We start from the raw sequence: 144,179 nt of genomic DNA on the forward strand, positions 1-144,179 counted from the left end.
TGACGTCCTTACGATTTTTCGAGTTGGCTTTGCGATACCATAAAAAAGAGAGAAAAGAAAGGGAGAAAGCATAAAGCTTAGTAAGTTTGCATATAAAAAAATAACAACATTCTAAATAAATTATCAAGATAACCTGAACCTTTCGAACATGGACTTATCTTACCTTCCCTTTGGTACACTCTTTAAATTTTCCATTGAACCACTTGGAATACTAAGGATACACGGGTACCTTTCCTTTTTAAACTTACCATTTCCATGTCTTGACATGGTCTTACGTGGTATCCTTGCTTTATGAACTCACCATTGCCATGCATTGGCATGGTCTTACATGGGATCTTTACCTTATTGTAGTTTATCAATGCCATGTCTTGACATGGTCTTACATGATTTCCTTGCCTTGTAAAACTTACCAATGCCATGCCTTGGCATGGTCTTACTTGGTATCCATAAACCCTAATATCATGACATTTATATCCTACACATTCCTAAGGTTCAACCGGGACTTTTAAGTATCATTTCTCCGTCAATCCTTGCTTCAATCATCAAGGAATAAGTTTACAAAATAAATATATAGATGCTGAAAAATAACATCATTAATTATAAAAAATAAAACATTGCATTTATTTACTACAAACTTACCTCGATACAAAATACGATCAAATATTTTGATTTAGTCCTCAACCTTTTTTTCTTTCCTCAGTCTAACCCAGAATTTCGTTCTTCTTGATCTATAATAGAAAATTTAACTTTTTTAATATTCACATTTATCAAAATAGTCCTTAACTCTAACTTTGGAAAAATTATGATTTTGCCCCTAAACTTTTGCATATTTACTCTTTTACCCCAAGGCTCAGAAATGAAACTTAATCCCTAACTCTTATGTTTTATGACATGCTGATCATTTATTTACCTACGGCAATATCAAATTCCCACTCTAACATGTACTTATGACCATTAGGTATTTTTACTGATTATGTCGTTTTACTCGTTTTTGCTTAAATTCACTTCACTCAAGTCATTTAACATAATTTCAAGCTTCATATTCTACCATAAAACATCAAAATAAACACATTTCACCCATGGGTATTTTTCTAAATATGAACCCTAGGTTAAATTATTGCTAGAATAAGCTAAATCAAGTTACCGAGACTTCAAAAACGTAAAGAAAATTAAAAACAGGGGTTGGAATCACTTACTATGAAGCTTGGAAGCTTGACAAAACCTTAGCTATAAACAAACCTTGAAATTTCAGCCTAATGAAGAAGATGGGAAGATTTTGCCATCTTTTTTCCTTTTTTAATCTTTTAATTACCAAATGAATAAAATACCCTTCATTAAAACTTTAGTTATTTTTATCTAAGTATGTTCATTTTTTTCCATGAAAACCTAGTGGTCTAATTTCCATTTAAGGACCTCTACTTCAATTATACTCTTCAATTTAATCCTTTAGCATCTAAAACTCATATTTATCAACTTTTGCAATTAGGCCCTAGTAGGTAAATTAAGCATGTTATCTATAAAATTTTCCATCGATACTCTAACACATGCATCTAATCACTCGGTAAATTATAAAAATTAATCAGAAAAAACTTTTCTATCTCGGATTCATGGTTTCGCAACCACTGTTCCGTTTAGGCCTTATTTTGGGATGTTACATTTCTCTCCCCCTTTAGGGATTTTCATCCTCAAAAATCTTACCTGTTAAAAGATTTGGATACTATTTTTGAGTAACCTCTTCAGGCTCCCATGTAGCCTCGTCTACCCCATGCCTATTCCATAATACTTTCACAAGTCCAATACTTTTGTTCCTTAGTTGCTTGACCTCTCGAGCTAAAATCTTTACCGGTTCTTCACCATAAGTCATATCTTGCTGAATCTCAACCTCTATCTGTGAAATCACATGTGAAGGATCAGAACGGTAACGATGTAACATGAACACATGAAACACATCATGAATCTTCTCTAACTCTAGCGTCAAAGCTAACTGATATGCTAATGGTCCAACTCTTTCAGTCACCTCAAACGATCCAATAAAACGTGGACTTAGTTTGCCTTTTTGGCCAAATCTAAAGACTTTCTTCCACGGGGATACTTTCAAGAACACTTTGTCACCAACTTGATACTCAATCTCTTTTCTTTTCAAGTCTGCATAAGACTTCTGTCTATCTGAAGCTGCTTACAAGCAATCTCTAATAACTTTCACTTTCTCTTTAGTTTCTTTAACTATATCCCCCGTAAATTTGATTTTTTTAAGCTCTGTCCAATACAAAGATGTGCGACATTTACGTGCATACAAAGCTTCATAAGGTGCCATTTTCAAACTCGACTGGTAACTATTATTATAAGTAAACTCTACCAATGGAAAATATTTCTCCCAACTACCTTGAAATTCTAAGACACAACATTTGAGCATATCCTCAAGGATATGAATACCTCTCTCTGACTGACCATCAGTCTGAGGATGGAAAGCTGTACTAAAACTCAACTTTGTGCCCAAAGCTTCCTATAACATCTTCTAAAACAGCGAAGTGAATCTCGAGTCTCTATATAAAATAATCGATAACGGTACTCCATGTAGTCTGACTATCTATGAAATATACAACTCGGCCAAATTGTCAAGTGAATAATCCATACGAACTGGAATAAAATGAGCCGACTTCATTAGCTTATCAATCACAACCCATACTGCATCTTTCTTTCTAGGTGTCAACGGCAATCCTGTCACAAAATCCATAGCAACTCGGTCTCATTTCCACTCAGGAACTAACAAAGGCTGCAATAAACCTGAAGGTACCTGATGTTCAGCTTTTACCTGCTGACTGATCAAGCATCTAGAAACAAACTCTAAGATATCTCTCTTCATTCCTACCTACCAATATATTTTTTTCAAATCATTATTCATCTTTGTACTACCTAGATGAATAGACAAGGAACTACTATGTGCTTCCTCTAAAATCTTTCAAAAAAGCTCATCATTCTTTGGTACACATATCCAATTTCTAAACATTAAACAACCGTCAGAACTGATCTAAAAATCTGACTCTATACCCAACTCACACTGAGCTCTTTTGGCTTGTAACTCACTGTCATCTTTCTGAACTTCACAAATTTCTTCAAGAAACATTTGCTTAGCTCTTACTTCGGCTAAGATAGAACCATTATCTACTAAGGTTAAACTAGTGTTCAAAGCACTTAATGCAAATAAAGATTTTCTACTCAAAGCATCAGCAACTACGTTTGCCTTACCCGGGTGATAATCGATCACTAGTTCACAATCTTTAATCAACTCTAGCCATCTTCTGTGCCTCAAGTTCAAATCTTTCTGATTCATCAAGTATTTCAAACTTTTATGATTAGTAAATATTCGGCATTTCTCACCATACAAGTGATGTCTCCAGATTTTCAACGCAAATACAATGCAGCTAGATCTAAATCATGTATCGGATAATTTTTCTCATGTGGCTTTAGCTGTCTAGAGGCATAAGCAATTACCTTTCCTTCCTGCATAAGTACACAGCCTAGTCCATTCAAGGACGCATCACCGTAAATCACAAACTCTTTACCCAGTTCTAGTTGTACTAAGGCAGAAGCTTCAATTAACAATGCCTTTACTTGTCAAAACTCTGTTGACACTTTTCAGTCCATTCAAACTTGACATCTTTCTGTAGCAATCTTGTCAATAGAGTAGCTATCATGGAAAATCCCTCTACAAATCATCTGTAATAACCAACGAGACCAAGAAAACTTCTGACCTCTGATACATTCCTAGGAGGCTTCCAATCAACAATGGCTGAAATCTTGCTCGGATCAACTCTAATACCTTCACCTGAGACTATATGTCCAAGAAAACCAACTTCTCGTAACCAGAACTCACTCTTGCTAAACTTGTTATAAAGCTGATTATCTCTCAAAGTCTGTAAAACTATTCTCAAATGCTCTGAATGCTCAGTCTTATAATGAGAATAAATCAAGATATCATTAATGAACATAACTACAAATTTATCCAAGTAAGGTCTGAAAATTCGATTCATTAAGTCCATCAAAATGGCAGGAGCATTAGTCAATCCAAATAGCATCACAAGAAACTCATAATGGCCATACCTAGTCTGGAAAGTAGTCTTTGGAACATCTGACTCTTTAACTCGCAACTGATAATATCTAGATCTGAAATCTATCTTGGAGAACACAGTAGCTCCCTTCAATTGATCAAACAAATCTTCAATTCTAGGCAGTGGATACTTGTTCTTAATAGTCATCTTGTTAAGCTACCGATAATCTATGAACAATCTCATCGAACCATTTTTCTTTTTCACAAAGAGCACTAGTGCACCCCATGGTGACCAACTAGGTCTTGCAAAGCCTTTCTCTGTTAGTTCCTAGAATTGAACTTTCAATTCTCTCAATTCCATTGGAGTCATTCTATAAGGAGCAATAGAAATGGGTGTTGTACCCGGAACCAATTCAATACCAAACTCAACTTCTCTGATAGGAGGCAAACCTGGTAGTTCTTCCGGAAACACATCAGGAAACTCACATACCACAGGCACTGATTCAATTTTCAACTCTGGATCTTTAGTGTTCAACACAAAAGCAAGATAAGCTTCATATCCTTTTCTCAAGTATTTCTGAGCAGACATAACAGAAATCATGGCAATTGAACTATCTAACTCATCTGAATTAACCCGAAGAATTTCACCATTTTCACATTTCAACTTAATGAATTTCTTTCCACAATTCACTATCACGTCATGTGCAGTCAACCAATCCATATCGTGAATCACATCAAACTCATTAAATGGCAATAACATGAGATCGGTCGAAAAACAGTAACCTCTAATCATCAAAGGGTAATGTTTTACATACTTTGTCTACTAATACATGCTGACCCAATAGATTTGATACTTTAATCACAAATCCCGTAGACTCTATGGACATGTTCATACTAGGCATCAATTTCATGCAAACAAAGGAATGGGTCGAGCCCGGATCAATCAAAGCAATAACATTAACATCATGAAGAGAAAATGTACCCGTAATTACATCAGGAGAGGATGCCTCTTCACAAGCACAGATAGCATAGGTCCTTGCAGGTGCTCTAACATCTGGTCTCGCTGCTGAATCTCTAGATGCACCTCTACCTACCCCTATTTCTGAACTTCTCTGAGGTCTGCCTCTAATGGGGGCATTGTCTGATCTTACACTCGGTATTACTTCTCTTTTAACCATCTCAGGACACTCCCGAAAGAAATGATCCGATGCACCACATTGGAAACAACCAGTCTCAGTTGCTCGACATTAACCTGGATGACATCGACCACATTGAGGACATTCGGGTCTATCAGGTTGAATACTGCCAACATTCGCAATTGAAGTGGTCTGAGCTTTCTGACCCATAAATTTTCTACCTCTGTTTCAGCTCGAATACCCTGCTGAAAAATTAGATCTCATAGAAAACTCTCTAAGCCTCTTGGATGTAGGCTGAAATGACTTGCTCATTTGTCTTTTCTTCATGTCTTGCATCTTAATTTCAGCTTTACCCTTTCTGTAACGCCCTAAATTTTAGGCCTAGATGAAATGGGCTTTGGGTCTCATAAAATTTTTAAGTGAGTAAGAAAATGACAAATAACATGTTGGTTTAAGGGTTTAAGGAATTTGAAGTGTCGAGGTATGTTGGAGAAGTTCTAGGTTCGAGTTTTGTGGTGGAGGAATTTTAATTTAATTATTAAAGGAATCAGGGTTGGGAGTAGTTGGACTTTTAAATAAAGACAGGGGAAATGCCATCAAAAAGCCTTGTGGATGAGTGGCTAAGTGACGCCACTTAGGGTGTAGAGAGGTGGCATTAGTGGATAGAAAGGAGATCCGAGGTTCGAATCCTAGCTTAGTATTTTTAGGAGTTTAATTTTGGCCTTCTAGAAAGTTGGAAGTGGAGTGAAGATGGACTCTAAGGGGAGTGTTCAAAAGAGAAAATTTAGGAAATAGATTGGGGAGTTATCAGGTAGATAAACGAGGAGATGAGAAGGGGAAGTCATAGAGCTGAATTAGGAATTGAGGGTCAGGCAATTTGGCTAAAGGCTATAAATATGTGCTGAGTTTGGGATCCTAGGCTAATGCCAAGTTCTTCATTTTTTTTAGTGCCGATTGGGTTTTCCATCATTGCTAGCTAATTCTTTGCCATTCTGTTTTTCCTCAGATCTCTTTTGGTTTACCCTTTGGGTTAGCCGATTCCTTTTTCTACCCTTCTTCTTTAAATTGTGCCAAATAAACCTTATTCACCATATTAGTTTGGAAGCCGAAAAGTCGAATCTCCCTTGGGCTGATTACTTTTTTTTTGGCTTAAGTATCTTATCTCTTTTTCGGCTAGTACTGTTACTATCGATTACTCCCCTCCCTCACTCTTTTTAATCAACTTTGGTAGGGAATCAGTATCGGATCTCGAATTTTAGCTCTCTGCCGAATTGCTCCTTAGGTGTTTTGCGGTTTTGGTAAGTATTTATCTCTTATTGGCTAAGGCTGGCCGAATGGTCTTAAGTGAGATAAGGGGGTGAATTATGTTGGATGCTAGTCCCCTAGTATTTGGTTTTAATGAGTAATATTAATGCAGATCTAGGGAGTACGTGATCAAGAAAAAGCTATTAGGGATTGGTGTTCAAGGTAAGGTTAAGGTGAGGTTTTGGTTTTTGGGTAAAATATGTATTAAGCATACGATTAATTGAAGGGTGATATCGTTTGTAGGTTGGTGACTAAGGGAATCACAGCATGCTTGCTTACTAGGTGTGTACTTACACTGCACACACAAGTAGATCGGCAAAAGTCGAAATGCCAAAAAGCCAAAAGTCTGCTACGGTAGTCTTGCAAGTGCGTGAACTCATAAGGGGAAAATCGATAAGTTGCCTGAAGCCCATGTACTTGGGTTGTGAATAGGCCAAATGGGTCGGAATGGGCTAAATGGGCCTGATCGGCCGTTGGGCCCATAATAGGCCAAAATTTGATAAGTGATGCTATGTGATAGAAAATTTATGTGTGAGCATGAACATAATATGATTTGGGCCAGATGGACCATATAAATGAGATTGGGCCTAATGGGCCATATGAATGTGAATTGGGCCTGATGGGCCATATGAACGTGAATTAGGTCGGATGGGCCATATAAATGAGATTGGGCATAATGGGCCATATGCATGTATGTAGGGGTTTTGGGCTTAGTATATGATGATTAAATAAAACTTAATTCAATTGTTGAGACCATGGACAAGTCATAAGGTTAAGGTGTGGCAACGGGTACATGCATGTCTAGGATTGGATCTAAGGAGAGCTTGGTACTTAAGTGGTCTTAGTGACTCACCTCCTCTTCTCTGGAATCATACCTAGTGCATAGTATTCGTTCATCTTAGCTCTCGGGGTTTGTTAATGGGCCACTGTAAGTGAAAACTGTAATAATGGGAAAATTATCAAAATGCCCCTAAAGGCGAAGATGACCAAAATACCCCTATGTGTTAAATGTAGGTTTTATGGATATGACATGCATATCTGTTGCATACATATGATATTCTGCTTAGGTTGCATATGGGTTGAGAAATATGGAATGGAGAAAGTATATGAGGATCGCATGGTTGCTTGACAATCATGGATCCACCGACGACTTTTAAGCCCAATGTATAAATGACGGTAGTTTCGTAACCGGGCTACCATGAATGTGTATCGGTTGGATGGGTCGATATTTATATCCCCACATGATGTGCATTAGGGGACGGAGCTGGTGTGTAGCGGATAGATTATTGGGATGGGATTGCACTGCATTGCATTGCATGTTTGATGCATGGTGAATATTGAATGATTGTTACTCGTCGAGGGTTGTACACACTGAGTTTGCGAAAACTCACCCCCTCTTTTATTTTATTTTCAGGTGATGCTCAGTAGAATGTTCGATGTTTGGAGGACCTCTGGGTGACCAGCTAGCAAGACAACTTGGACTTGTTTCTCTTTTAAAAGTATATAAGTTCTTTATTTTATTAAGTACTTTTCGGACCGAAATGTAATAAGGCTTCCTTTTTGTTATTATTTGGATTATTATTTTATGCGTTGTAATTACGAGAAGTTGAACATAGATTTTCTAAACCTTAGTTTTTATATACTACGTTTCCGCAACTAAATTTCAAAAAGACAGGTTTTCATAAGTTTTCATTAAATCATATGTTATAAACAGGTTTTTGTGATTGAAAAGAGAGTTTAATAAGTTTATTAAGGTTTCATATTTTTTTCAAGGAAGGGTTTTCAAAGAAAACAAGGTTTTCGTTAAAACACTTCAATGTGACATGCTAGATCCGGCCATAACGTCCGGGCCTGGTTTGGGGTGTTACACTTTCCTTTCAGCAACTCTTCTGGCTTACAAGCTCTTTCTACTAAAATAACAAACTCTTTTATTTCTAAAACACCGACTGACAATCGAATCTCATCAGCCCATCTTCAAATCTCTTGCACATAATAGCTTCAGTAGACACACACTCTCGAGTATAATTACTGAGTCTGACAAATTCACGTTCATATTCAGTCACTGTCATCTTACCCTGCTTTAGTTCAAGGAATTCTTTTCTTTTCTGGTTGATAAACCTCTGAAAAATGTATTTCTTACGGAACTCTTCCTGAAAGAAATCTCAAGTAACCCTCTCTTTCGGTACTACTGACACAAGTGTCTTCTACCAATGGTAGGCCAAGTCTCATAAAAGTGATACAACAGACATCATGCACTGTTCAGGTGTGTAGGATAACTCATCAAAGACCATGATAGTATTCTCAAGCCAAAATTCAGCTTTCTATGCATCGTCATCTTTAGTAGCCCGAAACTCTTTGGCCCCTTATTTTCTAATTTTATCAACTGGTGGCTTCTCTCTTCTGATTTTATTTGTGACTAGGGAAGCTACATGGGTAGTCTGAGGATCATGAGGGGGTGGAGGTCTAACGGCCGAATTCATACGAACGAACTTGGTAAACCATCCATTCATAGCTTGGAAGAAGGCTTCTCGAGCCCCTCCTCCCTGACTAACTGTAACCAGGCCTTTCACTACTATCTGGTGGCACCGTTCCTTCTTCAGGAGTGGGCGTGTTACTTTCTACATCACCTACACCAACTCGCTCGGGATCCATAACTATGAAAGAAAAACATTTTAAAATCGTCAAGAGTCGTCACACTATCAAAATATAAGTATGGAAAGTATAGCTAGACTCTTACTCATACTGAATATTTTGAGAATCAACTAAGCTCTTACTCTGATACCAACAAATGTAACAGCACTTACCCAAGTCCGTCGCCGGAGTCAAGCACAAAGCGTTACCAAACTTATCTTACTTGTTCGGGGCATAATTTTTTTAAAAAAATTAATTCGCTCACATTCATATAATAAATCCCTAAAAAGGGCCTTCGAGGCCCTAAAACGTGCAATTAAAACGGTTTGGGACCAAATCGGGAACATTAAAAATTTTCCAATTACTTACACAAATCAAAACAATTTATTTCACTATTCATAATAAAACTATCTGTCTATGTAACAGTCACTAAATTAATTATAACTCGAGTTACAAAACTCTAAATTTAAATTTGTAAATTTTCTTTAAAACTAGACTCATATATCTTCTTACCATAATTTTTCCAGAATTTTTGGTTTCAACAATTAGCACAGTTTATTCATTAAAAATTCTCCTATTTTGCAGTTCAGCTGACCTAACCTTCCCTCACTAAAAATTGATTATCTCATTATACAAAATTTAGATAACGTTTCTATTTGTTTCTAATGAAAATAGACTCACTAAGGTATCTAGACATATAAACTATAACTTATAATTTTTTTGTACAATTTCTAGTGATTTTCCAAAGTTGGAACAGGGGATCATGAAGTCACTCTGAACCAGTCTTACAAAAATTTAAATATCTCAGAATATAGACTTCCTTTGCATGCCTTGTTTCTTTCCTATGAAAATAGACTCAATAAGATTTAATTCTATCCGTCATTCACTACTTAATTCCATTTCTACAATTTTTTAGTTATTTTTCAAAACTACATCACTGTTGCTATTTCCTAACTGTTCCATGGTCAACTCTTACTCCATAATTTCTTTGCATCAAACCTCATTTAGGCATATATAATACCAAAACATGTTCTTATTTAGCTATATAATAAGCTAATCATTACCAAGTATTCACATTCCATTATTTAATCATATTATAAGGACATACACACAAAATAGACAAGTCCCTATACATGCAATAACTTAAAGTATTTCTAGTCACAAAATACTGAGATAGCTCGTTGATAGTGTGAGGCGATCTCCGACGTCCTTACGATTTTTCGAGTTGGGTTTGCAATACTATAAGAAAATAGAGAAAAGAAAGGGAGTAAGCATAAAGCTTAGTAAGTTTGCATGTAAAAAAAATAACAACATTCTAAATGAATTATCAAGATAACCTGAACCTTTCGAACATGGACTTATCTTACCACAAAATAAATTTATAGATGCTGGAAAATAACATCATTAATTATAAATAATAAAACATTGCATTTATTTATCGCAAACTTACCTCGATACAGAATACGATGAAATATTTTAATTTAGTCCTCAACCTTTTTCTTTCCTCGGTCTAACCCCGAATTTCGTTCTTCTTGATCTATAATAGAAAATTTAACTTTTTTAATATTCACATTTATCAAAACAGTCCTTAACTCTAACTTTGGCAAAATTATGATTTTGCCCTTAAACTTTTGCATATTTACACTTTTACCCCAAGGCTCGGAAATGAAACTTTATCCCTAAGTCTTATGTTTTATGACATGCTGATCATTTATTTACCTACGGCAATATCAAATTCCCACTCTAACATGTACTTATGACCATTAGGTATTTTTACTGATTATGTCGTTTTACTCGTTTTTGCTTAAATTCACTTCACTCAAGTCATTTAACATAATTTCAAGCTTCATATTCTACCATAAAACATCAAAATAAACACATTTCACCCATGGGTATTTTTCTAAATATGAACCCTAGGTTAAATTATTGCTAGAATAAGCTAAATCAAGTTACCGAGACTTCAAAAACGTAAAGAAAATTAAAAACAGGGGTTGGAATCACTTACTATGAAGCTTGGAAGCTTGACAAAACCTTAGCTATAAACAAACCTTGAAATTTCAGCCTAATGAAGAAGATGGGAAGATTTTGCCATCTTTTTTCCTTTTTTAATCTTTTAATTACCAAATGACTAAAATACCCTTCATTAAAAGTTTAGTTATTTTTATCTAAGTATGTTCATTTTTGTCCATGAAAACCTAGTGGTCTAATTACCATTTAAGGACCTCTACTTCAATTATACTCTTCAATTTAATCCTTTAGCATCTAAAACTCATATTTATCAACTTTTTCAATTAAGCCCTAGTAGGTAAATTAAGCATGCTATCTATAAAATTTTCCATCGATACTCTAACACATGCATCTAATCACTCGATAAATTATAAAAATTAATCAGAATAAATGTTTCTATCTCAGATTCGTGGTTTCACAACCACTATTCCGTTTAGGCCCTATTTTGGGATGTTACACATTTACTATATGAAAACACAATTTAAACTGTCAGGAGATATCATATTGTCATAGGTTATATATGGCATGTATAGCTAAACTCTCAAATATGCTACATTAGTCCAAGAATTGACTAAATCGTTGCTCTGATACCAATAAATGTAACACCCCTCACCCGTACTCAGCGCCGGAATAGGGTTACAGAGCATTACCAAAATTATAAAATAATTAAACATTTATTTCACATACATTTTCAAATTTCAAGTAATCAACATTCAATATCATTCACATCATCCCTAATACAAACCTACTAGGCCCAAAACATGCTTAAGATGTGGCTCAAGAAATTTTTACGAAACTTAGAAAATTTTCCAAACTACAGGGGACACACGCCCGTATAGTCAGGCCGTGTGTCTCACACGACGAAAGACACGCCAATGTCATAGGCCATGTGGACATTCGAAATGAGATCATATGGTCGTGTCCCCGTCTGTGTCTGACCTGTGTAACTCCCTAACTTGGATCTCACGGCCAACCACACGCCTGTGTGACCTTTCGAAATGGCCGTACACGCCCGTGTGCTAGGTCGTGTGCTAGGCCGTGCCAATCCTATAGGGTATACTGACTTATGCCACACGACCAAGTCATACGCCCGTGTGCTAAGCCATGTAGAGCATGCAGACTTGATTTTTAATTCAACACCAAGAGACACACGACCGTGTAACTTGACCGTGTGTCACACATGGCTGAGACACACACCCGTGTCTCTGCCTGTGTGGACAAAAATAGGCTATTTACCAACCCATTTTGCCACCCAAACTTGCTTACACCTACATCAACCCAATTAGCACTAAAACATGTCATATAATAGGCATTCCAAATCAACTCCAATCAATCTCAATTCTTGATAATCTCATACCATTAACCACAAAATACACAAGTATCAAATTTGACAATTCCAATCATGCTAACTCACAATCACAAATCACCTAAATTTCATCTTACAATCATGCATCATTTTTCCTAAACATACAAGGATACTAATTCTCAAATATCAACCATTTGACATCCACAATACCTATAATCAACAAGCATCATACATCCACTAACAAACTCACAACATAAGCCATATATATATACACAACCTAACCAACCAAATTAAACCAACCCTCATGGCTATATAGAAAACCCAACTCTTAATATTTACAAGCCTTTCAAATTACTAAATTCATTATCAAACCATAACCAAAATGACCAAAGTTCCTATACATGCCATATACTCAAAATACTTAAGTTCAAAAGTACCAAAGTGATAGTTGGATAGTGTGATGAAATCACCGACTATTTCCCGAATCTAAGCTAGCTTGATTTCACAATAAAACATGGAAAGTTAACAAAGTAAGCTCTAAAGCTTAGTAAGTTTGTATAGCAATAAACTTAACTTATTAAATATACACAATTTAAGCAATTTAAACATATCATAACATATCTCATTTTAAACCATCAATCTACCACAATTTTCATTCACAAAGTTAGTTATACATTTCAAAAGTTTCTTCGATTCAATGCTTGTACAATTATGTACATACCTGTGCCATTCGTCTCAAATACAAATTCATCCACATCATTGATTTACCAATTGAACCATTCAAAATATTATCAGATACTCGGGAATCTGACACCCTAATTTCTACACAAATATAGCCTAAGTTATCTCAATCTCGTATCACATATAATTCTCACACTAGAGCTATCAACGAGTTTGCTCATACAAGCTGACGGTCATGACGAAGCTACACAGTGCTACTCACACAAGCTGACGAGTATCCACAACACATGCCAAATAACTCAGCCACCGGTAGGACGTACAAACCAGCACCCAACTCACATAACCCCTAATGACATGTCATTTGTATCCTAATCTATTCTTAAGGTTCAATAAAAATTTCTCGTTTGCCAATATCATCGTCGAATACGTCCGCAAGGTCAATTTCACAATTCATGCAACATCAAAGCATTTAAAACACAAATATAATAATATTTTTACATACAACTTACCTCGAATGCAAAAACGAAGAAACATGTTAACTAGTCCAAAATCTTATTCTTTTCTCGATCTAAATTCATAGTTCACTTTTCTTGATCTAAATGTAATCAAAATTAACTTATTTAATAATCTCTCTATTCAATTTAGTCCAAAATACACATTATGTAACAACCCATTTTTGGGTGCAATCAGAATAGTGGTTTCAGGACCATAGATCTGAAGTAGAAATGTTAATTTTATTATTTCTTTAAGGTCTACAGTATAATTGAATGATTGGGTAAAAATTTCATTAAGAAATTTTATCGATAGGTTGTCCCATTTGACTAATAGGACTAAATTGCAAGAGGTGCAAAATGTGTGTTCTAGAAGCTAGAGGCCTCTAATTGAAATGAAATTTTAAATTGGAGGTCCTTAAATGGTAATTATACCATTATACTTTAAGTTGGACAAAAATAGACATGGTTAGATAAAATTTCAAAGTTTTAAGTGAAGGACATTTTGGTCATTTGGTAAATAAAGAAAAAATAACTAATAAAAGGATGTCATCTTTCCCAATTTAGTCCCCCCATGGCCCAATTTCTCAAGAGAAGACATAGTGAGGGTTTGGCCACTTTCAAGCTCGATTGTAAGTTCGTTCTTGATCCGTTTTTAATGATTTTTATAATTTTGAGATCGGTGTAACCTAATCTTGCTATTTCAAGGACTAATTTGAAAGAAAATAAAAGTCTAAAATTTTACCCATGATAGATATTTGTGCATTTTGATGTCTAATGGTAGAAAATGCATGTTTGATGTTAGGTAAACAACATTTACCAAGTGATTTTTGATGAAAATGTCAAATAAGGACCTATTTGTAAAAGTTGTAAAATGTGTGTAAAAATGTGAATAAATGAAAAATGTAGGCTGCTATGAGCATGAAATAGGTTTGGTTAGGCTTGAGTAATGAAGAAATTGAATGAAAATCATTTTACGTTCCTAGAGACTAAAATGTAAAAAATGTTGAAAAGTTAAGGGCAAAAATGTAATTTTTGCCATAAGGTGTTTTTGGGATTAAATTGCATATGTGATGATTGAATAAGTTAAATGTGGTATTATAGATCAAGAAAGGCGACGTTCTGACCTAGACCGGGGAAAGAAAAAAATTCTGGACTAAATCAAACAATTAGCCATTTTGTACCTAGGTAAGTTCGTATGTTAAAAATAAGCTTTAGAATAATTGTATTTAAATGCTTTAATATTGCATGAATTGTATGTTTGATTATGTGAATGAGTATAACTCTACAAATAAGTCCGAAGATGAATCGACAAGCAAGAAATCCCTTTTGAACCTTAGGAATAGGGTAGGATACGAGTGATATGTCACTAGGGTTAGTATGTGTTATGTGATTATGTGATTCGGGTGCTGGTCTTGTACATCCTACTGGTGGCTGAGTATGTCGAAAAATGTTGCGGATACTTGACAACTTGTGTGAGCAGCACTGCGTAGCTACGTCTTAACTAGTAGCTTGTGTGAGCAGGCCCATTGATAGCTCGAGAGCGAGCAACTATGTGATATGATATTTGAGGTAGCATTGGCTACATATGTGGCACTTAGTGTGCAAGAATCCCGAGTATCCAATATTATTATTCTGAGTGGTTTACGGGTATTTCAAAGATGAGATTATGTGTAAATTCCTTTTGAGAGGGTACAGGTATGTACTTGAAGCTCATATCGATTAAATGCTTGAAATGATGAATATGAGGTAAGCTTTGTGATGGAATGAGTTATGATTATGAGACCGTGGTAAATGTACATTTAATTATGTTATAATATTTGAATGTTATTTGCATGGTAAGGTTGCTTATTTCTTGCATACGAGCTTACTAAGCTATATAGCTTTCTCCGTTTATTTTTCATGTTTTTATACTGTCGCCAAGCTAGATCGGATCGGAGATCGTCGGAGACTCGAATCACACTATCAAACTTTCTTTTTGGGTATTGATAATCTTAGTATTTTGAAAGTATGGCATGTATAGGGACTTGGTTATTTTGTTATATGTGTCATTGTGTTTTGGCCAAAAATATTGGCTTATAATTGTCAAAAGTTGATGTGGTATTTGGCCATGTAACTTGGCTCATTTTGATTGGAATGGTTGTAAGTATATCTATATATAGTTATGAATGTATGCATGTGTAATCATCCTTGTGCGGTGTGGTCTATGAATTCTTGGTGAATGATGGAAGTGTGATTTAAGGCATGAATGTGAAATGTTTAGATATGATCTATGGATGAAATGATAAAATTTGTATACAACTAGGCATCTTGAAAGTATTCAATTGTGGTTTGATAAATGTTGTGTGTATGATAGATGTTGATATTGTACTGGCATGTGTTGGTCATAAATGTGGATGTTTTGGTTGCCTAAGTATATTATGTTTTGTGCCTTTGAATTGGTGTAAGTGTATGTGTGAATAAGGGTGGCAAATGGCTTGGCAAATAGCCTTCTTTTTTTCCACACAGGTAAACACATGGGCGTGTGTTCCGGCCGTGTGTCCCCTACACCTTAATTTTGACAAATAGAATGCACAGAATTGAGTACACGGGCAGAGAGATGGGTGTGTGTCTCAACTGTGTGGATGACACAACATCAGGCATGGGTGTGTGTCCTGGGTGTGTAAAGCCTGCACCTATTTTATGAAAATCATTTTTCCATACAGCCTAGCGCACGGGCGTGTGACTTGGCCGTGTCATCTTAATTTGTTCATGGGTTACAAGTCAAAGAGTTATACGGAGTAAGAACTCGGGCGTGTGTGACCACATGACCTGATCACATGAGCGTGTCTCATATCCACACGGGCGTGTGACCCCAGTTTAGTGGAAAAATATTCTAAGTTTTGTAAAAATTTCTAAAGTTCTCCGTTTAGTCCCAAACCGCTTCCAAAGCCTGTTTAGGGCCTCGTAGGCTCATATTAGGGACTTTATGATTAATTTCAAATGGTTTTTAATTTGGACGCAAATTTATGACTTGGGATTGTATGATTGTTTGTGTGATAAATCCAGTAATGCCTCGTGCCCTGTTCCGGCGTTGAATACGGGTAAAGGGTGTTACACATTAAGGCAACTTTACACTTTTGCCCCTAATATTTCAACATTTTTACAACTTAGTCCTTATCTCAGAAAAATACAAATTCATGCAATTCAACCAAAACTCATGCTAGCTAAATTTCAATTAGGTCCTTAGCAATCTATATTTTTCATTTATTTCACAATTTAACCACAAAATTTACACATTTCACAATTTAATCCCTAATTGATGAATTTGTTAAAAATCACTTTAGAAACGATGTTTATCTAACAACAAGCATGCATTTTCTATCATCAAACATCAAAACAGATAAAGATTCATCAATGACAACACCCTAAACCTTTAACAGTTTTGCAAAATAGTCTCTGGGCTAGCTAGATTAAGCTGCAACAATCTCAAAAACATAGAAATCATTAAAAACAGGACAAAATTCATTCACTTATTGAGCTAGGAAGCCTGGCCGAACATAACATGCATCCATGGAGTTTCTATCTTCTTAATTTTGGTAAAAGAAACTAAACAAAGATGATAACTTTGTTGTTTTATTATTTTACTTATTTAATTTAGTAAATTACCTTTTTAACCTTTAATACAATTCATTAAAATCACTTAATATAAGTCCAAAAATGTCCACTCATATTAACAATGGTATATTTTCCACATAAGGACCTCCACTATTTAATTCCATAGCCATTTAATAACTTTAGCTATTAGAACATTACTTTTGAACTTTACACGATTTAATCCTTTTTATCAAATTAACCATTCAAATAATAAAATTTCTTAACGAAATTTTCACACAATCATACTATCATACTGTAAACATTAAAATAATAATAAAATAATTATTTCAACTTTGTGTTAGTGGTCCCGAAACCACTATTCTGGTTTGACTAAAAATGGGCTATTACAACTAAGACTATCTTTAGTGTCGAGACACAGCCTGAGGATCTCGCGGCACATTGATTTTTTGTAATTTGGTGTAGTAGATTAAACTAGTTTTTGCACTTTGTGAGCTTGGATACAAGCATTTTCATTATGTTCTAGTCATTTTTCTTAGTTTAGTTTGAATTTAATAAAATGTGTAATTTGAGTCTTTTATTGACTCTAGGGGCCGGATAAGAACTAAAGGTTAGCTAATGTACTTAGTGATTGTGCAAGACACCATCTAAGGGTATAAAACTCAATACTAGTCACTGTGTTGCAACACGGGGCATTTGATGCCTCAACATAGGGAGCAGAATGCAAGAATTTGTAAACTGCCTTTGGTGTCGCCACACAGATAAGAGATTTCATGACATACCCATGAAGGCACCCTGAATCTAAGCATATTGGCTTCGATGTCGTGATATAGGCACTAGGGTGTCGCAATATCGATCATGTACAAGAATCACTTATGAGCCAAGGGCATTTTAGTCTGCACAATCAAAATTTAAACACGAGAGCGTAACTGACCTAGGGTTGAGGACAACAGCAACACTAACTCTATAAATAGGCTCTTAAAACACTCATTGGGGGACAGCTTTTCATATTCTCAACTTTTCATATTCTCAATTTTTCCCTGTAAATTCCTTAAACTCTTAAAAAAATTACATATTAACTTACTATTTATTGAAGCCCTATCGCAGATGCCAAACGTAATGAAATTCTTAAAAGACCTTTTAGCAAATAAGCGGAAGTTAGACAAGGCGTCGCATGTGGAGCTAAACGCAGTGTGCTCAGCTATTTTGAAAAATAAGCTACCGAACAAACTAAAATATCCAGGGAGTTTTACGATTCCTTGCTTAGTTGGTAGTTTAGATGTTAATAATGCATTAGCTGATTTAGGGGCTAGTATCAACGTCATGCCTTATAAAATGTTTAAGCAACTAGGGCTCGGGAAACCCAAACAGACTAGGATGAGCATTCAACTAGCAGATAAAACTATAAGATTTCCTAGGGGTATTATTGAAGATGTGCTAGTAAAAATCGATAAATTTATATTCCCTGTTGACTTCATTGTTTTAGACATAGAGCAGGATAGCAACACTCCTTTAATTCTGGGAAGGCCCTTTTTAGCAACTGCTAAAACAATTATTGATGTTGGTACAGGTGAGCTCACGCTTCACATAGGAGACGAAAACACTCACCCTTCAAGCTCGCAATTCTGACAACATATCGGAAATTGAAGGTGATCGTCTAAACCATTCTATTAAAACTGACCACATGATACAACCCACTTTGCAGGAGATAAGTCTGAAGGAAGTACATGAGCCACTCTCAAACAATAGTAAAGGATCTATTCATGAAAAATAAAGGCTACAAATAGAGGAGCTAGACGAATGGCGAACACATAAACCGAGAACACACGATAAACCGAAACTACGCCAAGACGAGCTTGATACCTCTCCAAATCAACTTAAAGCTGGAGATAAAGTCTTATTAGATGTCGCAGATCCCTACATTGTCACTACCACACCAAATGAAAAAATCCCTCTTACGGTACTCAGCATTTTTCCATTCGGTACGGTAGAGGTAAGTCACCCATCATACGGTACTTTCAAAGTAAATGGACAACGTCTCAAACTTTGTAATGGTGAGAATTTTAAAGATAATGGAGAGGAGCTACGACTCCACAAACTGCCCTGAATAAACCAACAAGGTAATAGTCGAGCTTCGACTATAAACAAGTGCTTCTCGGGAGGCAACCCCAGTACTAACGGTTTAAAATTATTTAAATTTCAAGTTTTAAACATTTAGGTCACTAACAGAGTATTTGAAGCACAGGTTCCCAACACCACACGGCTAATTACACGGTCGTGCTTAAGGTCGTGTGACCAACACGGATGGAAACACGGCCGTGCAAAACAGGGTAAAAGATTTCCCCAAACACGGGCTGCAATAAAACACCACGATCGTGCGACATGGCCGTAGCTAAATCTGCCAAATGAACACGGGTGTGTCGCACGCCCGTGTCTAGCACCCGTGGATAACACTATCAAAATAACACGGGCATGTGCAGAGCTACACGACCGTGGTAGAAGCGAATCACATCACACACGGTCGTGTAACATGATCATATAACCACATGGCCTATACACACGGGTGTGCCAGAAGGCCATGTGACGACCCCTTAATTTGCGACGAACACGACCGAGCCACGACCCACACAGGCGTGTGCACCGGCCGTGCCATTTGAGAAATTAGAATAATTCTTTTATTTTATTTTTCTTTCATTAAGTTTTTAAGATTCATTTGTTTTCCTTTTAAACATGGCTTATCTTTGTGACTACTACCAAGATTATTCCCCTCACTCTCTTTTTATAATCCAGAATCATGATTGACATCCAGATTAATTCCCAATACTTGATCCCGCCAATCTAAGAATATCATCCATTCTTAATACAGGAAATTTCACTTCTCCCCCTATCTTATTTTTATACTCTAATATCTATCTTTGTACATTAAGGGCAATGTACATCTTAAATGTGAGGGCTATTTATTTCATTATCAGAAAAATCCCTGAATGATTGCCTTGTTCTCTTGAAAAGCTTTCATATCATATTTAGGATAAATTTTAATTAATTTATGATTTTGATTGATATATCTTGAATTAAAACATAGGCAATTATGCATTGATTGTTTAAACTTTAAGACATTAGAGAATCAAGCATGATGAGTTGATTTTTAAGAATTCAAAATCTTAGGCTGTTTCCCCAAAGTTTAGGTATTACTTTGAACTGGAATTCACAAGTTTTTAACATCAAAAATTCATAATTTTTGTGAGAATTTTTAGCCTTTTGAGTATCTATTAATTCTTTCATGCTCACTTTTATTATTGCTTTGAGTGCGTCAGTAATGAACTGTTATTCTAGAACTTGCTTGATTATGCATGTCGAGACTATACCATTTGATTTGATATGTCAAAATGATTAAGGCACTTACGATTAACCCACTCATGCCATGAAAAGCCTACCTCCACGATTAACTCCTAGTAAACCCCCTTGAGCCTAACTAACCATTCTTTGTATTACCCTTAATATTAACCCTTAACCCATTATTGTTGAAATCCCCTAAATTAATCCCTATTTTTGTCGAGATTTGAGTTGAATGGATTACTTAGCTATGTTTTGTTCTTAATAGTTAGTCTATGTTATTTAACTTGTTCTTAAAAAAACTATCTATATTTATTAGTAATTCCATATTCTGAAAAGAAGCTCTGTTGTACGCAAGTGAAGATTAACTCTTTTTCTAGTTAGGCAATTTTTCAATTCAACCTCAATTCTAACCCTTTCTTTTAGCTTATGACCACACCCCCAAACCAAGCCTCATTACAACCCTCTAAAGACCTTTTGATTGATGTATCATCTTAAATTATAGTGGTGGAGATTTGATTTTCATGCAAGCCTATGGTAATGACTTTTCATTATTGACTATTGAGTGCTTCATATATTGTCCTTAAACACCTCGAGAGATTTGAGTGAATCTTTAGTGAGGATGTAAAACTCTGTGATATTCTGAATCAAAGGTTATTACTTAGATGAGGGGAGACACCTATGTTTGCATGAATAAAATGCTCAACTTGGAATGTTTGGAACTTTTATGTTCTTTTAGTTGAATTCTCAATGGATGATTACTTATGGATTAATGTGAGATATTATCGATAGAAATTACAAGTTGAGAAGAATTTATTTTGATTATGAGTTGAGAATTTTGCTTGAGGACAAGAAAATGCTTAAGTGTGAGGGTATTTGATAAACCGTAAATTATACATATTTTTACCCCGTGTTTAATGCACTTTACGGATGATTTCCCATTAGAATTGGTGAATTCGATGCTTCTAATGCTTTAATTTCATGTTTTATACTTAGGAAGTATAGGAGAGCGGAAGGAATGAGAAACGGGCCAAAAATAGAGAAAATGGACCAAAGTATGAAATCAACACGGCCTGGACCTCCTCACACGGGCAGACCACACGGCCGTTTCAATTTGGCAGGCTCGAACATGGCCTAAAGTAATCGAACATGGACGTGTGCCACGGGCGTGTCCCTGCAGAGCCCAAGTTGAGTCCAATTCGGAAAAGGCTAATTTTGAGGGCTTTTAGGCATTCCAAAGCCTATAAATACACACTGGAGAAGGAAGAAAAGGACACGGAGAATAGGGAGTAAGGAATTACTCCAAGGAAGCCGATTGATCCATCTTAGAAGTCGGATTCATCATCAAGACTGAAGATCTCTCCTCAATTTCCCTTCAGGAGTTTTGGGTTTTCTTTATGTTTTGTATTCTTTATTCTTCTGATATGTTGTCTTATTTAGTTATGAACTAAAACCCCTAAATACCTAAGGGGAATGAAACCTAAGACGAATCTTGTTATTATTTTCTGAATCATATGATAAATATTTAACTTTTTCTTAATTATGTGCTTTTAATTCTTGTTTTGATATCCCAGGATACTGATTCAAGACAAGCTCTTATTTAGAGGAGGAATAAACCCTGTCTAAGAGTACATTTTTCATAATTAAGCGGAGTTGATTGTGCGCCTAGACATAGGGTGACAAGATTTTGCTGGATTAGGGTGAAACCTAATAAGGGGATCCATAGATCGAGTTAATGCAACCCTAGAGTGTTAATTAGAGAAAAATCTCGGTTATTAAATCTAGGGATTAGATGTTTTAGTCTTGAATAGGGATAATAATATAACTTAGGGATCTCTACGGAACAAGTTGAATGAATAAATCGTCCGATTCGAAGCCAGAATAACAAGTAAAGTCTAGGTGGATTTTTTCTTAGGTATTGTCTTAAGTCAATCGATTTTCCCCAAAAGCAATTCCCCAATTCTTTTCTTTGTGAGTTCTTAGTTTAGATAATTAGTTAATTAAAACAAAACCTCTTTATTCTTAGGCTAGATAATAAAAAGACAGTCATTACTAGTACTTTTAGTTCCTTTGGGTTCGACAATCCGGTCTTACTAAAACTATACTACTATTCGATAGGTACACTTGCCTACATCGCAATAATAGTTAGTTCAAGAACAAGTAATTATAAATATTTAAAACCTATCACAAAATCACGCGATCATTTATCCGTGAACACCTTAGCCTTGAGCCAGTTTGAACTGTGAGGCCGAGAGATACGTAGTTCTTGCCAACTCGTTAGTTTAGTGGATGATCGAGAGATACTGTTAGGGTAACGACTAATTAATTGAATAGAAACTTCAAATAGGAATTAGTTATAATCACAAAAACAAGCTAATCACCCATGTCTAGATTTTATTAAGTTTATAAATTAAGCTTTCTGAAGTCTACTTTATTTATGCATCTTTTATTTCTTTAGTTATAAAAATCCAAAAATTCTTCTTTATGTTTCATCATACTATAATTTATTTAAACTACTAGTTAATTTTTATTTGAATTTATGTTAACATTAATTTAATACTCGTCTCCTTTGGGCATGATCCTAGAGTACTTAACTACTTCGTTGTAAAAACTATAATACAACTTGACCCATATACTTGCGGACATCGCCTCAATTCTTTATCTTTTATTGCAGTAGAGTTTAGTACAGCCTAAGGTTATCACACACCCTTGAAGGCATCCTAAAAATGAAGCATACTACCCTCGACATCGCGACACAGGACCTAGTGTGACACGACATCACCTCTGTATGGGAAATAATTACAAGCTAGGGGCATTTTGGCCTGCAAAATGCAACATTAAGCACGAGGACAGTAGACGACCTAAGTTAAGGACGACCGCCACTTTAAGTCTATAAATAGACTTATTTAACATATGTTATGGATAATTTTTCATATTGTATAATTTTCTTCCTAGTTTTAGTCTTTAGTTTTCCTCTCTTTTTTTTCTTAGGCTTTGGGTGGTATTTTAGTTTTTCTTCTTTGTTTTCCTAAAGAAATTAGATTTGTGAATGTGATCAAACTCTATGAGGATTTGGAATTATATTTTAATAAAAATCAGGCTTCTTCTAAACTTTATATTCTTGAATTGTTATTCATGTCTATTCTATATATCAATTTTATATTGTTTATCATATCCATAGGAACTAATAGTCCTATGGGGGATTAGCAAGTGGAGGTATGATTAATCAACTATTTTGTAAAGTTCTCTTAGTGGATTAGTTGTTCAGGAAAAGAATATCTTAAACCCTAAGTCATTAAGGTCGTAATTAACCTAAAATTGGCATGGCCTATCCATGAACACATTAACCCTGAATCAGTCTAGAATGTGAGGTCAAGAGATAAGTAGTTCTTGCTGAATAGTTATTCTAGTGGAAGATTAGAAGATCCTGTTGGGGTATCAACTAGTTGCTTGAACAAGAAAACCCGAGACGATAGTTGGTTATGATTTTCTAAACGAACTAATCACCCATGCTCAGATTTGACAAATTCTATTATTTGATTTCTCATTATTATTTATTTCTTTTCTTTTTATTATTATTGAAAATCCCAAAAACTTCTCTTTATATTTCATTGTAATCTAATTTATCAAAAGTACTAATTAGATCTATTTGTGCTTAGGTTAGAATTAACTTAGTGATTGCCTCCCTTGGGTACGATCCTTGGAGTACTAATCTACTCCATTGTAACTATATTACAACCTGACTCGTATACCACATTTTCATATTTTTGTGTAGGATTTCTACATTGGACTTGATACGTCCAGAGGTGATCACTACGCTGTATTTGTTGTTCGGGCAGACTACCCAGTGTTTGATGTCTCGGCAGACTACCCTGTGTTTACTTTCTCAATGCACTTTATTGTTTGCCCAAAGGACCTTACCACCATCGTAGTGTTGCCCCGTACAACCTGATGACTCCCATCATGGTGTTGTTCTATGGAACATTATATCGGTCAACGCTAATTCATCTCGTATCTACCTGGATGCTTGAACACCAAAGTGTCCCCTCTGGAAGGTCTGGAGCTTTTCTCATCACGAATTGCTCCCAATGATTTTGGATCACGAAATCGAAATGGAATTCCACTTTCCTTATACATCTACACATTCCTCCATTATTTCATTCCTAACCTTGATGCTCAAACACTATAGAGTCCCCTCCGCTAAGCCGAAGCTTCGCTCATCACAGTTTACTCACAGCAAACCATATGGTGCTATCTAACAAAATCACCCTTTTTCCCATTCATAACTTCGTCTAACCCATCATTAATTCCCTTTTTCATTCTACCATCATAAGCGTGCAACTCATGCATTTCATATATGAAATACCATGAAATCACAGTTAATTCATACATACTAAACTAAAGTAATGGATATGCATGTACCTATTTGATTTGAAATTTACTTAGCATTCTAGGAATGGAGTACAGAAGCTTACCTAACACCTCATTTCCTTCTCCTCCATTTAGCTTTTCAAAATGCCAGAGCTTGCATTCTCCTGGCAGCTAAGCCTGACAAATCAAAATCATGAGTTAAACTCAGCATTCTCATTTAAAACATAATTATCCAGAAACATGCAGAACCCCTAAAATTGTTCTGAAAGCCCTTAATTTTGTTTCCTAAATCGTACGTACACCGAAAGACTTAGAACCTTACTAGCTCCCCAGATTTTCTACTATTTCGACTAATTCCTCCCCATCATCGTTCCATGAAAAGCTTTCCATAACCTTTGCTTCCTTGGAAATACCAAGAAAGATGAAGAAGAAGAAAGAATGAAACACAATTAAGAGGAATCCACCTAAGGATTCACTTCTCAACCATTTATAGTCCCGTATGCACGGTCTTCAACCATTTAGAAATCATCCATTGACAATCATTTTGTCTCCCACTAATGAACTACCTGGTTGTAATCTAGTTGAACTAGACTTAGATTTCAACCATGCTCAATTTCGTTTCTAACTTTTCCTGATTTTTCGGTAGAGACCATTAGCTTATGGTCTCATTCAATAAAACCCAATTGCCACCTTAAAAAAACTGTCTTTGAAATTTCCTTTCACGCTCAACCATAGACGTAGACTTAGAGAAGCTTTTCTCTATTCTTTCCATTGTGATATTTGTATAAGTAATCATTTTTCATTATTACCAAAACCTTATACTTGTTTCCCCTCACATACATTCACATGATTCTTACTCCACTCGATTTGTGGATCCCCACAACACTTAACAAATCATATATACCAACTTATTGGTGGGTATCTGACCATTTCAATGTTAGATGTGCCCCAACTCATAATGTAATATCCCGAATTAGGGCCTAATCAGAATAGTGGTTTCGTGACCACAAATCCGAGATAGAAATAATTATTTTATAATTATTTTGATGATTATGATATGATTGCATGATTGTGTGAAAATTTCGTGATGAAATTCTATGCCTAAAGTGCTTAAATTGAAAGTAGGGACTAAATCGAATAAGTTGCAAAACTTGCATTCTAGAAGTTTTTAGTATGAAATTGTTTTGGAATATCAATGAGGAGGTCTTAAATAGCAATTTGACCAATTTTAAGTTCATGGACAAAATTAGGACATGGAAGGAATTTTTGGAAAGTTTAGTAGTAAGGGTATTTTGGTCATTTAGTTATTAAAATGAATTAAAAACAAAATTAAAAGCCAATTTTTGTCCATCTTCTTCATTAGGCCGAAATTTCAAGGGTTCTCCATAGCTAGGGTTTGTTTCAAGCTTCCAAGCTCCATAGTAAGTGATTCCAAGCCCCGTTTTTAATGTTCTTTACGTTTTTGGAATTCCGGTAGCTCGATTAAGCTTATGTTAGCAATAATTCAACCTAGGGTTTATATTTGGAAAAATACCCATAGGTGAAATTTGTGTATTTTGATGTTTTATGATAGAATATGGGGTTTTAAATTATGTTAGACAACTTGTACTACTCGATTTTAAGCAAAAACGAGTAAAAGGGCTTAATCGATAAAAATACCTAATAGTCACAAGTACATGTTAGAGTGAGAATTTGATGTTGCCATAGAAGAGAAAAGTGATCAGCCTGTTGTAAAACATAAGAATAAGGAATAAAGTTTAATCCCGAGCCTAGGGGCAAAAATGTAAATATGCAAAAGTTTAGGGCCAAAATTGTAATTTTGCCAAAATTTGAGTTAAGGATTAATTTGATAATGTGAGTATTAAATGAGCTAAATGTGTTATTTTAGATCAAGAAAGACGTGGAATCGACCTCAATCGAGGAAAAGAAAAGATTACGGACTAAATTGCAAAATCTTTGTATTTTGGTACCAAGGTAAGTTCATGTGTAAATAATATAGCATAATTGTTATTTTTAAGTTATTGATATTAATTATGTGTTATGCTGAATTTCATTATGAAATGTATGCTTTGTGGTTAATTTCAAATAATATGTAAATTGTGTGAGCTACTTGTTAAATATAATTGTTACCGAGTATTGATTTCGGCATTCTACGGAAGACGGCAAGGATAAGTGTTCGAGAAAAATCCCGTTTGAACCTTAGGAATAGATTAGGATACAAGTGACATGTCACTAGGATGGTTGAGCATCCGAACTCGTTGAGTTGAGTCCGAGTTCACTTATGGATGCGAATGTCCGAACTCGTTGAGTTGAGTCCGAGTTCGTGAGATGTAACTAGGCATCCGAACTCAAAGAGTTGAGTCCGAGTTCACTTATGGATGCGAACGCCCGAGCTCGTTGAGTTGAGTCCGAGTTCGCTTATGGGCGGGTTACATAATTGCTTGATTGAATATGTGGCACTTATATGCAAATTATCCATGTATCCGAATTATATTCCGTTGTGTTCAACGGGTAAAGTTTTACTCAAATGGAGGAATACTCGAGATGAAAAGAGACGTATTGGTAAGTGATGAGAAATGGATATTTTGGACAGGTATGTATTTAACCATCGGGTTGAGTGTTGATTACAACCACGATAAGGTAATAAGATGATGAAAAATGATTAAAAAATGTGATAAGTGTGTTGATGATATATGCTAATGTTGATTAGTTTGATTGTTTGTTATGTTATTTATTATTTACATATGAACTTACTAAGCATTTATGCTTACTCCCTCCTTCTTACTCATTGTAGTTTTGGACAAACCAGTTCAGGAGTCGGGATAGGTCGAAGGCTCAGTCACACTATCAGGAAGATTTTTGGTAAATGGCTTGTAAATTTAAGTATGGCATGTATAGCAATATACTTAATTTGTGTAAATGATTTTACGATATGGTGATAGAATGGTTGAGAAAATATTTGATAATGATAAATTATGAAAATGGTAAGTTTAGATTATGTTTGATGTTAAGGAAAATTATTAAGATACTTAGTGCATAAAAACTCATAAGAGGGATGAAATTTGCCATAAACAGAATACTACAGCAACACTGACGCAAGTTTGAAAATTTACTAAAAATCATAGAAATTGAATTTGGTGATGGACTACATATCAAATTGAATCTTATTATGTCTAGTTTCACATGAAACAAATGAAACAGGTAAAATAATTATATGTTAGAAGATATTTGAATTTTAGTGAAATAGGGTCATAGCAGTTTCTGAATCCCCTGTTCCTACTTTAGAAATTCACCATAAATTGTAAAGATATAGTTAGGTGGTGTATTTTATATCCTTATAATCCTTATTGAGTCTAGTTTTATGAGAAACAAACCTCATAGTCATATAAATTTTTTTCAGAGAGAAAAGTGGTTCGTAGTAAACAGAGGTCAGACCAGTCAAGTCCTGAAATAGGGGTAACTTTAACTAATAAACTGTACTAATTGGCCCAACCAAAAATTTTATAAAAAAATTATTAGATAGGTATATGAGTCTAGATTCAGGGAAAATTTACAGATCTTGATTTTCAGTTTCGTAACTTGAGATATGATTTTTCTTGTGACTGTGACGCAAGTAGCTTAAAAGCTGTGAATGTAGAAACAAATAATCCAAAGTTCTAAAAATGTTAAATTAAGCTTAGTAACACCTCATACTCGACTCCGGCGACGGTCTCGGGCATGGGGGCGTTACATTTAGTGGTATCAGAGTAGGTTTAGTCGGTTCTCGGACTACGTGTTGTATGTACGGATTTTGCTATACATGCCATATGTATAAATTGTGATAGTGTGACGACTTCTGACCTTTTTAAATGATTTTTTATAGTAAATGGATCCCGATCCAGCTGTGGCAGATGAAGTAGAGAGTAATGCACCAGCTCCGGCTGAAGGAGTAGCGCCGACTGAAAATCAACCACCTACTGTTGGTCAGGGAGGAGGAGAAAGGGGTCGGGAAGCCTTTCTCCAAATGATGAGTGCATGGTACACTGAGTTCGTTCGTACGAACCCAAATGTACAACCTCCCCCACCTCCCCCAATTCCTCAACCTGTACCCCCGATGCCTCAAGGTATGGATCTGATGAAATTTCACAGAACTCCAGTTGATAGAATTCGCAAGCAAGGGGCCGAAGAATTTAAAGCAAATATTGATGATGATGCCGACAGAGCAGAGTTCTGGCTTGAAAATTCAATCCGGGTATTTGACGAATTATCTTGTACACCTGAAGAATGTTTGAAATGCGTTGTATCTTTGTTGAGGGATTCAGCTTATAATTGGTGGAAGACTTTGATTTCGGTGGTACCGAAAGAAAAAATAACTTGGGAATTCTTTCAAGAAGAGTTTCGGAAGAAATATATTAGTGAAAGATTTATTGATCAGAAGCGTAAAGAATTTCTTGAGCTGAAGCATGGTAATATGACGGTTACAGAATATGAAAGAGAGTTTGTTCAATTAAGTAAGTATGCCAGAGAGTATGTTCCTACAGAGGCCAAGATGTGCCGACGATTTGAAGACGGGCTCAACGAAGACATCAAGGTATTTGTTGGAATTCTTGAATTAAAAGAAATGGTAGTATTGGTTGATCGAGCTTGTAAGGCCGAAGAATTACTTAAAGAAAAGAAAAAGGTAGAGGCTGAGACTAGAAATTGGAAGAAAAGACCGATGAGTGGTTCATTTTCACAGCAACCTGGAAAGTCAAGGAATATGAATCCTCGTTCCCAAGCTTCAGCTGGGCAATCATATGGGAATTATAAGAAGCAAAATGTGGGTCCTAAATCCCAGACTACTTCGGCAGCCAGTGTAGGGAACTCGAGATTTGTTAAACCTGAGTGCCAGCAGTGTGGTAGAAATCATTTTGGTCCGTGTAGAGCAAATGAATGTTTTCGATGTGGTTCTTCGGATCATTTTATTAGAGACTGCCCAGAGAGAGCTGAAAAGGAAAAAATTCAGAATACAAAAACAAGTGGGACGGATTCGAGAGGAAGATATCCAAGAAAAGCTGGGAGGGAAGTAAGCAGTAAGAATGAAGCCAGGGATGCACCAGCTAGACCTGAAGGAAGGGCTCCGGCTAGAACTTATGCTATTAAAGCGCGTGAAGATGCTTCCTCACCTGATGTGATTACCGGTACATTTTCCCTCTATAATGTTAATGTTATTGCTTTGATTGATCCCGGTTCTACTCATTCATATGTGTGCATGAAATTGGTGTCTAGTATGAATATACCTGTTGAGAACACAGAATTTATGATTAGAGTGTCGAATCCGTTAGGCAAATGTGTGACTGTCGATAAAGTATGTAAGAAATGTCCTTTAATGATTCGGGATCATTACTTTCCGACCGACTTGATGTTGTTGCCGTTTGATGAGTTTGATGTTATTTTGGGTATGGATTGGTTGACATTGCATGATGCTAAAATAAATTGCAAAGAAAAGATTATAGAATTAAATTGTGGAAATGGTGAAACTCTGCGGGTTGAATCAGATAAATCACAGGCATTGCCTAGTGTGATTTCTTCAATGTCGGCTCAAAGATATCTGAGAAAGGGTTATGAAGCTTATTTGGCGTATGTAATTAATACAAAAGAAGTTGAAAAGAAAGTTGAATCAGTGCCGGTTGTGTGTGAATTTGCGGACGTATTTCCAGAAGAATTGTCGGGTTTGCCTCCAGTCAAGGAAGTAGAATTTGGTATTAGTTTGATACCGGGAACAGCTCCGATTTCGATTGCTCCGTATAGAATGGCACCAGCAGAGTTGAAGGAATTAAAGTCGCAGTTGCAAGAGTTGACTGATAAAGGTTTTGTGAGCCGAGTTTTTCACCTTGGGGTGCTCCCGTATTATTTGTGAAAAAGAAGGATGGTTCTATGAGGTTGTGTGTTGATTATCGGCAGTTAAACAAGGTGACAATCAAAAACAAGTATCCGTTGCCAAGAATTGATGATTTGTTTGATCAGCTAAAAGGAGCGACATGGTTTTCAAAGATTGACTTGAGATCTGGGTATTACCAACTGCGGGTAAAAGAGTCGGATGTGCCTAAAACTGCTTTTAGAACAAGGTATGGTCATTTTGAATTTTTAGTTATGCCATTCGGATTGACAAATGCTCCTACTGTGTTTATGGATTTAATGAATCGCATATTTCGGCCATACTTGGACAAATTTGTTGTGGTGTTTATAGATGATATTTTAATTTATTCAAAAGATGATACAGAGCATGATGAGCATTTGAGGATAGTTTTGCAAACTTTGAGAAATAAGCAGTTGTATGCTAAGTTTAGTAAAAGTGAATTTTGGCTTCGAAAAGTTAGATTTTTGGGTCATATTGTTTCAGGTGATGGTATATGGGTTGATCCTAGTAAAATTTCAGCCATTGTTGATTGGAAACCACCGAAAAACGTAACTGAAGTTAGAAGTTTCTTGGGGCTAGCTGGGTATTATCGGCGGTTTGTAAATGGATTTTCTATAATTGCTGCTCCTATAACTAGATTACTCCGAAAGGATGTTAAATTTGAATGGACGGAAGAATGTCAACAGAGTTTTGAAGAATTGAAAAAGTTATTAACAGAGGCACCAGTGTTAGTACAGCCCGAATCAGGTAAAGAATTTGTGGTGTATAGTGATGCTTCTCTAAATGGTTTGGGGTGTGTGCTCATACAAGAAGGAAAAGTGGTGGCATATGCTTCGAGGCAGTTAAAACCTCATGAGAGGAATTATCCTACTCAGGATTTGGAATTGGCTGCGGTGGTGTTTGCTTTGAAAATTTGGCGACATTATTTGTATGGTGAAAAGTGCCGGGTATATACCGACCATAAAAGTCTTAAGTACTTGATGTCACAAAAAGACTTGAATTTAAGACAGCGAAGATGGTTGGAATTATTGAAAGATTACGAGCTTGTTATTGATTATCATCCGGGAAAAGCGAATGTGGTTGCTGATGCTTTGAGCAGAAAGTTGTTGTTTGCTTTGAGAGTTATGAACACTCAGTTGAAAGTTTCAGATGATGGTTCGATTCTAGTAGAGTTAAGAGCAAAACCAATGTTTTTGCAAGGGATTTCTGAAGCTCAGAAAGATGATCAAGATTTGCAAGCCAAGAGAAAATAGTGTGAAGTTGATACAGAGTCATATTTCAAAATTGGTTCTGATGGGTGCTTAATGTTTAAAGATCGGATTTGTGTACCGAAGAATGAGGAATTGATTCAAAAGATCCTACAGGAAGCACATAGTGGTTATTTCTCGATTCATCCGGGTAGTACGAAAGTGTATAATGACTTGAAGAAAATGTATTGGTGGAATGGAATGAAAAGAGATATATCAGAGTTTGTGTCCAAATGCTTAATTTGTCAACAGGTGAAAGCTGAACACCAAGTGCCTTCGGGATTACTTCAGCCTATTATGGTTCCTGAATGGAAATGGGATCGGATTACTATGGATTTTGTTTCAGGATTGCCATTGACTCCAGGAAAGAAAGATGCCATCTGGGTAATAGTTGACAAATTAACTAAGTCGGCTCATTTTATCCCGGTACGTACGGATTATTCTCTTAACAAGTTGGCTGAACTGTATATTAGAGAAATTGTTAGATTACACGGAATACCATTGTCGATTATTTCAGATAGAGATCAGAGGTTTACCTCGCGGTTTTGGCAAAAGTTGCAAGACGCGTTAGGTACAAAGTTAAATTTCAGTACTGCTTTTCATCCACAAACTGATGGACAATCAGAGAGAGTAATTCAGATTCTTGAAGATATGCTTAGATGTTGTGTATTGAAATTTCAAGGAAGATGGGAAAGATATTTGCCGCTGGTAGAATTTGCTTACAACAATAGTTATCAGACGAGCTTAAAAATGGAACCTTATGAAGCATTATATGGTCGTAAGTGTCGAACGCCATTGTATTGGACTGAACTCAAGGAAAATCAGATTTATGGAGTTGATCTAATAAAAGAAACTGAAGAAAAAGTGAAAGTAATTCGAGATTGTTTGAAAGCTGCTTCAGATAGACAAAAATCTTATGCAGATCTAAAACTAAAGGACATTGAATTTCAAGTTGGTGATAAAGTATTTTTAAAGGTGTCTCCGTAGAAGAAAGTCCTTAGATTTGGACGGAAGGGCAAATTAAGTCCGCGTTTTATTGGGCCGTATGAAGTAATTGAAAAAGTTGGACCGGTAGCATATCGGCTAGCATTACCACCTGAATTAGAGAAGATTCATGATGTGTTCCACGTATCTATGTTACGTCGGTATCGTTCGGATCCTTCACATGTAGTTTCACCGACAGAAATTGAACTACAACCAAATATGACCTACGAAGAAGAACCGATTAAGATTTTAGCTCGAGAGGTCAAACAACTAAGGAATAAAAATGTTGCACTTGTGAAGCTGTTGTGGGAAAGGCATGGAGTAGAAGAAGCTACATGGGAATCCGAAGAAACTATGAGAAATCAATACCCACATCTGTTTACAGGTAAGATTTTCGAGGACGAAAATCCTTAAAGGGGGGAGAGTTGTAATATCCCGAATTAGGGCCTAATCGGAATAGTGGTTTCGTGACCACAAATCAGAGATAGAAATAATTATTTTATAATTATTTTTATGATTATGATATGATTGCATGATTGTGTGAAAATTTCGTGATGAAATTCTATGCCTAAAGTGCTTAAATTGAAAGTAGGGACTAAATCGAATAAGTTCCAAACCTTGCATTCTAGAAGTTTTTAGTATGAAATTGTTTTGGAATATCAATGAGGAGGTCTTAAATAGCAATTTGACCAATTTTAAGTTCATGGACAAAATTAGGACATGGAAGGAATTTTTGGAAAGTTTAGTAGTAAGGGTATTTTGGTCATTTAGTTATTAAAATGAATTAAAAACAAAATTAAAAGCCAATTTTCGTCCATCTTCTTCATTAGGCTGAAATTTCAAGGGTTCTCCATAGGTAGGGTTTGTTTCAAGCTTCCAAGCTCCATAGTAAGTGATTCCAAGCCCCGTTTTTAATGTTCTTTACGTTTTTGGAATTCCGGTAGCTCGATTAAGCTTATGTTAGCAATAATTCAACCTAGGGTTTATATTTGGAAAAATACCCATAGGTGAAATTTGTGTATTTTGATGTTTTATGATAGAATATGGGGTTTTAAATTATGTTAGACAACTTGTACTACTCGATTTTAAGCAAAAACGAGTAAAATGGCTTAATCGGTAAAAATACCTAATAGTCACAAGTACATGTTAGAGTGAGAATTTGATGTTGCCATAGAAGAGAAAAGTGATCAATATGTTGTAAAACATAAGAATAAGGAATAAAGTTTAATCCCGAGCCTAGGGGCAAAAATGTAAATATGCAAAAGTTTAGGGCCAAAATTGTAATTTTGCCAAAATTTGAGTTAAGGATTAATTTGATAATGTGAGTATTAAATGAGCTAAATGTGTTATTTTAGATCAAGAAAGACGTGGAATCGACCTCAATCGAGGAAAAGAAAAGATTGTGGACTAAATTGCAAAATCTTTGTATTTTGGTACCAAGGTAAGTTCATGTGTAAATAATGTAGCATAATTGTTATTTTTAAGTTATTGATATTAATTATGTGTTATGCTGAATTTCATTATGAAATGTATGCTTTGTGGTTAATTCAAATAATATGTAAATTATGTGAGCTACTTGTTAAATTTAATTGTTACAGAGTATTGATTTCGGCATTCTACGGAAGACGGCAAGGATAAGTGTTCGAGAAAAATCCCGTTTGAACCTTAGGAATAGATTAGGATACAAGTGACATGTCACTAGGATGGTTGAGCATCCGAACTCGTTGAGTTGAGTCCGAGTTCGTGAGATGTAACTAGGCATCCGAACTCGTTGAGTTGAGTCCGAGTTCACTTATGGATACGAACACCCGAGCTCATTGATTTGAGTCCGAGTTCGCTTATGGGCGGGTTACATGATTGCTTGATTGAATATGTGGCACTTATATGCAAATTATCCATGTATCCGAATTATATTCCAATGTGTTCAACGGGTAAAGTTTTACTCAAATGGAGGAATACTCGAGATGAAAAGAGACGTATTGGTAAGTGATGAGAAATGGATATTTTGGACAGGTATGTATTTAACCATCGGGTTGAGTGTTGATTACAACCACGATAAGGTAATAAGATGATGAAATATGATTAAAAAATGTGATAAGTGTGTTGATGATATATGCTAATGTTGATTAGTTTGATTGTTTGTTATGTTATTTATTATTTACATATGAACTTACTAAGCATTTATGCTTACTCCCTCCTTCTTACTCATTGTAGTTTTGGACAAGCCAGTTCAGGAGTCGGGATAGGTCGAAGGCTCAGTCACACTATCAGGAAGATTTTTGGTAAATGGCTTGTAAATTTAAGTATGGCATGTATAGCAATATACTTATTTTTTGTAAATGATTTTATGATATGGTGACAGAATGGTTGAGAAAATATTTGATAATGATAAATTATGAAAATGGTAAGTTTAGATTATGTTTGATGTTAAGGAAAATTATTAAGATACTTAGTGCATAAAAACTCATAAGAGGGATGAAATTTGCCATAAACAGAATACTGCAGCAACACTGACGCGAGTTTGAAAATTTACTAAAAATCATAGCAATTGAATTTGGTGATTTACTACATATAAAATTGAATCTTATTATGTCTAGTTTCACATGAAACAAATGAAACAGGTAAAGGAATTATATGTTAGAAGATATTTGAATTTTAGTGAAACAGGGTCATAGCAGTTTCTGAATCCCCTTTTACTACTTTATAAATTCACCATAAATTGTAAAGATATATTTAGGTGGTGTATTTTATATCCTCAGAATCCTTATTGAGTCTAGTTTTATTAGAAACAAACATCATAGTCATATGAATTTTTTTCAGAGAGAAAAGTGGTTCGTAGTAAGTAGAGGTCAGACCAGTCAAGTCCTGAAACAGGGGTAACTTTAACTAATAAACTGTACTAATTGGCCCAACCAAAAATTTTATAAAAAAAATATTAGATAGGTATATGAGTCTAGATTCAGGAAAAATTTATGGATCTTGATTTCGAGTTTCATAACTCGAGATATGATTTTTCTTGTGACTGTGACGCAAGTAGCTTAAAAGCTGTGAATGTAGAAACAAATAATCCAGAGTTCTAAAAATGTTAAATTAAGCTTAGTAACACCTCATACTCGACTCCGGCGACGGTCTCGGGTGTGGGGGCGTTACACATAACTTTTATTCGCTATCTATTTGGTGATTGCCCTAAAGCAACCATCACCTGACTAACATCTTATCATCTCTAATTTTCGTGGATAATCCCACAATTTCTAGATTCGTTTATACACCAACCCTGCCCATTTAATGGTCAACTCCTATCCTATCATAGGGCAACTAATCACTCACGAAACATTTTTATTTCCTTTTTGGTGAAATACAAGAGCTACTACTCTGATTTTGGAGTTCTATTCCAATAGTAACCATGGCTTATCAGTCCTACTTGAATAAGGCTATCATGAAACAGGCCTATGACTAGTCCCACTTTCATGAGGGCTACACCATAATGGGTAAAAGTTGACAAACAATCTTACCTTGGGAATCTTAAAGGATTTTTCATCCTCTCAATGTCAATATGTGTCCTACATGGATGGATGGATTTGAACGGTGCCTTACCATTCATTAATTTTTTTCCATAACTCCCCATGCTCTCCTTTGGTTATAAATAAACCAGAATGCTAAGGGGAAATTTTATAAGCCTACAGGCCTTTAGCTTGTCCAGTCCTCCTATTTCTTCTCACTTCTCTTCTTCTTACTTATCTAGTTACATCCTAGTGGTGTAGTTCCTCGACTATTCTCAACGTAAAAATCTTCAAAATAAATTCTTAGTTCTCTACCTTTCTTGCCTGCCTAATGGTAATTCTCCATAAAAGGCATAAGTACAGTGAAGGTTCTTGATTCACAGGGACCCACCCACCAGATACCACACGGTGGTTTACTTAGTACCCCAAGAAATATGTTTTCCCCATCTTACTTTTGTTCTCGACATGGATCAAGGAAAAGGTCATCTGGGTGACGCTAGTAACTACCTTATCTTCCATTGGAGGAGATGTTTTATCACTAGAGATTATACATTTCTACTTCATTCGATCCAAACAAGGCAAGGGTCTACCTCAAGAACAAGAGAAGTTCCTCTCTTCAACCTCCCCATTCCTCATCGGGATCCCGCTCATTGCAACTTCCTCTATAACATTGTGGGGAGACCACATCAACATTGTTCATCTCCTCATCTCATTCCTACTAGGGATTCAACTTCCTTCTTTAACAACCATAGTGGCTTTCTTTCACTATCGACAGGGTGGAAAAGAAATCCTTGACTACCTTTTAAAGTGGAAGTAAAGTGAAGCGGGTTACACTAAAAAGGGTACCTATTTTGGAGAAAAACGATGTGTACAACTCCTTAGATTAATAGAAGTCTGTCCACCAGGCCTAGGGCTGACCTTTTCCCTTCTACTTGGAGACCTAAACTCAAACCCTTTATGGGTTACTGAAAGAAAAAGGGCTGGTGGGAGCTATACCCGGATGAAAAGGTACACTTTCAAGATAGGGAGTTTCTTCAGTCTTGAGGAGTATACAGCAATGTCGAGTATAGTGCCCAAGTGTACCTTTCTCCTCATATTTCTTGTCTAATCCCCATCATAAACTGACACAAGGGACTAGATTGCCAAATTTTTATTTTGTGACTAAGTTTTCTGTTGCTATGGGTTCTTTTGATGTGAACCACACAACTCTATTTGGAGACATACTGATGCCGCCCTCGAGTTCGACACTTATTCTCCCCAAGCTTCTATGAGGAGAATGATGTAAGAAATTCAATAACTTCCTCATTTCCAAAAATCAATCATCATCATCTTCATTCCTTTCAAAAGACTTAGCTAAAAGGTAGTAAAGACTCCCTTAAGGTAGCAATTCCCTCGGCAGATAATGATACTTTACTTTTTGTATCTCTTCTTTAATTAAATTTTCTTTTCTCTAGGACTTGTACTTTTTCAATTAGTGTATCTAGCTATCCTTACTTTATGTCTTTCTCCCTATTCGTTCTCTCATTTGTTCCTGCCAATTTAGGTGAATATATGGACAATCAACACATATGTTCCAACATAAGGGGTAGTTTTTTGAATTCCTATGTCTAGAGGACTGACTAAAACATACTTTGATATCACTAAATTTGTAACACCCTTACACAACCCTTTCGTTGAACCCGGGTACGGAGAATCACAACCAAACCGAGCTCGTACAAGATTTGTTCTCATTATTTTAAAATCAAACTGTATTACTTATTTATTTAAATAGAAGTCTTACAACAGAGATACTCATTCTACATCAAAAGTACACTATCTCAATTTTAGACTATAAGAGAACTTCATAATTACAACGTAATGAACTCTGAGGCAAAGCCTCTTCTAGTACCCCCTTCCTATGTGCATGACACCGTACCAATGTATAATTCCTTGAATTTTCTCAACCTGGCTAAGTCCCTCCTCGAGTTCCTTGGCACACAAGTCCTGTAACCACAAGTCAAACTCTTGTAACTTCACAAGAACTTAGTGAGTTTCTTCTCTACTAAATTGAAAAATTCGTCCCTTTCATTATTAGGGTAAAATTTTAAAAGAATATAAAATAATTTAACTCATTGTTTTTACTCAGATTTTATCATCTCATCTGGATAGGAGGACTTCATACACCTTTCACCGTTCTTTAAAAGTAGTTTGTCCTCTAATACCCTTATGTTACTAGGCGAACCTGTGTCCCGACAAAAGGGATTTATGATTTCTAAATGCCATGCTATCTTGGCAGATTCGCACTTGACCCTACACATTGGAGGATATGTTGATATTCTACTCATGAGGCTTATAAGAAAGAACCATGCACGTTGGCGATCTTACTAAACATATTTAGTCCATTGAGAACTCTCTTTTCTTACCCTTATCCTAAAGGACTTACTAACATTCCCTTTGATGACTAGGGGTTGTATTACTTATGATCTGCCTTAATCGTGATACCATGCTTATCAATGTAACACGTCCATATCCTAGGATGGCGCTTGGCCCACAATATCCAATAAGTTGTCGACTGAATGACTATTTGGGTTTACGATTTATTTTAAGTAATGTGTAACAACCCATTTTTCAGTGGTGTCAAAGACAGTGGTTTTGTGGCAACAAATTTGACGAGTAAGTTCGTAAATATTTTTTTTTAATATTTACAAGTCAAATATGGTTTTAAAATGGTTTTTGACATGGTAATTTATGTTATTCGAATAATTAATGAAGTTCAAGTGGTAAGACCCTAATAGTTAAGTGGTTTTAGAAAATGAGGTATTAGGACCTTATTTCTATAAAACGAGCCGTAAATATTTTTATAAATGATTAAGGAGTGTTATTAAGGTTGTATTAAAGTTTCGTTAAGAAATTTTTATGTTTCGTTAGTTAATTAAGCAAAAAGGACTAAGTCGTAAAAGTTAAAAAAGTCAATCGCTATAAGTTTAAAGGTATTAATTGATTAAATAATTATAATTGGATGGCCTTAATGGGTAAGTTACCCATTATTAAGTTGGTGGACGGTTAACACTTTATTTTCTTTTAAATTTATGTGTTTTATATGTTATAATATTATTATTAAAAGATAAAGATAAAATAAAGAATAAAAAGTTAATAAAATAAGAAAACAAAAGGTTTTCTTCTTGACTTGATATGTTCATCACTGAAACACCATGACAAGAAGAACCAAGGTTCAGCCACGCTTCAATTCATGCATGGTAAGTAATTCTTACCCATTTTTAGTAATTTTTATATTTTTGAAATTGTTGCAACTAGGTTCAACTAACTCGTACCTTTGTTTTTGAAACTGTTAAAGATTTTGAATGTTACGATTGATGAATCATTATGATTTTAGATGTTAAATGATGAATTTGAGGTATTAGTTGTTATTTATAAGTATTTTATTAAGTGATTTTGATGAATTTAATAATTACGGATTAAATTGTAGAAATAGTAAAAATACAAGGACTTGATGTGAAATTGTTACAAAATTGGGCTGTATTGGATGCTAGAAACATACGGCTGGTATGAATTTTCAATAAAATGTGTTTATTTGCATGATTGGGACATAAGGACCAAATTGAACAAAAATGTAAAGTTGAGGGTAATTTTGTAAAAATATCAAAAAGGACTAAATTGCATAAAATGAAGTGATTTTTCTGCCTAAATTAATGAATTTAAGGAAATTGTTAATTTAGATCAAGAACGAGTTGAAAATCAAGGAGAAGGAAAAATTAAGAAATAGCCCTTTACTTTGACATTTCTGCAATTTAGTCAAGTAAGTTCGTATGAACTATAAACACTTAAATGTTGATTAAATTAAATTTTTAATGTGTTGTTTTCAATGTAAATGGATCAATAAATATGATTATGTCCACATTATAATGAATTGGCGACTATCGAGCCCCGTTTAAACTTTAGGATTGTATAAGATACAAATGACATGTCATTAGGGTTTTCATGATCCAGCACTGGTCCTGAATGTTCTATCGATGGCTGAGGTCCAGCATTTGTTGCGGATAGTCATTAGCTTGTGTGAGCAGCATCGTGTAGCTTACATTCTGACCGTCAACTTGTGTGAGCAAACCTAGGTTACCATGTTTCGAATGCTGGTCCTAAATGTCCTACCGAAGGCCAAGTTTTGGCATTTGTTGCGGATACTCGTCAGCTTGTGTGAGCGGCATCGTGTAGCTACATTCTGACCATCAGCTTGTGCGAGTAGACCCATTTATGACTCGAGTGAGAAATGATGAAAAGGAATGGTTTTGACCATATGTTTAGCACACTTTGTGTGAGCTTTCTGGTGTAACACCCCTAACCCATATCCATCACCGGATTAGGGCCCAGAGGATTACTAGACAAAAACACAACTCTGCACTTCTACACAAGTCATATTCTCATGTATATACAATATTCAATTGAGTATTAATCATGATTTATCATTAAATAATATAAATCACATCGACACTCGTAACTTAATCAAATGATCTCTACAACCATACATATTTCATAACAATCATAATATAAACACGTATATGTACATGTATAAACATTTAAACTCACATCTAATAAGCCATGTTCAATTACCTATGCATACTTATCCATTGTCATTATACTAATCTTCTTATAGCAAACATTTTTATCTTATAAAAATTAATTCACTACTACATCAACCAAACCAATATATATATTTTTTCTTAAATACCAAAACACAATTAGCTCATGAACATTATTCATACTATCCATCTCATGACCAAATGCTATTACCTTAATCCCGTTCGAATACAATCATGTATCAAGCACAACTATCAATTTCATATCTTATTTCTAGCTATACAAAAATTTATCCGAACCAACTAACATGCTTATATAAAAATATAAGTCATGACCATTATCAAGCCATTACCAACGCATACATCACTAAACACATATACAATGCATATTATAACATAAAATATTAAGCCGGATAGACTAAACCATAACCAAGACATAATCAAAACCAAACTTAGGAACTAAGCCACTTTCGCATGGCTTTAAGTTTACACAACCAAAATCCATTATTTCAAAAATATGTCCCAGTCTATACATGCCATAATTCAAGTTTAACAATTTAAATGCTGAAGCAATAGATAGTGTGATGAACTTTGCTGACGATCCCCGAGCTTGTAACGTGAATCTAAAATTTATAAAACAAAGTAAACAAGTACACACAGAGTAAGCTATCATAGCTTAGTAAGACATAAGCAAATAACAACTCAATAATATAGTCAACTCCTTAAATTTAAACTGAACCAATTTACTATATCAATGCCATATTTAGTCTCAACTTAAACATTCTATAACCACACATGTTTAACATAACTATCACTTTGGCCGAATACTTATAAGGTTAAAATTTTACAAATTTTCACTCAACTTTCAAAGTCAAATATCATTACACATTCAGATATACTTCTACTCATTTACACGAGCTCACAAGACAAGATTTAACTTCATATACAAACATCACTTATTTGGTCGAATACACAAGATCATATATAACATCACATATGTATATTACCTATATGGCCAAATAAAGATGGTCACACATATGGCCATAGTGAAGAATCATTTCATTGATGTTCAAATTACTTAGTCACAAGGCCGAATGCACATACTAATCTCACATATATTTTTCATTACTATCACACATGATTTAACACCAATATTCAAAGTACTTACTTACCTTATCTCACATAAGTAACAAGTTAATTCATACCTGGCCATTTAGCTTGATTTCCTTACTCAAATACCACATCAGTATGAAGTCTTTTAGGCATAAACTTATAATAAATCACTAGCATAAAGCCTGCTAGGCATACGCCTGTATCTCACACCGGCACAAGGTCTGCTAAACTCAAAGTTTGATTTTATACACCGGCAATAAGCCTGCTAGGCATAAAGCCCTATTTAATTCACCAGCATAAGGCTTGCTAGGCTCAAAGCCCAAATATCACTATTATGAAGTTGTCTCATAACCAATTCATATATCAAAAATTCCAGTTATGCCATATAGTTTATACGGACTTTCAAATGTTGTAACTCACTCAAATTAAGCTCAATTACATTATTTCCATGCTTAATCATATTCAGCTAACTCTACTATAAATCTATAAATTTTGAATCATCATATAAACCATTTTACATTCAAAATAGATGATGTTTAATTGCTTAAAGACTTACCTCGGACGATGAAAAATCGGTACGGATCGGCTAGTCGACAACTTTATTTTCCCCTGATCTAAATTCGATTTTCTCTTTTCTTGATCTAAATTAATATAAATTAAACTTATTAAACCAAATATTCAACCAAATTCATCCAAAAACACACAAATGGGCAAATTACACTTTTACCCTTGATATTTCACATATTTTACAATTTAGTCCCTATTGCATAAAACACAAAATATGCACAAACTCACAACAACATAGTTAGGATGAATATTCCTTATACTCATACTAGTCCATATATTTCATTTATTTCACATTTTAGTCCCTCAATTTATTATTTTTACAATTTAGTCCTATTTACTCAAAATCATCAAAAACTCCAATACAAAACATGTTAATCTAAAACATATCTTTAATATTTCATCATCAAACATCACAAAACACAAATATTCATCAATGGCATAACTCAAAACATTCATCAAAATCAGAAATTCTAGCGTGGTTCGGATAGTATTCGAAGCAACGATCTCAAAAACGTAAAAATTATCAAAAACCGAGCTAGTTACATACCTTGATTCAAGCTTGAGAATGACCGAACCTAAGCTTTGTCTATTTATTTTTCTTTTCTTTAGTTTCGGAAAGAACTATGTATTATGAAAGCTTATTTTTAACTTTATGTTTTATTATAACTTATTATATTAACCATTTTACCTAAATAACCTTTGTAATAAAATAATAAACCATGATATAATAAGGCCACTATCGTTCAATGCATATTATCATGGGAAATTTACAATATAAATACCTCATATAAGAAAGACAACAACAATTTGGCCCTTTTAAAAATAACCATCAAATTTTTATTTTACGCGATTAAGTCCTATTATTAAATTAAGCACACAAATGATCAATTTCCTATGAAACTTTCACACATGAAAATTCACATATAATAAACATGGAAAATAATATTTAAATATTTTTCTGACTCAGATTCATGGTCCTGAAACCACCGTTTTGATTAGGGTCTAAATCGGGCTGTCAAATCTTGTGTATCTGATATTATTCTAAATGGCTCAACAGGCATGAAAAAGGAAGGAACGGTAAGTATTCAAAAGACTTATATCATGAAAACTATGAAAAGGAATGAAAAAGAAATGCTAAATGAAAGTATGTCTATGTGCATGGAATTGATGATTTCAAGTGAGGTTATTCATGTTTAATGACTTATCTGATGTTATTCAAGTGAATTATGAATTTATGCACTAACATTTGTTATTGATGATGCTTAGGTTTGTGCCAAGCTATTGGTTGGATTGTATTATGTTAAGTATCCAAGGAAAATACGTTTATGTTCATGAAAGGGGGGTAAGAACCAAAGTATGTATTTTCTAATGAAATTGTTTATCATGTGGTTGATGTTTCTATTTATGTCTTGCATTATGCAAATAAAACATGTAAGAAAAGGTAATGAAATGGTAAGTTCAAAGTTGAGATATGTAATATGATGAAAAAGGATTGATGAGTTGAATGATGAACTTATATGTGAGAAATTTAAGTATGCTATGGATGGATATACGTAGTTCATGAACAAATATACTAATTAGTTAATTGATGTTGTTATTTAAGCTAAAGTAAGTAAATACAATGGAAATTAAATGGAAGGGTTTAAAGTCTTATAAAATTCTACTATTCTAGAAATTATAAGTACATGTGGTGTTGATGGACTTATTCATTTGTGAGTTGATGATTATGGTTTGATAAATCTTGTGACTTTAGTATAGGTTTATATTTACGTTATAAAGTTCATTATTGAAATAGAATGTTATGTTTAAATTTTATACGAGCTTACTAAGAATTTATTGCTTACGTAGTCATCTTTCTCTTACTTTACAGATTACAGAAGCTCGATCAGTTTGAAAGCTTGTCGGAGACCTATCACACTATCCAGCAATTATATCGGTAGATTCTAATGTTTTAGTCAAGGTTATAATGGCATTTATAGGTGGACTTCTGTATAAATGATCTAGTTGTTGTTTTGGTATCTATAAGTGTTACTATGGTTGGTGTGCCTTTGGCACTTTGATGCCTTGACGGTTGGTGTTTTTATGGTTAAGTTGATGCATGTTGGAATCACCAATTTGGTATGTGAATGAAGTATGTGCAATGTGGTTAAGTATGGTACAATTGAGATGGAAATAAGGTAAATCTGGTTGAATGATATATGATCAAATATGCATAAGTTTAATTATATTAGTTTGATTGTGATTGAGATGCCTATATGGCATATTGGTTGGATGGATTATGGTCATTTGAATTGGTCATTTTATGCATAATTTGGTATGTTTTGATGTTTTAGTGAATGGTGCAAATGGCTTGAAGGTACATGCTTGAAATGGGTGAAAGAAATGGCTTGATTTTGGCCAATTTCTTGTCCACGTGGCCTAAAACACAGGTGTGTGTCTCAGCCATGTGTGAGACACGGCCATACGACACAGCCGTGTGTCTCTTGTAGGTTTTTAAGGTTGCTTTTTGAAAGTTACATGGCCTAACACACGGCCTGGCACATGGGCGTGTAAAGCCATTTCGAGTGTTACATGGCCTGGCACACGGGCGTGTGGCTTGGCCGTGGACCTAAGTTAGAGAGTTATACGGGCACAAACACTGGCTGGGACATGGCCTTGTGTCCCTATTTCAAATGTTACACGGCCTAAGACACGGGCGTGTGTCTCAGCCGTTTGAGCCCTATAGTGTGAAATTTTCTATCTTTTTCCATAAAGTTTTAAATGTTTTTGATTTAGTCTCGAATTGTTTCTAAAGTGTTTCTAAGGCCTCGATGGCTTGAATAAGGGATGATATGCATGTGTTTGAATGAATTGTGCTATGATTTATGAAATGTTTAAAATTGAATATTTAAAGTTACGATTTTATGGTAATGCTTTATAACCCTATTCTAGTGATGGATATGGGTTACGAGTGTTATACCTACAAAACGAACCATTTGGTGGTTATTTCACATTATGATCCCCCTTAAGGAGGACTACTCTTGACAGACATATTTGTCACTTTGTTTACCCTCCCCAGTGGCTCTCTAGCAGCTCTTAATGGTGGATCCTTAACCACGACTTGTGGATAGATCCTCTTCTCTTGCCTAAATACAAGATGTTACTGAATCATCATTTCCTATGTCTTACTCCTGTTGAGTTTCAGCTCTACTGCCTTACCAGTTTTCACGATCGCTATTTTGGGCGAATTGCTCCCCTTTGTGACAACCCGAATTAGGGCCTAATCGGAATAGTGGTTTTGTGACCACAAATTTGAGATAGAAATAATTTTTTTATAATTATTTTGGGGTTTATGATATGATTTCATGATTTCGTGAAATTTTCATGATGAAATTCTATGCATTGAGCGCTTAAGTTGAGATTAGGGACCAAACTGAATAAATTGTAAAACTCGTGTTTTAGAAGTTTTTAGTATGAAATTGCTTTGGGATATTAAATAGGAGGTCTTAAATAGAAATTTGACCCATTCCTAAGTTATGGACAAAAGTTGGACATGGAGGGAATTTTTGGAAAGTTTAGTAGTAAGGGCATTTTGGTCATTTGCATATTAAATGAAATAAAATGGGAAAAATAACACAAAATTGGTCATCATCTTCACTAGTTGCTGCCGAAATTTGCTCTCCTCCATAGCTAGGGTTCCTTCAACTTTCAAGCTTCATAGTAAGTGATTTCAAGCCTCGTTTTTAATGTTCTTCACATTTTTTAAATCATCGTAGCTCGGTTTACCTATTTCTACCATTATTTCGAGTTAGGGTTTATGTTTAAAAATTTACCCATGAATGATAGGCATGTATTTTGTTGTTTGATGGTAGAATATGAATGTTTGAAGTTAGGAGAACGATCTTTTCTAAGCGATTTTTAACGAAAACGAGCAAAACGGCATAATCGATAAAAATACCTATTGTTCATAACTATGTGTTAGAGTGAGAATTTGATATTGCCATAGAAGAGAAAAATGATCAGTAGGTCATTAAACATCAGAATAAGGGCTGAAATTAAATTTCCGAGCCTTGGGGCAAAATCATAATTTTGTAAAAGTTAGGGGGCAAAAATGTAATTTTTTTATAATGTGATTTTTGGATTAAAATAAATAGTTCGAGTGTTAAATGAGCTAAATATGTTGTTATAGATCAAGAAAGGCATGGAATCGACCTCGAACGGGGGAAGGAGAAAGTTTTGGACTAAATTGCAAAATTCCCATATTTTGCACCGAGGTAAGTTTGTATGTAAATAATACATTAATTTCATTTACATTCTTATATTTCAGCCTATTATATATATATACTAGCTGATGTTGAAGTATAAATCGACTATTGGAAGAATGGAAATAAGTAATAGAGAGAGAGATCCCGGTTGAACATTAGGAAAGATCGAATAAAATAGAGGGAGCGTAGCTAGGTCACATATATGGTGCTGAGTGCACATCATGTGTACAAGAAAGCTACGAGATACTATGTAGTAGCTAGGTCACATGTGTGATACGGGATGTATCCCATGTAGACAAGAGAGCTACGTGAGAGATAAATGTAGCTAAGTCGCATGCGTGATTCCAAGTGAAGGACACCATGTAGACAAGAGAGCTACGAGACAAATCGGCTAGGTCGCATGAGTGGTACTAAGTGTTCACCATGTGTACAAGAGAGCCGAATTAAATGAAATATGATGGTGGGGCTGTGTGCTGAAACCATCAAGTATCGAGGATTAATCCGAATTGTTCAATGGGATGGCTTTGTGGTGACATTGTAGTCATGGGTCTATACTTGTGATGTATGAAATGTGGTGAAAATGATTTTTGATATATATATAAGTTAAAATGAGGTTAGTACAAAGAATGTGTGAAAGAGAGAAATTTGCATTAAAACTATTTTGGATAGTAGCAGTGATATGACTTTGAAAAATCACCAAAAATATAAGGAATTTAATTAGAGGTTGAATGAGATGTGAAATTAAATCTTAATGAGTCTATTTTCATATAAAAGGAATAGAGAAAGCAAAATAATTCTATATTTTGAGATATTTACAATTGTGTGTGACTTGCTCAGGATGACTATGTGATCCCCTGTTCCAACTTTGAAAAATCATTAAAAATTTTACAAAACGAATTAAGAAATATAGTTTATATGTATAAATTCCTTATTGATTCTATATTTAAATGAAATAGGTTTCATGGTTATTTGAATTGTGTACTGAGAGAAATTCAATTCATACTGAACAGAGGTTAGATCAGTTGAGCTGTGTAACAGGGGAAACTTTAACTAATAAGCTGTACTAATTGGCTAAACCAAAACTTCTAGAAAAAAATTAATAAGAATTTTTATGAGTCTAGATTCAGGTAAATTTTACGGATCTAAATTTCAAGTTTCATAACTCGAGTTATGATTTATTTAGTGATCATGACGCAGGAGGGACAGCTTGATCAAATCGGAGTAAATAGTAAAATTAAAAATATGATATAATTGAATTATGTTGTAAACATATTATATTCCTTATTTGTTATTTATATACTTACTTACTAAGCTATAAGCTTACTTTCTTTTCTCTCCTTTGTCTTATAGTGTCATCCAGCTAGCACAGGAGTTAGAGATCATTGAAGATCCGCCCGCACTATCAGTACTCTTGGTATTTGAACTCAACATTTTGAAATATGGCATATATAGCAGACTTAGTTATTTTGTTACGTGTCATAATTGTCTAGGTTTAAAATACTAATTATAGTATCAAACTAATCATTTTGTACGAAGCCTTTGAAATTGGTTTGTATTGTTAATGGCATATGTTATAATGATTCATGATCAAATTGCACGCCATATTTTTGTTGGGTTTTATTTAATAGTATATACTATAATTTGTTAATACCTCGTACCCTGTTCCGGCGACGGATACGGGTAAGGGGTGTTACACCCTTTCTACTACCTTTGCCTGGGTCAGCAAATTACTCAAAAGTTGTTCGCCAATACTTGTATTTTTCCTTCTAACTCTTTTCCCCATGCGTAATCTCCCATAATTATTGTCTTGATGACCTACCCAAATTTAATGTCTTGATGGACTCTATTGGTTGCAGAAGTCGAGTTGTGGTCTTACACCCCGATTTACTTCGCGTTTACTGTCTCAATGGACTACCCCATGTTTATTATCCTGGTGGACCTTATTGGTTACCATAACCAGGCTATGGTATTACAGTTTAAACCTCTTAGACATGTTGTCCAAAAGGACCTTACTATTGTTGCGATGTCACCCTAAAAAGCCTACTGATCATCGTCGTAGTGTTGATTTATTGAACCTTATAACAGTCGACGTCAATTCATCTCGTATCTACCTTGATGCTCAAACATGAAAGTGTCCCTCTGCAAGGCCCGAAGCTTCGCACATCATGTTTTTCTCCCAGCAATCCCAAATGGTGAAATCAAAATGGAATACCAATTTTTCTACACCTTTGCTTATTCCTCCATTACGACATTCCTAACCTTGATGCTCAAACATTGTAGGTCCCCTCCAGAAGGCCCATAGCTTCGCACATCACGATTTACTCACAGCAATACCGTATGGTGGTATCTAACAGAACCACCCTTTTTCCCATTTGTAACTTCGTCTAACCCGTCGTTAATTCCCTTTTTCATACTACCACTATAATCATGCAACTCATGCATTTCATGGATGAAGTACCATGGAATCACAGTTAATTCATGCATACTGAACTAAAATGGCGGATACGCATGTACCTATTTGATTTGAAATGTACTTAGCATTCTAGGAATGGAGTACAGAAGCTCACCTAACGCCTCATTGCCTCTTCCTCCACTTAGCTTTTTAGAATGCTAGAGATTTTGTTCTCCTGGAAGCTAAGCTCGACAACTCAAAATCATGAATTAAACTCAGAATTCTCATTTAAAACTTAATTATCTAGAAACAAGTAGAACCCCTAAAATTATTCTGAAATCCTTTAATGTTGTTTCCTAAATCTTACATACACTAAAGGGCTTAGAACCTTACTAGCTCCCCAGATTTTCTACTTTTTTGACTAAATCTTCACCATCATCGTTCCATGGAAAGCTTTCCATAAGCTTTGCTTCCTTGGAGATACCAAGGAAAATGAAGAAGGAGAAAGAGTGAAACAAAATTAAAAGGAATTCACCTAAGGATTCACTTCTGAACCATTTATAGTCCCTCATGCATGGTCTTCAATCGTTTAAAAATCATCCATTAACAATCATGTTGTCTCCCACTAACAAACTAGCTTGTTGTAATCCAACCAAACTAGACTTAGATTTCAACCATGCTCAATTTCATTTCTAACTTTTCTTGATTTTTTTATAGATACTGTCATATTACAATCTTATTCAATTTAACCCTAATCATTCCAAATTCATGGGTTTAAATTAAATTGGGTGTGGCATCTCCCCTAATTGATTTCCTAATTCCTCATTTTGGGAATCATGGCCCCATTTAAACACCTTTATCTCTCCATCAATTTTCATAGCTAATTCATTTTTCTTGATATAGATGGTTAATCTAGAAGTTTCCAAAAATGGCCTACCCAACAGAATAAAAATATCTTGATTCTCTTCGATATCAAAGTCAAAAAAATCAAAAGATATAATAAAGCCTATCAGCTAATTCCAGTGTTATTGATGTGTTTTTTAATTCCCTCAATTCGAGTTTCATGTAAGTAAACAAGAGAATCAAATTAATACTAGCCCCTAAATTGCAAAGGGCCTTACTAAAATGTTTATCCTTTATCCCTATAGGAATTGTGAAAACTATCTTGATCTTTTAATTTTGGGGGTATTTTTCTGGCAATTACTACACTACAGGAGGCGTCAATATTAATTTGCTCACCCTTTTTTAATTTCTTATGCCTAGACATAATTTCTTTTAAGTATTTTGCATATTTTTGTATTTATCAATTAATTGAAAAAATGGAAAATTGACGTTAAGGGATTTAAATAAATTCAAAAATCATACAAATTCCTCTTCTTCCCTTCATCGTTTGTCCTCCAACCTCGATGGAAATAGTATGTGCTTTAAGGCATACTTTGAATGTTCCACAATCTCCAGTTTAGCTACCGATTTGACTACTTTCTCTGTTTTCTTTACAGACTTGTACTCGTCAAGGGGTTCGTTGACAATATTGTTCAAATCATCCTTCTTTTAAATGGGTATACTTAGGTTTACAAGAGTCTTACCCTAGCGGAGTGCAATAGAATTCACATATTCTTCCATCCTTCTGGGGATTATTTTCTGTGTTACTTGGAATGTGTGTGCCCATTTGCCTTCTCATTTTATTCAACACACTCAGTATAATGTGCACTTATTCTTTTAATTTGGCCATATTGGCACGGGTTTGGGTGCATTCAAACTTTACTTGTTAAATGTCAAACCTTATCAACTACATCTCTCCTTCGATTCGATCCAATCTTTAACCACATCCAACATGGTCATTTCCTATGGGTCTTTTTTGAGATCTTTGTAGATATGGAGGTTGATATGGAAGATTTTGCATTGTGTTTCCACCTCCTTGATTGCCTTTCCACTTCAAATTAGGATGGTCCTTTGAGTCGAGGTTATAAGTGTTCGAATATGGATTTATGCCCGTATTTCCCTAATAGGTCAACTCTTTTGGCTAGCTCTCAGAGTACGACACACAGCTTCAAGCAATATCATTCATGGATGGTTTGACGACGGTCTTTAAGTGGTATAGGTTTTCCAATATTTGTTGATATTTATCTTCTTCTTTGACTGCTTTAGTCGTCAATGGCTATGGTTATATGAAAATCACTTATTGGGCCACATGTACGAGTTCATAGCCATGTCGTCAATTAATTGATAGGTTTGCTCATAGTTGCTATTCATGAAGGACCTTCCAAATGCACCATCTTATCTAGATCTCAAATTTCCATCCAAACCATTGTAAAATATTTGTAACTGCAGCCACTCTTACAGTCCATGGTGGGGACACATCCTTAGCAATGATTTAAAACATTCCCATGCCTTAAATAGGTTCTCACCCTCGATTTGCTTGAATTAATGATATCGCCTCTTAGCTGGATGGTTCTATTAATTGGAAATAATTTATGTAAAAACATTCTCTCTAGTTCATCCCATATAGTAATGGAACATGGTTCCTGTGAATCAAGCCAATCATATGCGTTATCACACAATGGAAAGGGGAACAACTGAAGACAAATAACGTCATCGGTGACCCCATTATACTTAAATGTAACACAAAGTTGAAGGAACCGCTTTAAGTGTTGTTTAAGGTTTTCCATCATATTGCCCCGAAATTGTATAGTGTTTTGAATGAACTATATGGTAGTCATCTTGATTTCAAAATTATTGCCGTTAATTGTTTGCCTCTCGATATTGCCTCAGACCGTATCTGAAGAGGGTAGTGCATATTCACGCAACGTCCTTTCCTGTCGAGCCTTTAGGGGTTTTCCTCAGATTTGTGCTGGTGGTTCAAGTGGATTATCAAATAGTGGATTCTCCTAAGGTGAACAATTATCACAGGTGGGTTGTTTTCCATTTGCTAACGGGTTTGTCTTAAAAATCTCTCTAGCTCAGGATTTGGCTCAATTGGAATGGTTCTGCTTTAAGTCATGCAATAAAATCAGAGAAATAAAACTAAAATTAATAACCTAAAATCAAATAGAATAAAAATAAAAATTGTATCTATAATTCTAAATTTTCCAATTTATCTTATTAATTTTAGAAAATTAAAAATTCAATTTAATGTCGAAACCTCCCCGGCAACAGCGCCAACAACTTGACCACCGCTAGACGTACGAACGTTTGGACTAGAAATACTACAACAAAAAGTTATTGAATAAAGTAGTGGTGTTCGCAAGCATATAGGTGAAATTGTAATATAGTAATATGTTACAATGAAACACTCTGGGAAGTATTCTGAGGATTGTACCCAATGGAGGTTGAATTAAACTAAAATTCACTTTTCTACACTAACATGGCTAAACAGTAATAATCTAAAATTATAGTATGAAAAGACAAATTAAAATTATATAAAGAATAGTCTAAATTAAATAAAACTAAGGAAGACAATCTAATAGTCAAAATTAACTCAAATAAACAAGAAGAAGATTAGCTCACATCAGTGTTCTCCAAAATGTAGAGGGTTCTTTTGATATAGAGAGGAAGTGTTGCACACAAGTAAATAAGATGTACCTGAAAACGGTAGAAAGGAAGACTGGAATAGATAAACTCTGAGTGCAACGGCAGGTGGTGGTCAATAAGGTGCAAAATGGGAAATATGGCTAATAATCAAGCTTAACAAAGAAGTAAGTTCAGAGAATTCCATAGAGAATCCTTTGAGAGTTAAAAATGATAAAAATGCTAAAAAGTCAGTTCACTAGTTATGAAAGACTGCTATTTATAATTTCAAGAATAAGAGTTACAAAACTGGTAATTAATGAGAGTAATTATAGATATTTTTCAGTTATAATTACATTAATGATTAATAAGGGATAGTGAAAAGTTTTGTTGGTCATGGTGAATAGTGAAGAAGAATTCATTATGTTTCTAAAAGGAGGGAAAAATACTCAATGTTACTAGAATACGTTAAGAGGAGAACTCTTAAATAGCTCCATATCTAATCAACCAAGCCAAGCCCTCCAAAACATCCCAAAAGTAAGGATAACCTAAGAACTCTGCCATTTTCTGAGGTTACTTCCCCTTCTTTTACTTTGGTGGAACAATATCATGTGAAACATCTTTCACGAAACATATCTTAAAACATAAGACAATGGTTGTTCTTGGATAAGAGTTGTTCTTGAATAATAGTTATTTTAACTTTTTCTAAACATGAGTTATTTCCAATGTAAAGGTGGTTCCAAATAAGAGTTTTTATGTGGTGATGTTCTTGGTAAAACTTGTTGTGAATAATGACTCTTCTAGAAAAACACAATTGCTCAAAATACAAATTGTTCTAAACAATGATTGTTCTAAACATAGTTGTTCCTAAAACTTTGTTATTCTAAACAAGAGTTGTTCTAAACTTTAGTTGTTATCAAATAACAACTACTCTAAATGATAGTTGTGTTAACTAAAACGCTGTTCTGAACATATCTATCTAGATAGCTATTCTGGAACAATAATTGTTCTGAACAACTATTCAAAATAAGAGTTGTTGCTCCGGAAGTGATATTAAGTGAAACAACGATGCTAGTTATTCCACGCTTGTTAGAAAATTTCTTAAAATATAATATAATTTATCTCAAGGAAAAGATAAAAATAATAATATTCAAAACTAAGTTTCTATATTTAAAAAAAAATCAAAAAGTTAATTTTCGATGAGAAATTTGACTAAGGTTGGTTGCTATCATTCTCCTTGATAGTTACAACTTAAGGTAATCAATCAATTGTTTCCAGTCTTACTAGAAAGGCTTACAAGACATTGTGCTATTAGAAAAGCTTGGAAAAAAGTTATGTTTCTATAAATATCACAAACCAACTTGATTTTCAAAAAATTTTAAACTTCTACTATAACTGAAAATTATTTTTTAAATATAATTTTTCTAGTAACTATCATCACTAAAAGAGACTTCAAGGGAATTTCTTTACAAGACATAATGGAGTGATAATTGGAGCAAAAATTATATCAACCATTTTGATTGGGAGCCCACACCAAAGAATCTTCAATGTTTGGTGGACCAATGTGAATACTCTTTATGATCATAGCTTCCTCTTCCAAAATCCAACGATGGAGAATTTCATAATTTTATTCCTTTCTACCATGGACAAAAAGTTGATGAACGAGAGATGGTCCATAAATAATTAGACAAGGATAGTGAATACATCCATCATTCAAACCTGGAATCCACTTATCTTGCCAAATTAGAACATTTATAACATTGTAAATTTTCCATTGAGTGCCTAATTTTAGAAATTTGCTTCTTTTCACAAGGCTTTACCACACCCAAAAGCCTTTCAATTTTCTTTCGACTTCAAGGATATTACAATTAGGATGGTAAAGTCCCTTAATGACCCATGCTCAAAGAAAGTTAGGATTCTTAATCTCTCTCCACACTTGTTTTGCCACAATGGCTTGGTTGAAAGGTTAAAAGTCTACAAAGGCAGTGCGTCCCCTTTGCTTTGGCAAAACCATCTTTTTCCAATTAACCTAACTCCATTCCACCAAAATTTTCTAAGGAAAGAATTCAAGTTATTGCAAATGGATTATGTAAGAAGGAAACATGACATCACATATGAAGAGATAGTCGTAACCACAAATTTTAGTAGAATTTCATGCCCCGCTTATGATATCAATTTTCCTTTCCATCTTTGAATTTTTGTCGTATCTTTATCAATGACAAAGTTCAGAGCTCCTTTCTTCCTCTACCCCAAATAGTAGGTAGTTCTAGGTAATTTCTACTAGGTTCCATAATTTCCATATTGAAGCAACTTTCGAACTTTTTTCTATCAACAAGTGAAGTATTAGCGAAAAAGAATATTGCAAAATTGGTATAATTGATTTTTTGTCGCATAGCTCCTTGAAAGTCATTAAGAATCATTTTAATTGAGTTTGCACTAGAATATTCCATACTGGTGAAGATAAGGCAGCCATTGGAAAAAAATCATTGATAATTGAACATCTTCGATTTATTTAAAATACATGAAATTTTTTGCTTTCAATCTCTATAACAATAAGGTTAGATAGAACATTTTCCATAAGAAGAAATAAAAAAAAGGGTAAAGAGTCTCATTCCCTCTGTCCCCTCCTCAGAGCAAATATGTCAATATTAGCTTTATTAATAAGAACAAAGATTGTGGTTATGGTAACACATTCTATTATTCTTGTAAGCCAAACGGTAGACAACTCTAATTTTCTCATAAAAACTTTGAGAAAATTCTATTCAACTTTATCATAAGCCTTCGCCAAGTTAAGCTTAACCGTTAGAGGTTTTTTTTTCCTCTTTTTTTTTTCTTTAGTACATTAAAGGCCTCATGTGCAATGATAAAATTGTCTTGGAGTTTTCTACCCTTAATGAAAGTCGATTGAGCCAAATAAATAAATTAATCAAGAAAGGGTTTTATTCGAAAGGCCAACAATCAAAAATGATTTTGTAACTAAAATTACAAAGTCTTATTGGACGAAATTGGGTTATAGAATCTGACCCCTTTATTTTAGGAATGAGAATAACATTTGTCTCGTTGATATTCTTAGTAAGTTTTCCACTTAAGAAGAAATGTTGGACCATTTTAAAAACATTAATACAAATTGCATCCCAGAAATAATGATTAAAGAGGCTAGGAAATCCGACCCCTTTAAAGAGACTTGGACCAAGTTTCCTCAACTCACACTTGCATATTTGCAGTCCAGTTGGTCTTGATTATGATCGAAGGCCTATGTCCATGGTAAACTGAATGTCGGGCTTCTACTATAATTTAAATTTAAGCGACTTTGTTGGGGCCTTGGGTCCTTTCACACTTGAATTCCTATTTATCTGTGCGGTATATCTCTCAATTTCAAATTTCAGCTCAATATTTGATTTGTTGGGTCCTTGGGACATTTGTTGGGCTTTGCCGGTGAGACTTTTTATTTTATTTTATTTTATTGTGCTTTTGTATAAGTTTGAATGTACATTGTAATTGATTCATCATATATTTATATTTATATTGTATTGATAAATGTATTATATTTATAATAGTTAAACTTTTAAAAAGAATCAGTTCAAAATTATTCCTTTTTAATTATATTTACTCCAACATGTATTACTTATAATTCTACCTATAAAAACTTTTTTTAAAATACTATCATGCCCACGTCGATTTGAAAATTCCATTTAGGTTAAAATATGTTCTAAGCCTCTATATTTTTATATATTTGGAATTTAGTCTTTCTATTTTTATTTTAAAGAATTTAGCTCTTCTACTTTTCAGATTTAATATATAAGTCTAATTGATAACACAATTAAAATTCTTTTGTCAAATTTAAGATCATTACAACATTATTTTAGTTACATGGTTACCAAGTGAGATTTTTTTATATATTTCAAATGCGAAACCATCAAATTTAATAGAAAGGGTTTAACAGCGTTAACAATTAAACCTAAATTTTAAAACTTGAAAAGAAAAAGAACTAAATTCCTTGAAATAAAACTATAGGAACTAAATTTTAATTTTACAAAGAGTATAAGGACTTATAATATATTTTAACCATTATTATGTAAATGATAAAAATGAAATGCATATATTATGAACAAATTAATTAAGACTCAATATAATATATATTAAAAAAGTATAAAAACATGGATTTGTCAAATTCAAAAATATTTTAAGAATTTCAATTCATTACTAAATAGACATTTAACAAATCCATGGACTTAAGAAAATTATCGTGAATATTACATTTCTAAATAGTTTAGCATTTAAATTAGACTATTTTTTAAATTTAAATCTAAATTCTGAAATCATATTTTCCAAACACTATCTTAAAGTAATTATAAACACATACACACATATATATATGAAAAAATATTTGATATATTGCCAGTTGAGTTTTTAGACTCTACAACCAATGTTAGGGGATTGAAAAGTGTTTTATAGGGGTATAGTAAAATATTTTAAAAAACACACGATAATTTTTTAAGGGTACTTGTGGAATAAAAAAGTACACTGTCAATGTACCAAATACTAACCCTATATATATGGAAAATTATTTGCTACATTGTCAATGTAGTTTTTAGAGTCTACAAGCAGGGTCAGAGAGAGTTGACAAGTGTAGGGCATAGTAAAGTATTAAACAAATAAATATTTTAAAAAGAGAGATACATGTCAAATTTTCAAGACTACTTGTGGAATAAAAAAAAGTACACTCTCAGTGTACCAAATACTAACTATATAAATATACAATATATATATGTTATAATTGGAGATAGGAGATGAGGCTACTTGGGATTAAACTTAAAATCTCATGCTTAGAACTGGCAAACTAGGCCTAAGCTTGAAAGCCTGCATGTGCCAATCCGAGTCTAGAAAAGCTTGAGCCCAAGAAAATTCGAGCCTTGAAAAGCCCGAGCTTGAGAAAATTTGAGCCGGGAAAAACTCAAGCCCATAACAAACCCAAGTCCAAAATCAATCAAGCCCAAGCCTGAGATAAATCTAATCCAAAACTTGAAAAAATTCCGAATTTATAACTAAACAACCATAATTAATAGACATTAATAATTAATATAATTTTATGATATTACTTAAAATAAAATAAAATAAATGATAATTCTTTATTTTTTAAAAATATATTCATAAACATTGCATATTTATATTAGAATATTATTAATAGGAAAAGGAATTAATAACATTTGTTATGTTAAATTATAAGTGAAATAATTTTTTAAATATATTAATTTAATATAAAATATTTTTAATACTATAATTATATATGTATATTAATTATTAAGATTAATAATTATTAAAATATATAAAATTAAAATTTAATGATAAATTACTGAAACCGTTATATTAAATTATTATATTACTAATACATAAAATAATAAAATAATATATAAATATTACTAAAAATATTAATACATATATACCTATTATTATAATATATATTATAATAAAAGATATAGTATTACATGATATTATAATATTTAGTCATTGATGCATATATGTAAACTATTAATATATTATATGATATGATACAACATTATATAATATAATAGGAGAGCTAACTTTCAAATGTACGAAAAGTATAGAGAATTAGATCATATTTCAACTAATATAATAATAAATGATAATATATGATAATAAGTAATATATAATGTACTATTATTATAATATGGATTATAATAAATGATATAGTATTACATGATATTATAATGCTTAGTCATTGATCCATATATATATAAACTATTAATATAGTATATACTATATAATATGATATAACATTATATAATATAGTAAGAGGGCTAACTTTCAAATATGCTAAAAGTATAGGGATTTAGAGCATATTTCAACCAATATAATAATAAACAATAATATATGGTACTAATTAATATATTACATACTACTTTACTATATAGTATGTGATATAGTATTATATGAAATAATATATTTTATAAGTATTAATATATATAACTATTATTATATTATAAATTATAATAAAATATATAACATCAATAATTATGTGAAATTTAGTATATTAAAATACATGTTTTTAATTATAACTAGTAATACATAATATATTATTAAAAAATTTAATAGCTTAACAAAATATTATTTTTATTAAATTTGAATTTGAATTGTTGTTTAACTTTTACAAATTGTATTTGGGTATTAGGTTTAATTTCTTTTCTTTTTATTTTGGACTTGAAATTTGGGTTATAATTAGTTTATTTTGGGTTTGGATAATAATGAGTATATTTTTTTGGATTTGGGCTGAGTATAATATATTTAAGTTTTGAAATAAATATTTTAGAATATGAGTATTAAGTTTTTAAATTTAATAAAAAAGATAAAAAGTTATTCATTGTCAATATAGTATAATAATGAGCAATAAAAGATATTTTCTTTAATTTATATAATATTATAGAATAATAAATTTTACATGCAATAAGGTCTTTAATTATTTTACATAAAAGAACTTTATTAAATATATATAATTTATATTTTTTATAAAAAAATTTGAATTGCTTTGTTATCATATAAAAGTAAAATAAATTATTACATTCCAAATTAAAATATTTATAACTTATAAAATAAAATTTATTTGAATTCGTCAGAGCCTGTCCTACTTGATCCGAGCCTAAATTCAGAAAGCTCGAGTTTGAAAGGGCTTAAGCCTGAAAAATATGAGCCCATAACAAATCTGAGCTCGAGAAAGCTCAAGGCCAAGATGATCTGAGCCTGAATGATTCAAAACCGAGAAAATATAAGTTCGAAGTAAGCCTGACATGAGTTCTAATGATACTCATATTTCACATATTAATACTTTTGTCACTAATCTAAGAACAAACATGAAGAAAAAAAAAAGAAGTATATGGTAGGATGATTGCAAAAAACTCCTAGGTGGTTTTATATAATCGAAGGTGGGAAAGATTTAATTAAAACTTAGGAAGACAATTCTAACTTTTAATAGAAATTCCATATTATTTTGGAAAAGTTTATAAAACATTCACGAGAGAAACCCTTATTCTTGGTGAATTTCACCTACTTGACTGACACCCTTTACTTTCCTTTTTTTTTTTTCCTTCCTCTCCCATCTAGCTTTATGGTGATCAACTAATATAATACTAAAAATATGACAAGTTTATATATTATTTATATAAATTTGATAAATTAATAATATAAATAATATTAAAACTTTAGTATATTCCTTCAAATTGTCTATTTATTCATGTTGTATTTTATTTTATGTTAAAGAAGAATTATTATTATTTGTAAATAGAGAACGATTCATTTGTCGATTCTTTGAGATTTGATGTAAGGACAAATTATTTCTGAATTTAGTATCTTCTTCATTTCCGAGAAAGTAACATCTAATCCGCCAAACGAATTCAAAATCTTGAAATCCAAGAAAATAAAATTCTTCCAAGTCACTCCCTTCTCTACTGCCACATCATCCTAAACTTTCGCACCTATATTTTTCCCAGAAAAAGAACTCCTTCATTTTCCTACCTAAGAAAATAAACACACACCCAAACATTACATACATACATACCCAAATTTTCTTATATCTCAGAAACCCTCAGTTGAGTGTTCATTTTTATTTATTTATTGCATATCACATATGAAAAAGAAAAACCTGCCATGAATGCTTCAACCAAGCTTGGCATAGCTCTCCTCGTTATCTTCACAACATGCCTCTTCGCTCTTCTCTTAGAGCTGGTTTACGTCCTTCAGCGAAAACGTCAACCATTAATCGTCAGCGGCGGCCCTGGTTTAATCAGCTCTAAGGAACTACTCTACTTCTTCTGCTGCAAAAACAAACCAACCCGTGTGGAACCCTCCTCTGGGGTAGTGTCTACGACGTCAACGGAGGCTGCCACAGCGGCGGATTCGGAGGCAGCCACCATGGAGGAAGAAGAGTACGAGTTGGCAAAGTGGCATGAGGTGTATGGACAATCGAGGGTTTTGTATACGATAAAAGAAGGTGAAAGAGAAGGAGCTGACAGCGTCGAGACATCCAGTGGTCAGAGTGAAACGAAAAGCGAGAAGAGGGTTTGTTTGTCGGGTCGGGTCGAAATGCCCAATGACGTGGCGGTTGTAGTTGATGTGGGGGAAGAGGAAGCGACGCCCTTCTCAACGCCCATCTCTTCGCCTTCTTACTTTACTCCTTCACCTTCTCCTGGTCGTGATGTTGCGATTTCGATATCGTCACTGGAAAATGATGACCTAAGATCGTCGGAGACTGAAAGACCAGAAAGCGGGACTTTCAGTTTAAGCACCGAAGGCGAGTAAAATTTACTTCGCTTAAATTACATTGAATAGTGATCCCACTATTCAATTTGTTTTATTTTAACTACTCAATTATTAATTTTTTAAATTTAATCATTTAACTTTTCAAAATTAAATATTTTAACCACTTTTTTCTTTTGTTGCCTAATGAACCTGATAACAAATTTTTTTTAAAGATTTTTATACCATACAAAACTTTCAACTATATATTTCATTTTATTTTTTCTTTTATTCAATTGTCAAAGTTGAAAATATCAAATGCCATAGCTTTAGCCTATATCTCTCTTTAATGCTTAAGGTAGAAATGAAAAAGACGCAACAACATTGGAGCCTAGAACTAGTATTGGTACTATCTCTGTAGCAAAGAGTTAACCTGAGTTAGTGTTGTCAATCCAATCATTTTTTTGAATTTATAAATTTTTAAATTCTGAGCTTCTTTCTAAATTTTAATTAGAGACTGTAGATAAACACTATAACAAAGGAAAATTAGGACTAAATCAAAAGAGATTGAACCAAAAAAATAACTTTAATTTTTTAGTTTTTCACATGTTTTGTTGATAAGAAAAAATAAATATAAATTAGTAAATATAAATTAGAAATAGAGTAATTATAAATTACAAAAAAATTCAAAAGTAAATATAAAATATTTTTAAGAGTTTTAAAATATATTTTGTAAACAATGTGGTCTACTTTGTTATTAGGCCAATAAAAAACCCACATTATACTTCCATTACTAAGTTAACAACAAAAGTAACTAAAATATTTAATTTCTAAAAGATGAGTGACTAAATTAAAAATAATAATAATTGAGTGACCAAAATAGAACAAATTAAATGGTTGAGTGACTATTCTTGTACGTTGCCCTTACTTTAAATTGTAAAAATCAAATATAATTTTATTTTTCTTTTAAAAAATTGCATTTTAATTTTATTAATCTTATGTTCTTTTACAAAACTGTATATATATTTTAGGTTACAAGTATATATATTAAAATTAATCGTTAAAAGCTTTAAATATACATAAAAAGTCATCATAATAAATATGGAATGAATTCATGCTTCAAACATGAGACCTCAACATTTTAATTACTACTTACCATTAAATAAAAAAATTATAACTTGAAAAAAAATAGAAAATAAATAAAATAAAAAAAACTCATTGGCATTAATTGTATAAGATTTAAGGGTAAAACAAGTAAATCGTAATTTTTTTTAAAAAATCAATTAAAATTAAGCTGTTAACCATCCAACTAAAATCAAATGGGCCTTCCATTAACAAGAATCAACATTGACCAATTTAATCACTAATGGCTGATAGTAGTGAGAAGTTGACATGTGTTACGCCATATTGACCAATATAATCGTTAACAATTATTGACGAAAGTAGTGAGATGTTGGCATATGCCATACCACATGGGTAAGTATGTTTATGTAGGGTTAGTTTGTAATTTAAATTATTAAAATTAATAAAAATACATATCTAGAATAAATATCAACAAATAAATGTTCAAGTTCATTTGAATCTAGACATTTGTATGTTTTTATTCATTCCAGATATAGTTCTAAATAACGTGATGTAAACTTTTAGAATATTAATTTTGCCTTTGAAATTTTTTGTAGCTTAGACATTTAAAAAAAAACATAAATAATGGAGTCATATGTGGCTATAGTATTTTTCAAATTATGCCTTTTTTTAAATTAGAGAAATAGGTCGATTTTGAAGAAAGTGTGAAAACATGTCCAGTCGGACGCGTTTTCTGCACAATTGGCAAGAAAGCGCGCCTAGCTAGATGTGTTTTCCTTTTAGTATGCAGGAAAACACGATTTCCCTTTCTCTCTCCTTGGCTAGTTTTTTAGGGTTTTTAAGGTTTGGTTATTTCTAAGGTTTAGAGTTTAAGTGTTTTAGGGTTTTTAAATTTTTACTATTTTTGGTATTTTATGGTTTTTGGTTTTTAGGGGTACGAGGGTTTGTGTTTATTTAGGTTTTAGGGTTTTTATGGGTTTAAGAATTTTTATGGTTTATGGTTTATGGTTTTTACTAGGTTTAGGGATTTGAGGTAGACACTATGAAAGCTTAATGGTAGATTTGAATGGTTAAGGATGCGATAACGCTCGGAGACACATATTTCATATGTCATGTTAGGATGGGACCATTATCTTAGAAGCTCATCCCATGGAAGCCAGGTTTTGGTGTGACTGTGCTTTATACGGTCACGTGTTGAAGTATATGTAAAGGTCCCAGTCGAATGGCTGTTATGCGGCCATGGGTCGGAGTATAACTCAAGGGCCAGTTGATGGTTGTTACGGGCCACGAGTTCAAGATTTTTGGATACTTGAACGTGGTGGCTTATAAATACCATGCATAATATTGATGCCATAATCATAAGGAAAAAAAAGGGCTTTTCGGTGTAATCAACGTAATTGTTTTTCTCCATTTCCATCAAAGCCAATATCTTTAACCTTCCTTCTTGTCTTGGGCTCGAGTTGGATGCAAAAAGACTCTCAAGGGGAGAGTAGATGTTTCCACCATCAAAATTGCCCCTTGAGAGTCTTCTTGCCTCTAACTTAGTCTCGAGTTTCGAATAAGACAGAGGTTAAGGACACTGCCTTTAGTGGATATGAAGAAAAATAATAAGCTGATTATAACGGTGAACCCCTCAATTTTTCCTTTTGATTATGCCCTCAAACTTAGGTATGGTACTTATAAGGCATCATTTTCAGGTATCCAAAAAGCTTGAACTCATGACTGCATAATGACCATCAATTGGCCTCCAAGTTATACTCCAACTCGTGACCGCATAATGGCTGTTGATTGGGACCTCTACTTAGACTTCGACTTGTGACCGTATAAACCACCGTCACCCTGGAACCTGACTTCTATAAGATGGGCTTCTAAGGTAATGGTCCCATCTCGAAACGACATATGAAATATGTGTGTGTCTTGAAGCACTACCACATCACTGATGACTCAAAAATGCCTTAAAACTAGCACACTCTTTACTTGAAATAGAAATAAATATTTATGAAAAAATTTAAACACTGAAGTGAGAAGAAAATTGAGAAAGAGAAAATTTTAAAGTAGAGGGATGGTGGTCGGGGGAGATGATGGAGTGGGGGAGGAGAGCCCCTCTTTTATAAGCTGGGGGTGAGATGGAAAGGAAAAAAAAGGGAGGGAGGGAGGGATTCATTAGAAACACATCTTTTCATACGTGTTTTCATCAAATAATAATATATGCTTCAATTGTGCTTTAAAGCTTACCCAGGATTCCTGAGCGCAGGGCATCTGTAACGCCCCCCACCCGGTCTAGTCACTGGACCCAAGTTATGGGATGCTGTAGTTAAAATGCAAGAACATTCACATCCAAAGTTTAGCAAGTATTTCATTTTAGAAATCATTAAAACTATTTAAAGCACAATTAAAAGCAATTATCAAACAATTTAAGCATACTTAAAGTTAAATTGGAAAAATTAAAACATAACGAGCCAATGATATTTGCCAATTTATGTTTCGCCAAATGATTATCCGCCAAAAATGATGAACAAATTAGTTCGCCAAATTTCTCGTATACAACCTGCTAGCCATAACCACTCAGTTCCAGGTGTCCCTGCCATGTTTGTTCACCTCTGGACAGTACGACACATCATCTTGATTTCACATAATCCACATATTAAATCACGCATGGATAGTCCATTGAGAATGCTCACATAATACTTTCCGTAACTTTGAACGTACTTGTAATATCCATTTAACAACTAGTATTTTATGTAGCCCACTAAATAAAACAAAAATAACTTCACACATTCAAAACATGCACTCGCTCGCATTCAAGCAATTATACATTAATACGATACACATAAATAAGCATCATCAATATATATAAATACCCATAATTTTAGATCATCAACTATTCATATTCAATTTCCTCAAAATAGAATTCTATATAATTTAAAATTATTTACATGCCACTTGACAAGTGCAAGATTAAAAGTAAAATCTACCGAAAAAAAGTCAGATAGTGTGAGTTGTGGATTGATTCGCCTGCCGAGTTTCGCAGAATATAACTACAGGAATAGGGAATTAAACAGAATAAGCATTAAATATGCTTAGTAAGTTCATATGTTTTAAACATAAATTAGTAAGTTCATATGGTTTAAACATAAAGCTCACCTCACAAAGCATTAATATAAATAATTTGACTAAAACACATTTCTCCCTGTTACACATTTTACATGTACAAGGTGAGCACATCACATTGAATCATGTAACATTTTCCATGGATTTTATACCATTAAAACACGATCATACTATCAAGCATTCCAATCTTTTTCAACATACATATATATATACACACACACGCACACACACACACACATATATATATATATATCACTGTAATATCAAAGACACCTTTACTTTAACTAGTAAGCCCGATAAATTTCTATGAACAAAAATGGATACGCAAGTAACCAACTGAAACACGCCAGTTTTCTCATAAGAGTCATTCCATATGATAACATGCCAGTTTGCTCATAAGAGATACAATTGGGAATCTGTAACAAATGCTGGACTTCGGTAACATCAAAGAACTTTCTTCATCTTCTTCACATCTCTTTTACAACCTATATAGTGCACAATAATCTTATTGGTATGCCAATTTTATCATTTTCTCATTTGGGTTGCATAAACATACCTAAACATTCCTTTTTACCATACAATACCTTTCTCACCTTATGCGCTAGTTTGCTAACATTTTCTATATTTGTTCAAACTCAAACATTTCATAATTAACCACAACATTACCATATGAACTTACCTGGTATAACAACAAAAGTAGAATACCCAATATTAGTTTGTGATCTTTCCTTTTCCTTTGTTATCTATTGCTTGTGTAACACCCCTAACTCGTATCCATCTCCGAAATAGGGTTATGGAGCATTACTGTAAAAGCGTAACTTTAAAACATTCACATTCAAACACTATATAAATCATAGCATAATTCATTCAAACATAAGCGTATCGTCTCTTATTCAAGCCTTCGAGGCCTTAGAACTACTTTAAAAATGATTCAGGACTATTTCAAGAACATTTGAAACATTAAGGAAAAGTTAGAAAATTTCATACTGCAGGGGTCACATGGCTGTATGGCCAGGTTGTGTGACTCACATGGCTGAGACACATGCCCGTGTCCCAATTTGTGTCCATGCTCATGTAACTCTCTGACTTGGGTAACATGGCCAAGCCACACGCCCGTGTGCATGCCTGTGTGCCAAGCTATGTGCTAGGCCGTGTAACTACCTGAATTGCAACCCTTTTAAATCTACATGGGACACGGTCGTGCTGTATGGCTATGTGTCACACACGGCTGAGAGACACATCCCATGTTTTAGGCCGCGTGGACTAGAAAATGGCCAAAATCAAGCCATTTGTTTCACCCTTATCAAGCATATGACTAAGTACACTTACACACATGACCAAGGCATCAAAACATGCTTAAAACATGCATGAAAAGACCCATACAATAGGCTAATGATCTATACAACCAATAGTCCATATAGGTACCTCAAACACATACATCAAACATACTTATACATGTGCGTACTTAACCATTCATCAACTAACCTATTTCCATGTCTAAACATATCACAATTCATCTATACCATGCTAGATTCATGTCATATCAAAATAACCTTACCAATTGGACCATTTCATACATGCATCAGGACCATCAAAATGACACAAAACTAACCATTTCCAAATGGTACCAAAACAACTATCATATATATACATACCAAATTCAATATTTAGCATTCAACTCAAACTTTAAACATAAGTTTCCAATACATGCCATTATAACCGTGGCCAAAAAATTGAAATCTAACCGATATATCTGTGGAATAGTGTGATATGTCTTTGACGAGCTTCCAAACTAAACGAGCTTCTGATTAACTATAAAACTTAGAAAAGAAAACTACGTAAGCATATAATGCTTAGTAAGTTTGTAAGCATAAAACATAACTTACCATTTCATTACATAACATCAATCTATCCATAATACAATCCAACCATAAGCTTAGCACAAGTCTAAATACCAACCACAACACATGTTAGCATAATTAAACATAATCCATATGAATTCAACATAGATAAACCATTACACATGAACATAATTCAATTGGATTCATCATCTTCCATAACATACCATGCTTTCAATGTATCTTACAATTTCAATCCTTTTCATAAATACATAACATGGTTCATATTGAACTCTTACCATTTCTTTTCGTTTTCATTCCGTAGAACCATGTAGAATATTATCGGATACGTGAGATAGCTTACACAAAGTGTGCTAAACATATAATCATAATCTTTCCTTTCCTTTGCATCATTGCTTATATGAGATGTGAAATGGGTCTACTCACATGAGATGTAAGCTGCACGATGCTACTCACACGAGCTATGGAGTATCTGTAAAAAATGTAGGACCTTTGCCATCTGTAGGACTATAACACCCTTTACCCTTATTCAACGCTGGAATAGGATTCGAGGTGTTACCGGACTTAACACACAAACCATCATACAATTCCGAGCCATAAATTTGCGTCCAAATTAAAACCATTTGTGATTAATCATAAAGTCCCTAATACGAGCCTTTGAGGCCCTAAACATGCTTTAGGAGTGGTCTGGGATTAAACAGGGGTCACACGCCCATGTGGATATGGGACATGCCCATGTGGGCAGACCGTGTGGCTACACACATCCGTGTCCCTACCTCTTTTAACTCTCTATTTTGCAATGCATGAACAAATTGATGTCACACGGCCAAGTCACACGCCCGTGTGCTAGGCCGTGTGGATAATTAAATTTTCACAAAATAAGTGTAAACTTCACATGCCCGTGCTTGAAGCCGTTTCATCCACATGGCTGAGACACATGCCCGTGTCTCTGCCCGTGTGCTCAATTCTAAGCATTCTGTTTCTCCAAAATTAAGGTGCACGGGACACACGACAGAACATACGCCCATGGAGCAGATGTGTGTCACACAAGGCTTAGACACACGCCCGTGTGTCTACCCATGTGGACAAAATAAAGGCTACCTACCAAGCCATTTGTCACCCTTATTTACACCTACACACACAAGTTCAATGGCATAATCTATGGCATGTTTAAGCAATCTAAACATTAAAATCAAAGCTAAATCATATCATTCATTACCAACACTTAACATATTTACTATGGCATAATTTACCAAATCAATTCATACCAAACTCACATTCACAAGTATTATCATGAATACTTTCATCATACATAATTCTACTTAGATTCCCTAGCACACCAAAGGACTCATCTCATCTGTTTCACAACAAGTCATTTAACCATACTAAACATATAACAACCCATTGCAAAACACAAAAACAAGAAGGCATTAACACATATACTTATATAAATGGGCTTACAATTATTTTAGCCAAAATAAGCCAATTACGTGGCTAAATGCCAAGTCACCATAAACAAATATGAGCCAATACATTTTGCCAAATCAAATGACACATATAACAAAATAACCAAGTCCCTATACATACCATGCTTTCAAAATACTAAGATCATCAATGCCTAAAAATTAGAGTTTGATAGTGTGATTCGAATCTCCGACGATCTCCAATCCGAGTTAGCTTGGCGACATTATAAAATGTGGAAAATAAATGAAGTAAACTATATAGCTTAGTAAGCTAGTATGTAAGAAATAAGCAACCTTACCATGCATATTACATTCAAATAATATAACATAATTAAATATAAATTTACCATAGTCTCATGATCATAATTCATTCCATCACTAAACTTACCTCATTTTCATCATTTCAAACATTTAATAAACATGATCTTTACATACATACCTGAACCATCTCGAAATGAACTTACACATGTTCTCATCTTTGACATACTCGTGAACCACTCGGAATAATAATGTAGGATACTTGGGAAATTTTGCACACTAAGTGCCACATATGTAGCCAAAGCTATCCAAGTCTCATATCACATAGTTGCTTGCTCTCAAGCTATCAACGGGCCTGCTCAAACAAGCTGTCAGTCAATACGTAGCTACGCGGTGCTACTCACACAAGCTGTTAAGTATCCGCAACATATGTGTAACACCCCTTACCTGTATCCGAGGCCGGGCTAAGTTACGAGACGTTACCAGACAAACATACAAACATTAAACTAAAATACGAGCCATAAAATTTTATTCATATTTCAAAGCGTTCATTCTCTTACAAGTAGTCCCTTATTTGAGTCTACGGAGCCCAAAACATACTTTAGAAAGGGTTTGGGACTAAACCGAGAACTTACGAAAATCTTGGAAATTTCATGCTTTAAGGCTCCACACGCCCATGTCCCAAAGTCGTGTTCCATACACGACTGAGACACATGGTCGTGTCTCTGCCTGTGTGGAATATACCTAGGCTATTTTCCAAGCTTTGGTCAACCTTGATCTCTTACACACTTATACAAAATAAAAAGCATATAACATGGTATTCATTTAATGATTAAACATCCTCAATTAAACCACAAACATAGCATTTGTATGTCATCATACATGTGTCTCTCATACTCATTTTACCTTGTTTATTATAGTACCACTTATACATTTATACCAAGATTATCATCTTACCAAATATCTTCAGCTTAATCATCAAGCATTCATATTTAAAGCTAGATCATATATTTATAAAATACCACGATTCAGATGCGCAGAATAACATGTTTGCCTGAAACATTTCAATTCAATTCCATATCCAACAAGCATTACATTGAGACTAGTCATATATATATATACATGTCATGATACATAACATTCTCTTTTTGTTTTCTTATAAACACATATCATTTATTTCATTATATCAATATTTCATATACCATAGTTTCCATGTATTCCACATATATTTATTTTCCTCCTCCTCCTCTCCATTCCACATCCTTAATGTATATAGCATTATTGTAAGTACGATTTCACAATTTACTAATAAATGTTCACATAAAACTGTCTACACGAGTCATAGTCATTTAATTATTTATAATTCGAGCTACAGAGCTCCAAATTAATATCTGTAAATTTCCCCTGAAACTAGACTCACATATATTTCCATCATAAAATTTTCATAATTTTTGGTTTAGCCAATTAGTACATTTTATTCATTAAAATTTCCCCTGTTTCACTTTCTGACAGTTCTGACCTCTCTTCACTAAAATATAATTATCTCACAGTACAGAACTCGGATAATGTTCTTGTTGATTTATCTTGAAAATAGACTCATTATGGATTTTAAAAATATAATTTTGAGCCTCTAATTATTTTCTCCAAATTTTTGTGATTTTCCAAAGTCAGAACAGGGGATCACGTAATCATTCTAAATCAGTCTCACAAAAACATAAATATCTCAAAATATAGAACTCTTTTGATTTCTATATTTCTTTTATATGAAAATAGACTCATTAAGATTTAATTTGATGTCTCATTCAGTCTCTGATTCAAGTTATACTATTTTTGGTTATTTTTCAAAATCACGTCACTGCTACTGTCCAAAACAATTTTATTGCTAATTCACTCTTTCACACTTTCTTTGTATTAACCTCATTTTAACATACATATCACAAATCATTTTCACCACATTTCATACATCACAAGTATAGGCCTATGATCACAAGGTCACCATAAAATCATCCTCATGTTTAACTTACTTGTTTATAACCTTACCACATCCTGGTCACTTAATGAACACATCATTCACATAACCAAGTTCCTGCACTTATTCATCACAAAACTCACAAAGCAATACATAGAGAGTCTCTCGTTGAACACTTCGGATCAATCCTCGATACTTGGTGGTTTCAGCACATAGCTCCACCCATCATATAGTTCGGCTCTCTTGTACACATGGTGAACACTTAGTACCACCCATGTGACCTAGCCAGTTTATCTCGTAGCTCTCTTGTCTACATGGTGTCCTTCACTTGGAACCACGCATGCGACCTAGCTACATATATCCCGTAGCTCTCTTGTCTACATGGTGTACACATAGTATCACCCATGCGACCTAGCTACATCATAATGTCTTGTATCTCTCTTGTACACATGATGTGCACTCAGCACTATACATGTGACCTAGCTACATACCATCTGTATCATCCAATCTTTTCGAAGGTTCAACTGGGATTTCTCTCTCTTTTCCAACAATTTCACCAATCAAGTAATTATCCACAAACATATTTCCAATATTTTTATAAAATATCATAATACAAGTAATAGTGATGTATTACTTACATATAAACTTACATCTCATTTAATATCAACGCAATAACATTAAATTACACATTGTCTTATTAAAAATCATATGAACTTACAATTTCCCATAATATCCATAATCATAGAAATCACATTTATGTATGATAATTCAATGCACTTCATGTACCATAGACATATTTTTAAATCAATTCATAAACTTGGCACCATAATCAATTAATTTAACATAATTCAATTAATTCACTAAATTTAACTTTCAAATATAAATTACAGCATTATTGTTGTATTATTATCATACCAACTTACATACTTTCAACACCTCGGAGATCATAGTAAATATATCAATTTTACATTGAAACATGCATAAATTAATGCTTATTATACATATGAACTTACCTTGATATTAAAACGAGCATTTTACCAACTTTCCCAATTTTTAATTTTTCTCTCATTCTATGTTCAAATCTCATTTTCCGGGACCTAAAACATCATATTTTACTTATTTAATTAATTTACTATTCAAAACAATCCTTAACTCAAACTTTGGAAAAATTACAATTTTGCCCCTAAACTTTTGCATTTTACACTTTTGCCCCTAGGCTCAGGAATTAAACTTCATCCCTTATTCTTATGTTTTATGACATGATGATCACTTTTCCCTTCTATGGCAACATCAAATTCTCACTCTAACATATACTTATGACTATTAGGTATTTTTACCGATTAAGTCCTTTTGCTCGTTTTCACTTAAAACCAAGTAGCACAAGTGTCTAACATAACTTAAAACCTCATATTGTATCATAAAACACCAGAATACACAAATTTTACCTATGGGTATTTTTCCAAATATGAACCCTAGGTTGAATTATTGCTAGCATAAGCTAAATCAAGTTCCCGGGACTCCAAAAACGTAAAGAACTTGAAAAACGGGGTTAGAACGAACTTACAATTGAGCTTGGGAAGCTTGAAAACCCTATACATGGAGTCTCCCTTGGTATACACGTCCATGGTGAAGAAGATGAGCAAAATTGGCTTTTAATTTGTATTTTAATTCATTTTACCCCTAAATGACCAAAATACCCTTACTACTAAACTTTCCAAAAATTCCATCCATGTCCAATTTTTGTCCATAACTTAGAAATTGGTCAAATTGCTATTTAAGACCTCCTAATTAATATTTCAAATCAATTTCATACTAGAAACTTCTAGAATGCAAGTTTTGCAACTTATTCAATTTAGTCCCTAACTTCGAATTAAGCACTTTATGCATAGAATTTCTTCATGAAATTTTCACACAATCATGCAATCATATCATAGACCTCAAAATAATCATAAAATAATTATTTATATCTCAGATTTTGTGGTCCCGAAACCTCTGTTCCAACTAGACCCAATTTTGGGCTATTGCAATATGCCAGTGTGCTCAGCCACCAGTAGGATGTACAAGACCAACACCCAGATCACATAATCACATAACACGTAATGACCCTAGTGACATGTCACTTGTATCCTAATCTATTCCTAAGGCTCAAACGAGATTTCTTACTTATCGAATCATCGTCGAACTCGTTCGTAGAATTATATTCATTCACATAATCAAACATACAATTCATGCAATAATAAAGCATTTAAGTACAATTATTTTAAAGCTAATTTTTAACATACGAACTTACCTTGGTACAAAATGGCTAATAGTTCGATTTAGTCCACAACCTTGTTCTTTCCCCGGTCTAGGTCAGAAGCTCATCTTTCTTGATTTATTATACCACATTTAACTCATTCAATCATCACATTATTCAATTTAATCCCAAAAACACCTTATGACAAAAAGTTACATTTTTGCCCTTAACTTTTCAACTTTTTACATTTTAGTCCCTAGGCTCATAAAATGATTTTCATTCAATTTCATCACACCCAAGCCTAGCCGAACCTTTTCCTTGCTCATAACAACCGATATTTTTCATTTATTCACATTTTTACACACATTTTACAACTTTTACAAATAGGTCCCTATTTGACATTTTCATCATAAATCACTTGGTAAATGTTGTTTATCTAACACCAGACATACATTTTCTACCATTAAACATCAAAATACACAAATATTCAATATGGATAAAATTTTAGACTTTGATTTTCTTTCAAATTAGTCTTAGAATAGCTAAATCAAGTTACAAAATTCACAAAAACGTAAAAATCATTAAAAACAGGACAAAAACAGACTTACAATCGAGCTTGGAAGCTTGGCTAAAAACCCTAGCTATGGTTGCTTGAGAAATTCGGCTATGGGGGACTAAATTGGAGAAGATGACATCTTTTTATTAGTTAATTTGTCTTTATTAACAAAATGACCAAAATGCCCTTAATGCCAAACTTTGAAATTTCACCTAACCATGTCCATTTTTTGTCCAACTTAAAGTATAATGGTCTAATTACCATTTAAGGACCTCCAATTTAAAATTTCATAGCAATTAGACACCTCTAGCTTCTAGAACACATATTTTGCACCTATTACAATTTAGTCCTATTAGTCAAATTGGACACTTTATCGATAAAATTTCTTAACGAAATTTTCGTACAATCATTTAATCATACTGTAGACCTTAAAGAAATAATAAAAATAAATATTTCTACTTTGAATTTGTGGTCCCAAAACAACTATTCTGATTTGACTCTAAAACGGGCTGTTACAAGGACATTCAAAACCAACACCCGAAACATGAAAATCCTAATGACATTGTATTTGTATCCTATGAACTCCTAAGGTTCATACGGGGCTCGATAGTCATAGTACATCATTAGATTTACATTATTCAATTATATATCACTTAAAATATTAACATATAGATCAAAACATAACATTAAACATTACATAATCATACGAACTTACCTCGACGATAAAGGCGTAGAAATAGAGTCGACTAATTTGAAGCTTTAGCTTTACCCCGATCGAAATCTCTACGAGGTCTATCTTTATCTAAATAGGAAAATTCAATATATTTAATATACATACTATTCAATTTAATTCAAAATCATTGTAACACCCCTCGCTCGCATCAGAAGCCGGGACGGGGTTCGAGGTGCTATCTGACTTTTACTAACGCTTCTATACTAAACAGGGCCAAGAAATCTCAAACAATTAAAAACTTTTCTTTTCTTTTTTTTTTGCAATATGTCCCTTATGCGGGCTTACGAGGCCCAAAACATACATCCGGGGTGGTTCGGGACTAAACCGAGAACTTAAGAAAAACTTGGAAAATTCATGTTTTAATCATTATAAACTCATCACGAAATACCATAGCACATACATGCATAATTAAAATGGATTTACAACCCCATAATCAAAATAGGCTAACACATACGGTTAAAGCCATATCACATACTCTAATATTTACACACCTATACATGCCATAGACCCAAAGTACTTGAATTCACTACACCAATAGCGTTAGCTCGACAGTGTGATAATATCTCCGGCGAACTTCAACCCGAGCAAACTTGGCAATCCTAGAGAACATGGGAAAGAAGGGGGGGGTAAGCTTTACGCTTAGTAAGTTCTTAAGAAAACAATTAGCAGCTCATTTACATGTTTAATCAATGTTTACAACATATACTCAATTTCATGACAAGCTGTCTTCCTAAGCAATAGTAACTAAATTATTTATAACTAGAGCTAAGAAACTCCAAATCAATTGCCATTAATTTTCCCTGAAAATAGACCCATATATCTTCTATCCATAAAATTTTCAAAATTTTTGGATTGGCCAATCAATACCAGATTTTTCTTAAAGTTTCTCCTGTTTCATTGTTTTACTATTCTGACCATTCTTCACTTTGAATCAGATTTCTCATTGTACAGAATTCAAAACATGTTCTCGTTTATTTCATTTGACACTAGACTCATTAAGGAGTCTAAACATATAAATTTTATTTTAAAACCATCATTGTAAAATTTACAATGATTTTATAAAAATAGAACAGGGGACCTCGAAGTCATTTTGACTCTGTCCCACGCCACTTCAAATATCTCATTATAGGCAATTCTTTTGCTTACACAGTTTCTTTGATAAGAAACAAGACTCATTAAGCTTTCATTAATAATTTATTCAGCCTCTAACTCAACTCCCACTATTTATGGTGATTTTCCAAAAATCATGTTACTGCTGCTGTCCCAAGCAGATTTATTACAATCTACTCTTTCACACATTCTTTGCTTTCATATTATTTAAACATGTATATCATGTCATTCAAGATTGAACTTATATAACATAGGCATTTAAAATGCTTCACTATCAACTTTAATTCAATCAAAACGAACAAAATACAATATCATATCCACATTTAATTTTCCATTATCATAATCACATATAACAATCATATACTTCCACATAACTTCACAGATTTACCGAATGTATCACGATCACATTTATAGTTGTAACACTTATTCACATATGCATCACTTTATACACTTATAATTCAATCCAAATCAAAATCGCATACGAGTACATAATACGTACCTAGCCCTCATAATGTAACATACATAATCAGTAGTAGTTTACCTTGAACATTCAAATTTATAATCTTATTCGAATCATCAGCGTTAAGCCTGCTAGGTTTAAACCCCGAATTCAATCACCAACACAAAGCCTACGGGACTTTAAGCTCGGATATATTACCAGTACGAAGCCTGCGGACCTTAAGTCTGAATATAGTACCAGCACGAAGCCTACGGATCTTAAGTCTGGATACAATTCCAGCACGAAGCCTGTGGGTCTTTAAGCCCAGATACAATTCCAGTAAGAAGCCTGTGGGTCTTTAAGCCCGGATACAATTCTAGCACGAAGCCTGCGGACCTTAAGTCCGGATACAATTCTAGCACAAAGCCTGCGGATCTTTAAGCCCGGATATAATTCTAGCATATAGCCTGCGGGTCTTTAAGCCTGGATACAATTCCAGCACGAAGCTTGCGGAACTTAAGTCCGGATACAATTCCAGCACGAAGCTTGCGGACCTTAAGCCCAGATACAATTCCAGCACGAAGCCTGCGGACCTTAAGTCCGGATATACATCAAATATCATGCATATTTAATCATATATTAACACATCTCATTCAACATATCACATTAGTAGTCATTTGCTACATTCGGATATAATCTCCATATGAACACCGTCATTTACATTTCGGTTCAAAAGTCATACATAAATATCACATATCTATTTCATCATTCAAGCTTAACCCATAGTGACCATTCGACTATAAGTCATATACATAAATTATTTATCACACAACTTAATTCAAGTAGAACCAAAAGGTCACAATTCATCTAATATACACATATCAAGGCATCATCAATTATATACTAAAGGTGACTACTCAAAACTTACCTTGGATTTTATCGAATAACTACGGATTGACTAATCGACTAGTTCCGCTTTCCCTTTATCCAAAATTGGCTCCTTATGCTCTTGAGCTTGAATTACACAAATTTAACTTATTGTTAATCAACTAATCAAGCATTATTCGGCTTTCACACATTTTAAACATAGTAATAATCATGCACATTAAAATCAAAGTGCAATTAATCCCATACAAAAAAATATAGGACACTTCACTTCCATCTACTTATATACACGTATCACATAAGACCATTTCATACTTTCTATCACCTAAACAAACAACAAATTTTCCAATTAATTTCTTGAGTCCACATTCGGCATCTATATCCACAAAAACACATTAGCCAATTACTATAAATCATCTAAACATTTTTCATTTAAATCACCATACATATCATGCTAGCACATAACACCATGATTTTGTCCTAATTTGGACAGCCAATAATTTAAGTATTACAGCAGCATATTAATTAGCTAAGTACCATAAATTTGTCCTAATTTGGACAGCCAATAATTTACAGCATTACAGCAGCAAATTAATTAGTAATAAACTATCTTAAGTTCAATTTTAACTCTCTCATGCAGCAACCAGACAGCATGCTTCCAACATTCGGTCAAAGCATTTAAATAAAAGAATATGCATGATAATTTCCAGCATTTGGACAACATTTCAACTTGAAATTTTCCAGCCTTTCACCTTCAATATTTCGAATATTCAAAAGCAAAAAGAAGAGTACAACTAATCAATTAAAATTTTTGAACATAATTCAAGGTATATGTTCAACTAAATATTCATGTTAACTCATAATCAATAAGATATTAAGTAGAAAATAAAAACATTATTAGCATGTATGCTATCTACATACAACAACCATTCAACTTCCATCTATTATCAACCCTCAATACACAAAACATCACAAACAACATCAAAGAAATATAAACATCCATGACCAAATGTCATCTTCATCCATTTACAAAAAATTTTGCCATGAGCTGACTTCTATACTTGATGACCACTCCAAATATAGAAGGATTTTCAATGAAAGAGCATTAAACATACCTTAATCTATACATTCACCATAGCCGAATGCCTTAGCTTCATTTCCTTTTTCTTTTCTTTATGGTTTTCGGCAAAAATGCAAGAAAGGATGGGTGTAACTTTGTTTTATCACCATTTTCTATTATATTTCATTTTAATAAGCCAATTACTAAATTAATCTTTGTAATTTAATATCAAAACCTTTTTAATGGTGGTCCATTACCGTCCACTTACCTATATAGTGGCCAAATATCATTTAATAATTATATTTCTTCTTTCTTTCTCAACATTTGGCAAGCACAAGGCAAGGATGTATGGCTCCCCCTTTTTTTATTTTAAAATTTAAACCATTAACTATTATAATATAATATATAATGCATATATGGCTATTCAACCATTATCATGGCCGGCCACTTACTTAAAAATGGGGAATTTGACATGCAAATCCCCATATTTTAAGCCATGCAATATTTGACCACTACACTTCAACCTACCACAATTTCAATATTTTTCACATAAGTCCTTTTTAATTAATTTCACATTTAAATGACAAAAATCAAAGCATGAAACTTTCACACATACACTTTCACTTATAATAGGCATAGAATATAACATTTAATTATTTTTGTGACTCGATTTTTGTGGTCCCAAAACCATTCCCGACTAGGGTGAAATTAGGGCTGTCACAATCATACTTGTGCAAACTTACTTTTTGCCCCTAATATTTTAACTTCTTTATAATTTAGTCCTTAAGCTTGTAAATGAAAATTTACGCAATTTCATCCCTAACCCAGGCTAGCCGAATTTATTATATACACATATCAACTCATACAAATCATTACTTCACAATTTCACCGTGTTCTTTTACATATTTTACAAATAAGTCCCTAATTGGCATTTTTATCAAAATTCACTTTACAAAACTTGTTTATTTTTCAACAAGGACTCATAATCTTTCATTAAACTTCAAAAATCATAAAAACATGTTAATGGTAAAACCCTATTCCTTTAATAGTTTTTCAAATTAGTCCTTGGGCTAGCTAGATTAAGCTACAACGATCCCGAAAACATAAAAATCATTAAAAACGGGACAAAAACCACTTACATGCATGCTAAAGTGTAGGCCAAATGCTTTGAACCTTAAAATGTGTTTTAAACTTCAATTTCTGATGTCTTTTAATCCTCAAGTTAGCTTGGTGATGCTATAAGAAAAAGGAAAGGAAAGGGAGTAAGCATAAAGCTTAGTAAGTTGCATGTAAATAAGTAACAACCTCAACCATGCATCTTTAAACACATAGCATATTATAACCCACCACAACATTCTTGATTTAACAATAATAGATTTACTACATATTTACACATCACAAGTATAAGCCAAAGATTTTAAGATCGTCCCAAAATTATTCTCATAGATAGAACTTACTCAATTTCATCCTTACTATTAAGGAATCATAACTAAGCTCATATCTCATGAGTTTCGAGTAGGAACCTGTACCACTCACAACATGATTATATTCTTTCATATCTTTATCATAAGCTTAAAATAACTCGTGGAACCATTTGGAATGCTAAAGGAAATTCGATAAGCCTCACGTAAAAGGGTAAATTGTTGATGTCATGTCCCAGACATGGTTTTAGACTGGCTCACATGTCGAGGCCGATGCCATGTCCCAGACATGGTTTTACACTAGCTCTCGTCTCAATGCCGATGCTATATCCTAGACATGGTCTTACATTGGCTCTCATAATGTGGCTGATGCCATGTCCCAGACATGGTCTTACACTAGCACACATATCACCCAAATGTCATGGCATGGATATCTAATCTATTCCTAAGGTTCAACCGGGAGTTTTTTCTTCATCAATTTTCATCATGCATATTCACACAAAAATAATCAAACACTTAATGCCATATTAATTGTTCAATACATAATAACAATAAATTTGTATTATATACGTGCGACTTACCTCGGTATACAAAAAGTAGGCGACTGGATTGAATTAGTCTACTAGCTTGCTCTTCCCTCGGTCTGGGTCCGGACATCTTTTTTCTTTATCTATAATGACAAATTCACTTATTTAATCACTACATTAATCAAGACAATCTATAATTCATACATGGAAAAAATTACCATTTTGCCCCTAGACTTTCACATAATTAAGATTTTTCCCCTAGGCTCATAAAATGATTTTAATCAAATTTCCTCTTTTAACAAGCCTAGCCAAACCTTTATTACTCTTATAGCAACTCAAAATTTTCAATTATTTCACACATTTACAACCTATTTTATAAACTTCATAAAATAGTCCTTCTAAGTGTTTTCATGAAAACCCCTTTCCTTAAAGTTGTTTATTTAACAACCATGATTCATTTTCTTCTATAAAAATTCAGCAAACAAGATGAATACTCTCATGGCAAAACCCTAGACTTTCAACCATTTTGCAAAATAGTCCCCTCATTAGCTAGATTAAGCTATAGGGGTTTCAAAAATACAAAAATAAATAAAAATGACCATCAAAATCACTTACTTGCAAGGATAGAAGTTGCTGAAATTTTGAGCTCTCAAAGTCCCCTCTTTTCTGAAATTTTTGGTGGAGAAGAAAGGAAAATGAAAAAGATGATAGCTAGCCTTTTAGGTTAATATTTTATTATCAATTAAGTCAACTAACATTTGACCATTCCATGAATTAAGGCTCTATGTCCAGCCACTAATAAATTTGCGGTCTATTTACTCACTAAGGACCTCAATTAATTTTTAATAACCATTTAACACTTTCAGCTAGCAAAACAAATCTTTCGCACTTTATGTGATTTAGTCCTTTTTCGAAATTAAACAAGCAATCGCTTTCATTCACTCATATAAACATGCTTTAACACATAACATAATATTAAAAATAATTTCTCTAGTGTAACACCCCAATCCCGTATCCGTCGCCGGAATAGGTAAAGGGGCATTACCGGACTTGAAACTCATATCCGAACAGTAAAAATTTTAAATATTTTTTTTTATTTTTTTATTTATAAAGAACGTTCCTTTAGGTAAATACTAAAGACAGTCAGGGATACAATTTAACTGCTATAAGTACAGATTCAAAAGATGCCATTTTCGCATGGCTTATATACATTAACCAAAATATTCTTCGGCCACTGGTCTATTCTTTACATGCCATAAAATAATTCAAAACATAATAGCAACAAGCAGTGGATAGTGATAGTGTGACTAGTTGCTGACGATCCCCGAGCCTGTAGCTTCCAAATGAGATCTATAAAACAGAGGAAACAAAGTAAACAGAATAAGCATTACAATGCTTAGTAAGTTTTAAGCAGTGTCAACAGCTAACAATCAAATTATAACATAGTTGTTCGTATTTTTATTTCACTCTTCCTTCGGGCATACCATCCCTTTACCGAATATGCCCATCTCATCATATATAATAGACAGATAAATTCTCACTTGATAGTGATCTCTTATAGGCATAGGTACATTACATATTTTCACCTAACTTTCCACATTGACCAAACACACAATAAGCATAGAACAGTCTTATTGCTTTACTCACATATGCATCACATAACGACCTTGTGATTTAGTCCAAATCAAGCTTAAATATAATCTCAAAATACATACCTGACCAGCTTAACGCATTGAGCGTATTTATTACCAATTATTACTGTGGAGTCGTATAATCTTATGCTTTACTCAAATCTTCAGCGAAACCTTTAGCTCAAATAGTCCCCACACTTAGTCATCGGGTCTTACCCGGACATAATCTCCACACGTAGTCATCGGGTCTTACCCGGAATATATTTCCAAGTTTCATGTACATTTAATCACATGTTACAACATTCACATCGACTGTCATATTTGTAATTCATTTGCCTCATCAAATATCTAATAATACACACCTTTCACATTTGGTCATTCAGCCACAATATACACACATCTCCTACATATTTCACACTAGCCATTCGACTTTACCACATAGACATATCTCATACATATTTCACATTAGCCATTCGGCTTTACCACATATACATATCTCATACATATTTCACATTAGCCATTCGGCTTTACCACATATACATATCTCATACATATTTCACATTAGCCATTCGGCTTTACCACATATATACATTTGTCATGCATATTTCACATTAGCGATTCGGCTTTACCACATATACATATCTCATATATATTTCACAGTAGCCATTCGGCTTTGCCACATATACATATCTCATACATATTTCACATTAGCCATTCGGCTTTACCACATATACATATCTCATACATATTTCACATTAGCCATTCGGCTTTACCACATATATACATTTCTCATGCATATTTCACATTAGCCATTCGGCTTTACCACATATACATATCTCATATATATTTCACAGTAGCCATTCAGCTTTGCCACATATACATATCTCATATATTTTTCACAGTAGGCATTCGACTTTACCACATATACATATCTCATACTTATTTCACATTAGCCATTCGGCTTTACCACATATACATATCTCATACATATTTCACATTAGCCATTCGGCTTTACCACATATATACATTTCTCATACATATTTCACATATTCACTACAAGCTGTTTTCCTGAGCAATAGTCACTAAATTATTTATAACTGGAGCTACAAAACTCAAAATCAATTGTCGTTAATTTTCCCTGAATATAGACTCATATATCTTCCATCCATAAAATTTTCAGAATTTTAGGTTTGGCCAATCAATACCAGATTTTTCTTAAAGTTTCCCTTGTTTCACTATTTGACTAATCTGACCACTCTTCACTACGAATCAAATTTCTCATTGTACAGAATTCAGAATATGTTCTATTTGATTTCATTTGAAACTAGACTCATTAAGGAGTCTAAGAATATGAGTTTTATCTTATAACCATTTTTTTTACAAATTATAATTATTTTCTAAAAACAGAACAGGGGATTTCGGAGTCATTCTGACGCTGTCTCACACAACTTTAAATATCTCTTTATAGGAAATTTCTTTGCTTATATGGTCTCTTTTATAAGAAACTAGACTAATTAAGCTTTGATTACATATTTTATTCAGCCTATAATTCCAAACCAACAATTTGTAGTGATTTTCTAAAATCACGTTACTGCTGCTGTCCTAAGCAAATTATTACAATTTGCTCTTAAATTTCCAAGTCCAAACCCTTATGAACTTACCATTTGAGTTTAAGACATATCATGGCCACATCATATCTTATTAAATCAACTCATTATGTCCTATTATGATTTAATTTACTCAACGTTTAATCACTTAAAACTTACCTTGGAAGTGGTCGGCGACTAGATATCCACGGCTATTCGTTTACTTTCTCTTTTCCCTTATCCGACTTTGATCCTCTAGGCTCTTGAGCTAAATCAAACAATTTACTTCCCAATCAAACACAATCACACGGCATCCATATACATTTTAGAACCATTCTTAACATATTTACTACTCATTTACAAACAAAATACTCATATCACATTTATAAAACTACCTTTCATAAACACTATGTATAAATATGCATTTCTTCACTATTTACTAAGTCAAGCCAAACCACATGATTTATTAATCGTTGATATATATATATACAGCATTAACAACTTCACTTAAGCTTAAGTATAAAATTTGGTCTTACCAAATTTTGCACATTTTACCAAAATAATAACTACCAATTTTACACATAAGTGCCGAATCAAATCATACTATAGTTACAATATCACTTGACTAATGAAATATCCAAAATATCAATCTATCATTTACCAAATTCATAAACCACATATAAGGCGCATTTTAAACTCAAGCATGTAACTTAACAACTTAACCATTAGTTGCCGAACCACAAACAAAACATATCATAGGCATGTAAAAACATATTTTACCAGTTGATAGCCAAATATAAATATACAACCCGTCACCATTTCCAAAATACATATGCATGGCCAACCTTTTAACCATATATTCGGTCATAAAATTTATTCTTTAATAATTCAACCAATTTCACAATTTAAATCAAAACTAATTGCATCATTTATAACCGTACCTAAATGAACATCAAATAGTATACAAAACATATTCATACGTTAATATCTCAAACCTTACCTTAACAACCAATATGCAAGATATCACATATACATAACTTAGCTTATGAAAGCATATGTATTATATCATAAACACATCTTTTACCAATTACCTCACTTAAGCCAAATTTTATAACCAACCACAAAAAAAATATACCACAAATCATACTTCCAAAATGAGCTACTTCCATGGCCGATTATATTTCATCATTAACATATCTCATTTTCGAATCATATAATCAACATCACAAACACATCACCAAAACACAAATCATACCTATCATATAACAAGCATAACAAAATAAACCAACCATGTCAAATATAACCATAATTTGATCAAACCTTGAAACCAAACTTAACAAAATAAACAAGCCATTGAATGATTAGAACTTGAACTAACCACCTTCTTTATACATAATTTTCCAAGAATTTCAAGGTACTTACCTCTTCCAAACCTCCTCCAAGCCGAACATGAAGCAAGAGAACTCCTCTCTTCTTCCTTCCTCAAGTCACGGCAAAATGGGGGAGCAAGGATGAAACAACTTTGGTTTCTCCTCCCACTCCCCTCATTTTTTTATTATTCTTCCCACAACATATTAACACAAAAGGTTTATAATATGTTTTACCCCATAGCATGGCCGGCCACTAGCTCAAATTTTGGGTAATTTGACATGCAAACCCTTCATTTTTATAACATGCATTAATAGGCCACTTTACATTTGCCTAGCACATTTCTAAACTTTCTCACATAAGTCCTATTTAATAAAATTCACTTACAATTAACAAAATTCAAATATGAAATTTTCACACATGCATATATACATATAATAAGCATCAAATATGACGGTTAATTATTTTTATGACTCGGTTTTGTGGTCCTGAAACCACTTCCCGACTAGGGTCACATTAGGGGTGTCACAACTCTTCCCCCTTTAGGGATTTTCGTCCCCGAAAATCTTACCGGCAAATAGGATAGGGTAACTTTCTCTCGTTGAGTTCCCTAGATCCCACCTAGTTTCCTCAACTCCGAACTCACGCTTCAGTGCTTTAACTAACAAAACTTTCTTAGTTTGATCATAATAATTCACAGAGATCCACAAAATTGACACTTACTCACTTACTTTTCATTTCGGTAATAACACACATAGGTATAACACAATTTACTCATCGGTCTGAACCCACTAGGTATAGGCTCGAACCCCACACACAGGTTCTAGCCTACTTAACCCAAAGTCCGAATAGACTCGATAGCCATCAACTAATTAGGCTATTAGCCTTTTATACACTTCACCGGTCCCAAACCTACTAGGCACAAGGCCTAAATAACTCAAATATCCAAAATTATCACCATTCATCAGAAATTCTTACCAACTTTCAAATGTCGAAACTTAGTCAAAATAATTTCTTGAACATGATTAACAAAATAGTGTTTATTCACAATAGCACATATAACTGCATATACCGAGAATCTCATATTCGTAATGTATATATATATCATGTACCTTGTCAATTTAATGTCTCGAACTTATTTCATTACCAATTTAGCACAATGTTGTATAATCTCCGACTCTAATTAGTTCACCAGTGTTTAGTCCATTTAACGAATTTTCTCTTTAGGTCTTACTCACTATTACAAATCAATGCCATCGTCTCACACGAGGTCATACATGAAACACACTTCGTATACACAGTGCCCACTGACTGATTTCGCACACATAGCACTCGATTAGAGAACTCGCACACATAGTGCCTCAATTACCAATCTCGCACACATAGTGCTCAGTTGAAGAACTTGCACACACAGTGCCTCATAACTCTAGCATGAATGCCTTCGAGGTTTAGCCTGGATATATCACTAGCACGAATGCTCTTCGGAACTTAGCCCGGATACATTATTAGCACGAATGCTCTTCGGAACTTAGCCCGGATACATTACTAGCACGAATGCTCTTCGGAACTTAGCCCGGATACATCACTAGCACGAATGCTCTTCGGAACTTAGCCCGGATACATTACTAGCACGAATGCTCTTTGGAACTTAGCCCGGATAGATTACTAGCACGAATTCTCTCCGGAACTTAGCCCGGATACATTACTAGCACGAATGCTCTTCGGAACTTAGCTCGGATATAACATCAGCACGAATGCTCTTCGGGACTTAGCCCGGCTATAACATCAGCACGAATGCTCTTCAGGACTTAGCCCGACTATATAACTCTCAATTCTCATGTACATATACATATATAACAATACACATTAGTATATCATTCACATCACTTGAATACAAACACAACATGTTTATCGACCATTCAACTTTCAGTTCCATAGCCACATACAAAGATCACATTTATAGTCGTAACACTCTTTCAAAATTGCATCACTTATACCCTTATAATTCAATCCAAATCAAAATTCAAATACGAGTACATGATACGTACCTGATCAACTTAAAGATTTAAGCATATCCAAGTGAAGTTATATCGCAAATTCTCATAGTCAGAAGCTTGCTACAGCTCGATCGGGATCAAAATTCATTACAATACAACAAACACATTTTAATAGTAAAAAATCATCACACTCTCACTTTATCACTTTATGGCATGTATAAATAGACTCATGCGTGATACGTTAGTCCTAGAATCGACTAAACCGTAGCTCTGATACCAATAAAATGTAACACCCCAATCCCGTATCCGTCGCCGGAATAGGTAAAGGGGCATTACCGGACTTGAAACTCATATCCGAACAGTAAAAATTTTAAATATTTTTTTTTATTTTTTTATTTATAAAGAACGTTCCTTTAGGTAAATACTAAAGACAGTCAGGGATACAACTTAACTGCTATAAGTACACATTCAAAAGATGCCATTTTCGCATGGCTTATATACATTAACCAAAATATTCTTCGGCCACTGGTTTATTCTTTACATGCCATAAAATAATTCAAAACATAACAGCAACAAGCAGTGGATAGTGATAGTGTGACTAGTTGCTGACGATCCCCGAGCCTGTAGCTTCCAAATGAGATCTATAAAATAGAGGAAACAAAGTAAACGGAATAAGCATTACAATGCTTAGTAAGTTTTAAGCAATGTCAACAGCTAACAATCAAATTATAACATAGTTGTTCGTATTTTTATTTCACTCTTCCTTCAGGCATACCATCCCTTTACCGAATATGCCCATCTCATCATATATAATAGACAGATAAATTCTCACTTGATAGTGATCTCTTATAAGCATAGGTACATTACATATTTTCACCTAACTTTCCACATTGACCAAACGCACAATAAGCATAGAACAGTCTTATTGCTTTACTCACATATGCATAACATAACGACCTTGTGATTTAGTCCAAATCAAGCTTAAATATAATCTCAAAATACATACCTGACCAGCTTAACGCATTGAGCGTATTTATTACCAATTATTACTGTGGAGTCGTATAATCTTATGCTTTACTCGAATCTTCAGCGAAACCTTTAGCTCGAATAGTCCCCACACGTAGTCATCGGGTCTTACCCGGACATAATCTCCACACGTAGTCATCGGGTCTTACCCGGAATATATTTCCAAGTTTCATGTACATTTAATCACATGTTACAACATTCACATCGACTGTCATATTTGTAATTCATTTGCCTCATCAAATATCTAATAATACACACCTTTCACATTTGGTCATTCGGCCACAATATACACACATCTCCTACATATTTCACACTAGCCATTCGGCTTTACCACATATACATATCTCATACATATTTCACATTAGCCATTCGGCTTTACCACATATACATATCTCATACATATTTCACATTAGCCATTCGGCTTTACCACATATAAACATTTCTCATGCATATTTCACATTAGCCATTCAGCTTTGCCACATATACATATCTCATATATATTTCACAGTAGCCATTCGGCTTTGCCATATCTCATACATATTTCACATTAGCCATTCGGCTTTACCACATATACATATCTCATACATATTTCACATTAGCCATTCGGCTTTACCACATATATACATTTCTCATGCATATTTCACATTAGCCATTCGGCTTTACCACATATACATATCTCATATATATTTCACAGTAGCCATTCGGCTTTGCCACATATACATATCTCATATATTTTTCATAGTAGGCATTCGACTTTACCACATATACATATCTCATACTTATTTCACATTAGCCATTCGGCTTTACCACATATACATATGTCATACATATTTCACATTAGCCATTCGGCTTTACCACATATATACATTTCTCATACATATTTCACATATTCACTACAAGCTGTTTTCCTGAGCAATAGTCACTAAATTATTTATAACTGGAGCTACAAAACTCAAAATCAATTGTCGTTAATTTTCCCTGAATATAGACTCATATATCTTCCATCCATAAAATTTTCAGAATTTTAGGTTTGGCCAATCAATACCAGATTTTTCTTAAAGTTTCCCCTGTTTCACTGTTTGACTAATCTGACCACTCTTCACTACGAATCAAATTTCTCATTGTACAGAATTCAAAATATGTTCTATTTGATTTCATTTGAAACTAGACTCATTAAGGAGTCTAAGAATATGATTTTTATCTTATAACCATTTTTTTACAAATTATAATGATTTTCTAAAAACAGAACAGGGGATTTCGGAGTCATTCTGACGCTGTCTCACACAACTTTAAATATCTCTTTATAGGAAATTTCTTTGCTTATACGGTCTCTTTTATAAGAAACTAGACTAATTAAGATTTGATTACATATTTTATTCAGCCTATAATTACACACCAACAATTTATAGTGATTTTCTAAAATCACGTTACTGCTGCTGTCCTAAGCAAATTATTACAATTTGCTCTTAAATTTCCAAGTCCAAACACTTATGAACTTACCATTTGAGTTTAAGACATATCATGGCCACATCATATCTTATTAAATCAACTCATTATGTCCTAATATGATTTAATTTACTCAACGTTTAATCACTTAAAACTTACCTCGGAAGTGGTCGACGACTAGATATCCACGGCTATTCGTTTAGTTTCTCTTTTCCCTTATCCGACTTTTATCCTCTAGGCTCTTGAGCTAAATCAAACAATTTACTTCCCAATCAAACACAATCACACGACATCCATATACATTTTAGAACCATTCTTAACATATTTACTACTCATTTACAAACAAAATACTCATATCACATTTATAAAACTACCTTTCATAAACACTATGTATAAATATGCATTTCTTCACTATTTACTAAGTCAAGCCAAACCACATGATTTATTAATCGTTGATATATATATATATATACAGCATTAACAACTTCACTTAAGCTTAAGTATAAAATTTGGTCTTACCAAATTTTGCACATTTTACCAAAATAATAACTACCAATTTTACACATAAGTGCCGAATCAAATCATACCATAGTTACAATATCACTTGACTAATGAAATATCCAAAATATCAATCTATCATTTACCAAATTCATAAACCATGTATAAGGCGCATTTTAAACTCAAGCATGTAACTTAACAACTTAACCATTAGTTGCCGAACCACAAACAAAACATATCATAGGCATGTAAAAACATATTTTACTAGTTGATAGCCAAATATAAATATACAACCCTTTACCATTTCCAAAATACATAAGCATGGCCAACCTTTTAACCATATATTCGGTCATAAAATTTATTCTTTAATAATTCAACCAATTTCACAATTTAAATAAAAACTAATTGCATCATTTATAACCGTACCTAAATGAACATCAAATAGTATACAAAACATATTCATACGTTAATATCTCAAACCTTACCTTAACAACCAATATGCAAGATATCACATATACATAACTTAGCTTATGAAAGCATATGTATTATATCATAAACACATCTTTTACCAATTACCTCCCTTAAGCCAAATTTTATAATCAACCACAAAAAATATACCACAAATCATACTTCCAAAATGAGCTACTTCCATGGCCGATTATATTTCATCATTAACATATCTCATTTTCGAATCATATAATCAACATCACAAACACATCACCAAAACACAAATCATACCTATCATATAACAAGCATAACAAAATAAACCAACCATGTCAAATATAACCATAATTTGATCAAACCTTGAAACCGAACTTAACAAAATAAACAAGCCATTGAATGATTAGAACTTGAACTAACCACCTTCTTTATACATAATTTTCCAAGAATTTCAAGGTACTTACCTCTTCCAAACCTCCTCCAAGCCGAACATGAAGCAAGAGAACTCCTCTCTTTTTCCTTCCTCAAGTCACGGCAAAATGGGGGAGCAAGGATGAAACAACTTTGGTTTCTCCTCCCACTCCCCTCATTTTTTTATTATTCTTCCCACAACATATTAACACAAAAGGTTTATAATATGTTTTACCCCATAGCATGGCCGGCCACTAGCTCAAATTTTGGGTAATTTGACATGCAAACCCTTCATTTTTATAACATGCATTAATAGGCCACTTTACATTTGCCTAGCACATTTCTAAACTTTCTCACATAAGTCCTATTTAATAAAATTCACTTACAATTAACAAAATTCAAATATGAAATTTTCACACATGCATATATACATATAATAAGCATCAAATATGACGGTTAATTATTTTTATGACTCGGTTTTGTGGTCCTGAAACCACTTCCCGACTAGGGTTACATGAGGGGTGTCACATCCAGCCTCGGATTAGTGGTTCCAAAACCACTGTTCCAACTAGCCCTAAAATTGGGCTGTTAGATATTCAATACTGAGACACCAACAAATTGTGTTTGTTGAAGGGTTGCATTTCGAGTTTCGTTTCCCACTTCTTTAAATAACCATATGAAGTTTGTTTCTTTAATCTTCATTTTGGATAATTATCACCCTTTTTCTAAATATTTAATCGGTTTTAAATTGAGAACATAATTATTGTAGGGGAGGAGATGAGTCGACGAGTCAAAGTCATAATTTATTACGATGGTCAAATTTGCAATACAGACATTGGGGTTGTATTTGAAGGAGCCCAATCAACAAACTTGGCTTTCAATCATAGCATACAATTGCATGAGCTACAAACAAGAATTAATAGGAAAGTTGGGGGTCCAAGCTGAAGAAGAATTTCGAGCTTGAAATGTAGATATCTGGCCTCAGTAGACCCTTTGAGTATGAGCTCTTTGACGTGAAAGGTGAGATGGCACTTGAGGTGCTGATGGATTCGCATTGCTCATGTGGGAATGCTATACTTGAGTTATATATGGAGTTTTTCGAGATCGATGGAGCTAATCCATCTTCAACCATTGTTCCAAGTCATGCGGGAACCTAACAATAAGCATAAAGTCTTATGACACAATTGTGTGGTGGGTTCAATACTTTGTGACAAAGCTCCTAGTTCGATGTCCCAAAATCTTCAGTGGGAAGACATTCTTTGGTTTCAAGTACTGATTTCAACTTCATTCGCCATTGTATCCATCAATTGGTGAATCTTAGTAAACTAAACTTTAACACTCGGGCACAACATTCAACCAGTGCATTTAATTTCAACTTCGGTGGTCTGGTGTTCTTGGCCGAAAACACTTATACCAGTATGCTATCAACCTACACCAGTTGGTAATCTGGTGGAGGTTTTGACCGTAACATGGCGTATAGTAGAACTGATAATTTACTCTTTACATTTGAAGTCGGCGAAGGACATCCAACCCTACACATACTACTAAGGTTGTTGAGGAAAATTAGAATGAAAATGCAGCTGAGGAAGAAGATACAGGTGTAGACGAAGGGGTAGCAGATGTTGTTAGCAGATTTGAATTTTATCCCAATCCAATTTTGCAGTTCGATCTGGATGGTTCGAAAATAGAAAATGTTCTGAACCATATTAGGTTCCAACTAAGCTAGAACATTGCTGTTCTAATGGTGAAGGTTTGGACCATGCTCCTAAAATAGATATTTGATTAAGGGAATATGAACCTCCAACCCACATGCATAATGTCAGCCTCTCAGTTGTGGGTGGGTTAGAGTTTTTGGATTTACCGCATAGAAGACTTGACCATGCAAGTTCTTCATCAAATGTTGGGGAATTAGAAGTTGGAATGGAGTATTGATTTGCCACTATTCATTGTAGTAGATTAAACCTTTTCTATACTTAATAAGCTTAATTTAATGGCAATTTAATAATGTTATAGATAGTTGTTTAGATTTACTTAATAAGTAACAAAATCAGTAATTTAGGTGATTGATATGACCTTTTAGAACAAGTTAGGCCTAAGGGTAGACTGACTAGTTAGGTGAGTGTGTAGGACATCAATTTAGAGCAGAAAGACAGTGGACTGCTCCTGATGGTGCAACACAGTGCTTGGATGTCACAACCTAGCATCCAAAGCGCACGAGCTCTGATTGAACAAGCTGTAGCTGGTGTTCTCACTTTAGATTTTTCATTCATCTCGCTATTCTTCCCCCAACTAGAAGTAGTGTTTCTAGTTTTTCCAGATCGTCTACCTTTCTGTTAGGTTGCTTCAAGCTTGTTTGCTTGATTACCAAAATCATTCTAGCTTTTCAGACAATTACGAAGGAAGTGGTCAGTAGATCCACAACGGAAATAAGCTCTCGACATTGACCAACACTCACTAAAAAGCCTTCTGTTACAATCATCACAAATAGGAACGATTCTTTCAACATCTTTTACACTTCAAGCACTAGCAGCTGGAGAATTAACAGACATGAGATTGCTTTGCCTCAGTTTCTCTCTACCAGTGAACTCTGAAGGAGCAATCGATCGACTTGTATCATCTTAAAATTTCTTCGATGAAGACGTTTGAGTAGGTTTGAATGACCCTCTTTTATTAAAATCTCAAAATTTTGAATCTCATTGTCTTTTACTTTTGCAAATTTCTTCAATTTTCTAGGCTCGTTTCAAAATTTTTACAAATTGCCATAACTTTAATGCTACTACAGACATATGAATATCATTATTTAACCCATCTTCAAATCTAATACACATTTCCTCTTCATTTGACACTATATTACGGGCATACTAGCTTAACTGTACAAATTCCCATTCGTACTCAGTTACAGTCTGATTCCCCTATTTTAATTCAAGAAATTCTTTCTTTTTCTTGTAAATAAACAACCGACTTACATACTACTTGAATTCCATCTGAAAGAAGTCTCAATTAATGCGATCATTGGATGCCATTGTGCTCAAGGTGTCCTACTATAAGTATGCTTCATCTTTAAACAATGAAACAACATATCTCAAACAGTCTTCAGGATTGCACATTAATTCTATGAGAACTCTCTTCGTATTCATTAACCAGTACTCAGCTTTTTCAGGATCATCATCAACCTTGCCTTTAAATTCTTCCACTCCATATTTCCAGATCTTATCTACAGATACTCTAGTAATTGTCACTGATATAGGATTTTGAGGACCCAGGGGTGCCGAAGGAGGCACAGTAGGGGGTGGAGGTGGCAGAGTTCCAAGATTTGCTTGCTTGAATTCATTGAACCACTGGTTCATCATTCTGAGAAACACATTTTTCATTTCATCACCAAAAGATTATGGAATCGATGCACTATTACTTGCTTTACGGTTCAAAGTTGAACATTACTTTCAGCTTCATTAACTACAGCTTAATTCAACTCAATTGACATCTTAAATTTTTAAGAAAAATAAAACATTAGAGGGAATCAAAAGCATCAAACTATCACAGGGTATATGTGGCGTGTATATACTAAAAATTAGGGTTACAGAACATTACCAAAAAATCTTCTATCATTTGTCTATATAACATTACAAATAAGTACATGACATTCAAAACATATCAATCATAGGCATTTCGTCCCTAAATCGAGCCTTTGAGGCCCTAAAAATAACTTTGGGCCAATTCGGGACTAATTTGAAACATAACAGAAGTTTTATGAAAAAGTTATAAAAATTAGAAAATAGGGGTCACACGGCCGTGTGACTAGGCCATGTGAAATCACCCCAGGCTATGTAACTTTCGAACAAAAGACATAAGGTTGTATCCCAGCCAGTGTCACCACTCGTGTAACTCTCCGAGTCTCTATACACGCCCGCGTGCCAGGCCATGTGCTAGGTTGTGTAACTCACTAACTTGAACACTAAGAAAATCTCATATGACACATGGCCATGTCGCCAGGCCACGTGTCTCACACAGCTGTGTCCCAAGTCGTGTGAACCTAAAATCAAGCCATTTCATAACCAATTCATACATCACTAACCCATTCATTTATACACACTTTAAAGGGACCTACGTATCATTCAAATACACATAATTATGCCATTTCAAACAACCTAATTCACCTAACCAATATGCCATTCAAAGGCACCAAAATTATATCAATACATTACATACCAAAACAAGCCAACAATACTTTAGTTCATGCATATAATCTAGTTTAAACATTACTTATTTGAAATAACCATTTTCAAGTCATCATAAAATACCAAAAAGGAACCTTATACACAAGCACTTGAAAGTGCCCAAAATGACAATACTTGGTGAAACATTAAAGTACACCAACTGAAACATAACCTTTAAAGCATAAACATACCAAGACACCATTACAAAACATCCTATACATTTCAACCACATATTTATCTATATATACATGCCACTACCTTAAGAGATACAAAAACTACCAACTTAGATGGATAGTGTGAGCTGATTGATTTATCCTTCCAAAATATCAACAACGATTATCTACAAAACAATCCAAAGAACTAGTAAGCTTATATAACTCAATAAGGACATAGTATAACATTTAATCTAGATACAACTAGATAAAATTCACATACTGATTGATTCAGGGTTACTAGAGTATAAACAAGGGCACGTAAGTGCATTCAGAGGTACCGAAGTACAAATAGGGGCACATATGTCCAATCAAGAGTACCGAAGTACAAACAGGGGCACGTATGTGCAATCAGGGGTACCAAAGTACAAACAGGGGCAAGTATGTGCAATTAGGGGTACCAAAGTAAAAAATAGGGGCAAGTATGTGCAATCAGAGCTATCGAAGTACAAACAAGGGCATGTATGTGTAATTAGGGGTACTAAAGTACAAACAGGGGTACGTATGTTCAATCAGGGATAATTATCTATAAACATACTTTCTTGTGAATGTAAGTGAATGAATGCAATATTATATATATATTTGTTATATAATTATTATTTTTGCCAAGTTTTGGATCTTAGGAAATAGATCGTGGTCTATCATCTCCACGTAGGATTATTTTTTATTATTAGAATTTTTGTGAGTCGGAAATATACATAGGACATAAATGTAATTTTTCCAAAATGGAGTCCATGACAAGGAGAAAATGGAGCAATGGCAATCAAAGACCCAAGGAATGCCTTGCGGCAAAAAAACTTTGTACTTTTTTGTTTTTGATTTATGTTTTAGAAATAGAACCTTGGAAACATTGACTGAAAATTTTATTTTATTACCCATCTCTGTATATATCTGTTTAATAATTATTTATGATATAATTGTGATAATGAGAAAATACATGTGTTGTATTGTTTCATTCACTTCTTTAAGTTATTTGATTATTGTGAGAAGTGTGGTAATGAGAAGGTGCATGTTTAGGATTGAATCTGGAAAGGAAATGTTTAGTTTTTATGTGGTCAAATATGACTCACCTCCCTTTCCTGGAACCTACGTAGTGCATAGTTCATATTCACTTCTTTGGTTTTTCCCTTAATAGAAAAATTATGGAGAATGAAAATTATTTGATTGACTCTTGTGAATAATTGAATGTGAATATCATAAAATTATCATAGAATGTCATGAATATATGAGATAAGCATGCCATATAGTTTAGGAAAGAATGTCACATGTACTTGCCATACATATATTGTGTAACACCCTAAACCCGGCCTAGATGTTATGGCTGAATCTGGCGTGTCACATCGAAGTACTTTTCGAAGACTTGATCTTTTTGGTAAAAATCCGTTACTAAATTTTAATCCTTTTATTTCTATTCAAAAATAGTTCTTGTCAAAACGATTACCAATTTATTTGACCTTGGTACATTTATCCAACCTAAATTGTGGAAGCATTTTGAAAACTTTGCTGTTGAAAGCTCGTGTTCTTTTAGAAAATAGTGACAATTTGAAAACCCGTGTTTTCCTATACTAGTAGTTTATCATAGAAATTCACAAGCGCCAATTAAAACTCAAAACCACCAATGGCCTTATTACATAATCAGAACCCCAAAATGAAACTTAAATAAATAAAGTTAAAAGTAGATCATCAGTAAACGTGTGTCCACCTTCGAGTCTCTCACAGCACCAAACCGTCTAAGGCTGGCGATTACCTGTACAGTTAAAACAAATGGGCAGTTTACGAAAACTCATTGTGCAATCCCCTATCATTCAAATAGTAAACAATACATGCAATAATAGTCTGGGCCTGAGCTCTAACCAGTATCAGAATAGTCTGGGCCTTAGCCCTATATAGTAACAGAACAGTCTGAGCTTTAACCCTATACAGTAACGGTGTGGGCCTAAGCCCAATGCAGTATCAGTACAGTGTAATGCAATTATGCATCCCATCCAAATCTAGCCAGCACACTACCCGTACTGACCAACACACCATGTAGGGATATAAATTGACCCACCCAGCCAACACACCAATATCGCAGCAAAGCTGCTAGTGATAATAATGTAGCATAGCTGCCAGAAATAGTAAATGTGGCAAGCCACCAGTATCAGTAATTGTGGCATAGCCACCAATAATAGTGAATGTGACATAGTCACCAGTACAGTACTTCCACCATATCAAAATCCCAGCCCCATACAGTATGTCATGTCATAAATATTACGTGTATGCAAATTCATACTTAGTACAATCATATATGTAAATCAGAAGCACATCAGTCATACAGAACATAAGGGCGTAATCGTCATTTTACCCTATAGGGGTATTATCGTCATTTTACCCTACAGGGGTATTACAGTCATTTTATGCTACAAGGGTATTTCAATAATTTTACAAACTAAGGGTATTTCGGTAATTTCACAAATCAAGGATATTTCAGTAATTTTACAACCTAGGGGTATTTCAGTAATTTTACAAATCGAGGGTCTTAATGACCCAACTGAGGGTCCATTGTCACCTCAAGTGACCTAAGTAACCTAAACAGACATAACGGTGCAAGCGGGCCTAAGGCCCATTAGTCGACCCATGTGGGCCCACCCGCTCATGTGGCCCATTTAGCCCAAATTTAGATACGTCTATGTGTACATCATAACCCAGTTCATTAATAGCAACTTACTGCAGATTTTATCCGTGTGGGCCCATGAGCCTATTGGGCCCACACGGCCCATTTCGGCCCAAAACAACCTAAGTCATGTGCGCGACATTACAAGTCTATCTACTTCACGCTTAACAGCAAAATTTACCCAAACGGGCCCGTAGGCCCATTGTTCCCATACGGCCCATTTAGCCTAGAACTATTCACGGCTGTACGAACGACGTAGCCCAGTCCAAAACTTTTCACATAACATACATTTTATCTGTGTGGCCCACAAGCCCATCGGGCCCACACGGCCCAGTCCAGCCCGACGTGGCCCAGAACGGTTTATGCCATGCACGCGACATGACAAGCCCAACCACATTCCACCTAGTAGTTGATTTGACACAAGTAGGCCCACGGGCCTATTGGGCCTATTCGATCCATTTCGTGGCCCTAGTGGCCCACTACGGCTTAAGCCCACGAATTCGCTCATGGTGGCCTTTTTTGCCGTACACCTATGTTTCGTAGGCTCGATTTACCACACGTGTGATCGCACGCTCGTGTGGCATCATACGCCATGTTTTCTCCTTTTCAGCATTTGCCACCTACAATCATAACAGAGTAACATTGTGCACATTTTTGGCTTTTCAGCCGATTATCAAACAAGGCATTCGATTACACACCTGATCACGTAGAGTACTACGAATTCACGATCGCCAGAACCTATATTCAACATAACATCGGTTAATCACTTAGCAATATAGTTAAAAGAATTTGAACAAAAACCCTAGCCAAAGGATCGACTACCACTTGCCTTGGTCAACTGCGATTTGCCTACTTAATCCAAAGTTTGGTGCAGTCACCTTTCCACAACCTGGCGGAAAATCCCGAATTACTGGTACCCCACGTCACTTAAACTTGGGGGCAGAGGCTACGCGCCCACTCCCACTCGGCACCATTGACATCCCTTTATTGCTAGAACCTCATTTGCTCATCGCGAGTTCAATCAAATGGATAACCAAATGCAGAGAGATTCGGCTCACAAAAAGGAAAGCACAATCAGCTAACAAAGATAACCGAATGGGTTGTGAGGGAGAGGAGTAGTGATATTCAGCCAACCTCATAGAAAAGAAATAGAGAGAGAGCAAACTAAAACAAAAAGAGGGAAAAGTAGCACTTACCAATAGCCAAGGAATCTTGTAAAACCGAAATAGTGTAGTAATAGAAGAGAAGAGGAGTATTTAGCTTAAATGATATGGGTAAATTGGGAGGAAAATAGAACAGAAAGTGGAGCACAAAGATGGAGAGATGATTCAGATTAGAAGAGCAATCGAAAGAAAAATGAAGTAGAGAAGGGGAGGAGTGGAACTACATTCGATCAAGGGAAAAACAAAAAGTAGAAAAGGGTGATAGAAGCAAGTAATTCGGCAAGGCTAAATGAATAGCAAGAGAAAAGAACTTGAATGAGTGCATATGGAAATAGGAACAGAGAACCGGTGCTACACCGCAAAATGGATTCGACAAAAAGGGAAATTGAGGAGAAAAAGAAAAATACCCAAAGGCACCTAAAACCGAGAAGACCTTTAATCCCCTAGCAAGAAATCGGCACCAGCAACAAAAGGTAATAGAAACTGAAACTAAATGTTTAACATCACCAAAACTCAAATTGCACAAGAGACTAAAACTCCAAGACTGCCAAAAATGTTCACAAAATCCCCCTAGCCAAATTTGTCATACACAAACCTCCCAATTCGGCTACAACTCTCCCAATTTCAATTTCCTTTATTTTCTCCACAAATCCCTCTTTAATTTACTCCAGCTTCCCCAATTCAAATTCAATTCAACAACCATGACTAGTTCAAACTTCACCCTTTTACCAAGTCTACAACAACCTTCCAGAGTTTCAATCCAATTCAACCACTTACCATCCCCATGTAGCAAAATAATTGCATTTTGCTTGCAAGGGGATTCAAACCCTTGCCCTTCTCACATGCTCACACGCCACTTGCCTCCCAGCCACAAGCTCTCTTGTGTCACAAAATATCCTCAATTAACTATAAGACATATGTGCTAGCGTCCAGATTCGCTTAAGATAAAAACTTAAAATAAATTGCAAGAGCCAAGACTTAAACCCAGACTCCCTTACAACCTTAATGACGCCCCAACCACTAGACCACATGCTTCCTTGTGTCATTTATATAACACAATAATTTAAAAGGCCTTCATCCCAGCATCCACGGTTTTGTTCACTTAAAACCAAAATTTTTGCTAAATACCAGGTTTGAACCCAAGATTTCTCCAACACTTTTCAGGGCCATTAAACACCAAAGTAGACATTTAATTGTGTCATTTCCTTGCACAATTAAATAATTATATACAACCTCCTCACGAACCCATACTCAAGGCCTAATACTTATAGGCCCAAATTTGAGGCGTTACAATTCTACCCCCTTTAAAGAAATTTCATCCTCGAAATTTCCAACTATCAGAATAGTCGCACAACCTAGCCTTCCACACAACGCTCTCGCTACGCACTCTAATCATAACAATAAAAGCACGCATGAAACCATCTATCTATCAGAGCGGTTAAATAACACATGCATACCATATCCAGAACACACACAGAATAAATACAAACTCTAACTTTAAGTGTAATAATATAGTCTAATATTTAAGAAATCACAGTATTTCTATCTATCAGTTTCAAAAACTTACAGGTTCGACGCCGGAAACTCGGTGTGCCACACTTTGCAAAAAATACCTTAAAACACTTCACAAATTTGAAAACAACCTTATGAAATACAAAATTTTGCAAACCTATTCCACAGTCGAGTTTTGCAACCTGGTTTTGATACCACTAAATGTAACACCCCAAACTCGGCCTAGACGTTATGGCCGAATCTGGCATGTCACATCGAAGTCCTTTTTGAAGACTTGATCTTTTCGGTAAAAATTCGTTACTGAATTTAAATCCTTTTATTGCTATTCAAAAATAGTTCTTGTCTAAACATTTACCAATTTATTTGACCTTGGTACATTTATCCAACCTAAATCGTGGAAGTATTTTGAAAACTTTGTTGTCGAAAGCTCATGTTCTTTTAGAAAACTGTGACAATTTGAAAACTTGTGTTTTCCTGGACTAGCAGTTTATCATTGGAATTCACAAGCGCCAATTAAAACTCAAAACCACCAATGGCCTTATTACATAATCAGAACCTATATTCAACATACCATCGATTAGTCACTTAGCAATATAGTTAAAAGAATCTTAACAAAAACCTTTAGCCAAAGGATCGACTACCACTTGCCTTGGTCAACTGCGATTTGCCTACTTAATCCAAAGTTTGGTGCAGTCACCCTTCCACAGCCTGGCAGAAAGTCCTGAGCTGTCGACACCTCACGTCGCTTAAACTTGGGGGCAGAGGCTACGTGCGCACTCCCACTCGGCACCATTGACATCCCTTTATTACTAGAACCCCCTTTGCTCATCGCGAGTTCGATCAGATGGATAGCCAAATGCAGAGAGATTCAGCTCACAAAAAGGAAAGCACAATCGGTTAACAAAGATAACCGAATAGGTTGTGAGGGAGAGGAGCAGTGATATTTAGCCAACCTCATAGAAGAGAAACAGAGAGAGAGTAAACTGAAACAAAAAGAGGGAAAATGGAACTTACCAATAGCCAAGGAATCTTGTAAAACCAAAATAGTGTAGTAATAAAAGAGAAGAGGGGTATTTGACTTAAATGATATGGGTAAATTGGGAGAAAAATAGAACAGAGAGTGGAGCACAAAGATAAAGAGAAGATTGGGTTAGAAGAGCAATCGGAGGAAAAATGAAGTATAGAAAGGGAGGAGTGGAACTACATTCGATCAAGGGAAAAACAAAAAGTAGAACGGGTGATAGAAGCAAGTAATTCGGCAAGGCTAAATGAATAGCTAGAGAAAAGAACTCAAATGAGTGCAGATGGGAATAGGAATAGAGAAACGGTGCTACACCACAAAATGGATTTGCAAATAGGGAAATTGAGGAGAAAGAGAATAATATCTAAAGGCACCTAAAATCGAGAAGACCCTTAATCCCCTAGCAAGAAATCGGCACCAGCAGCAAAAGGTAATAGAAACCAAAACTAAATGTTTAACATCACCAAAAACCTAATTGCACAAGAGACTAAAACTCCAAGATCGTTAAAAATGTTCACAAAATCCCCTTAGTTGAATTTGTCATACTCAAACCTCCCCATTCTGCTACAACTCTCCCAATTTCAATTTCCTTGATTTTCTCCACAAATCCTTCCTTAATTTACTCTAGCTTCCCCAATTCAAATTCAATTCAACAACCATGACCAATTCAAACTTCACCCTTTTACCAAGTTCACAACAACCTTCCAAAGTTTTAATCCAATTCAACCACTTACCATCCCCATGTAGTAAAATAATTATGTTTTGCTTGCAAGGGAATTTGAACCCTTGCCCTTCTCATATGCTCACACGCTCACACGCCACTTGCCTCCCTGCCACAAGCTCTCTTTTGTTACAAAATATCCTCAATTAACTATAAGACATATGTGCTAGCGTCCAGATTCACTTAAGATAAAAACTTAAAATAAATTGCAAGAGCCAAGACTTGAACTCATGCTCCCTCACAACCTTAATGACGCCCTAACCACTAGACCACATGCTTCCTTCTGTCATTTACTTAAAACAATAATTTAAAAGGCCTTCGTCCCAGCATCTAGGGTTTTTTTCACTTAAAACCAAAATTTTTACTAAAGCCCAGGTTTGAACCCAAGATTTATCCAACACTTCCCAAGGCCATTAACCACCAAAGTAGATATTTAATTGTGTCTTTTCCTTGCACAATTAAGTACTTATATACAACCTCCTCACGGACCCATACTCAAGGCCTAATACTTCTAGGCCCAAGTTTGGGGCGTTACATATTGATAATGTGTGATGAATATAGAAAATTATAAAAACATTGCATGTTTTTTAAAATAGTGAGTGGGAGAAGGTCCCTACACAAGAACTACGATCTCCATCAATGGTCTCTTATGATGGCATGACAAGTGCACTACCCTACTGTATGATTGCTATGTGGATTTCACTTAGGAGATTTCCTGAAAGTAAGAAAAATTATTTTGTGATCAAATGATAATTGGACTGTTCCTTGTGGTAGGCATTACTATGTGATAGGTCAAGAAATTCTATCTTCAAAAGAGGAAAACTAATCAAAGCATGCTACTCTGTGAGATTATCCCACGATGACTCATTTGTGGTACATGATGTGATAGGTGTTGAGTTAATTTTTATACACTCAAGATCTTCTAGTTAAGTAACTCCGCACAGAATTATACTTAAGTTAGAATGATGGCCAAATGTTACCCGATTATTAGTACGTATGAATGCTTAAGGAATTAGGTTCATGTAATAATTGAATGGAAATACATGTTCTTACTAGTTGATCATGATCACCCCACGGTGGCTTGATTCAATAGGTGTAGGAATTATGATTGCAACGGCTTACAAATGTTTTCAAGGTTTAATGTAAGATGAATGTATCATATTAATGCATATCATAATGTTGTAAAAAGTTTTCAAACATTTTCTTAACACAAAGATATTAATATATGAATGTTTTTATTTTTAGTTTGAACATGACACCAACTCTCTTATTGAACATACTCACTGAAAACAACTATAGGGAATGAAAAAGAAACCTAATAATTGTCTTGAGCTGTGAGAAACTTAAAGCAATTCTTGATACAAAGTGACCTCTGACCATTCAAGTTGAGGCTAGAAAACGCTGGGAAGAGTCTGATGAGATAACTTATTGCTATAGGCTGGCAAGCGTGACCAGCACTATGTATAAGCAATTGGAGAGCTGTAAGACTGCTAAAGTGATTTTAGATAATCTAGAAGACATGTTCGGAAGCTAAGCTATCTTGCCTCGATAGTCTACTATAACTAGCTTAATGAATGCCTAGAAAAAGCCCAACACTCCAATCAAAGACCATATGATCACTTTTATGGGTTACATTGTTAAAGTCACAGACAACGAGGCCAATTTGGACCAAAACACCCAAATAGAGATGGTGTTCAAAAGCTTGTCCAAGGATTTTTTTGCATTTTCGGGTCGTATATAACATTGGCAACAAAAACCTAATGCTTAAACAACTCATGAAGGAGTTACAATCCTATGAGCTGATGGTGAACGACGGCCAGCCAGTTCGAAGAGTAGAAGTGAATATAGCCATTGCTTATTCCTCAAAAAGAAAGGGAAACTGCACTAAAAAAGGAAAAGGAAGATGACTAAAAAGGAAGAGGACTAAAAAGACAAATGTAACATCCCTCACCCGTATTTAATGCTGGAATAGGGTTACGGAGCATTATCAGACTTATAAAACAATTAAACATCCACTTTGCATACTTTTTCACATTTCATACAATTATCATTCAATCTCAATCAATATTTCCCTAATATGAGCCTATGGGGCCCAAAGCATGCATTGGGAGTGATTTGGAACTAAACCAATAACTTTGAAAACACATAAAACACTTAAAAATTTTTCTTAAAATAGGGGACACACGCCCATATGGCCCGGCGTGTGAGACACGCTTGTGTCATAGGTCGTGTGGACATTTGAAATGGGAGCACATGGCCGTGTCCCAGCCCGTCTCTGACCCTGTGTAACTCTTTGACTTAGGTCACACGGCCAACACACACATTCGTGTGGCTAGCTTGTGTGCCGTAAAAATGGCCATACACGCCCGTGTGCCAGGCCATGTGCTAGGTTGTGCCAAACCTATAGGGTATACTGACTTGTGCCACACGGCCAAGTCATACGCCCGTGTGTGAGGCCGTGTGGAGCATACTAACTTGATTTTAATTCAACACCAGGGGACACACAGCCGTGTAATGTAACCGTGTGCCACACACGACTGTGATACACGCCCATGTGGACAAAAATAGGCTATTTACCAAGCCATTTTGCCACCCAAATCTTCATATACCTACAATAACCCAATTGACACAAAACATGGCATAAATAGGCATTCAACTACTCTCAATCAAACATCATTTAAACCATTTCAAACACCAACCAACACAAAAACATATCAATACCACCATATACCATTCAATTCATACTAAACTTCACTTATACAATTCAACTATGTAAGCATTTCTAAACATGCATCTTTATGCTCAATTTTACAAGCATATATCATCTCAAATTTCTATCATTTGACTATCACAATATCTATTATCCATAAACATTTCAAAACCAACCTCAAGTTCATAACATAAGTTACATACATACATTTATTTACATATTTAGCCCAACCAAAATAAACCAATTCTCATGGCTATATATATACAAATCATAACGTAAGTGTTTATAGGCCATTTCAAATGGCACAACACATTACCAAATATACCAAAATAACCAAAGTCCTTATACATGCCATATAACCAAAACATAAGTTCAAAAGTACCAAAGTGATAGTTGGATAATGTGATGGAGTTTCCCACGATCCCTGAATTCGAGTTGGTTTTGAATTCACTATCAAACATAGAGAAATACACAAAGTAAGCTTTATAACTTAGTAAGTTCGTATTGCATTTATATCAACTTATCATATAAACTCAAATTAATCCAAAAGCAAAACATAACATATCTCATAATGAATCACCAACCTACCACATTTGCATCCACCAAATTAGATGTAATTTCCATAATTTTTCATCATTTCAGTGTATTACTTGTTTCATGTACATACATGTACCTTCCCGTATTTAACTTATACTCATTCACATCTTTGACATATCCGTTAAACCATTCGGAATATTTTTGGATACTCAGGAAACTCGCACAATTAATGCCAAATAAATAGCAAAAGTTCTATCAATCTTGCATACTAAGTGCCAATATACATATATATAGCCGAAGCTATCTCGATCTCGCGCACTAAGTGTAAAAATATATAGCTGAAACTATCTCAATTTCATACACTAAGTGCACATAATTAGTCGAATCATCATCGAACACGACTGTAGTCTCGTATACACAATTTATGCAATACCAAAGCATTTAAAGCATAATTATAACAATCACTATTACATATGAACTTACCTTGGATGTAAAAATGATCTAAATCTATATTTCACTTTTCTTGATCTATAATATCAAATTTAGCTTATTTAATTATCTTTCTAGTTAATTTAATCCAAAACACTCATTAAAGCACATTTTTACTTTTTCCCCTAAGATTTCAATATTTTTACAATTTAGTCCTTAGGCTCATAAAACAAAATTCATTCAATTTCATCACAGCCCAAGCCTAGCTGAATATTTATCATGATTATAGCAGCCCAAAATTTTCATTTATTTCATATTTTAACCACTAAATTTACACATTTTACAATTTAGCCCCTAGTTTGCATTTTCATTAAAAATCACTTATCAAAACTTATATATCTATCAACAAGCATTCATAATCTACTAAGAAAATTCAAAATACTCATGTATTCATCAATTGAAACATCTAAAATCTTGGAAAATTTTGCAAAATAGTCCCTGGGCTAGGTAGACCTAGTTGCAACAATCTAAAAAAACGTAGAAATCATTAAAAATGGGACAAAAACGGACTTACAATTGAGCTAAGAAGCTATAGTGAATATCAAGCCCTAACCATGGCTTTTTCTCCTTGAATTTTTGATTGATGAAGAACATAAAAAATGATAACAATTGTTGTTTAATTAATTTATTAACATGTATTTACAAATTACAAAAATAACCTTATTATAAAACCATTTAATATCATCCATTTTATGTCCATCAATGTCCACTAAATATAGAAAAAGGGTCTAATTATCACTTAAGGACCTTAAATTTTATAATCCATAGCTAATAGATACATTTAACTATTATGACAACACTTTTACACTTTACGCGATTTAGTCATTTTTATCAAATTGACTAATCAAACGATAAAATTTCTAAATGAAACTTTCACGCAATCATTCCATCATATTTTAATCATTAAAATAATAATAAAATAAATATTTCAATTGCAGATTTGTGGTCCCGAAGCCACTGTTCTGATTTGACTAAAAATGGGTTGTTACACCAAAAGACTTATCTAAGTCAAAATGCTTTTTCTATAGCAAGAAAGAGCACTTCAAGGAAAACTTTAAAGAGTGGAAAGAATACCTAGCTACCAAAGGAAAAGGTATGAAACTCTTTATGATGGAAGATTTTTTAGTGGAAGACTCAATACACCTCTGGGTTATTGATTCGAGAGCCACTAATCAGGTCTATTTTTCTCTACAAGGGTTCGAGGAGATGAAAGATCTTAGAGATAAAAGCTTATCGTTGCAGGATGAGAATGGGAAATGTGTGGCAGTTGAAGCAATGGGAGATGAACATCTTTATTTCGATAATTTTAGGAAGATTATTTTAAAAGATGTTTTCTATGTACCAAGTTTCAAAAGAAATTTAATTTTCGTTGCATGTCTATATAAAGAGAGGTTGACCTTGACTTTTGATAATTGAATTACAATCTTTAGAAATCAAAATCTTATCTACAATGGGTGGATGTCAAATAATCTTTATTTTATCAAACCAAAGATGTACACAGTACTTGAGAATGAAATATCAAATAAAAAACTCAAAACTTCTCAGTCTAATGACGCGTACCTTTGGCATTTGAGTCTTGGTCATATTAACTTAGAAAGAATCACTAGACTTGTGAAAGATGTCATTTTAAGTTGATCTTCCACAATGTGAATCTTGCTTGAAAGGTAAGATGTAACCTCCCAAACCCAGCTTAGACGTTACGGCTAGATTGAGAAGGCTACATTAGCCACCGAAATGGCTAAGTTAACTTACGTTACTTTTGAAGAACTTAAATAAACTCATTTCATAAAAAAAATTGTAGTTGTACTTTGTGCTAGTGTAAAAGCATTCATTCATTAGGTCGTGTATACTTAGGATTCATCTTATTGTTGATAGTGTTGTTTTAGAAAAACCATTTCCTTGTCGCTCTTCTTAAAAAAAAACTCGATGTTAAACTAATACAGTGAAAAAAAAAACCATTTTTCAAGTCATTTTGGAAACTTAGTTGCCTTATCGATTTGTTTTTCAAAAACAATTCATTTGCAATGCAGCGGAAATTAGGTAACAATGTCAAATTTTACTTAAGTCAGATATCATGCATTTCTAATTATAATGCTTGAGTAATCCATGCATGCAAAATTCCCAAATGAAAAGTTACCAAGCCACAGACCATAAATACTTAAAAATTACAAACCAAAACAATTAGAGACTAATTAATACTTATTAAAAATAATCTGAGGTCCAAAGTGATTTTCTGAATGTTGAGTACGGTTCTAATTTTGAGGTTTACCTGAAAAGTTAAACATTTTTCGAGGATGAGCTTATGAAAAGTTCAGTGTGAGTCGAACAATTATTTAAACAGACAAAAACATAGATATTGAATATAGTGAAACATATTAGCATTAATAGAAGAACACAGAACCATCATTGGAATTTCATATCAATACATAGCCATTATTAATATCGATGTCCAATAGCGTATGAGCATGGCTCATTATTCATTCAAGTAGAAATCATTAATTTTGATACCATTCAATACAGCACAACACAATATGTAGCATAAATCAATAACATTTAAATATTTTGTGAGCATGATGCAATGCAAAAAGGTTCCTACCCATACCATCCGCTACATACCACAAGTTTCCTAGAACTCGTCTACCAAACTCTAAAATATTATGAGCATAGCTCGATGTGGTAAAACCACCGAATAATCAATAATATAGAAAATCTGTCGGATATCAAATAGTGCGATTCTGTAACAGCCCTATTTTAGCTAAATCAAAATAGTGGTTTCAGGCCCATAAATTCAATGTCAAAAATTTATTTTAATATTATTATATGTTTTTATAGCATGTTATTTGATATGTGTGAAAATTTCGTGAGTTAATTTTATCGTGTAATTGCTCAATTTGAGAAAAAGGACTAAATCACGTAAAATGCAAAAGTTGCATTCTAGTAGTTAAAGGTGCCAAATGGCTTTGGCTATTAATTATGGTGGCCTTAAATGGTAATTAACCATTTAAAAAATTAGTGGACATATATGGACATATAATTAGGTGTTTTTAAATGTTTTACTAAAGATTATTTAAGTAATTTTATTATTAATCATATAATAAATAAAACAAAGTTAAAATAAGTCTTATTATCATCTTGTTCAACCGAAAGTTAGGGCTAAGGAAAGCTAATTCTTTTCTCTTCATTTGACTATGCCATATTTGTCAATTAAGGTGCGGTTTTTGATCCGTTTTTGATGGTTTTTACATTTTTGAGATCGTTGCTTTGTATTCTAGCTAGCCCGTTTTAATTTTGAAATTATTAAAGATTTTGAGAGTTTCTATTGTTGAATCTATGAGTTCTTTGATGTTTGATGATAGATTATGAAAGCTTGATAATAGTTTTACATGTTTTATTAAGTGATTTTTGATAAAAATGCATAATAGGGATTAAATTATGAAATATGCAAATTGAGTTGTTGAAATGTGAAATAAATGAAAGTTTTGGGCTTTTAGGGACCTATATGTAATTTGGCCAAGCTTGGATTTTGTTGAATTGTGTGAATTTTGTGTATTTGTGAAATAGGGACTAAATTGATTAAATGTGAAAGTTTAGGGGCTAATGTGTAAAAATGCTCGAATGAGTAATTTTGGACTAAATTGTAACACCCGAAACTCAGCCTAGATGTTATAGCTAAATTTGTGATGTCACATTGGAGTGTGTTTTGAAAATCATAGTTCTATTAGAAAAGTCCATTTGTGTTAAAACCTCGTTTGTGACCTTTATGGGAAGCTAACTTATTTTATTCATTTGTCAAGTTACAGGCTTGTCTAGCAAGACATGTTTCATACTAAATTGTTATTACACTTTAGAACATCATTCGTTGCGGAAACTGTCAAAACAAGTCCCTCACAACATCGACCCACTTGAGGATTACCTGCGCAGATAAGCAGAAAAGTGAGTTTATGGAAACTCAATGTGTAATCCCTATTTATCAAATAGTAAATCATGCAGTGTAAACAGTTTGGGCATAAGCCCTTATCAGTAGCAATATCAGTGTGGGCCTTAGCCCATTACGGTAATAGTAGCAGTGTGGGCCTTAGCCCAATTCAGTACAGTATTAGAGATGCAAACAGAGATCCTACCTATCCATCCTCTACGCTCCACTCCGTCCAACCGTACACTCCATGTGGGGATAAAATCAACCCACCCATCCCTGCACTCTAGAATATAGAACCGGTTGCGACACTAAACAGTATATGCAGTAGAGCTGCCAATACAGTACAGTTCCTCCAAACATATCAAACCCACCCCCATGCAACATGTCATGTTATAATATATACGTGTATGCAAAATGTCATGCTCGAATACAGTCAAATATAGCATAGGGGTATATTAGTCATTTTACCTTTAGGGTATAACAGTCATTTCATCAGTATGGGGTCTAAGTGTACTTACCAGCCCATCAAAAGGCCCTCAGTCATCTTAGGTGACCCATTTAACAGTCAAATAGTGGAAATGGGCCCAAAGCCCATACTACGGCCCATGTGAGCCCATACGCTCGTGTGGCCCAATAAGCCCAAATAATGGCCTTGGCCGTGTAAACTACACAGTCGGCCCAATTATCTCCACACAACAGTGTGGTTTACCCATATGGGGCCCACGAGCCTATGGGGCTCACACGGCCCATTTCGACCGTATATGGCCCAAAACAACCTAAGCCCACAAAATCACTCGTGGTGGTCTCTACAGTCACATGCTCGTGCTTATGCGTTTAGATAACCACACGAGCGAGCGTACGCCCGTGTGGCATCAATGGTACTAGTTTTTTGACTTTTCCCATTTCACAATTGAAGTAGTGTGATTACACACCTAGTTGCGAAACCGAGTGAATTAACCCACGTGCACTCCACCTAACACAACAGAAACTTCAGTTAAAATCTAACATATGCATTTAAAAGAAACCCAAACTGAAACTTGTTCCAAAAGACTACTTACTGATGCCTTGCTTGAATGAGCGTGGTTGAAGCCCTCTTAGAACACTGACGAAAGTTAATATCAGACACTTGATGATTATCTGCATGACAAGCGAACCCAGTAAACATATTGCTTACACAAGGGTTGAACATCGCATAGCAACCCAGAGAATCATGGACGGGAATATTCGGCAGAGATCAAGAACCCCCAAACCAAAGTGCCTCAGTTCAATAAAATGCCAACGAATAGTGTTACCTTAGAATGAGAGACAAGAGGAAGATATCGATCGTTCTTGGAATCCAAAAGAACTCCCTCACTTCACGAGTAAAACTTCAACCTGAAACAAAAAGTACCATGACCCATGAGAGAAGTGATAGAAATTGGCATTTAGGGAGAATAGGAGAGACTAATCGAAAGACCAGAGATAATAGGGAGTTACCAACCGATGCTTAGCCAACGCAAAAGTGATTGAGTGAAAGGGAGAGAGAGAACTGAATCTAGAGAGAGAGATGGAAGGGTAAACCACAAAGGCTCAAGAGAGTGGGAAAGTAGAAGAGAAATGACAATGAAGACTAGAAAGAGAGTTGATGGAACAAAACAATGTTCGGCTACAAGAACAATAAGGGAAAACAATTTGTGAAAGAGTAGGTAAATGAACAAAAATCGGGATAGGTAAAAGGTAATGCCTCAAAAATCCCCAAGCAAGAATCGGCTAAAGAGATATGTAGAAAAGACCCAACAACCAAAAACTCAAAGAAAAGTAATGGGAAGCAAAAGAAACTAAGAGGGACAAAACCAAGAGTGCACAGTCTCAAAACTTACCTCAAGCCGATTCGCTCTACACAAACCAATTCCCCTTGAGTTCCTAGAGTCCAAATTCGGCACTCCTCCCTCTCTCACCTCAACTCTCCCAAATCCTCTCCTCAAATCTCTCCACAATCCCCTCCTAAGGTTCAGCTACCCACTTCACTCCCCCTTAAACATGCCAACCACCCACCAACTCTAGAGCTCCACTGCCAATCAACCACTTACACGGCATAGCAGCAAAATGAATACCCTTGTGTGCAATAGGATTCGAACCAAGGTCTCCTAGCAGAAGCCGCACGCACCTATCCCTTGCACCAACAAGATTTTTATGACTCATTCTTCCCACATTTATTTAAGAATCTCACCAACAGGAGTCAAGCTTTATTAAAACCAAAACAAAATTTTGTACCAGCCACGTCTTGAACTCAAGACCTCTCCAACACTCCTCAGGACACCGAGCCATTGTAGCAAACATAAATTTATGCAATACAACACACAAAAATAAATACCCACATTTTGGGGCATTACATAAATTGAATGAGTAGATGAATAAATAAGTTAATTTTGAATTCATATAGATCAAGAAAGAAAGAATTCAGATTTAGGTCTGGGGAAAAACAAGGTTGTTGAATAGTCGATTCGATCCATCAATTCTGAAAACGAGGTAAGTTCGTATGTAACGAGCTCTATTCTAATTGTATTTAAATGCTTTTATATTGCATAAATTGTAAATTTTAGATTATGAACTTGTTCGACCATGATTCAAAAACGATTCGACAGTGATTTGAAATGATTCAATTATGATTTGGTATTGCAAATTCTTTGTTGAACCTTAGAAATAGTCTAGGATATAAATGACATGTCATTAAGGTAATAAGTTGGCTTCAAGCCATGATATCAGCATTCGGGTGTAAGTTATAGCTTGATTTGGCTACAGGCCATGGTATAAGTATTTTGGAGAATAGTTACCTTGATTTGGTTATGGGTCATTGTATAGGTACTTCAGGATAAGTTTCCTTGATTTGGCTACGGGCCATGGTATACGTACGTATCAATTGAGATCCTTAAATATCCGACTTCTATTCCGAATGGTTCAACGGGAAAATTGAAAGATGTGGATTAGAATGAGATTGGCGCGAGTTAGTACAGGTACATACGTAAAGTTTATAAACATTGAATCTGAAATGGATGAATTCTTGGTAAGCTATTGAATGAATGATTGAATTGTTTAAGATTTAATGACTTTGTATCTTGCATTTATATTGATGGAATTGTGAATGAATGGTGAAGTTGCTCATTAAGTTAATACGAACTTACTAAGCTGTAAAGCTTACTTTGTGTTATTTTCCTATATTTTGTTGAAATATGTATATATTTTAAATTTATTTAGGTAGATAAATCTTATTTAGGTAGATAAATGTTATTTATATTCTAGTAATATTTTTATTTTTATCTTTTATTAGTTTATTAGAATAAGGGAACTGTTTTCCCAATTAGGATTAGGAATGTTTTCTCTATTTAAGTTCAAATCTTCAGTTAATAATGATAGAACAGTTTTATTAAAATCTCTCTTGGAAACTTTCATGGTTTCAGAGCTAGGTTAAATCTCTAATAACATCATGGTTAAACTGTAACGCCGCGTGCCCGAGACCGTTGCCGGAGTCAAACACGAGGTGTTAACAGACTTATTTCATTGTAAAGCACAGTTCATTTAAAATTTCCATACAAGCTGGCTAACTGCATCACTGTCACCTTAAAAATCATATCTCGAGTTCCAAAACTCGAAAACTAGTTCCATAAACTTTTTTCTGAAACTAGACCCATAAGTCCATCTACAAATTTTTTTCTAGAATTTTTGGTCGGGCCAATTAGTACAGTTTATTAGTTAAAGTCTCCCCTGTTTCAGGGTTCGATTGCTCTGACCTTCATGCATTACGACTTATATATCTCCCTGTACAAGGCTTCAATACTTATTCCGTTTGTTTCTAAGGAAACTAGACTCAAAAATGAATCTATACATATATGGAATGACTTCTAATTATCTCTGGTTAATTTATAATGAATTTCCAAAGTCAGATCAGGGGATCCAGAAATCGCTCTGTCCCTGTTCCATGAAAACTTAAATATCTCTTAAAATACAACTCATATGATCGTTTTGTTTCTTCCATATGAAAGTAGATTCATCAAGGTTCGATTACATAATTTATTCAATATTTAATTCCATTCCTACTATTTTTAGTGATTTTTCAAATCCACACCACTGCTGCTGTCAGCATCTATTTTTAAGGTAGACTTTACCTATTTCATAGTTTCCATGATTCAACTAGCCCTTTAGCATATATAGCACAAAAATATAATCATGATTAACCATTCCAATGGCCAATCATTTCCAAGCATATCCACACCTCTCAATAACCATATACATACAAGATGATTATAACACTATGCTCAAAATATATAAGCCATTTTCGCATGGCTATCCAAATATATACAACACCAAAGTACTTGACTAATAACACAAGGGCAGTCCTATACATGCCATTTCAGAGTTCAACCAAAAGTGTACCAAAAGGCTTTGATAGTGTGGATGACTTCGACTTCAACAATCCCGAGTCCGATAGCTGACGAACCAAAATCTATAAAATAGAGAATCAAAGAACGGAGTAAGCATTTAATGCTTAGTAAGTTTTGAATAATGAAATTAGTTTCGGCTAAGGTATAACATTCATATAGCTAAATGAATAACTTCATATATGCACATTTTCAGAATCATACTTACTTTACACTTCAACCAATATATTCATACACAAGGTATCAAACCTATCTAAAGGCCGAAAATTCGTTAATCAATTTAACGGATACTATTTAAAACGAATCGACTTTTCTGATGCATGTACGAAACATACCTTATCGTTTGGATTTTATGAGCGTATTAATTGAAATTATTACAGCAAGATCGCTCACTTCCAAACCCAAGCATCTTCAGAATTTAGCCGGATATAACCACTCGCACAAGGCCTTCGGGTCTTAGCCTGGATATGGTCACTAGCATAAATGCCTTCGGGACTTAGCCCGGATATAGTCGCTAGCACAAATGCCTTCGGGTCTTAGCCTGGATATAGCAACTCGCACAAATGCCTTCGGATCTTAGTCCGGATATAGTCACTAGCATAAAAGCCTTCGGGACTTAGCCCGGATATCATTCGAATAACCATGCACATATATCAATAAATCATGACACATCCATATTTCATTTTCATTACCAAAGCTCAAACACAAGACACTTATCACACTTACTAATTTCGGCTCAATAGCCACATACAAAGAGCACGATTTTGATTGGCTTTATAACATGATCTCTATACACATTCGGCTACCCGTCATAGGTATAAACTAATCACCTCAATATATAATTCAAGTAGAATCATTATATCACCGTTTACTTGTCATACTTATATGTCATGATCTAATCGAATCATAATCTAAGTTCCATTACTCGAAAACTTACCTCGAATGTTGTCGAACGATTTCAACGTCTATTCGATCATCTTTTCCTTTCCTTTTTCGGATTTAGTTCCCCTTTGCTCTTGAGCTTAATTTAACAAATAAATTGATTTAATCATTTTGAACATCAAGGAGAAATTCAAGGTACTTAGCCCATGTATATTAGGCATTAGAGTCATATATGTATGAAATCATGAATCAAATTCAACCTACTAGCCAATATTCTCCTTTAGCCGATTTTCTAAGTCAAGATAAAGCCATCAATATGCTTACCTATAGCCGAACGTACAACATCAATCTATGTATTCATTCATGTGGCCGAATATGCATGTCTATGGTGAGGCCGATTGTACACTTAATACATTCTACAATTATGGTCACTTGTATTGACTAATTACCATTTTGTTTCAAGTTCAAAGCTCGGCTAAAACACATATATACACTAGTAATCACATACTAACATTTGCACTTCACCTTAATAGCTAACTTAGCAACCCTTAATTTAACATATAATTGTTCATAGCACAATTTAAGCATCCTCTCCATTCCATCAATTCAAAACACATACATCACTCAATAATATTCCAAGTCATATTCGGCCTTAGTACACACTTGTTAGCCGATTTTTTTCTCCATTTAGCAACTAATGCACATATGTGCTCATTTGCTAGACTCTACTTCACCTAACTACCATTTCTCATCCAAATAACATGAACAACATTTACTCATGACATCAAGCATTCTTTAATTCGGCTATCACTAGTATAAGCTCCTTACCTTAATATTAACCTAAGATGACCGAGTGCTATTTAACCCAAGTCATCAAGAGTTTTATTATTTAACACCTTAGATATCCATTTCAAAACACTTAACCGGCCTTTGATCAAGACTTTAAACAAAGTCTATGTTTGGTTATCACACACATGGGTGTTATTAGTTTAAAGTTTTAACAAGATTAATTTCTTTCATCAACAATCTTTTTGTTTCTTTATCCATCAAAACTTAAGGGTAAGAAAGAAAAAAAAATCAAGTTCTTCTCACACATACCATAACCGAAAGTTCTATCCAACCCTCTAAATTCAACGTTTTAGTATGGCTAGGTAAGAAAAACATGATGATTAACCTGAACAAACTAAGATTTCAAAATAAAGATTAGCAAAATTTACTAACCTTCTCTTCATTCAAAAGGCCGAATGCCCCCCTCTATTTCTTCTTCTTGTACGGCTAAGAAGAACAAGGTGATACCCTTTTTCTTTTCTTCACCCTTTCTTTCCTAATTTTAATACTAACTTTTTTATTTTATTCTTTCCAACATGAAACATTAACACACCATGCTTAAAATATGCTATGACCCATAGCATGGCCGGCCACTAGCTCAAATTTTGGGCAATTTGACATGCAAACCCATCATTTCTATAGCATGCATTAATAGGCCACTTTACATTTGCCTAGCACATTTCTAAATTTTCTCACATAAGTCCTATTTACTAAAATTCATCTACAATTAACAAAATTCAAATATGAAATTTTCACACATGCATATATACATATAATAAGCATCAAATATGACAGTTAATTATTTTTATGACTCGGTTTTGTGGTCCCGAAACCACTTCCCGACTAGGGTCACATTAGGGCTGTCACATAAACCTTAGTGCGATCACTGTAAAAAATATTGGCACACTCGAGAAATGTGTTGGAAGCTCCATGGGAAACCGAAAAATAGAAGGAAAAAGAGTGGCAATGGTCGTGGTTCACAATCAGGGGATAGCAGAGCTTTCCACACAACTAATGAAAATTATGAGGGCCAAAGTTCTCTGGAAGGGTCTCCATTCACTAAGGAACAATTAGAGCATCTACACAAGCTTTTTCAATCACCACAATTTCGGATGAATTCTTCTATTCCTAACTCATCCAATAATCCTGCTTCCTCTTTTGCCCAATCAGTTTCTGATTTTTCTATTTTTTCAATGTCAAGCCTTGTAAAACAAACACGTGGATCGTTAATTCTAGAGCTAGTGATCACATGACTAGTAGTCATTTTCTTTTTTCAATTTACACACTTTGCCCAGGAAACAGAAAAGATAAAAATAGCAGAGGATTCCTTCTCGGCAATAGCCAGGAAAGGCACTGTTAAAATTTCATCTTCCTTGGTTTTACATGATGTTTTACATGTGCCAAATCTAGCTTTTAATCTCATATCGGTCAGTAAATTATCCCCGTCCTCAAATTGTCATGTTATATTTGATTCCTCTATGTATAAGTTTCAGGACATGGTCTCAGAGAGGATGATTAGCAATGCTAAAGAATTTGGTGGAATTTACTTTCTTGAAGATGACATCTAAGTCAACCAACAACTACTTTATGTTTAAATTCTATTTCTGATTTTGATAAGGTTATGATTTGGCATTATAGGCTTGGACATCCTAATTTTTACTATTTAAGATATTTGTTACCTAATCTATTTAAAAATAAAAGTTTTTCTCCATATCATTGTGAATTTTGTGAATTGGCTAAACGTCATTGGTCATTCTTCCCACCTCAAAAACAGAAAGCCTCCAAACCTTTTTTGTTAATTCATAGTGATGTTTGGGGACCTTCAAGAGTCTCAACTTTTTCAGGAAAACATGGTTTGTCACATTTATTGATGATCATACTCGAATTTTTTGGGTGTTTTTATTAAAAGATAAGTCTGAAGTTAAAAATGTGTTTCAGTCTTTTTATGCTATGGTGGAAACACAATTTGGTGTGAAAATAGAAGCATTTTGGATTGACAATGGTGGGGAATTTTTTAGCGACCAATTAGGTGTTTTTTTAACCAAACATGGAATAGTCCAACAAAGTTCTTGTACAAATACACCACAACAAAATGGGATTGCAGAAAGAAAAAACTGACATCTTTTGGAAGTAACTAGAGCCTTGATGTTCACTAGTCAGGTACCACGTTATCTTTGGGGTGAAGCCTTGTTAACAGCCACATATCTTATTAATAGAATGCCCAGTAAAATGCTAAACTATAGAACTCCTTTTCATCTCTTTAAAGATAACTTTCCTAACTCTAAATTGATCACAGATTTATCCCTCCGAGGTTTTGGGTGTAGTGTTTTTGTTCATCTTCACAACCAAGGTATACTAGATCCTAGAGCAAAAAATGTGTCTTTGTTGGCTTTGCTTCTAATAAAAAGGGTTACAAATGTTATGATCCAATTGATAGGAAGATTATTGTTACCATGAATGTCACATTTGTTGAAACACAATCTTATTTTGATTTTAATCTTCAGGGAGGGAATTATACTAAGGAAGATTCTATAATTGATCAAGAAAAGACTAGGAATGTACAACATAGAGATTCTATTAATGGGGAAGGCGAATTTATGATTAACATAGAAATTAATGATGTTAATGTTAATGAAAAGGAGTATGAATGTGTAGAGTCTGATCATGAGAATAAAGAACAAACAAAGAAGTTAATTGTTTACTCAAGAAGAAATTGAAACCAAGAAAGTGGAATCCACCAGATTCACCACCAAGAATCCGACCCGCAAGATCCTGTCAAAAGTCTAGGTAAAGCTCATAATCCAGCCAATGAATTTTCTTATTTAGATATTCCAATTGCCAAAACAAAAGGTGTTAAAAATATTGTCAAATATCCTATGTCTAACTTTGTATCCTATAAGGCCTTATCTCTGGCATTCTCAACCTTTGTTTCATGTCTCGATACTGTAAAAATAGCCAAAAATGTGAAAGATGCTTTACAGGTTTCTGAGAGGAAAGAGGCTATTTTAGAGGAGATGCGAGCTCTTGAAAAAACAGGTACATGGGAAACAATAAAATTACCTGTAGGAAAAAAATAGTGGGTTGTAAATGGGTGTTCACAACAAAATTCAAATCAGATGGATCTTTAGATAGATACAAAGCCCGGTTGGTGGCTAAAGGGTACACTAAAACATACGGGATAGATTATCTTGAAACATTTGCTCTAGCAGCCAAATTAAATTCCGTTAGAGTTCTTTTATCAATTGTTGTTAATCTTGATTGGTCTTTACAGCAGCTAGATGTGAAGAATGCTTTCCTAAATAGGAAACTTGAAGAAGAAGTTTATATGGATCGTCCTCCAAGTTTTGAAGAAAAATTTGGAACTCGAGTATGTAAACTCAAGAAATCTTTGTATGGTCTAAAGTAGTCTCCTCGTGCTTGGTTTGAACAGTTCACTTAAGTTGTTAAAAAACAAAGTTACTCACAAGGGCAAGCTGATCACACAATGTTCTATCGACATTCACAAAAAGGTAGAATAGTCGTTATTATAGTTTATGTTAATGATATCATTCTTACAGGAGATGATGTGGATGAAATAAGGCATCTCAAGGAGCACCTAGAATTTGAGTTTAAGATCAAAGACCTGGGTCCTTTGAAATACTTTCTTGGAATGGAAGTTACTCGATCAAAAAAGGGTCTTATGGTCTCTTAGAGAAAATATGTAATTGATTTTTTAAAAGAGGCTGGGATGAGTGGTTGCCGCCCAGCTGACATAGTAATTGATCCAAATGTAAAATTCAGAAATAAAGAAGGTCGATTAGTTGATAAAGGGCTGTACCAAAGATTAGTTGGTAAGTTAATTTACTTATCACATATAAGGCGACATAGCTTTTTCAGTGAGCTTAGTGAGTCAATTTATGCACTCTCTAATGGAGGAACATGAAGAAGCAGTGTTTCGAATTCTAAGATTCTTGAAGAGTTCACCTAGAAAGGGCTTATTCTTCAAGAAATCTAAACAAAAAGGAATTGAAGCTTATACAGATGCATATTGGGCAGGCTCAATAACAGATAGAAGATCTACATCAGGATACTGTACATTTGTTTAGGGAAACCTTGTGACTTGACGAAGTAAAAAACAAAGTGTTGTAGCAAGAAGTAGTGTAGAGGCTGAGTTTAGATCAATGGCTCAAGGCATTTGTGAAATGATATGGTTAAAAAGAATTATGGAAGAGCTGAGGAAACCAATAAGTTCACCAATAAATTTGTACTGTGATAGTAAAGCTACCATTAATACTGTTCACAATCTAGTCCAACATGACAAAACTAAATATGTTGAGATTGATAGACATTTTGTCAAAGAGAGGATTGAAGAAGGCCAAGTGTGCATGCCGTTTGTTCCTTCAAAACAACAGATTGCTAACATAGTCACCATAGGACTCTCTAAGACAAGCTTTGATTTTCTTGTAAGCAAGTTGGCCATGATTGATATATTTAGGCACCAACTTCAGGGAGGGTGTTGAAATATGTATATATTTTAAATTTATTTAGGTAGATAAATCTTATTTAGGTAGATAGATTTTATTCATATTCTAGGAATATTTTTATGTTTATGTTTTAGTAGTTTATTAGAATAAGGGAACTATTTTCCCTTATGTTTTAGCAATTTATTAAAATAAGGGAACTATTTTCCCAATTAGGAATATGACTGTTTTCTCTATTTAAGTTTAGTTCTTTAGTTAATAATAATAGAACAATTTTATTAAAGGCTCTCTTGGAAACTTTCATATTTTATAGAGAATCTAGGCTAGCTCAGATCTGGAACTCATCGGGAATATCATCGCACTATCGATCATCTAATTTGGTACTTTTAAAGTCTTGTATATATGGTATATGGCATGTATAGGCTTGAGTCATTGTGGAATGTTTGATGGATATGTATTTTGGCCATTTGAGTTGGCATAAGATAATAAACTTGGTGATGTTTTATGAATGTGTAATGGTTCTATTTTAATGTTTGGTAATAGATTTATCTTGAATGAATGTGGTTAAAATGATTATGTATTTTTGGATTGGTTTAGTTGGATGAATTATATATATGAATTATGCTTAGTAAAGCAAAATAAATTTATTGGTATTTGAATAGGTAAATGTTATGGATTTGAGTATTGAATTTGGTCGAAATGGATATAGTATAGTTGTGCATTTTTTGGATGATTTTTGGCTGCCTACTTGTGTAAGGAAATGGTACCATTTGAGTGTTCATAGGTATGTGCAAAATAGGTGGCAAATTGGCCTTGCAAATGTCCAATTTTTGTCTACACAAGCAGTGCGACACACGGTTATGCTACACGGCCGTGTGTCTCCTGGTGTTGAAATTGAATAGAATTCAGTATGCTCTACACGGTCTCACACACGGGCGTGTGATTGGCTGTGTGGTATAAGTCAATACCCCCCAAAGGGTACACAGGCTGGACACTCGATCGTGTGGTTGGCCGTGCGACCCAAGTCAGTATACTCTTCAATTTTCACACGGCCTGGCACACGGGCGTGTCCTCGGCCGTGTGATGCAAGTTAGTATGTATGCCCTATTTCCACACAACCTGAGACACAGCTGTGTCTACTAGCCGTGTGAGGCACATGGCCTGTTCACACGGGCATGTGACCCTTGTATGATTGAAGTTTTCCAAAATTTTTGTATGTTATCGGTTTAGTCCCGAACCACTTCTAAAGCATGATTAAGGCCTTGTCGACAAATTGATTGTGTTGAATGGTTTATGAGATTGTATGTTTTATGTTGTGAATTAATAGGTAATGCCTCGTAACTCTATTCTGGTGACGGATACAGGTTAGGGGTGTTACATTTTACTAGTATCAAAGATATGGTTTAGTCGATTCTAGGACTAACGTAGCATGTGAGAGTCTAGCAATACATTCCATATATACTCTGTAATAGTGTAATGATCCCTAACAACTTAAATTGTGTTTTCGTATAGTAATGGATCCGGAACGAGTTGTAGTTGATGATGTAGAGAGTAATGAGCTAGCTCCCGCTCAAGGGACTACACCAACTAAATCTAGACCCATGTCGAGTAGTCATGGAGGTGAGGCTAAAGAAGCCTTTTTCCAAATGATGAACGAATGGTTCACACAATATGTCCGGACAAATCCGACTGTTCAACAACCCCCACCCCCACTTATTCCTCAACCAATTCCTATTGTTCCTCAAGTTGTGGATCTGATACGGTTGAACAAACCACTAGTAGATAAGATACGTAAACATGGGGCTGAAGAGTTCCGAGCTATTGTTGATGATGATGCTATAGTGGATTGTAGATGAAAGAAAATTGAACTGAAATGTCAGAGTAATGAGACTATTAGAATTGAATCTGATGATCTGAATAGTTTTCCAGTTGTGATCTCGTCTATGTTAGCTTATAGATTTGTGAGAAAGGGGTGTAAAGCTTATCTTGCCTATGTACTTGATAAGAAAGTGACAAAAATAAAGATTGAATTAGTACCAGTTGTGTACGAGTATCAAGATGTATTTCCCAAAGAGTTACCGAGTTTACCACTTATCAGAGAGGTTGGCTTTGGTATTGAATTAGTTCCGGGTACAACGCAGATATTGATAGCTTCGTACAGAATGGCTCCAGCAAAGTTAAAATAATTGAAAGCTCAATTGCAAGAATTGACAGATAGAGGTTTTGCTAGACCGAGTTTCCTTTCCTGGGGTGCACCGGTGTTATTTGTGAAAAAAAAGATGGTACGATAAGAATGTGTATAGCTATCGAAAGCTCAACAAAGTGATGATCAAGAATAAATACCTTTTGCCACGAATAGATGCTTTGTTTGATCAGTTTAGTGTTTTTGAAAATTGATTTGAAATCGGGTTACTATTAGTTATGAGTTAAAGACTCAGATAATTTCTTATTATGTCTTTCAGACTAACAAATGCACCTGCTATTTTTATGGATTTGATGAACCAAATTTTTAGGTTGTATTTAGACCGATTCATAGTTTTGTTTATTGATGATATTTTAATTTACTCTTGTTATAAGTCTAAGCCTGCCGAACATTTGAAAATTGTCTTACAAACTTTGAGAGATAAACAATTGTTTGCAAAATTTAGCAAATGTGAATTTTGGCACAAGAGGTTGGTTTTTTGGGACATATAATTTCAGCCGTGGGTATTCGAGTTGACCCGAGCAAAATTTCTGCAATTATAGATTGGAAGCCTATGAGAAATGTATCCAAAGTCCGTAATTTTCTAGGACTAGATGATTATTATAAATAATTTGTGAAAGGATTCTTGATGATTGTGACTCCGATGACATGAATGCTTCAAAAAGATATTAAATTTGAGTGGTTAGAAAAGTGTCAACAAATCTTCGAGCAATTGAAAGCATTATTGATAGAGGCACTAGTGTTAGTTCAGCCGGAGTCGGGTAACGAATTCGTAGTTTTCAGTGATGCGTCATTAATTGGCCTAGGTTGTGTTTTGATGCAGGAAGGCAAAGTTGTAGAGTGTGCCTCGAGACAACTGAATCCACACGAAAAGAATTATCCGACACACGATTTAGAGTTAGCCGCAATAGTGTTCGCATTGAAAATTTGGCGTCATTACTTATTTGGTGAGAAATTCCATATTTATATTGATCACAAAAGCTTGCAATACCTGATGACTTAGAAAGATTTAAATTTACGACAGCGGAGATGGTAGAATTGCTAAAAGACTATGAATTAGTAATTGGCTATCATCCGGGGAAAGCGAATGTAGTTGCTGATGCTTTGAGCAGAAAGTCCTTATTTGATTTACGTGCTTTGAACACGTAATTAGTTTTGTCTGATGATGGTTCAATAGTAGTTGAGTTGAAAGCGAGACCGTTGTTTCTACATTGAAATTTGTGAGGCTCAAAAATTTGATAATGAATTGCAAGCAAAACAAGCACAGTGTGAGTCGACTTCTGATTCAGAGTTTCGAATAGGGCCTGATGATTGTTTGATGTTTAATGATAGAATATGTGTACCAAGAAATTTTGAGCTCATTCAAAAGATTTTAAATGAAGCACACAATAGTCATTTATCAGTACATCCGAGAAGCATGAAAATGTATAATGATTTAAAACAACTATATTGGTGGCATGGCATGAAACGAGATATCTCAGAATTTGTTTTGAAATGTTTGATTTGTCAACAAGTCAAAGCTGAGCATCAAGTGCCGTCAGGTTTATTATAGCCCATAATGATTCCTGAATGGAAGTGGGATAGACTAACAATGGATTTCGTATCTGGTTTGTCCTTATCTCTGAAAAAGAAAGATACGATATGGGTTGTTGTTGACAGATTGACAAAATTGACTCATTTCATTCTAGTACGTATGGATGTTCACTTGATAACTTGGCTGAATTGTATATCTTAGAGATTGTTTGATTACATAGAGTGCCACTATCTATTGTCTCGAATAGAGATCCATGATTCACTTCACAATTTTGGAAGAAATTACAAGAAGCTTTAGGTACAAAGTTGCATTTTAGTACTACGTTTCACCCACAAACAGATGGACAATTCGAGCAAGTTATTCAGATACTTAAGGATATGTTATGTTGTTGCATTCTTTAGTTTGAAGGTAGCTGGGAGAAATATCTACCGTTGATTGAATTTGCTTACAACAATAGCTTCCAATCAAGTATAAAGATGGCACCATACGAAGCTCTATACAGTCATAAATGCCAAACACTATTGTATTGGACGGAGCTTAGTGAGAGTAAGATTCACGGGGTTGATTTAATCATAGAGCCATCGGAGAAAGTAAAAGTAATTCGTGATAATATGAAAGCGGCATCAGATCTACAAAAATCATACGCAGATTTGAAACGAAAAGATATTGAGATTTAGATCGGGGATAAAGTGTTTTTGAAAGTGTCACCATGGAAAAAGATATCATGGTTTGGTCGAAAGGGAAATTGAGTCTGCGATTCATTGGGCCGTATGAGATTACCGAACGAGTTGGGCCAGTGGTGTATCGACTATTTTTACTGTCTGAGTTAGAGAATATACATAATGCGTTTCATGTATTAGTGCTTCGACGATATTGATCTGACCCTTCACATGTTATTTCCCCGATCGAGGTTGAAATTCAACCAAATATATCATGTACTGAAGAATCGATTCGAATTTTAGCTCGTGAGATCAAAAAGTTAAGAAATAAGAGAATCGCATTAGTAAAAGTATTATGTCATCGACATGGGATTGAAGAAGCTACGTGGGAACTTGAGGATGCTATGAGAAAACAATACCCAAACCTATTCATTGGTAAGATTTTCAGGAACGAAAATCCCTAAGGGGGAGAGTTGTAACAGCCTGGTTTTAGCTAAATCGGAACAGTGGTTTTAGGACCACAAATCTAATGTCAAAAAATTATTTTAATATTATTTTATGTGTTTATAGCATGTTATTTGATATGTGTGAAAATTTCGTGAGTTAAATTTTATCTTTAATTGCTCAATTTGAGAAAAAGGACTAAATCGCGTAAAATGAAAAAGTTGTATTCTAGTAGTTAAAGATGTCAAATGGCTTTGGCTTTTAATTATGGTGGCCTTAAATGGTAATTAAACCATTTAAAACATTATTGGACATATATGGACATATAATTTGGTGTTTTTAAATGTTTTACTAAAGGTTATTTAAGTAATTTGATTATTAATCATATAATAAATAAAAAAGTAAAAATAAGTCTTATTATCATCCTGTTCAAATGAAAGTTAGGGCTAAAGAAAGCTAATTGTTTTCTGTTCATTTGGCTATGCCATATTTGTCAATTAAGGTATGGTTTTTGATCCATTTTTGATGATTTTTACATTTTTGAGATCATTGCTTCGTATTCTAGCTAGTTCGTACCTTTAATTTCAAAATTATTAAAGATTTTGAGAGTTTTAATTGTTGAATTTATGAGTTCTTTGATGTTTGATGATAGATTATGAAAGCTTGATGATAGTTTTACATGTTTTATTAAGTGATTTCTGATGAAAATGCATAATAGGGATTAAATTGTGAAATATGCAAATTGAGTGGTTGAAATGTAAAATAAATGAAAGTTTTGGGCTACTAGAGACCTATATGTAATTCGGCCAAGCTTGGGTTTTGTTTAATTATGTGAATTTTATGTATTTGTGAAATAGGGACTAAATTGATTAAATGTGAAAGTTTAGGGGCTAATGTGTAAAAATACTTGAATGAGTAATTTTGGACTAAATTGAATAAGTAGATGAATAAATAAGTTAATTTTGAATTCATATAGATCAAGAAAGAAAGAATTCAGATTTAGATTGGGGGAAAATCAATGTTGTCAAATAGTCGATCCGATCCGTCAATTCCGAACACAAGGTAAATTCGTATGTAACGAGCTCTATTATAATTGTATCTAAATGCTTTGATATTGCATAAATTGTAAATTTTAGACTATGAACTTGTTCGACCATGATTCAAAAATGATTCGACAATGATTTGAAATGGTTTTATTATGATTTGGTATTAGAAATTCCCGTTTGAACCTTAGGAACAGTCTAGAATATAAATGACATGTCATTAAGGTAATAAGTTAGCTTCAAGCCATGATATCGGCATTGTGGGTGCGAGTTATACCTTGATTTGGCTACGGGCCATGGATTAAGTATTTTGGAGAGGAGTTACCTTGATTTGGCTACGTGTCATGGTATAGATATTTATCGATTGAGATCCTTAAATATCTGACTTCTATTTCAAATGGTTCAACGGGAAAATTTAAAGATGTGGATTAGAATGAGATTGGTACGAGTTAGTACAGGTACATATGTAAAGTTTATAAACATTGAATCCATGAAATGGATGAATTCTGGGTAAGCTATTGAATGAATGATTGAATGCTTTAAGATTTAAAGACTTTTTATTATCTTGCATTTATATTGATGGAATTGTGAATGAATGGTGAAGTTGCTCATTTAATTAATACGAACTTACTAAGCTGTAGAGCTTACTTTGTGTTATTTTCCTATATTTTATAGAGAATCAAGGCTAGCTCGAATCTGGAAGTCATCGGGAATATCATCGCACTATCGATCATCTAATTTGGTACTTTTGAAGTCATGTATATATGGGATATGGCATGTATAGGCTTGAGTCATTTTGATATGTTTGGTGGATATGTATTTTGGCCATTTGAGTTGGCATAAGATGATAACCTTGGTGATGTTTTATGAATGTGTAATGGTTTTATTTTAATGTTTGGTAATGGATTTATCTTGAATGAATGTGGTTAAATTGATTATGTATGTTTGGATTGGTTTAGTTGGATGAATTATATATATGAATTACACTTAGTAAATCAAGATAAATTGATTTATATTTGAATAGGTAAATGTTATGGATTTGAGTATTGGATTTGGTCAAAATGGATATAGTATAGTTGTGCATTTTTTGGATGATTTTTGGATGCCTACTTGTGTAATGAAATGGTACTATTTGAGTGTTTATAGGTATGTGCAAAATGAGTGGCAAATTGGCCTTGTAAATGGCCAATTTTTGTCCACACAGGCAGGGACACGAACGTGTGTCTCAGTCGTGTGTGACACACAGTTATGCTACACGGTCGTGTGTCCCCTGGTGTTGAAATTGAATAGAAGTCAGTATGCTTTACACGGTCTCACACTCGGGCGTATGAATGGCTGTGTGGTATAAGTCAGTATACCCCCCAAAAGGCACACAGGCTGGACACACGGGCGTGTGGTTGGTCGTGTGACCCAAGTCAGTATACTCTCTAATTTTCACACGGCCTGGCACACGAGCGTGTCCTTGGCTGTGTGATGCAAGTCAGTATGTATGCCATGTTTCCACATGGCCCAAGACATGGGCGTGTCTACTAGCCGTGTGAGGCACATGGCCTGTTCACGCGGGCATGTGATCCTTGTATGATTGAAAAATTTCTAAGTTTTCTGAAATTTTCGTAAAAAATGTTATCAGTTTAGTCCCGAACCACTTCTAAAGCATGATTAAGGCCTTTCAGGCCCTTATAAGGACAAAATGATTGTGTTGAATGGTTTATGAGATTGTATGTTTTATGTTGTGAATTGATAGGTAATGCCTCGTAACCCTATTTCGGTGATGGATACAGGTCAGGGGTGTTACAGATTCAATCACCAATAACTTATAATATTCGATGAAATTGCCATTCCCTTCGGTACTCCAGGTGTAGTACACTGACTACAAATAATGTAGACTTAATATGCTGCCGGTACTCTACGAAACTTCTCTATTAACCATAAAATCTGAACCCAATGCATATGCAATATGTCACACAGTCTTAGACATAATCATATCTCAATTCTTTTCATATTCATTTGACATGCCCAACATGTCCTCAATTATTGCACACTTTCAGTAAATTGAAACTGTGTTCCAATCTTTCAAATTACCATTGTGCTGGTATCAATCAATATCGTTCAATTTCACATACTTTATGAATTTTCATTGTGCATAAATAGCACCCTTTCAGTACACAATATAATAAATATCTTATGCATTTAAATCATATATAAACTTAATATCTCAACACATTATATCATTCAGTGAAACATTCTCATATCTTATAACTCAAATATGCAATTACAAACTAAATCAAACATTCATACTTTCAAACTAGCAATTTTCCCGGCATGTCAATCTTTTAAGGCTCGAAACATACCTGGTTTGACCGCTCACAAAATCAATAATTTGGCTATTAATTCAATCCAATCATCAATCTAATTTATCAAATATAATATGATATTTAACATTTTCAAACAATTTTATGAGTTTAGGACCCACACCTTATTTTTTGCTTCCTCGTAGCACACTAGTGAATCTTCCAATTTTCCTTAATAATTCCTTAAACGAGCCTAAAACAAAATTCAATATAAATACAATAAATTTACCATTAAACCAGCCCCAAAACACCCACTTATGGGTTCAAACCAATCGTTGAAATTATAACTACTTTATGAATCCAAACTAGTTAGATTCCTTACGTTGTATCGATGCGAACCGTACGTACAATCATTCTTCACCTTTACGGATAATTTGGGGCATTTGGGTTAGCTCCTAATTTGATAATATACTAGAAAATAAGTAGCTAATTAATGATTAAATTCCTTCATTTAATCAATTCATAACCTTTCCTAACAGTTATGTCGAAATAACAAACTAGTTATCCTTAATTACACTTATGCTTCACGATTTGTGGGATCCGAATTGCTAATTGACAAGAACGTCTCTCCATAATTAAAATTTTATTAAAGGCTGATCAGGAGGGTTCAAGAACACAATTTAGTGCTGGAAACGTATGGGCAAGACCCAAGAAACAAAACTGTCCCCTTTCTTGCACATAGGCGCATGCACCACCACTCATGGTGGCCAAAATTGGGGCTGGATTTTAAAATGGTTTGAGATCTCATAAAAATATGGAAAAAATACCTTTGAAATAATTTAAAATCACCAAAATTTCAGATCTAAAAATTTTGATTTTTATTTGACAAGATTAATTAAGAAATTGATCAGAAAAGAGATCTTACTCAAGCTAGTTGAGTGAAAAGGCAATGACACTTTCTTGGAAATGTTCAGGATTGATCTTGGGGTTCAAGATTTCAGATTTGGGGATTATTTAGATGATAATAGATGGAAAAAATATTAAAGGAGATGGTGCACAATCTTGATGCAAAAAGAAGAAGAAAGAGATGGCAAAATGGGAGGTGTAGGCAACAACAACAATGGGAGAAAGAAAGAAAATTGAAGAGAAAAGAAGAGAGGATGAGGGTGAACAGCTGCGGTAGGGAAAACTTGAATTAAAGGCTAAAAAATAAAATAAATGGAAATGTTCAGGGTCGATCTTGGGGTTCAAAATTTCATATTTGGGGATGATTTAGATGATAATAGATGGCAAAAACAATATTAAAAACAATCTTGATGCAAAAAGAAGAAGAAAGAGATGGCAAAATGGGAGGTGTAGGGAACGACAACAATGGGATAAAGAAAGAAAATTGAAGAGAAAAAAGGAGAGGAAGAGGGTGAACAATTAGGGTAGGAAAAACTTGAATTGAAGGCTAAAATATAAAATAAAAAGTTGTATTTATACTTAGGATTCAAGGGTATGGATGGCACACACATTAAAAAAAAACAAGGGATTTTGCAAAATTTTATTATTTCGCAAGGGAAAGGATTCGAACTTGGGACTCATTTAATTTCCATGATTTCTCATATTTCTTTTAACCATTAAATTTTTTCCTCATTTTTGAAATGATTTTTCAATATTTATTTTAAAAGCAAGACTTGTCACATACTAGGGTTTAAGACAAAATTTGCAAAATAATAAAAATGGTAAGAGAAAAGGGATTTGAACTTGGATTTCAAGGAACGTTTCACTAACACTTAACCAACAAACCAATACCTTATTTATCTCCTAAAAATTCATATATAATTTAAAAAATTAAGGCAAGATCATTCTCTCTCAATTCACAAACCTGATTCTACTAACCCTTGATTTTTGGGATGTTACATAAGATGACAAAGTGATTTTTTAATGCAAAAAGAACGAGGGCTAGAAAACCCCTAGAACTTGTCACACTGACATATGTAGCCCCATGAGCATTACTGCAAGAGGTGGCTATGAGTATTATGTAACTTTTAATGATCACTATTCCATATATAGGTATGTATACCTAATGCACTGCAAGAGTGAAACATTTGATAAATTCAAAGAGTCTCGTGCGAAATTGGAAAAACAACTAGGTTTACCCATAAAGACATTTAAGTCTGATCGAGGTGGGGAATATTTATCTTGTGAGTTCTTAGGGTACTTTATAGAGAATGGGATTCTATCCTAGTTAACAATCCAGGACACTTTACAAAAGAATGGAATGGTAGAGAGCAAAAATCGAACATTGTTAGACATGGTATATTTGATGTTAAGTTATTCAAAGCTGTCAATCTCTTTTCAGGGATATATTATACAAATGGCTTGTTATATTCTGGATGACGTGTCGGCTAAGGCAGCATCAAAAACCCCATACGAATAATGGCATGGAAAAAAGCCAAATTTTAACCATTTTAGGATTTGGGGATGTCTGACCTACATATTAGATAAAGATGTGAGGAAGTAGGATATCCAAAGGGAACAAAGGGAGGTTTGTTTTATAACCAAAAGAGCAAACAACTATAGTCTCAACTCATGCTACTTTCCTTGAAAAAAGTTACATGAATGACTTCAAACCTCAACGTAAAGAGGTACTCAAGGAGCTTTCAAGAAACATACCAAATCTTACGAAAATGTTTCCAGAACCAACTCCTAATGGTAGACTTGCAAACGATTAATAGCAAAGGGGCTTTGTCGTAGTAGGAGGGCCTCTCGTAGGCTCGAGTTCTTCTAATCTAGTGGAAGTGTTTTTTAACACTAAGTCTGATAAACAGGAAGATGATGATCCGCTCACATATGAAAAGAGATATCGAGTGTTGATTCCAAGCTTTGGGAAATAGCTATGAAAGTTGAAATGGACTCTATGTATTCCAACTCATTGTGGGAAATTGTAGACTTATCAAAAGGGATAAAACCCATAGGGTGTAAGTGGATCTACAAGAGGAAAAGAAATGCGGATGGAAAAGTGGAAACTTATAAGGCCAAACTTGTAGAAAAAGGGTTATACTCAGAAAGAAGGCATTGTTTATGAAAAAACCTTCTCTCTGGTTGTCATGCTCAAGTCAATCCACATATTGCTATCCATTCAGACGACTCTCAATTATGAGATCTAGAAAATGGATGTCAAGATAGCATTTTTGAACGAGTATCTTGAAGAGAGCATCTACGTGATGCAAACCACTAGATATATAGCGAAAGGAAATGACTATAAAGTTTGCAAACTGCTTAGATCCATATATGAACTTAAGCAAGCATCCCGCTTGTAACACCCCTTATCGTACCCGAGGCTGGGATAAGGTACGAGGCGTTACCGAACAAACATACAAACATTAAACTAAAAAACGAGCCATAATATTTCATTCATATTTCAAAACATTCATTCACGTACACATAGTCCCTTATTTGAGTCTACGAAGCCCAAAAGATAATTTAGAAAGGGTTCGGGACTAAACCGAGAACTTACAAAAATCTTGGAAATTTCATGCATTAAGGCTCCACACGCCTGTGTCCCAAAGTCGTGTTCCATACACGGCTGAGACACATGGTCGTGTCTCTGCCTGTGTGGAATAAACCTAGGCTATTTTCCAAGCTTTGGTCAACCTTAATCTCTTACACACTTATACAAAATCAAAAGCATATAACATGGTATTCATTTAATGATTAAATATTCTCAATTAAACCACAAACATAGCATTTGTATGTCATCATACATGTGTCTCTCATACTCATTTTACCTTGTTTATTATAGTACCACTTATACATTTATACCAAGATTATCATCTTACAAAATATCTTCAGCTTAATCATCAAGCATTCGTATTTAAAACTAGATCATATCTTTATAAAATACCACAATTCAGATCCGCAAAATAACATGTTTGCCTGAAACATTTCAATTCAACTCCATACCCAACAAGCATTACATTGAGACTAGTCATATATATATACATGTCATGATACATATCATTCTCTTTCTGTTTTCTTATAAACACATATCATTTATTTCATTATATCAATATTTCATATACCATAGTTTCCATGTATTCCACATATATTTATTTTCCTCCTCCTCCTCTCCATTCCACATCCTTAATGTATATAGCATTCTTGTAAGTACGATTTCACAATTTACTAATAAATGCTCACGTCAAACTGTCCATACGTGTCATAGTCACTTACTTATTTATAATTCGAGCTACAGAGCTCCAAATTAAGATCCGTAAATTTTCCCTAAAACTAGACTCACATATATTTCCACCATAAAATTTTCATAATTTTTGGTATAGCCAATTAGTACAGTTTATTCATTAAAATTTCCCCTGTTTCACTTTCTGACAGTTCTCACCTCTCTTCACTAAAAATTAAGTATCTCACAGTACAGAACTCGGAGAATGTTCTTGTTGATTTACATTGAAAATAGACTTATTAGGGATTTTAAAAATATAAGTTTAAGCCTCTAATTATTTTTATCCAAAATTTTGTGATTTCCCAAAGTCAGAACAGGGGATCACGTAATCATTCTGAACCAGTCTCACAAAAACATAAATATCTCCAAATATAGAACTCTTTTTCTTTCTCTGTTTCTTTTATATGAAAATAGACTCATTAAGATTTAATTTGATATCTCATTCAGTCACTGAACCAGTCGCTACTATTGTTCAAAATTACAATTTTGCCCCTAAACTTTTGTATATTTACACTTTTGCCCCTAGGCTCGGGAATTAAATTTCATCCCTTATTCTTATGTTTTATGACATGCTGATCACTTTTCCCTTCTATGGAAACATCAGATTCTCACTCTAACATATACTTATGACTATTAGGTATTTTTACCTATTAAGTCCTTTTACTCGTTTTCACTCAAAACCGAGTAGCACAAGTTGTCTAACATAATTTAAAACCTCATATCCTATTATAAAACAGCAAAATAAACACATTTCACCTATGGATATGTTTCCAAATATGAACCCTAGCTTAAATTATTGCTAGAATAAGCTTAATCAAATTACCGAGATTCCAAAAACGTAAAGAACTTGAAAAATGGGGTTATAACGGACTTACTATTGAGCTTGGAAAGCTTGAAAACCCTAGCCATGGCTTCCCCCATGCTAATTTCAGCCTCCATGAGAAAGATGATTCAATTTTGGCTTTATTTTCCCTTTTTATTTCTTTTAATTACCAAATGACCAAAATACCCTTCCTTACTAAACTTTCAAAAATTCCAACTATGTCCAATTTTTGTCCATCACTTAGAAATTGGTAAAATTTCTATTTAAGACCTCCTAATTAATATTTCAAATCCATTTCATACTAGAAACTTCTAGAATGCAAGTTTTGCAACTTATTCAATTTAGTCCCTAACTTCAAATTGAGCACTTTATGCATAGAATTTCTTCACAAAATTTTCACACAATCATGCAATCATATCATAGACCTCAAAATAATCATAAAATAATTATTTCTATCTCAAATTTTTTGGTCCCGAAACCTCTGTTACAACTAGACCCAATTTTGGGCTATTACAACTCTCCCCCCTTTAGAGATTTTCGTCCTCGAAAATCTTACTGAAGTGAAGTTTAGTAGCTTTCTCATAATTTCCAGCATTACTAACTAATTGTTTTCAAGACGATACTTTCAGAAACACTCTGTCATCAATTTGAATCCCAAGATAACTCAGTCAACTCTGATATTTCTCTAACTCTGTCCTTCACTTGTCAACCATTCTCAGTCTATGGTCATATCTATAATTATTTTATCACTGAACTCTTTGATTCCACACTTAGGAACTTAGTCAACATGATTCTCATGAATTTCCGTTATATACACCTCATCGGTAAGGGGGTGAGGTCATTCAGTCTCTAAATCGATTTTGACATATATTTATATGACACATTTTTTTCATTATCCACATATGTCATTATAATCATACTATCCACTTCAAACAATTTATTATTCATATCTGTCTTACATAAAATTTCCAATTATCTCATTTCAAACAAGTGCACTCACTCATATATTCTATGAATTTTGAATAACTTTAGTCATCACATTTACTAATTAATTTAGTCAAGCATGCAACAGCATATGTAGGCCAAACAAATATGAATAAATATATCACTATATAAACTTTCATCTCACATATTATCACATATACATATATCACGAATTCTTATTCATACTGTAACACCCCGAATTTGGGCCTAGAAGTATTGGGCCTTGAGTGGGGGTCCGTAAGGAGGTTGTATATAGGTATTTAATTGTGCAATGAAATGAAACAATTAAATGTTTGCTTTAGTGGTTAATGGCTTTGAGAAGTGTTGGAGAAATCTTGGGTTCAAACTTGGCTTTAGCAAAAATTTTGGTATTAAGTGAAAAAAAAAAACCTGGATGCTTGGATGAGGGCCTTTTAAATTATTGTGTTAAATAAATGACACAAGGAGCAATGTGGTCTAGTGGAAGTGGCGTAATTAAGGTTGTATGGGAGCCTGGGTTCAAGCCTTGGCTCTTGCAATTTATTCTGTTTTTTTTTAAGGGAACCTGGACTTTGGCCTTTAGACCTTATAATTAATTGGGGATAAAATATGACACAAAAAGAGCCTGTGGTGAAGTGGCAAGGTGGCATCATAGTGTTGGCAAGGAGGTCTAGGGTTCGAAACTCATGGCAATCAAAGAGCATTTATTTTGCTAACAAGGGGCGGCAAGAGTTGGTGTTGAATTTAAACTTTGATGTTGGAAGGATCCCACATCGGGAAGCTAACATAAGAGTGGATGCGAAGCTGGCTTTAAATAGAGAAGAACCATGAGGAGAGTAAATGTACCTTTCTTGGCTGATCCCTTTTGCTGTATGGCATGCTCGTTTGGGTTGGGCGTCGGCTAAGAGTGCTCAGAGCGTGGATTAACTCCAGTCTCCTATCAGGTTTGTATTTCTCACTACTCTAGCTGTAGGATGGCTACTTCGGGCCGCGATTGGCTGAAAAGGGCCATGTGGGCCCAATGGGCCTACGGGCCCAATTGGATAAGTTTGTTTGATTGTGTAGTAAATATTGGACTAGGCTAGGTGAATCTCATATTTGTGGCTAGATTTGGGCTAAAAGGGCCACACGAGCGTGTGGGCCCATTTGGGCCGAGAATAGGCTTTAGGCCCATTCGTATTGTTATCCCTGTTTAGAATACTTTAGTTTACCAAATTACTAAAATGTCCTCAATTTGTAAAATTACTAAAGTACCCTCGATTTATAGAATTACCATTTTACCCTCAATTTACAGAATTACCGTTTTACCCTCGATTTATAGAATTACTATTTTACCCTCGATTTACAGAATTACTAAAATACCTTTGGTTTACAAAATTACCAAAATACCCCTAGTTTTTAAAATTACCAAAATACCACTAGTTTGTGAAATTACCGAAATACCCTCAATTTGTAAAATTACCAAAATACCTCTGATTTACAAAATTACAGAAATACCCTTGACTTTCTAAAAATTATAGAAATGCCATTGGTTTACAAAATTACTGAAATACCCTTGGTTTGTAGATTTACCAAAACACCCTTGTAGGATGAAATGACTAAAATACCCTTAATAGGTAAAAAGATCGTAAAGCCCCTGTAGGGTAAAGTGACCGTAATACCCCTGTATGGTAAAATAACGAATATGCCCTTATGTTCCGTATGACTGATGTGCTTAGGATTTACATATATTAATATTGGATTAGTTAAGTTTGAGTGATAGGTGGTGGTTATCGTAGGTGATTGATTTTGGAAATGTTTCAACTTCAACCCATAACAGGTGTGTAATAACCCTCGCAGTAGCTTAGATTAATATTCGCCGAAAAGCCGAAATGTTAAAATTTCGGCATTTCGAGAACTTGTGATTTTGCCTTTGCTTAAAGATGCGATAGATACGATATGATCAGTGTTTGGATCGATGGAGCAGGTAAGAGCGCAATTTTGTGCATGATGGTAAGTTGGGCCTCAATGGGCTAGAATCGGGCCCATTTGGGTAAAACTGATAGAAAATGGAATCTGGAAAAGTTGCATGTTAACATGGTTAGTACTGTTGTAAAATTTGGATTAAGCAGGCTTAGTGGGCTAAATCAGCATTCGTAGGGCCCATTAGGGGTTTTGGGCCCAAAAGCCCGAATTTGATAAAGTGGGTTAAAGATCATTGTTTAAACACTCGAAAATATTGATAATTGTTAACGAACATGGAAAACCCTGATATTTGGTAAAATTATGAAATTACCCTTATAATATGAAAAATGACTGTTTTGCCCTTGTGGGCAAATGACTGACTTGGACTGTGTGGTTGATGGATTTGATTGTGAATATTTGTTGGTGATATGAATGACTTGGCTGTGATTGTTTGATTCAAATATGGGCATGACATTCTACATACATGACATGTTGCATGGGTTGGGTTTTATAAATAGAGGAAGAGATAAAAGGGCTATGCCCCAGTTTACTGAAAAGGGCTTTGCCTCAGTTTATCAAAAAAGGCTTTGCCCCAGTTATTAAAAGAGGCTAGGCCTCCAGTTATATGATAAAACAACTATGCTACCAGTGGAAAGTTTGGTTGGGTGGGTTGAGTTATTCCCCACATGGTGTGTTGGTTGGTACGGGTGGAGAGTAGCGGATGGTGGGTTGAGTAGTCTCCCCAAATGGGCTTGCATACATTCATTGATATTACATGTGATATTGAAATGGGCCTATGGGCCATACCGCTTATAGTAAAGGCTTCGACCAGTGATATGATTTATGAAAAGGCTTCGGCCCAATATATGTCGAGACTGAATTAGGGCTTAGGCCCATATTACTACTGTTTAAGGGCCAAGGCCGAGACTGTACTGTTACTGAATAGGGCTTTGGCCCAGATTGTATTGACACTATGTTATTCACTGTTTGTTTGTTGTTGGGGATTACACATTGAGTTTTCGTAAACTCACCCCGTTTCTAACTGTGCAGGTAATCCCTAAGCTTAGATGGTTTGGAGCTGCGAGGGACTCGAAGATGGCCACACTACTGTTTCTGTTTCTTTTAATTGCAATAAGTAACCGGTTTATTTTTTTTATATAAGTTTTATCTTAATTAATATTATTATTTTGTTTTGGGTTGTAATAAGGCCATTTTAATTATTTTTTGGGATTATTTTATTTTATACCCTATATTTTACTGATAACAATCCAAAATGGGTTAGACTTAGGGCGCGTTTCCAAAATGATAATTGTTTTCAAAATAACGCAACAATACAATTAATCAGTTTATCAAAAATATCTACTTAAATGAATTCCAACTCATTTTTCTCAAAACCTAACCTCGCACCAAAGTGTGGCAATGGTTGTGGCCATGTCTAGGATTGGATCCAATCAAGAGCTTGGTACTTAAGCAGCCATCATGGCTCACCTCCTCTATTTCGGATACCTACCTGGTGCATAGCTTCCATTCACTTTATTAACTTAGCAAAGACTATCTTTTAAAACACTAAGAAGGACGTTGAAAAAGGCATGGGTATTCTTAAAATCTTTAATGTGACACGTCGGATCCGGCCATAACGTCTGGGTCAGGTTTGGGGTGTTACACATACCTTCCCGAGTTTGACACATCATAGCTACACTTTATTCAAATACTTCAGTATTACTATTAAATGGTTAGATGTAGCTCGGTTGGAGAATACTTCATTTTAAACAAAATGGTCCTCATTAGTGTCGGGAGACATCACACCATCACATATTTGTGGCATGTATAACTAAACTCTCACACTTGCTATGTTAGTGCGAGAATCGACTAAACCTACTCTGATACCACTAAATGTAACACCTCTTACCCATACCCGAGGCCGGGATAAGGTACGAGGCGTTACCGGACAAACATACAAACATTAAACTAAAATACGAGCCATAAAATTTCATTCATATTTCAAAACGTTCATTCACTTACACATAGTCCCTTATTTGAGTCTACAAAGCCCACAAGATAATTTAGAAAGGGTTCGGGACTAAACCGAGAATTTACAAAAATCTTGGAAATTTCATGCTTTAAGGCTCCACACGCCCGTGTCCCTAAGTCGTGTTCCATACACAGCTGAGACACATGGTCGTGTCTCTGCCTGTGTGGAATATACCTAGGCTATTTTCCAAGCTTTGGTCAACCTTAATCTTTTACACATTTATATAAAATCAAAAGCATATAACATGGTATTCATTTAATAATTAAATATTCTCAATTAAACCACAGACATAGCATTTGTATGTCATCATACATGTGTCTCTCATACTCATTTTGCCTTGTTTATTATAGTACCACTTATACATTTATACCAAGATTATCATCTTACAAAATATCTTCAGCTTAATCATCAAGCATTCATATTTAAAACTAGATCATATCTTTATAAAATACCACAATTCAGATATGCAAAATAATATGTTTGCCTGAAACATTTCAATTCAACTCCATACCCAACAAGCATTACATTGAGACTAGTCATATATATATATACATGTCATGATACATATCATTCTCTTTCTGTTTTCTTATAAACACATATCATTTATTTCATTATATCAATATTTCATATACAATAGTTTCCATGTATTCCACATATATTTATTTTCCTCCTCCTCCTCTCCATTCCACATCCTTAATGTATATAGCATTCTTGTAAGTACGATTTCACAATTTACTAATAAATGCTCACATCAAACTATCCATACGTGTCATAGTCACTTACTTATTTATAATTCGAGCTACAGAGCTCCAAATTAAGATCCGTAAATTTCCCTAAAACTAGACTCACATATATTTCCACCGTAAAATTTTCATAATTTCTGGTATAGCCAATTAGTACAGTTTATTCATTAAAATTTCCCCTGTTTCACTTTCTGACAGTTCTAACCTCTCTTCACTAAAAATTAATTATCTCACAGTACAGAACTCGGAGAATGTTCTTGTTGATTTATCATGAAAATAGACTCATTAGGGATTTTAAAAATATAAGTTTAAGCCTCTAATTATTTTTATCCAAAATTTTGTGATTTTCCAAAGTCAGAACAGGGGATCACATAATCATTCTAGACCAGTCGCACAAAAACATAAATATCTCAAAATATAGAGCTCCTTTTCTTTCTCTGTTTCTTTTATATGAAAATAGACTCATTAAGATTTAATTTGATATCTCATTCAGTCTCTTATTCAATTTCGACTATTTTTGGTGATTTTTCAAAATCATGTCATAGCTATTGTGCAAAACAGTTTTATTCCTAATTCACTCTTTCACACTATCTTTGTATTAACCTCATTTTAACATACATATTACAAATCATTTTCACCACATTTAATACATCACAAGTATAGGCCCATGATCACAAGGACACCATAAAATCATCCTCATGTATAACTTACTTGTTTATAACTTCACCACATCCTGGTCACTTAATGAACACATCATTCACATAATCAAGTTCCTGCACTTATTCATCACAAAACTCACAAAGTAATACATAGAGAATCTCCTGTTGAACACTTCGGATCAATCCTTGATACTTGGTGGTTTCAGCACATAGCTCCACCCATCATATAGTTCGGCTCTCTTGTATACATGGTGAACACTCAGTACCACCCATGTGACCTAGCCAATTTATCTCGTAGCTCTCTTGTCTACATGGTGTCCTTCACCTGGAACCATGCATGCGACCTAGCTACATATATCCCGTAGCTCTTTTGTCTACATGGTGTACACATAGTATCACCCATGCGACCTAGCTACATCATAATGTCTTGTAGCTTTCTTGTACACATGATGTGCACTCAGTACCATACATGTGACCTAGCTACATACTATCTGTATCATCCAATCTTTTGAAGGTTCAACCGGGATTTCTCTCTCTTTTCCAACAATTTCACCAATCAAGTAATTATCCACAAACATATTTCCAATATTATTATAAAATATCATAATAAAACTAATATTGATGTATTACTTACATATAAACTTACATCTCATTTAATATCAAGGCAATAACATTAAATTACACATTGCCTTATTAAAAATCATATGAACTTACAATTTCCCATAATAACCATAATCATAGAAATCACATTTATGTATGATAATTCAATGCACTTCACGTACCATAGACATATTTTCAAATCAATTCATAAACTTGGCACCATAATCATTTAATTTAATATAATTCAATTAATTCATTAAATTTAACTTTCAAATATAAATTATAGCATTATTGCTGTATTATTATCATACCAACTTACATACTTTCAACACCTCAGAAATCATAATGAATATATCAATTTTACATTGAAACATGCATAAATTAATGCTTATTATACATATGAACTTACCTCATACTAAAACGGCCATCTTACCAACTTTTCCAATTTTCAAATTTTCTCTCATTCTAGGTTCAAATCTCATTTTTCAGGATCTAAAACATCATATTTTACTTATTTAATTAATGTACTATTCAAAACAGTCCTTAACTCAAACTTTGGAAAAATTACAATTTTGCCCTTAAACTTTTGCATATTTATGCTTTTGCCCCTAGGCTCGGGAATTAAACTTCATCCCTTATTCTTATGTTTCATGACATGCCGATCACTTTTCCCTTCTATGGAAACATCAAATTCTCACTCTAACATATACTTATGACTATTAGGTATTTTTACCGATTAAGTCTTTTAATCGTTTTCACTCAAAACCGAGTAGCACAAGTTGTCTAACATAATTTAAAACCTCATATTCTATTATAAGATAGAAAAATAAACACATTTCACCTATGGGTATTTTTCCAAATATGAACCCTAGCTTAAATTATTGCTAGAATAAGATTAATCAAATTATCGAGATTCCAAAAACGTAAACTTGAAAAACGGGGTTATAACGGACTTACTATTAAGCTTGGAAAGCTTGAAAACCCTAGCCATGGCTTCCCCCGTGCTAATTTCGGCCTCCATGAGAAAGATGAGTCAATTTTGGCTTTATTTTCCCTTTTTATTTCTTTTAATTACCAAATGACCAAAATGCCCTTCCTTACTAAACTTTCAAAAATTCCATCTATGTCCAATTTTTTTCCATCACTTAAAAATTGGTAAAATTTCTATTTAAGACCTTCTAATTAATATTTCAAAGCAATTTCATACTAGAAACTTCTAGAATGCAAGTTTTGCAACTTATTCAATTTAGTCCCTAACTTCAAATTGAGCACTTTATGCATAGAATTTCTTCACGAAATTTTCACACAATCATGCAATCATATCATAGACCTCAAAATAATTATTTCCATCTCAGATTTTGTGGTCCCGAAACCTCTGTTCCAACTAGACCCAATTTTGAGCTATTACACCGCTCATGTAATCAAAGATTTGATCAAGCAATCAAGACTTTTGGATTTGAGCAAAATGTAGATGAACATTGTGTTTACAAACATTTAGGGGATAGAAAGGTAGTCTTTCTCTTTCTATGCATCAATGACATTATACTCATTAGGAATGATGTAGGGAAAATGTCACCAGTTAAACTGTGGTCAACCCAACAGTTTAACATGAAGGACTTGGGATAAAATTTTTTTCTAGGGATTCAAATCCTAAGGGATCGAAAGAACAAAGTGATAGCATTATCTTATGCTTCATCATAGACAAGATATTGGAGTGTTATTCAATGACCGATTCAAAGAAGGGAAATCAACCCTCTGTATTAGGATTTCATCTCTCTTTAGTTGATTGTCCTAAGATAGCGGAAGAAAGAGTGAACATGAGAAAGTTTCCTTATGCTTCGATAGTAGGAAATCTCATGTATTTTATACTATGCACTTGCTAAGATATCTATTTTGCAATGGGGTTGGTGAGTCGATATCATGCGAATCCAGGACCAAAACACTAACAAACAGTTAAGCATATACTCAAGTATTTACGAAAAATACTTGTGTACTCCGGAGAAAATCTCACTCCTATCGAATATATTGATTCTGACTTCTAGACATGTTAAGATTTAAGGAAATCAACATTGAGCTATGCTTTCATCCTAAGAAGTAGGTCCACCGTGTGGAGAAGTGTAAAGCAAACTTGTACTACTGACTCGACCATGGAGGTCGAATATGTGGCTAGTTTTGAAATTACCAAAGAAGCAATATGGTTTTTTAAACTTTAAGAAATTATTACTCTGCAGAAAAATAGGGAGAATTTATTCTCAACTATTAAATATATCTTTTTGGAATAAAAATTCTTTCGATTTCTATTTGGGAAGAGAATTTTCATTTTCACCCCAAAAGAAAAGAAAACTATTTTTAAGTTCAGTGTCTAGATTCAATTGGTTCGAGCCAAAACTCAAAGCAGTTCGTGGTACGATAATAGCGAAGAAGATAGTTTGGTTGATAGTCAGGAATGACAAGGATCCATCTATCTGAAACACCGATATGATATCAGTGTAGGGTTTATTGCTATAAATATCACAAACTGGGTCGATTTTCAAATTCTAAATTTTCTGTTGTACAAAAAAATTGTTTTTAAACCAAATTTTTTCCAACATATATCGTTGCGTCGCCACCCAAAAGGTCGACTGAATTCTACTCAGATACACAATAATATGGATATGCGGGAGAGGAAGAATCAATCGATGTTATGCAGCTATTGTGGAAACCTAGGGCATACTAGGGCAACATGTCCACAGTTGGGGGATGCATTGAGGATAACACCTCGTTAACAAATTTATTCATTTTTATGTAGACAAGTTCATTCATTTTTTTGTACACAAATTTATTCCTTTTATTATTTTTCCTGTAGAAAATTTGTCCATTCTTTTGTATACATCACATGCACGAGTCACATTCTTTTGTATAATGAGTAAGGATAAAATAGGTGTATTGAATAGGTTGAGGCTCTCTCTCAATGTCTCAGATTTAATTTTTAGGCATACTTTATGTAATTTTATATGATTATTCACAAATTTAAATTTTAATAATTTGCCTTTAAAAAGTTTTAAAATTATCATTAAATTATTGATATCAAATATTATGGATGGAAAATTTATATACAATATACACTAGAATTTAACAAAGTAAATTATGAGTTACAACACAAAACTAAAAGCTGACAATATTTTATTCATATCAAATATATTTACATAAAAAAACTAAAGGAAAAGAAACATCATCGTCGTCGGGCAAATGTATGCCAGGAGACGTTGAATGACGGTTGCGGGTAGGATTTCTTCGTACAAGTTGGGGTTTCGACTCCTCCTCTTCATCATCTTTATCTTCACCTCGTCCCTCATTTTCATCTTCATCTCCTTTTTTCGTGGTTGAGTGAGGTGTCATCGTAGCCTCCCATTGTGTCTCCTCCATTCTATGAGAAGGTGGTTACAAAGATGAACCACCTCGGTAAAACAATGATGCGGGGGTGTTTGTGGCACTACGATGGATAAGTGTACGGTGTAGCATAAGCTAGCTGTGGATAATATCCCATAATTGTTGTTGGCTTATACATCAGCATTGGTGTCGACACTGATGTCGTCATCGGGGCATAATATGTTAGGGACAGAGGTGCCACGAAAGACAAACCTATAAGAGGTGTAGATGAAAGGTGTTACGGTGGTTTATTGTATGGTGCTTGTGTAAAATAAATGGGGTTAGTGAAAGGAACTGGAAAATATGGAGGGAACTGGCCAAAATGTGGTGCAAACATCTGTGCCCCTTATTGGGTTGAAGCCGATGACGAACCCGTCACGCTATGTAGTTTGGACCTCGGATTCTGGGGCAGTTGTTGTGGCCTCTTCAAATGAATTTTCTCACTCCTCGCCTCTATCGGCAGTAGATATGGCTTCCCGTGGTGTTTAAACCATGGGATGTACTCTGCAGAGGTCGTCATTTCCAGTGCGAAAAAATGTTCACGCATGGGTATGAAATCATTCGTATGATCCCAAATGTTGATATATTCCTTGTGGAATCCTCAC

At 34.3% G+C, this 144,179-nt stretch overlaps 1 protein-coding gene across 1 annotated transcript; it reads left to right on the forward strand.

The window, feature by feature from the left end:
• Positions 1–60,565: 60,565 nt before the first annotated feature.
• LOC107947896 (uncharacterized) lies at positions 60,566–61,216 on the forward strand. The gene has a single exon (XM_016882399.2). The coding sequence runs from the start codon at positions 60,566–60,568 to the stop codon at positions 61,214–61,216; it is 651 nt and encodes a 216-aa protein (XP_016737888.2).
• Positions 61,217–144,179: the final 82,963 nt, after the last annotated feature.

This window comes from Gossypium hirsutum, chromosome A04 (genome assembly GCF_007990345.1).
Source record: "Gossypium hirsutum isolate 1008001.06 chromosome A04, Gossypium_hirsutum_v2.1, whole genome shotgun sequence".
Classification (NCBI taxonomy): domain Eukaryota; kingdom Viridiplantae; phylum Streptophyta; class Magnoliopsida; order Malvales; family Malvaceae; genus Gossypium; species Gossypium hirsutum.

Bases quoted from the DNA above. Each gene is read 5' to 3' on its own strand.
- LOC107947896 (XM_016882399.2), top strand. From the start codon at position 60,566: ATGAATGCTTCAACCAAGCTTGGCATAGCTCTCCTCGTTATCTTCACA.